The sequence below is a fragment of the Pelmatolapia mariae genome, linkage group LG23 (assembly GCF_036321145.2).
Source record: "Pelmatolapia mariae isolate MD_Pm_ZW linkage group LG23, Pm_UMD_F_2, whole genome shotgun sequence".
NCBI lineage: Eukaryota > Metazoa > Chordata > Actinopteri > Cichliformes > Cichlidae > Pelmatolapia > Pelmatolapia mariae.
In genome coordinates this window covers 25530763-25674941 of record NC_086246.1, presented here as the reverse complement: position 1 = coordinate 25674941, position 144179 = coordinate 25530763, and the positions used below count along the sequence as shown (strand labels likewise).

The following is a 144179-nucleotide window of genomic DNA, read 5'->3' as shown; positions in this document are numbered from 1 at the left end:
TCCGAGTCTATTCAGGCTTTTAAATCTCGCTTAAAGACTCATCTTTTTACTTTGGCTTTGACTTAAGGTAGTTGACTATCATTTGGCTGGTTTCTATTTTGTGTTGCTGTTGGTAAATTATTTTCTTCGCTCCTAATTTGTGAAGCACTTTGATCAACATTGTTGTTTTTAAACATGCTATATAAATAAATTTTGATTGATTGATTGATTGATTGATAGATAAATGGGGGCGGAGCAATCTGCAGATGATATGCAAATTGCATGGAGGTTGCACAATATGGAATGCAAGGACTGCCATAATAAATTAATTAAATACACCATTAAATAATTAATTAAATGTGTCATTAATTAATTAATTAAATGCGTGTGTAAATATTTATTTAATTAATTATTTCCCATTTTAATTCATTATTGCCACATTTAATTAATTATTTAATGGTGTATTTAATTAATTCATTATGTCAGTCCTGGCGTTCCATAGCACAAAGGCTGTTGATTCTAAATGATTCTGACTTGATTGACTGATAACATAAGCACAGTTTTAAGAAGAAAATAGACCAGTACACGTTTCATAAATCTGACGGTAATTTAGTGTAGGAACTAATTTTTTCCACAGCGTGAGAACAGACGAGACCAAAGTAGAGACGTTTGGCCAAAATGCACAAAACCTAACACAGCATATAAGAGCAAAACACCTACATACGAGCTGTCAGCACGATGGTGGAGGGGTGATGATTTGGGTTTGTTTTACAGTAAATGAGTCAACCATGAGGTCCTCTGTATACCAAAATATTCTAGAGTCAAACCTGAGGATATCTGTCTGACACTTCAAGCTTGGCTGAAACTGGGTCACGCAACAGGACAATGATCCCAAGCACAGCAGTGGTCCAGTCAAACTCCAGACCCGAACCTGACTGATGCTGTTGACCTTAAGAGAACTGTGCATAAACAAATGACCTCAAATCTCAATGAACTAAAGAAGACTGGGCCTCCACAACGATGTGAGCGACTGATAAAATCATAAAGGAAACCATTAATGCAAGTTATTCCTCCTAAAAGCTACTGAATGATGGCGGGTACTTCGCTTTCCACATGGGTGCACAGAGTCCTGTGAAAACATTGTGTATGCATGGAGGTATTGTGTTACAGATGGGAGAACTGGACGGGTCAGAGCAGACTATTGGAAAACAGTTTGTCCTTTACAGATAAAACCAGCTTTAATTTAGCGATGGTTCTCACTGAGCATGACCTGCCCTTCATAACACTACCAATCTGGCTGGAACAGCTTAACTATAAACACAGAAAATAAAGAAAACACCACCACCACCGTACAACTGCTTTTAAACTAGAAGGGCGGTCAGACAGAGCTCCACCGAGGCCAAAAAAAACTGCATGCAAATAAGTACACAGGTAGCTTTCCGGGCAGATTTGGACTTGTTTTTTTCTAAAAGCTCCAGCCACAGCTGCTTCTCCACAGAGCAGTTCATTAAGTGTGGAACATGAAGTTGTTGGGGATGGGTCACAAGAGGTCATGCGCAATAAATCAATTCGTACAAGACCTTCAAAGTGCAAAAACACTGAAATATGTAACTGTAACCTTGTGAACCTTTACCCCTCTTAATGATGCAGGCTGAATCAAATCATCGCCCTCTGTGGGATAAAACCTGTTGCAATGAGTGCAAAATGCAAATAATCCTGAAGGATTTTTTGACTCTGGCATTGTCACTGTCATGATTGATTTAAATTTTTTAAAAAGGAAAGAAATAATGACACAGCTATGTGGCTTAAGAATTGCTTACTTAGTATTATTCTTCATTTTCTGACCCATGTTTGACCCTGAAGTCACTGTTAGTTAGAAAGAACTTAATCCACTGATTGAGAATAAAGTTCAACTTGTAAAAGGAGGACAAAGTTAATCAGTGAAAACTCAAAAGATAAGCTTCATTTTCCTGTTGTGTCATGATCAGAGTCACCAGTAAATGTTTGAGGTCAGAGTTGGACCAAACCATGTTGGAAAGGCACCATCACTCCACCACAGATGAGCATTACCGCCACAGAGGATGTCTGTGGGATTTCTCAGGAACTCGAGCACACATTTTCCTGTAATATGCTACCAGAGGTGGACTTGGTCCAAGTTAGAAGTGACTGGAGAAACTGGATCCGTCACCAGGGGTTTGTGGCAGAAGTCTTGACCCTTGCAAGGCAGAACAGAATTAAATGTTTTGTGTCACATCTTTAAAAGTACATACCAAAATGTATTTATTTATTTTTTAAGGATGCTATTGTCTTTAATTGCTCAAGAAAATGCCACCAGTATTCTGAGTTTGGCATGGAGGGAGTTTTCAGCCTTGGCAGAGGTGTATTTTGCTCTTATTCTTACTGTGATGTGATTTGCTTACCGAGGGTTTTTGATAGGTGTCTGTCACAGAGACGACAGAGAAGCGGGAACACAGCAAACGCCATCAGTAATCGTCGAGATTGTTACGTTTTTGTTTTTTTTTTCATAAAAACACACCTCTCTGAAATTTAGTCATCTAAGGTGTGTGGCAGTGTAAGAACAACACAGCATTTTTTGAGTTTCAAAGGTGATGACACACACTGAGCAAACCATTTTGTACACAAGCAGCCACTTGAATATTTGCAAATACCACACAGGTTTCCATTCTGCACCCACAGAAGCAGGAAACAGTCCAAAACAACATATTCAGCACGAGAACTTCCTGTGTGTGCTTCATCTAATCAAATTTTCAAAGAAAAAAACTAGCATGCATATGTAGCTGAAGGTTTTCACAGATTTGAACTTCCTCAGAACGAACTTTTACTACTAAACATCCTGACGCTTATAACCTGTGGAACTGAGGCATAGGGCTACAAAAGCACGATTTTATTAAGACTAAAACTTGATTTAACCACATGTTGCTCTTAATGCAGCTCTGACTTGTCTAAGTAAGTGATCTTAAAACAGTTTGACATTGCTGGGTTTGGCCATTCTCATAAAATACTCTATAAAAGTCCTGAGCCAACCCTCATTTCTCTATAATTTGCTTCCAAAGGGCTTTAAAAGTGCTGGAAAGCATCGGTTTGACAGCAGCTTCATCTTTCATCAAGACAATGACGCCAAACACACTGCTAATACAGTAAAATCAAACCTGGATAGAAAAACAAACAGTGGAACACTATCAGTCATGCATCGGCCTCCCCAGAGCCTGGATCTCAGCATTATTGAAGCAGTGTGGGATCATGTTGACAGAGAACAGAACAAAAGGCAGAAACATCCAAAGAAGAGCTTTGAATGTCCTTCAAGAAGCCTGGAGAACTATTCCTTCTATCATGTCCAAATTCAACTCTGCTGTCTACCAGAAGGTTTCAGAGCACTTTTTGTCATTCTGTTGGCAACCTTCATGAAGTTGCCAGTTCAGTCTTCCAGCAGGATTTAGCACCTGTGTGTGAAAACTTACATTAGAAGCTTTGGCACTCACTGAAATTTCTCATCCCTCCAAATCCTTGGAGGGATGTGAAGTAAACGAGAGGCATCCAAAAAATCCCAGCTTTCACAAAATCTTGTTACTGCTTGTCTCAAACTCAAACTGTCACGAATGACTTCACATCTCTCACTTGTGTAGTTTGGATGAGTGGACAGCCACATTTTGAAAACATTCAGTGCAAAACACCAACCCGATGATTTCCAGCATGCAGTTGCAAAATACACCACGTGTTTGTAGATCATTTATGAATTACAGACTTGTTTTTAAAACCATCAGGTCTTTGGTTAAAATGCTTACGGTTAAGAAAAACTTGACTCCTTTGAGAGACAGACGCAAATAGCTGTCAGCTCACCGTAATGTCTCCTTTATGACGGCCTTCAGGAAGGGCATCCTGCTCAGGTCGTCCATGGTTGGCTCCCGCTTGTCAGGACAAACCGAATTCACCTCGCTGTAAAGTCGATCCTGAGCCCTGCTGTCTCTCGCTAAGTGATACAAAGCCCACGACAAGGTGTTGGACGTCTGGAGTCAGGTGGGAGAAAAATGGAAGCGGTTGAGTAGATACGTAGGTAAAAATTAAGAGGTAAAAACATCACAAAAAACCTAAAACGATTATTACCGTGCAAGTTATTGATGTACATCAGGGGTGGCCAACTCCAGGCCTCAAGAGCCGGTGTCCTGCAGGTTTTAGATGTGTCCTTTATCCATCACAGCTGATATAATGGCTAAATTACCTCCTCAACATGTCTTGAAGTTCTCCAGAGGCCTGGTAATGAACTAATCATTTGATTCAGGTGTGTTGACCCAGGGTGAGATCTAAAACCTGCAGGACACCGGCCCTCGAGGCCTGGAGTTGGCCACTCCTGATGTACATCAATGCTTACAACACAAAAAACACTATAGTGTCTCTTTGTGATGTTTACTCGGCAGTTGCAGGGATAATTTTTCTTCCCCATCCTGCTAAAATAATTCCTTTTTACTCTGTGTGCACCTCCTTCACACTTCTGAGCTCAGCAGCTGGGTGGCACGAACCATCTGAACTGAACTAAAAGTAACCTCCAGTCTAAACACACAGCATGAGGTTAGCTTCTAATACCTGAAAATGTAAACAGGGTGGCATGTGAGAAACTACTGCACTATAAGACCTGAAATCTGTGAATGTTTGTGTAGGTTCTCAGTTCACAGTAGTCTTAAGACAATGAATAAGCTCACTATAAATGTAACACTCTAACATCCTTGTATTGAGACTCTCCCCTCTATGCACTGCTTTGCATTAGCTTCAGTTCAATAAACATCTGCTCTGTTACATTCAAATACCAGTATGACTGCAGACTTTAGATATTTCTGGCTTGGCTTTGTTACATTCACATACATGCTGGGTCAGACTACATCTCTCTCCCTCATTCAGCAGCAATCACTTACATCAGAAGCAAAATAAGCAATTCACTCAAGTTTCACACTCCAAGGCCGAGGCAAACAGCTCCGCTTCACTCATGAGGTCAAACCCAACTCAGTATGACATAAGATTAATGAGATTCAACACGACACTCCCCAATAATCATTGTCTGGCACATTCATACACCTTAAAGGCACGTCCTTGCAACACACACTCACACACCCCAGTAAACAGGCTCCCTCCCTTATCATTCTTGTTACTATGATTTCTTCTTCTTCTTCCACATTTTTCTTGTTACCAAGGGGGAAATATTTAATAATTTTGTGTATACTTCTCTCAATTATATTTTTTGACTTATTTTTTTATATTAATCTCTTTTTCCTTTGTAATTTACTCAGGTTGGAAACCGCCCTGGAAAACTTCAACTAATTTCAATACAGCTTGGAAATATTGTCTAGAAAAGTGCTATATAGACTAATCTACTCTTACTATAAAGCTTAGGGGTGAAGCAGACTCCTTAGGTATAAAAAACAGGCATTAAGGTTTCTGGACACCATACTGAAGCCAACTCAAACTCAACTCAAAGGACCTTTTGGCTTACTAAAAAGTTTCTATTGGTGCATTCCTGAATAGGTCTGAATTTGTAATTGCCAAATTCCCAGTGAGAATTTGAATCAGCAGTGTCCGCTCAACTCAGATTTCACACTCACAAAGTTGGTCCACCCAAGAAACTGCAGTCTAAAAAGTATTCATGTTTTTGGGGGGCTCTTTAGCCTTTACTTCACTAGAACGGCGAAGATAAGAAAGGAAGTGCAAACAGAGAAAGGCACACAGTAAAAACTAGAAAAACAATTATTTCTAGTCTTCTGGAATTTGCTTTCCCATCTGTGAGCACAAACAATCAACAATGTTTCAGGAACAGCCACATCTTATCTTAAAACCCAAAGTCACTATCTCCTCACCACATTTTCATCTCGTTCACCAACCCTTTTATCTTAAAAAGAAGATGGCTTGATTGAAAGCCAATCTTCTTCACTTGATTTAAAAAATAGAAAAGACTATTTTACAGGATGAATCATGAAATTTGCTGTATGTGAAAAGGAAACTTCTTAAAATAATGGACCCTATCTTCCTTCCTTTTAAGTTAACCTTAAGATCAGCCTGTTACTTTTCCCCTATCACAAGCACAGCGTACAAATACTGATTAAACGGTGTGAGCTTTATCTTTGCCCACCTTGGATAACCAAGATGTCTGGATTACGCAAACCTCCAACTTGCTGCTTGTGGCAAAGGATGGGGACAAGCCTGAACCTCACCAGGGAATGCCGTCAAACGGGCTCTGTGACAGCTTGCTGTACGTGCCGTACCAGATGTGATCCCTACTGGGCTCGTGTCTGTTTTGAATACCAGAGGTTTTGTTTTCCTCGGGCAAAACTGAAACAATTTTGCTGTAAGTAATGTGTGTTCGCTTCTCACATGAAAACATTGCTGGGTAAAACAAAAACAAATCACTGCTGCTGGTTTTCTCACCATTAAATCTAACTGACTGATTTCAGTCAGTGCAGGCCGTCGGTTTCTGTCGACCTGTCTCAAGAGGACACAGAGCTGGAAATCTAGTGTTATTGCTATTATGAATCAAAGCTTACATGGTTGTGGTGGAGGTGTAGGTTGAGTGAGAGGCTGAAAAGCTTGAGTCAGACTGAAGTCAAGACAAACAAGTCCACACCTTGAATTTTGTGTGCTAAATGAGCTATGGCAGTCTTTTAGGTTCTCTACATGAGCAACACAGAGGTTATCTGTATCTTCTTTGTTGTTCGTTGCATATAAGATGCGAACATGTTTGGAAAAGGTTTGGTTATTTTGCAATGTAACGTAATATGGATGAATAACCGCTTTCCTCACTCATACGTCCCAAATATCAGAATCTAACACAATCTCCTGTGGGAAAGACGGAGATGACTGTCAACTGCCTGGAGACAGTTTAACAATGAGTCCACACAGGAAAATAAAATAAAGGTTCAGCTAGCAGATTCAGTGTCAAATAAGGCACAAATAATTGTGTTGCTGAGGGGTGTAGGTCGCATGTCGCAGACCCTGTTTCTTAAAGAGTTTGCACACTGGCAACAAACACCTCTTAGAGCTGATGACGTTAAAAGTGGTCAGTAACATGATCTTTTAAAAAAGGAGAATCAGAGAGGCTGAGTCATTTTAAAAGTAAAGGTAGGAAGAGGATTACCACTCTCTTTCTCAGCATAAAAGTGTTAAAAAAGGATGGAATTTATCATCTAAGTCCATAATCTTATTAAAAAATGAATAAAATCCAGACACATTTGTTTATTAATAATAATAATAATAATAATAATAACTTAAGGTTTGTACTGGACAAGATGAGCTTTGAATATCTTTGCCATCATTGCCTGTCAAGGAGTAAAATTCCAGTCTTCTAGAATACAGCCTTGGGGGGTCACAATTAGGAGATCTATTTCATTACTTTTGAGCTTGAGTAAATTAGATGACATCCTTGTTTTAATTTCAGACAGCTGACAAGTGACTATGGAGTGTGATAGGTTTGGTACTGATAAAGTTTAGGGTCATTAGCATAGGAACGGAAACAGAGACCACGGCGACAAATGATCTAGCCAAGGGGGATCATGTAAATGAAGAGAAATGGTCCAAGCACAGAACCTTGAGACACACCTTGGTTAACCAGGGCAGCGGCAGAGCAAGGGCCTTCCATTGTGTTTGGTTGGACACAACGGAAGCCAGGAGAGTGCTGTACTAGTGGGTACGAGATAGTCAGACAGATGTGAAAGAAGGAAAGGAGGAAAAAACATGTCAAAGGTAGATAAGGCCATAAGGTTGAGGATGCTAATGTGGCTAGGGTCAGCAGCAATGAGAAAGACTGTTCTCATCAAAACAAGTAACAGCCAAGTGCTGTGGTATGCTCTGAAGCCAGACTGGAAGGCTTCATAAAGCTCTTGGTTGGACATGTTGATACAGTTGGCTGGGCTCTGTTCTTTTGAAGAGTTGGGTCAGTAATGGTTAAGGTTGTTTTGCTCCAGATCTAGCTTCTTGAGGACAGGAGTCACTTATGCGGTTTTGAAAACTGAGGGAACCACTTCAGACACCAGGGAAGTGCTACGGCCCCTGGCCTCGGAAGAAGTGAGCCAGCTTCCTACAAGCAAATTCAAGCGTGCCAGCACCAGCAGACGATTGGCTGGCTGGGAACCCGTGCTAGCCTTCCTGCATGTAAATTCGGATGTGACAATCCACACAGACAACTGGATGCCTGAGGACCAGTGGTTTGCACGTCCAGGGAAAGGGACCAATCAGCGACTGATTGTACTCACCTGTGTTCTACAAAAGGCTGATGAACATTCATTCAGGGGCTGCTGCTTTGGACTGAATGTGCAGTTTGCCCCATATGCTTCTGTCTGTGAACCTTGCTTGTGAAACTCTGTTTAATGTGTGGAATTTATGTGGATAGTATTTAGTTGTGTTACTGCCCGTGAGGCTAGCTTTAATTTCTACTCGTACAAGAGCAAGTTATTTTTGTATTGGTTATTTTCCTAGTGGTTCGGTATCGGTTTTCAGTTCTGAGTTTTTTTCTGTAAATGAAACTTTGCCTTAAATGATCTCCCTTGTGAGGGTCTCGTTTATGTTACCTCCCCTGTCCCCTAGCAGAGCTGGGTCGTAACAGGAAGAGATGACGACATCATCTATATGTGGCCACAGACATGTTTTGACCAATGGTGTCTGCATGGGGTCCAGAGTGCATGTGGAGGCTTTGGCCTGAGAGATCCACTTGGTGACCTACGAGGAATCCAGAGGAGAAAAAGGAAAAAGAGCATCCCACAAGGTGGGATGAAATCCTGAAGCCGATAAGATAAGATAAGATAAGATAAGATAAGATAAGATGACCTTTATTAGTCCCACAGGTGGGAAATTTGTTAATGTGTAACTGTCACAAGCTGCTGATGGATAGAATTAACTTTTCTCAGAAGACATCAAGAAAGTCGTAGCAGAGGTCAGGGGCACCTGAAGGATGAGGTGGATCAAGGGGGTGAAGTAGCCGGTCCAGCAGTCTGGATTGGCTTTGCTGATGACAAATGAGGGAAGAGTAATAATAAGTCTTGGCCTGGAGAGAGAGAGTTTCTTTACAGGACCTCACATGATCTCTATAAGGCTATGGATCTTCTAAAATCAGCGGGAGGTGGTCTTTAGGGCACGGACGTCCATAGTGAACCATAGGCCAGAGCAGGTAAAAGAGACTGTTTTGAGCGGGTCAAGGGAGTTGAGGCTGCTGGATATGCTGTTAAATGTGCCAGAAAGGTGACATCAAAAGACTGCATGCCACTGATTGGTGGGGGAGTGAAGTCACTGGATGAGTCATGAGAATAATTCCTTCACAAGAAGCAAATCCACCATTTTTAAACCCGGCAACAGGGAAATGGCTGCAAACACACAAGTCCACTGTTTCTGTCAGTAATTGTATTTCAGACAAGTGGTGCTTTATTGTTGAGTAAACGGGCATTCAACAGCATGCACTGCTGATGTTGGGACAGGTCTAGAGGGAGTGGTGCTGTCAATACAAGCCAGTGGTCTTAGATCGCTCAGAGCACTCCCAGAGGGATACTCTGTGAAGAAATTACGTATTTGCAATCAACGAATCTGGTTAAAAAGTAAAACGCATCTCATGGATGAGAGCCAATAAACCAAACTGCATTTTCATGGCTGTCAAACTGATATTTCGATCTTATATGCTTTTTGATTCTTTTTCCCTTTACAGAGTGCAAAATCTTGGGAGGATAATATTTAAATGAATCACATAAATGTTTTTGGCACAATTTGCTGCAAATTGTACTAAGTCTAAGCCTAAAAAGCACGCCACATGTGTCTGTGTCTGTGATGACTGTCATTAAGAGTGTTAATTTTGGAACTGGAAGGTGAGACATTATCAGATTGGGTGTGCAAGAGCAGATGGCTTCAAACTGTGAGCATGGTGTCGAAACATTGCTTCCATCTTCTGACCCTTCAGAGTGATGCATGTTTAGAGAATGTCCCACACATTCTGGCCTTTACTTATACTGGTGTCTTGATTAAGCTTAGCCAAGGTTCATACCAGGAATTGGAGGGAGAAGGGAGGGCCAGCACAAGTCATGTAAGATGGTCATTTCAGGCAACCAAGTTCATTTTTATTGCAAGCTCATGATCTCTACTCAGAGATTAGTTCACAATGTAAACTAAATCTCTGGCTTCTCTGGATGAATCCAGAATGAGCTCCACCTGTCTCACTGCTGTCTGCCAACACCACCACACAGCCCTCATCAGTTTCTAACAAAGATCACTCAATCAAAATATATTGATTCTCCATTCAATACCTCTCAAACAAGTTTAATCATGTGCTTACACTGTATTAATTCATGTTAGCAGACACCCACTCCCTAATTCTGCTCATTTTTTGACCCACTAATCTTAAAAGATGTCAGTAACTGCTGGTTTACAGAATAAAAAGTAAAAATAAAAGGCATTTTGGAGCAGGTCAAACTGTGACAGTTAACCAAAATGTTTCCTTTCTACCAATAGTGAACGAATGGATGAAGAAGAGACGCATGATGCTACAGCATTTTGTTTCCTCACCGTGTCGACTCCTCCCAGCATCAGCTCTGTAATGCTTATGTAGACTTCCGCTATGGTAAGCTTGCCAGAAGACAGCAGGTAGGTCAGGTACATGCCCTCTATAGGTTCACCCCGGCTCACCTGAGCTTCAATTTCAGCCATTCTCCTGTCGATGAGCGTCTGAGCTGCCGTGAAAACACATTAAAGATACAAATGAACTTAAAGCGAACCCAAAACAGCAGAAATCTTCCCTTTTGTGTTTTTTTCTGTTACATACCTACTTCATAGAGGTCATCCCAGGCCTGAACAAAGCGTTTCCAGAAGGGGAGGATGTTGCGGGTCCATCGTGGGAAGAGAAGCACCATGTCAGCAAACGTCATCATGTCGTTAAGAGCCTTGATGAAGCGAAGAGTTTCATGGGGAATCTCCTCCTGCAGGCACCCCAGTCTGGTCTCAAACAGGATGGAGGATATACCTGTAAATAAAATATTAATAAATACATAAATAAAAGAGTTGCAAACCCTAACCTGCACCCCCTTTGGGATTAGTTGCTGTCCCTCTCACCTTCAAAGCCAAACTTGTAGAGCTCAGCTGCCACGTCCAAAACTGTGGCTTGGTCCTGACTGCGAGCTCGTAAGACCTCAATGCGTTGCAGCAGATCTCCAATCACCTGCTGGATGGTGGAGGCATAGACCGATACCTCCTGTAGCTTCAGCATCTTGGGGTTCAGGGCACTGCGGATGCGGTACCACTCTGGTCCTGTTCTGTAAAATTAAAAGGGAAAAAACTTAAAAGGACCAAAAAGGCCAAAATCAAAGGACAATTTATCATTTATGGCTTTATAAACTCTATGTTATGGTCAGTATCAATCAGCAGAGATCATCAAGACTCTTTTATAGGCCATCAGCTGTTTTGTCGAGAAAGGATAATAACAAGAAGAAGAACAGGATGCTACCCCCACAACACAGAAAAAAAGTTGATGGATGAAGTTTATTAGAGAATTATGGCTGTTAAAAAAAACTTTTGGCCAGTTTCTGTTTCAGTTTCAGCACTCCTTTACTACTCTACTACTCCGCAGTAGATTTTTGTACATTTTCTCTCATTAAATGTTCTTATATACATACCTGTACTATGAAGGACCCCTGAGGAACACCAGTATTCTTTTATGAAATCAGATTTTTTTAGCTTAAAGAGATTCTTCACAAGCACCCGATGGATGCCTCCACAATCCACCAGGTTGTTACATGGGCTTAACTTTACCAAATTTTTTTTCCAAAAATTGAAGAATTACTTATAGCTTATAAGATAAGATAAGATAAGATAAGCCTTTATTAGTCCCACACATGGGACAGCAGAAAGTGGACAGTGCAAAATTACAGCAGCAAACTGGAACAGGATAAGGTAATAATAATAAGATACTATATACAATAGAATGAAATACTATATACAAATACTATGTTGTCAGAAAAAAATGTCTATTTGAAATTTTCATTTTGTTATTATAAGTCAGAGGAGCTCCTCTGGGTTCCTTTCTGGGTCCCTGGCTGTTTGTAAGGAATTTCGGACACATGAATAAAAGTTTTTTTGACATCATCTACACTCACTCTACGTGGAGTCCGTAGGCCTGGCCCCTCAGCTCCCTGTACTCCTTCCAGTGGGGCATCTCAAATCGGACTGGGTAGCGGCCTTCCTGCTGGATCACTTGACCAATGAGGTCAGGAGTCGCCACATTGACAAAGTCAAAAGTGCCAAACTTGGAGCGCCAGATGGGCCCATACAGACGCTTCTGTAAGCCCTACAAAATTGAGTTATTTAAAAGTGTAGTTTACAATAACAAAGACAATGAGGACATGAATATCTGTTTAATTACAATCACTAATTCCATTACTTTTTAGATTTAATTAAAACTAGGCTTTTATTCAAGCTACTTTTAGATAGATTAATCTAAATAATAATTAATATGATTAACACTTTGAAAAGCTTTTTTAGAAGGAATTTGGGAAGCTGCTTTCAGATAATACTGTATAATTACTATTCTATAGCTAAAAACTTAATACCAAACCTGTTTAATTTTAGGTCATACATCTAAACTAAGTAAAATGTTTAAATGAAACCACCTAAAAGTATTCCTCCACACAAACATTCTCTCTGTCCCACATTTAGTTTGCATGGGTCGATCACCCTGGCGGCAACTGTTTGCGAATTCTTTTCATTCTGGCCGGACATACAAAATCGAGCCAATAGAAATAAAAGTGAACAAAAAGCCAAAAAGTTTGAAAGAAAGTAACATCCCTGAATGCGTTTTCTCGAAACACTAGCAGCAGCCGTGGAAACAGTTTTTGTTGTCGGCTGAAGGTCATCTCACACTTGTTCTACTCTTTAGTGCAAATGTACAAACAGTTAAAAAACGTTGTTGTTGTTTTTTTAAGCCACTAAATTCTTTTCCAGTACCTGCAGTAAGTGCATCTTTTCCGCGTATCCTTTGACCAACAGCCAGTACATAGTGGTGGACCGGCTGGGCCCCGGTAAGTCATCAATGCTCTTCAGCTTAACCGCCTCAGTTGCTGTCTGCACGTTCAGGTTTCTTCTGCCCGGGGTGGAAGCGAAGGGTGCGGGTCTGAGCACCGGAGCGACCCGAAGCGCTGTCCCGGAGCAGAGCGCTGGGAGGCAGCGGTACCAGGTTGCAGCAGCCCGGGAGCCCATAGTGGAAGCGCTGTGTGAAAGAGCCGATTGTGTGTGTGCAACAGAGCGTGTGCGTATTTATATGCTTGGAGCGCAGTTTGATTACAAACCTTTCATTGTACAGATCCACCCCTTCAGGCAATGCAGATCAGGTTTCATGAACCATGGCTGTGACGCCTGTGGGGTTCACATGTCACAACGTTTTTCATTAACACAACTTATCAGAGCCTCTGGCATTAAAGAAAAGAGACAGACCCAAGAAAATGAACTTCCGATTGTAATTACGTATCATCACGGTAATACTTGCGCATAAAAGGCGCAAAAGTAAAACTGTACCTGTGGTGGAATGTTGACATCTAGTGGGCCCTACAGATGTTGCACAGGTAGAGGTGGCACATCAATACATGCCATTGGCAGAGAACAAACCAACATACTGGTCTAAAGAGCTTGGAAAGAAAAGCGTCTGGGCTTTTAATGCTGTGGATAAAAACATAAAGTTCACCAGGGAAGACACAAAGGATAACAGTTTGCAATTCCTGGACTGTGCCATGCGCATTGAAGGGAATAGGAACCTCAACATTGAAGTTTACCGAAAGCCCACACATACGGACCAGTACCTCCTCTTTGACTCCCACCACCCTCTGGAACACAAATTTGGAGTAATCAGGACCCTACACCACCAGGCAGAAAGTTCCCTTTAAGCCTGAAAGCAAAAAGGGGGAACGCATACATGTTAAGGAGGCTCTTAAAACATGTGGTTATCCTAATTGGGCTTTCATCAAGTCAGCAAAGAGGCACAGAAAAGGAGATCAGACACCAACTAGAGAGGATCAGAAAGATAAATGCAACAACACTGTCATCCCGTTTTGTCGGTTTATCAGAAAAACTCAAGAGTCTTCTCCAAGCACAACATCCCAGTACACTTCAAACCCAGCCACACTCTCAGACAAAAACTTGTTTATCCCAAAGACAAAAACTCCTAAACACAAACTTAGCAACGTAGTATATGCTGTACAGTGTAGCGAGGAATGCTCAGACCTCTACATTGGAGAGACCAAATAGCCACTTCACAAACGCATGGCACAACATAGAAGAGCCACCTCCACAGGACAAGACTCAGGAGTCCATCTGCATCTAAAGGATAAAGGTCACTCTTTTGAGGATGCCAATGTTCACATTTTGGACAGAGAAGACAGATGGTTTGAAAGAGGAGTGAAAGAGGCCATCTATGTCCACTGTGAGCGAGCATCTTTGAACAGAGGCGGTGGTTTATGACACCAACTGTCTGCCATCTATAATCCAGTTTTGAGCTCCCTTCCCAGACGCCTTAACGCCCACTCACATCCTGGACCATCTGACCTCAGGAAATCACATAAGGTGGGGCCAGGTTTCACAATGAGCTCACCCGAAACCCTGGCTGATTGTGAGCCACACCCGTTTTCACACCTTGGCTTGTGTGATTAGGTAGAGGATTATTAGGGGGTCCATTGTCCCTCTTTGGGGGGCACACTCCCAAAGGGCTTAAATCTGGGACACTCCACCATTTGACCCTAGAACTGAAGAAGCTTCTCAGATGAGAGGTGAAACGTCTTCAAGCAACTTAAAGAAGTCCAGACGCTCCCCCCCCCCAGCTCCTTAGACTATGATGACCTGGATGACTGAGAACCTTCACAGACATAAACCAACATACTAAACATTATCTATTTTTTAATCAGTTTTACACCATTAAAGTGATTCTAAAACAACACTACTTGAAAACTCATGATGTGCAGTGTGTCCTTAATTGGAAGAAACAATCCCAAACACACTGCCAATGCAATAAAATCATACCCGGATAGAAAAACACACAGTGGAACACTATCAGTCATGGTTCGGCCTCCCCAGAGCCCGGACCTCAACATTACTGAAGCAGTGTGGGATCATGTTGACAGAGAACAGAACAAAAGGCAGAAACATCCAAAGAAGAGCTTTGAATGTCCTTCAAGAAGCCTGGAGAACTATTGCTGAAGACGACTTAAAGACATGACAAGAAAGCTGCTTAAGAGAGTTCAGACTGTCCTGAAGAATAAAAGCGGTCACACCAAATAATGACTTTCAAGCTCGTTAGAATTGTACAAACTGTGTTTGCCTTCGATGCTGTATTTACATGTATGTTGGCACATTTCAATAAGTAACTTTTCCTATTTTACGTTTTCCTAACATATAAAGGAATTAAGGGTGACTCGAGAGTTATGCACAGTACTGTACATCTGTAGAAGTGTAACAGATGTAAAAATGCAGTGCCAACTAACAAAAAACTCCAGCAAAGCCCCGGTGTGAAATAAATATCTTTTATTGTTGTCATCGTCATAATTGTTGTAATTATGAACACCGAGCTGTTGCAATACTCCAGAAATTTTGCCAAAAAACAGCAACCATTCAACGGCACCGCTGCGTCTCTCAGGACCCAACTATGCATACAATCTCCCATTTAGAAGAGAAAAAAAAGAAAAGGAAAAATAAAAAATATATTAAAAAATTATGCGTACCACTGATATACAGATCTGATATAAACAGGCATATTGGTCACAAACCAATTAGAATTATAAACATGGCTTCTTTTACAATACACAGACCAAACATGTGGGATATAAGTTTCCTTTAAAAAAAAAAAGAAAAAAAAAGAAAGAAGAAAAAGTAGTACAATTTCATTTTTATACATTTGTACATGATTTTCATTTTTTTATTTTAACGCTCTCACCCCCTACAGTCAGAATGCTCAAGGCATTTCAGGCGCAGTGTCCAATGAGCAACATCTGCAGTAAATGCACATTAACACACACACTCACACGTTTATTCATTCACTCATTCATTCAGGAGTGGCAGCAGTGGCTTTAAACGAGAACTACAGGTGTATCTTGGCGCTCCACAGGTGACAAATACTGGTACCGAAGAGTTAATCCACTGTGGTGAACGAGGCCAAGAATGAGACGTTACATTCATGTCAAGGTTAACTGAACCGCCATCATAATCATCATCATCATCCATCTCTCGCACTCATACACAAAGTAATTATAAAAAAATAAAAAATAAAAAAAAATGAAAAGAAAGAAAAACAGTCTTTAAAAATGTGCAAAGAAAAAGTCGCCGAGCCGAGCTGCAGGAGCGTAAGGAACCGTTAAGGGGGGAGTGGGAGGGCATCAGTGAAGAACCGATAGTGCATAATGGTAGTGCGTATCTATGACGACCAGTGTTGGCGATCTCCATCAATACCAGACGGCTTGCCGTGAGCCGCCTGAAGAGCCAAAGGAACGTACCACTGAGAAGATGCATAATGTGAGTGTAAAACTGAGTTTCCACAGAGCAAGAAAGGCTTAAAAGTGTCTTCAGAGGAAGTTGGGGCAACAGAGGTCAAAGAAACTGTTCCCTGTCTGTTTTTAACAAAGGTGCAGTCAGAAAAATCAGACTCTGTAGTAATACCTAAATGTCACTACGAGACATTAGAAGTGCATAATTAATTTTTTTTTTTTTTTTTAAATACTCTGATAAAAATCAATCTTCTGCAGGGGTTTCGGGGTTGGCCCTAAGAAGCTGATCTGAGTCTTTGAAGCTTCAGCAAGAATTATTTGTAATTATTTAGAGCTTTTCTTTAGCTACGATGTTTAAAAGAGCCATCATACTGTATAAATGAGAAGGCCAAGTAAACAATGTGATATTAGTTAACTTCACCAATCAGATTTAAAGATATGGGAGCGGCCACACACAGGCAGCTGTAAGCTAAACATCTCAACTGCCGTTTGTGCTGTTGGAGCATTTTTAATGTGGTTATTTAATAAATAAAACAATCTGAGCTACAGCTCGTCTGAGAAGTTTGCAGTTCATTCTAATTAGCATTCTGCAACAACACAAGTCACGAACGCAGCTTGCTAACATGTTGCCACCCGTAATCGTGCTACACGTTACCACGTCACTGAGAGACTATTTAACGTCCCAATTTAGGAACAGCTATTAAAATTGGGTGTAATCAAAACACGTGGAAAACCATTTAACAGTTTTTGGATTTGCATATATAACAGAAAATATGAACTTCACAATCAAATATTTGGACAATGAAGCTTCAAGTGCTACAAACAATGTTTGGATCATTTAATTCATTAACAAGTGCCAGAAACACACACAAGTGTGACTCTCTAAGCTAAAATCTAAGTTTATTTACCATCACAGACCCAATAATCTATCCACCACAAAAAGCTTGTCCTGGTAATGGCTCATTCAGCAGCAAAGGCGACAAGGAGAGGTGCTGTAGATGTATGTAGGAGAGCCAAAGGTGGGGATCTGAGCAGGAGTTTAATTTTAGAGAGTCACCATCACTTTTCTCTGCTGGTCAAATGTTGCTTATTGCACCAGAAACACTTCCTCCCCTGCTCTGCAGAAACCAGCTCTGATGATAATAAAAGTTTTGCATATCGTCTCTTTGAACCTAGAAACATTTCAATCTTAGCAGCACAACAGTAACTCCCACCAGGACTCTGATTCACGTTATTGTTTAAACATTTAGAAGCTTTCTACATGGGCTGTTTGATAATCCGCCTGCTGCAAACAGCCAAAATTTAAGGCATAATTTGAGCCCTAAATAACCATTTGATTGGCTGCTGGCAGAGCTGCTTAGAAACCTCACCATTACTAACCAAAAAGTGAATTAAAAGAAGAAGAAGAAGAAGAAGTGATCAGCACAAGCCGAGGTGTCACCTGCTATCTGGCGTGTGCATAGTCGATGCTTTAAAATCAGATGAGCGTTTGTGGTTAAAGTGACGAGTCTGCTTTGATGCATTTGATTCGGTGGTGGCAGCGACTGCAGTACCAAGCAAAAACCATGAGAATGAAGCTCTGCGAGTCTGTCTGAAAACGGCGATGAACGTACCAACTCCAGCGGCAGAGCTCCAGGAGAGGCTGCGTGTACCCTTCAGTTAAATGATGAGCAGCTAAAAACATTTAGTTTGAAATGAAACGGACAACAGAGCAAGATCTTCAAGTTTCCCACCACTGCTTCTCCGATCTGATGGCAGAGACTCACTGTGAACACATGAAAGCACCAAATTAGCAGCTTCTGTCTCATCAAAATACTCAGGCTGGCTTGATCTGAACATTTAAAAAGGTGCAAATTTAGATGTTAGATGAGAGTTAAACTGCTCTCCACGGAAGTTCATGCTGAGGAAGAAGATGCACAAACAGGGTTGAGTCATCACTTAAACTAGTTCTTTCCCTCTCTCCGACACGGACGTGTTCACCAGAAAAGATGAACTGCTGGTGAAGCTACGCGACCTCGGCTTCCTGCGAGGACCTGACCTGTCCATGGGATGGTGTAAGCTCTGTCAGCTAAAACAAACCCTGCCAGCTTTCGCTTACCAACGGCTTCAGTTTCATTTATCGACTTGCTCTCCTTAAACTAGACATCCAAATCAGTCACCTTCCAGAATTAGCTATGGTGGTCTGAAGAGGATACGAGTGTGTTTTAGTTGACTTTTTAAATGTTTTAAATCAACAATCCTGCACGCTGCACCTTTCAAGTCTGGTCATGAGAGTGCTCCCTATTGCTTTCTGTGGCTGAACAGACTGAGTTTCTAAAAGCCAACGTTTACCAGCAGTAAATTCATGAATCTGCTGCAAATCTGCCATGCTGAAGAGACATCCAATCAGATCAGAGAATCAGAGGAGGAAAGAGAGCACAGGTACCGATGTGGCGCTTCACTTCTACACCAGCATGACGACTTTTCTAAACAGAGGATATTTGGTTTCCAGCCGGCGGCGCTGGTACAGCAGGCGAACGAACAAACCGAAATGATCAGCACAGCGAGTCCCCGTCGCATAAAGGCAGAAACGGCTGAACTGGGATCAGCTGGTGTGAAGGCAGTTTATCCAGGAGGCAAAAATCAAAACAAACAAAACAAAAACAAAAAAACTGAGAACAAAAAGCTGAGACTCATTCTCAAACATAAAAAGGCACACAGACGGGGACGACGAATCAGAACGTTTCATCTGCACTTCGTTCAGAAAACGGAGCGGACTTCGGTGAGGGATGAGGACAGGTGGGTGGAAAATTCTCGGGGGAGTGTTCTCTGGATCTGGGATTCAGGTTTGTCTATAGCAGCGCGCCCGTCACTCTGGGTTTTGGCAGGAGACTACATTCTGGGGTCGGGTCAGCGAGACATTGGAGGAGGATGAGAAGGAGGCAGGGTGGGGTTTACTCCAGAGTCAGGCATCAGCTCCTGTTAGGGCCACAACACCGACGCCATCCCGCTTCAAAACGCTCAGAGCGAGAAACCGTACAAACATTTAAAAAAAAACAAACAAACCAGTTTTTCAGAGAGGAGGAAGTGCTCAACCTCCTCCGCGTTGGAGACGTTAAGGTGCAACTTGCGGAGAAAAATAAAATAAGAATTTGTGTCCTTTATGGCAGTCTCATACAAACAGAGACAGGAGGAGCGCCCCCACCTTCTTCCAGCCAGTCTTTCCTGGTCCATCGTGGTCTCAGCGTAAAGGCGGAGGGGGCGGGATCAGATAAGGCCGTATTTGGCAGTTCGGCAGGCAGGCAGGGGTTCAAGATTCGAGGAGGGGGCGGGAGGGGTTAATGTACAAAGATGTGCCTGAGCAGCTCTTCTGCAGACGGCCGCTGCTTGGTCTCCACGAAGATCCGTTTGAGGAACTCCCGGCAGTGGTCCGACACATGGGCGGGCAGGACGGGGTTAGTGGGCTGCGTGGCGATCTTAAAGATGGCCGCCATGGCCTCGAACTCTGCCCACGGAGGTCGCTGAGTCAGCATCTCCACGACGGTGCAGCCGACACTCCTGAAGACGACAAAACAAACATTAAGCCCATAAAAAAAAGGAAGGACGGGTCATTTTATTAGCTTTATTTGGTTTTGACTAGATCCAACATGGCCTCACAGCACAGGAAATGCTCTCAGCTACTGCTTCCACCTTTCTGTGGCACAATAACATTAAAAGGCAACCCAGTCTTTACTTTCCTATCTGCTTCATTCCACAGTTAAAGTCATGATTTTATAAAAAGCCATTCAACAACATCGTCTTTCATCTTTGAAGCCACGTGTGGCCAAAGCTTCCTGTTAGTGGCTACAACGAAGCGTCTTCAGAGGTTTGCGCTGGTTACATACGTGACCAACATGGTCTCGTTTGCAGATTCTCTAACAAACAGAACATTTCACACACAGGATAGAAGGAGCTCTATATAACCAACACTGAACTCTGTAAATTATTAAATCGTATTAAGAGGGGTAAGCACGTGTGAACTTCATCCTACTCCTTTAGGAGCATCTAAACTGATGGTATAGAGAGATATTCATGACAACTTTTTCTCTTCACAATGTGTTCTGTTATTTTATTTAAATTTACCCATTGGACTGATTGATGGTCGATTTCAGTCTTAAAAAACAAAAATAAAGAAACCACCACCATTGTTCATGTTTTATCATTTAAACTCAATCCTAAAATAAAATTCTGAGCCTGGAAAGACCCACTTCGGACTCATTGTGTGTTACCACCATAAAAACTACCAAAAAACCCTCAATGTCTTTTCTTTTTTGCCAGTCATATCTGTTAGACCTGTGGCTGTTCAGTTTTATTTTGTAACATGAAAAAAACTGAGGTGATTTGTTGAGGACATCCCCAACTTTTCTGTTAGGAAGTGCTGCTATTTTTGACAGTGTTAGCTACTATTAGCCTCTGTTAGCTGGTGTTAGTGATACTTTCAAGTCATACTTGAAGTGCATCTAACATTGCTGGACTGAGTCTTTAGCAAACAAACTCTTGTACAAAGTGAGCATGTAATCAGAATGTTTGAGTCCAGCATTACTCAGCATAACTAACAGCTGTTGCTGTTTAGCTGGCTTGTGGCCAGTTGTCCCAAGATGGGAGGGTCACATGTCTAATCTGCTGACAATAATAAAGTGTCTCCTGATCTGAGACCTGACTGCAGATCAGGAGATGAGGCTTAAGATGAAGAGGAAGCGGAGGACATTTTATTAAGATGTCATCTCTCATTATCCCTTTCCTTCACATTTTCCTTTCTTTGGTGACGGAGACCAACGAGTTCTCTTCTCCTCCACCTTTGGTGTACGGTGCATGTGGCCGGTCTCACAAACCAGTATCGTTCCCATGAACTTTTAATGGTTTATTTCTAAGTTCATGAAAACCTTTTAATTTCTCTGAAGACGTAAGTAAACACTGATGTACATTTATCAGCTCAAGTCTGAGGTAAAGAAGCATCACTTTCTAAAGTCAGTTTGTAAAAGTTCATCTACATCGGTACCACTTAAATGACTTTTTACATCACTTTCATGCATCCTCCTCTGAATAATGTAGTAAAGACTTTTGTGGTTGGTCTTACCAGATGTCTGCCTTCCTGCCGTAACCCTCTCCGCTGATCACCTCTGGGCTCATCCAGTACGGGGTACCGGTCACCGACTTCATGCCTGTTCCTGACAGACAGATGGTCTGCAGCCGCCTGCTGGCCCCGAAGTCTCCCAGCTTCACGTTACCCACAGAGTCTCTGAGGATGTTTGCACCTGAAGGACGATTGCACAGTTTCATGCTCTACTTTTCAAAGACGATGTTTGGTCCCAAGTATTTCCCCAGCAGGAGCGAAAACCTCAGCTCACCTTTGATGTCCCTGTGGACGATCATGTTGCTGTGCAGATAAGAAACCCCCTCCAGGATCTGCCTGGTGTAGCGGCGCGTCACATTTTCCGTGAGCGCTCCGTACGACTTCAGCTGGTCTTTAATGGATCCCTGAGGGTCACCAGAAAGGAAGGAATCATCAGAAATATCTCTGCTGTTCCTCACATTAAAATTTAGTGTCTCTTTAGAGAAACATCTGTCATTTCCACTCGAACAAAGGGAACTTTATTCGAGTGGAAATCCATCTACACTCACGAACAGAGCATGAGATTTTTAGCTTCACACACACATAACTGGAAACAGTGAACAGTTTGTGTGCACTCACTCCAGGCATGTACTCCATAAAGATGGAGAGCGTTCGCTCCATCGTGTCTCGCAGACAGCCATAATATTGGACGATCCGCTCATGGCACAAGTTCTTCAGGAGCTGGATTTCACATTCCAGTGCACTCACCTCCTGCAGCAGAAACAGAAGGGCACATATTCAAGCAGAACATATTTAAACCAGTTTCACCTCTACATACAACAAATCTAACAGCAGATACACAAGAGGACTGGAAAGATCTTTCTCAAGTGGGGCTGAAGTGTCTCTAGTTTGAATTTACTGAGTTGTATCCTTATTTACAGCCCTGTTTTTCAAATTAACATTGTATGATTTTCTTTTTTTTTCCCTCCCTGGCTTTTTAAAAAAAACCAACAAGGCATTTTAAAAAATAAAATAAGCTTCATAAAACAATGACATAGCATCTAGATCCACACTTCCACCCAAAGCAATGATTCATGGAATTATTTAAGGTCTTTTTTTGCCTTGTCTTTCCATTTTCCTACCACTGTATTTAATATATTCTATGGTGCTGTGTATGTACCTTGCTCGTCTCAGGACTCTCTGGATCAAACTGGACTTGTTTAACTGCCAGTTCCCGTCCAGTATCGGCGTCGTAACACAGGAAGACCCGCCCGAAAGCTCCCTGACCCAGAAGCTTCCCCAGCCGCCAGTTGGTTGGCGCTCGCGGGGCTGTGCACAAAGACACATCAGGTTTGCTAAAAAAGCAGAAAAACAAACTTCTGGAGGACGTGTCGTCTTGCGAGGACTCACAGCGGCTGGGTGGACTGACGTCCATGACGGAGAGCGTCGGAGCCACGGCCGGATTGGGGTTTGGCTCGATGTCACTCCCCCTCCGCGGCCTCCTGGCGGGGCCGGGGGTCTCCTCCAGGTCAGGCGTGAAGACGCTGCTGCCACTGCTGGTGCTGGGCGACTGCTCGGTCGAGCTGAAGCTGATTGGAGAGCGGAAACCGTGAACTTGCGTCCGCCGAGCCCGAGGGAAAGTCTTCCTCCCTGTTCAGAGGATGAAGGAGAGTGATCATTTTTAAATCCCTGTTTAAAGTCAATTTGCTTTCAGCATCAGTAGGAATAAATAAATGAATTACCCACCATCACTGTAATCCTGAAGGCCAAAAGGAATGCCGTACCGGCGAGGATACGTCCCTCCTTTCCCCGACTTCTCGAACACCGGAATATCGTACTCTGCAGAGGAAGGAGGATACAAAAGATGAAATTTACAGGCCATGGCCTCAAAACAGCTTTCAAAGATGGCGACCTCGACATGAGAATGTTTCGGGCCTTTTAACTGCAATCTGTAAATTGAGAGTGCTCGCTTTCCTTGAAAAATCCCATTTTTACCATTTCTTCCTGCCCTCAACGTGACAAGCAAAGCATGGTGTAGGTTAGTGATCATAAGTCTAGTTCTACTTGGTCTCAGCAACACGATTTAAAACCTGATATATAGTTTAAAGTCTTCACTTTCAACACAAGTAGAAAGAGAGATTCAGCAAGGCTGCGTCTTGCTGTTACATCATCTTAAAATCAGTCGTGTGATTTGGACATGCTAGTACATCAACTATAGAGGGTTAAAGGTTTGTCCCTTAGTCTGGTTTAAGTTTTAGCCTGTTAAACTCTTCACTGCCTGGTAGATCAGATTGTTGTTGTTTTTATTTTTTAAACCCTTAAACAGTCTAACACCCGTGAACTAAGATCTGCTCTCACCTGGAAAGTCCTGGTGGTTGTCTGGGTAGCTCTGGGCCCTGGGCATCCTGGACTTTGGGTAATCACTGCACAACACAAAGACAACAGCAACAAATCAGAGGGATTTTCTCCACGGCAGTTTTTTGTGGTTTCCTGTTTTATTCTGTGACGCCGACCTGTCCAGTGGGCTGTCTAGGGAGGGACAACTTCCAGAAGCCGAGTTCTCCGGACTGCTCATGGACAATGGATCCAACATCTGAAGTAAAACAAGAGAGATGAGAGAGAGACAAACTCACATCCTCTTAAAACTAATCAAATTGTATCTCATTAGCTAACAGGTGAATTTAATTTGACATAAACTGATGCTCAGAGCAACTTCAGAAAACTCAATAATAAATACATTACATTTAAGCTTTTTACAACCTCCAAAACAGAAAAATAAATCCTTCCCTCATCTCGCCAGACCTGCAGTAGTCACAAGTTATGCCACTTACACTGAAACACGTGACACTTTAACGAGGGCTGTTTGTGATGTAACACAAACTGCCCGTGCCTGCGAAGGAGCCTGCTGACCTCCACTATTCACGCCTCTACGACCTCACCTAGAAGTGCGCCGACTGCACATGTGTGAAACACGTCGGTGTACCCAGACACTCGATGTGGTATGAAAAGAACCCAGATACGCATCCACCATCTGCCCTGCTGTGTGCGCCCAGGTTCGTTTGGGAGTATATCAGGGACTTAACCTGTCCTCCACAGTGGCAGGTACACCACAAAACTCAGTAGTCACAGCAGGGAGAAAAGGAAGAAAAGATCAACTTTAATAAAATACTAAAAGGTCAGAAGGTTCTGCTTTAATGGCTACTGTAAAGTCCAGCGTGGCAACTTTAAAAAGAACTCTTTAAATATTGGCTTTATGATAAAAAAGCTGTTGGAAATTAATTTTACATTTAAAATGTCCTAGAGTTTACATTTAAATACGAGATTTACGCTCCGCTTTGTTACATCAGGGCAGCTCCTTTTCATGTAGCAAACACTAAAGTGGACTCTCCTGAGAATCAGTACCTGGTCCATGCTCTCAGGAATGAACTCCCCCTCGCTGTTGATGCTGGTGAAGGAGCCGTTCCTCGCCACCTGCTGCAGAGCGTCGGGAATGTATCCTGGAGGAGGAGAGCTGCGGTCCGTTGAGTGGGAACCTGACAGGACGGCGGTTATAGACAGTGAGAAAATTGTCCTGTGTGCACCACAGTCACAGCTAAACCATGTGACTCTTATTTTCGCACAAAAGAGTCAGAGTTTCATGCATTCATGTATTTTTCTTAACACTGGAACCACAGAGACAATCAATTTAAAATTCCAAAATTAAAAAAAAAAAAAACTTTTCCTACAATAGCTTATTCATCAAATATCGAATATTTATTTTAGTGCTAATACCACATCATGCTACATTTATTTTTAACTTTTGAACTGTTTATGACTTTATTTTAATTTGTATTTTAACTTGAAATGATCCAAATCATTGAACGGTTAGCCTTTTCAAATTTTACTTAAGTTTTTATTTTCATACAGTTTTAACTTCTTCAAGTAATTATTCACTTGCCATTACTGCTGTTGTTGCAGGATGGAGTCAGGAGCACGTTCACCACTTACCCACTACCAGGCTGTGGTGGGCACTAGTGCCCGTCCCTGCAAGCTTTGAGTCTGCATCACTGTTTAGCAAACATTTACCTATCAACGCCAGCATGCTCTTCTTGTCTGTGACCCGGAACCCCGTGTTGTCCAGTTCCTCGTGGGACGGCAGGAGGTCCATGTTGGATGACGAGTTCTGCAGACACAAAACAAACTAAACATTAAAAAGAAACTCTGGACAAGTTTAACAACTCCTTTGTTTTCCAGCTAACCCTTCTATGTTAACGCTGCTATAACATAAAGATTAAAAATACCAACGCTGGTATTAAAAAAAAAACAAAACACCCCAATCAGCCTTTTAGAGCTGAGAGGTAAAAACTGTCGAGGGGTTACAGCACAGAAAAAGCAGCAGGTGTGTCAGCCGCCACACAACGTACATACTGTGCACAAGTATCAGAAACTACCATTAAAGTCATTGTAGTATGGCCCACCTCAGAGGAGACCTGCAGCACAAGGAGAATCTTCAGACTCTTCATGTGAACACTGCGATCCAGCAGCTCTACAGCTTTGTCCAGGTCATCCTGAGTGGTCAATGGAATCACCAACTGCAAGAGGAGGAAAAAAAAAAAGAAGAAGAAAAAAAAAAAAAAAGGAAATACAGTGACTTGAATACATAACCTTTTAAAAATCGAGTGATTCTTTTTGATCATTTGTGGAAGTGCACACAACAACAAAAACATAATCCACACACAGGTGCTTCATTGATCCAATCAGCTGTTCACAGCACTTCCTACACTCCAGTGTCTGTCATGCTGTACCATCACAGGGTTTCATGGATTCCACTAGATGCAACAGGAAGTGACATCATTTTCTCAGGAACACAGCTCCACTGGTGCTATTAGAAAGTGATGTTTCACTTTGTGCCTTTCTGTATAAGTTCCTGGGACACGTAGAACTGTGACTGCACCATTTCAAACACTTCATGATTTTCAATTCAATTGTGGTTCATTATTTATCTATTGCGTATAGGAAGAAAAAGTTAAAGCATGCAAACCTGTAAAGCTAAGCTCTGGTGGGCCTGTTCTATGGTAGGTAATACAGAGTTACAGGTTGCTGTCATGCACAGCTCTGTAGCTAACACTGCGCACACAGTGTCATGTTAGTTTGCAGAGTGTGTCTAACCTTGTGGAGCAGCAGCAGCAGGTTAACATCCACACGCCTGTGCAGGATGTGGTCACACGCTCACACCTTCACTCAGTTACTTCTGGTTTTTTCCTAATGCAGCTTTCGTACAATCGCTCATTTTCTACATCAAAGGCTGGCAGGATGGCACTGGTAGCACAACTGTGGTCTGCTTTCTTGAAACAGACCGCAGACCACGATCCCACTCGCCCCTGCCAACAGTCATCTTAGAGCCAACAGGTAGCTGGTGATGTACATTACTAAAATATTCATTTAACCTACTAGTACTTCTGTTGCAGACTAGCGAGGCAGCAACTAAACATCTAGCTGATGAATCACAATGATGCAGATCCACCACCAGACCCAGAGGTGGATCTTTGCACCAAAATGACCAAAGAAAACAGCAGTGTCAGTCTGCAAAGAGTGAGACACACTGCCGCTGAAACACACTGGGTGTTCTTAAAAACTTCACAGAGGGAAGAACAACATCACAGAGGGGCACCGAGGGCAGTTGAAGAGACGGGTTTAGGATGGCAGGAGGGGGATCATAGCACAGCTACAGATCCTCCACATGAAAGGGATCTAGCCTGTGTGGTTTGTGAAACTGACCGAATCTGAGGTGACGTGCTTTACATCGAAACAGGAGACACTGCAGAGATTTTGTCTCTTGGCTCAGAACACCCCCCCCCCCCCCCCCCCCCCTTACTCAGGTAGAGTAGAAAGGCGCTATATAAGAACCAGTCCATTTACTACAGGAAGCAGAGGAAAATTACATTTCAAGTTTCGTACCTCGTTGTTTGTGTAGTGGAGGTCCATCGTCTGACCAAAAGCCACTTTAGCTTTGGACCTCAGATCCTCCAGCTTGATAGGTCGAGGGAACTGCAAAATCCTGCAAAGAAGAAGACAGGTGAGAGGTCAGAGACGGGCACTGCTGCTGGTCTGCACTGACAGCACTGGAGGGAGAAACACAGCAGTGGAAAACTCACCTCTTCTCCCCTTTGAACTCGAACTTCACTCTCACATCGTTCTGTTGGAGACAGAGCACAGAGTTAAAGATAGCCAGAGCAAAGATGAGCCAGGCTGAGCCTTCGTGCTTTCACTTGGGTTACCTGGTTCTTGGGCGACGAGGCTTTGGGTTTGCACAGGTCTGACAGGAACGCGGCAGGACGGCTGGAGCGGTGCAGTTCGGCCAAGTCCTGCATGATGGAGTTCAGCGCCTCCTGCTCATCTGTGAGACAGCACAACTTCTGCTTATTCAACAGGTTTTATCATTGAAAAACTCAACTTGCTAAAGACTCCTCTAAAAACCTGTCTTGCGGTATGAACACAAAAAATGAAGTTGCCTTGCTGCATTTATCTCTTCAGATAAGCCGCTTCCACTTAGCCGCACAACACAAGGGACTTATTGTCAGGCAAAGATGTCAAAGAGCCATTGTTCGGGGAGGGAAAAAAAAAAAAAAAAAAAAAAAAAACATTCCTCAAATTATAGGTCTGTCAAAAGATGAAGCTGACTCGTTGCCAAGCAGTAACACCATCTCACAGCATGTACGTACCCATCTTAATGGCACGGCGATTGACCCAGGAGGCCAGGAAAGAGGATTCTCCCATCAAAGGGATTCCTTTCTCCTGAAACACAAAAACAACATCATAGATTCTTACATGCAGTTAAAAGGGATCATTACACATAGTGTGTGAATAAAAACATTTCTGTTAACTGAAATTGTCTCATATATACACATTTACATTTAATTTGTGATGTATACTGTACATTTTTCTTCTATTGTTTTTGTGCAGTATTATTGTTATTACATTATGCTGCATCTATTCATTTTTGTTCTGGCCATTCTGCTGTTGTAATAATGCAAATTTATAGTAACTCGTCTGTATTTTTTTTTTTTATGTCAAAACGAGCATCTGGAGGCTTTATACATAGTTTAAGAGCGTTATGTCTACATGATAGTTCTATTGTTGTATTTCCCGATGCACCAATCCAGCATTTGGATCAGATATAAGTCATCTATGCTGTTCTATGTCTACTATGTTACGTATTAGCAGCAGTTGCTCCAACATAGCCTGGAGGACACCAGCAGCAACGAGGGTCAGGGGTTTGGGCCTGAGCACTGCTACACCAGCAGCTTTTCTCTGTATGTTTGCAGAAGTTTTTGACTTAACTGTGAGCTTCCCCGTCAGCTTCTCACTCTCGGTATGTGTAAGGTGTAAAACTTGTTAGGAAGCATTTATTGCATTTTTATGGTAACATAATGTGTCGTCATCAATATTTCTTCACTTCACGCCCCACACGACGTGCATGTGTGAGTCAATAGCACTCACAGAGAGCTGAAAGGAGAATAGTGCAAATAAGCTAGGTGAGGAATTCAGACATTAGATTCATTTTACTTGTGCTGGACAATCATCTGTCTTTTTCACTAATAAACTTCAATAAGTTTATATTCTTGGATGTATTCGTCACGTTTCTTAAAATAAGTAAAATAATGTTTGAGTCAAGCACGATGTTTTGATCATAAAAAAAGATTCACAGTATCTTCACTCCCAGTGAGGAGCACATATGATTAAATTAACACTGAAACCCAAACCCGGTACTTGGTATCAATATACAGTGCTGTGCAAAAGTCTTGTTTCTTTACATTTTGCTTCCAAGAAGCCACACTGTCATTTTTAAAAGTGGCCTTGAGTAAAGAACCGATTTGTTAGTAGAAGCCTGTCACAAAACATCATTTGTTTTTGTATTTCAGCCGGTGGTGTCGGAGATTAAAATCAATGAATAATGAACAGAAAAGTACCATGCAATGCCATCTGGAAGACATCTAATTGCCAACGCCTTATTTTTTTTCAGCATGACAATAATCCCAAACACACTGCCAATGCAAGTAAAAACAATTATTCTTTTTGTGTCTGATTATTCTGCACACTACAGACTTAAACCATAAGAATATCGAGCTCAACTGTGAGGTTGCTGAAGTAAAAATCCCACAAGTATTCTGAATATCAGCCATAATGTAAACACCTTAAGCAGGCTTACTAAATACTATTTACATATAACCCTGGTTTAACAAAAACCTGTTTTACTTATGACACTGCTTACAAGAACTACTCTACCCACAATCCTGAACCGAAACAGCAATGCCTCCAATCGGTGGAGGTCGCTGTTACTGTTGAAATTCTGTAAATGTAGGAACATCAGCACAAAACTTCAGAAAACAAGAGAGCAATGATTGCAGCGAGGCAACACTACAACAATGCAAAGGATTCCATTGAAGGAGGCTGGAAGTCATTCACTGTGAAATCTAGGATTTGCAGCGCATTATGGGGATGAGCAGTTCCTGTACACAGCCTCGTACCTTTGCCTTCTTTTTTTTTTTTTTATCCAAATCAAATCTTTTTAATGGCCATGATTCACCTCGTAGCTGGCTGGTTTGGTCTGAGGATTAAAACTCTTTATATAAGGATTTTATGAAACATCAATGGAGAGAATGAACAAGGAACTCACTTCTGGAATGGGAGCCCTTAAATTGCTGCGTTCCCTAGCAAAGATAAATAGTATATTTGTGATTTTATAACATAAAAAACATAGAAAACAGCAGCGACAAAATCTTTAATACAAGTGTAGTGGAGTAAATGCTAACCCTACTTTAAGAGCCCTTTTCTTCACATTTAAAACTACCCACACTGGTGGATATTTTATTGCCATTTTAATGTGACAATATTGGTTAATGTGGGTCCATTCAGATGAGTCAGTTTCCAGACCATACCTTTCTACTGATCACTGATTATGTTTAACTGGGCTCCGGATGCCCACACTATAGGAGGTCAAGCATTCAGCTTTTTAATTTGTCACTAAGATGTATATTATACTGTTGCATTGTCATGTATAGTGAAATATGCAATGACTGTAGCTATGAGTGTCCAATAAAGGGGCTATAAAGGTTGCAGCACACGCTTGTGTGTGGAATAAAAGTAGTTTATTGCTCAGTTATCAATTAATATTATTGAACATAACCTCCAGAATGTAATCTGTACAAACATAATTAGCCTTCATGTTATTGTTGTTGCAAAAGAGTGGAAATTTAAGTCAAGATGGCCTCTGCTGACGAGGAGTTGATTGGAAATTGGTGATGATAGTCTGTGATCATCACTGATTGATGAGAGAGCTGCAGCATTGGTGCTAGCCTTAGCTTAGCGTTTTTTCTTCTCTCTTTTATCCTTACATATATCATCCTCCTCATGAGCATCATCTTCTGTGCCGACTCTTGCTCAGTGCTCACAACAAAGTTGATATCAACAGCACAATTATGGCCTCCTTTGGTAGATAATTAGCTCGCTTTAGATTCTCCTGCTAGCGTTAGCCGAGTAGCAACATAGCAACTGTTGCTAGCACATTTTTAGCAATTACAGCCGTTTTTATGAATAATTATAAGACACTTTTGACACTTACGCCCAAAATACTGTTTGTTATCTAAACAGAGACCCGATATGTGAAGCTAAGCTAGACGTGTGCAACTAGCTGTCAGGCCAGGGAAGTTGTCAAGCTGAGCTAATGCTAACAGCCAGCCGCACAGCTAATCAGCGTTCACCTGCGCTGCACGACTATAAGAAAAACAAACAGCCCTTAAAGGAATAAATAAACCCTTCAAATGGATCCAATACTTCTTTAGTACCGTACCTGGGCGCTAATTATATGTGTAGTCACTTCCTCATCCACAGGGCCGGTGACAGGAGCCCCGGGCCCCGCGGAGAGCCGCTGGAGGAAGCAGAAGTTTGGCAGTCCGCTCCCAACTTCACTCGAGTGCTGCCGGACCACGACGACGACGAGGCCTGACGGCTGTCAGAGGAACCAGCTGAAGCTTTTCGACCACAAGACGACAAAACGGCGGCTCGTCCAACTAAGTAGCTCCTTGTCTGTGCAGTGGTTAAAAGGCTAACTTCATCAGAGGCGCTCTTTTAGCTGTACTTTACACCCTGGTTAACGGTAGCTCCACTCGCTGCTGACCCCACGACGCCATCAAGCTATCACGTATTAAAATTAATTTAACCGGAAGTAGAGACAGAAAATAAAAGAAGATACATTCAAGTAACTATTATGTGTTTTATTTTGATAACCAGTGCCAGGATATCATATTTCATTTACAGAAACTTGAAAGGTGTTGACCCCAACCTTGTCGGAAGAGTCCAATAAAAACACGACCTGTCACGTCAGAGACATTTATGAGTTTCCTGTCAAAGAATAAATACATTTGATTGGTGTTTAATCACTTTATTGTAGTTTTTTTTTAAAATAGTTTTATAGATTTTATTACAATTTAATATAATTGTTCTACATATTTAGAGATTTAAGAGTTTCTATTGATAAAATTAATTATTATTAATTATGCAAGCACAAAATTATAGCTACACTCTCTCAGGGGGTGCATAAAATTAAAATATGCATATATATGCATATGTATATACATACACACAGTCATGCCTACAAATGCATAAATAATATATCAACATATGTAGTTTTGAGGGAAGTAAATAATGAGACTGGACATAAAAATGTTGCACTTTAGAATTGAACTTGAGTGAATTGAGTTATTTACAGCTGGTATATATCTATATACACTTTGACATCCACATGACTGTAGATGCCTTTGCATATTTGGCTTGGAGATTAAAATGAGCCTGCATGACTACTCTGGCACATTTACATCATAACCCTGAGTGCTCATGTAAATTATTGTGCATTGTCCTATTTAAAAGAAGTAAATATAAATTTAAATCTTTTGCTTCTGCGGATTTGCTTCTTTCATTTTAGTTTAGTTTTTATTATTTTTAATGTTAGTTTGGAGGTTTCTTTGTTATGTAATGGGTGCTATTTGTTGGGTATTGTAAGATAATGATGGTATTTACTGCTATTATTACAATTAATACCTGAGGCTGACATGTTGATGAAACTGGACTAAACTGAAAAAGAGTCAATTTAAAGTGATTTCCTTAATATTATAATTATGTTTAAGTTAGTTTTGCAAATGCATAATATGATTTGTATTATTTTTTGTTTCTTTCCTATACAGCCCCATGTTGTTTAATTTTTTGAAATACAATTTAACAAAATGTTTAATGTATTATAAAAGTATTTTGTTATATAGCCACATCACCAGCATTTAAAATGCCAATTACTTGATATCACTAATGGACTGATCAATATGTATTATATTGATCTGTATTTTTAATTAAAAATGTGAATTTTAATTTTAATTAAAGGCCAAACTCTTTAATCAACTTGTCTGGGCGCTTAAAAATAATGTGACATATATGGGGGCAGTTCAGACCAAGCACAAATGGAAATTCTGATATCACTCAGGTGAGACAAAACTGATTTTAAAAACTCAAGCTCCAAATAAGCCAGTGTTTATCTAGTTTTTATTCATTCTTATTAGCCAGATAAAATGAATTTGTTAATTTTTTTTTTTAATGTCACTATGTCACAATTTAGAATGAAATGAATCAGTGGTTACTGTTGGGTCAACATTATTACATATTTTATAGCTTTAAAATGATCCTGAAATAAAACACAGTGAGTCATTGTATGTGTGTGTGTGTGTGTGTGTGTGTGTGTGTGTGTGTGTGTGTGTGTGTGTGTGTGTGTGTGTGTGTGTATGTGTGTGTGTGTGTCACATCCTGACATGACCAAAATGTAAAAAACAAAAACAGCCCTATGTTTTCTGCAATGTGCCTACAACTTGTATCATTTGGAAAAGGCCCTTTACAATACATTTCTCCATCTAACAGTTTCTAAATTATATTTTAGTGTCAGTTTTGTTCATGTTGTCTAAGTTTATTATTGCATTTAGACCCAGTGTTATCTAGATTGTGGTTTATGGTTTTGGTCTTTGGATTGTTACACCCAAAGTCAAATACAGAGACTGCAAGCATTCATTCCATAAAAATATAAACATTGTTCTTTAAAAAACATAAAACATCTGTACTCTGTGCTGCGTATTCACCATATTATTAGCCCGTTTAAAAAAAAAAGTTTTTCTGTGCTATAACAGTACACTGGAAAGGGGTCCATAAAAATACAGTACAAATAAAGGAATTTTCCATTTAAAAGTTTTATAAATATTTTTCCATACTTTTTAAATAAATATTGGGTTTAATTATTTACCGTGCCCATAAACTTGCATTTACTATCAGCAAAGATTTATATAACACTCTAATGATCAAACATTAGATTATGCATATATTATATCGTAAAATAGTCTGCCTTGGTGACCAGTCAGGGCAGATGGCCGACCCTCCCTCATTCTGCATGTGTTGGAAGTTCATTTCCTATTAAAAGGGAGTTCTTCCTCCCCACTGTCACCAAGTGCTTGCTCATAGGGGGCTGTCTGATATGGGGGGGTTTCACTCAGTGTTGTAACAATTTGTAGATTTAGAATAATCAAAAGATTTTCGAAACAACACTTTTGGCTGTGCCCAAGGGTGTGCCACAGCCGATAGATGTGCAAAAGTTGTTGCCATGGCACAGAGTTCACACCAGATGTCTTTACTGACACAACCCTCCCATTTATCCAGGCTTGGGACCAGCACGTACCCTGAGTACACTGAGTGGAGACTGAGTTTGTGCTTCCACCCTCTCAAATTCTTTAACCACTACACCACTTGTTGTAAAAATAACCTGTTATGGGGAAATTCACATTTATGAAGTTACATACATTTATATAGTTTTTCGTGTGATATGTTATAATACAGCTGTCCAATATGTGGACCTTTGCTGTCTTTATCTTGGTCAGCCTTCTTGGACAGACAAACCGTAGCCTGGCCTCAGGCCACAGTTTCAGGGTCACAAATCTGCGCTACATGTGGCTTTTTTTTTTTTTTTTTTTACCCATCTCCAATGGCTTCCTCTTCCTTTAAAAACACTATATAAATGTGATCAGTGGATATTTATTTTTGGAACTTTATTCAGCACTAGTGTAAGGAACTCTTCATATTATATGACTGTAAAAATGTGCAGCCTGTTCGCTGAATTCTCAAGCCTTGGGTCTTCTCAGCTAACAGTTCCAGATCCATAAAGTTAAAGAAAGAAAAATGGTAACTAAGTATGTGGACAAATTTGGCTTCTTTCACTTCCAGCAAGGTTTATCTACATCTGTACTTTAGACAAATGAAATCAAAACTGGCATTTAAAAAAATAATAATTTTTTTTTTCTTTTGTAAAAGTAGCTTATGTCAAATTTTATGTATTTGTAAAATCACAAGTAGGCCTCAAAGTGGTCTGTGGAGCATATTACTGGATATTTTGTACCAAAATTATTCAGTTTATTTGGTAATAAAGAAGATAGGAATACATTTTAATCATTTACACCTATTAGTAACATGGATACAGGGCAATTTATATGTAATAGGCTTTATTATAGGGCTCAAGTGTGTTTTTTGTTGTTGGTTTTTTTTTGGGGGGGGGTTTACAAACAAAATAGGGTAAAATTTGCTCTTTCGAGAGTAAAGATTAGCGACCCCAACTATATTTTTCAAAATTAAACGATCATGTCTGTGCTTCACTTTGGAGAGACTCTTATTTTTGAAAGAAGCAACCCCATGCGTCAATTCCGGCTGTCGAATAACATCAACCAGGAGCTGCGCCTGTGAGCTAACGCTTCATCTATTGTCAGTGTATTTTCCTGGGCACACACAGAGAAAAAGCATGTCAGATACGGTAAGAAATGCGCTCCGAAGGCTCTGTGTTGTTTTGTCACCAGCAGAAAACAGAAAAAGGCTGCTTGGTGTTTATTTATGCCCGCTGGCTCGTATCGACTTATCTAATATGCTAGCTCTTAGCTCGTGTAGCTTCGGGCCTGAATTCACAGCTTATTTAGCAGCTAGCGGCTAGCTCTGGTTTCTTATTTAAAGTTCTGCTGTGGAGCAACGGTTGTTGGCAGTAATACGAAACAGAAACTGTTACAAAACAGAGTGACATGGTTTTCCAAAGCAGTGACACTCGGGTGTCGAGCCGCGCTGGAATTAAATAAATATTTATATATATGAGTGTGTGTGTGTCGTGCTTGGAGGTGTTTTGTTTATTTACGGTTTGTTTGTTTATTTTTAGGAGACAAAACCATCCAGCCAAGACGGAGGGGATAAAAAAGACGGAGAGTACATCAAATTAAAAGTGATTGGTCAGGTGTGTATGTGTTAGATGATATTAATGATGCTTTCTTACATATTTTTAGTGTTATTTTTGTTACATTTTCTTTTTGTACCAGTGTCATTGTAGAGTCAGCTCCAGGGAGGAGTTAGAGACTATTAGAGTAAAGGCTGTAACTTTACACTGTCTTATCAGACATAACCAGTTTGTTTTGTTATCAAAATCCTGCTGCACTCCATGACCAAACATTTGCATATTTGCATTTGTAGGATTCTTGGGGTGTATATTTATACTTTAATAAGTAAATAAAGTGTACATAAACTGAAACTACAGATCCACAACCATAAATCTACTCAGTGGCTCTTTTAACAAAAATGTAATATTTGGCTTTATCTTGATTGATGCTACAGTATCTCAAAGATGGTCCTTTAAGTTGGTTCCTTTACTACGAAGCAAGTGTGACACGCATGTCTTTCTGTTTTATTCACTTACACTTAGAGCGTGACTGATTTATCAGCAAATTGAGGTTATTGGCTATTTATTATCTTTTGGTATTGGCGTGTTTAACGAGTGATAAGGCAAAGTTTAAAAGCAAACGAGAGATGGGAGAAACAATCTTCAACCATGTTATAAGGGTTGATGTTACATAGTTTTATAGTTAGGCAGAGCGTTAATGAGACAATATACTATTGTAAACAATGTGAAAGCATTAAGCAGAAAACAGACAAATTTAAATGCAGACTGTGCAACGACATGACAGCACTTGCAGTGCATGAGGACTTAAAATGCTGGCACCCTGGAGCTGTGACCTCAACTCTTGACTGGGACGGTTTTAGGGACTTAAGTTAGTGCGTCGCGTTGTTACCTTGTTTATGTTAATGTCTGTACACTAATGTTTATGTTAGCTTACCTGTCGGAAACTTCTTAGGGTGATGCTTGCTAAGCAAACACCATTTCAGTTTTGTTAGCCAATCAGTGAAATGCGATAGTAAACCTTTAAACAGAAGTAGCTACACTGTCTCCTAGTTTGTCTTTTTTCTTCTCACATTAATATTAGTGTTTATTCTGAATAGTAAACCTCTTCCACCTAACGTTAGGTAGTTAATCTGTGGTTTTGACCATATCAGTAATTAATTATGTATATAGTCAAACAGTTCAACATTGAGCACATATAGATGAGCTTGTTTATATGAACTAGGGCTGCCACGATTAGTCGACTAGTCAGGATTACGTTGACTATCAAAATCGTCGACGACTAATTTAATAGTCGACGCGTCGTTTGAAGCTTTGTAAGATCCTGAAAGACGCAGGAATAAGTAGTAGGATTTAAGAGTGTAATAACTGACTGAAACAGAAGATGGCAGAACTGCATGTACAAAGATGCCGTTAAACCCCGAAGAAGAAGAAGCAGTGTCCGGTATCATAGCTGTGTCCAAATTCAGGAACCGCATCCTCCTGAGGCTGCATTTGTAGGCCGATTATGTTACAGCGACACGACGAAGACTGTCCAAATTCGAAGACTCCGACAAATGCAGCCGATAAATGCGCCCTTCATTTCCCCAGATTTGAAGGATGGGTCGCTTCGTGGCCCAACCTATCACAGAATTCATAGCGCGACCCTGCTCAGTTTCCAACAATGGCGGCAGCTAGTTAGTTTTAATATTACTCTTATTATTCTTTCTGGGTCACAAAATAAACGTTTAACATATTTTCAGGTGAGAATGTAGCTGTGGAAACCTCAAATATCTGTTCAGTTTATCAAGACATCACATATTTTCAAAAGCGCTCTGACGTTTTCGGAGACGTCTGTTACCCACCAGCTCGATAGCTAGCCGGGGTTCAAGGCTTACTAGAACCGGTGAGAACACCGGACTCCCGGCAAATCGTTTTCAAACCCACCGCCGTCTTTCGCTACTCAGGTTAAACATGATATATAAGTCATTTAGATAACTTAAAAATGTTATTGTTTGGCTTTTTTCAGTATTTTATTTGTTCCTGAGAAAATCGGTTTGGCTGAGATTAATTCAGTTCAATTCAATTTCTTTTTTGTCCCACACGGGGAAATTAGTTTAGCTGAAGGATAAAAATAAACAGAACAATAATATAAAATAATAATGACAATAATAAAGTTATAGTTTTTACACAGCTAAATAAACGTCAAACAGAAAACTGATTATCAGAAGTGTAAGATGCTCGAGAATATACTCCGGTGTAGTGCTGGGCGATATGACGATATATATCGTGTGGACGATAGAAAAGTGTCTATCGTGCCATTTGTCTTCTATCGTTTCTATCGTTTCTAGCCCGAATTTTACAAATTATTACATAAAATATATCATTAACCCTTTACAACCGGTCGGAGCAGGCACACTCCGTTTTGCCTAACTATTTTTAAATCCCTGTAGAACTGTAACCACGTAAGGTAGCGCAATAATGGGTTTTTTTGCATATGAAACCGTAAGAGTTGTACTTACATCTTATTCCATTAGCTTGCCCTAGGTCACGGTTTTCTTTCACATATAGCTTTGCAAAAATTGCATAAAAAGCACTTCCAGCAACAAAAACATAATATTCCAGACTTGCAGCAACAAAAACATAATATTCCAGAAACAGGCTTTGCCGATCCAATCAGCTGTTCATAACACTTCCTAGTTTGTATATAAGTCAGCGCGAACTCTCGCATGTCCACCATTACTCCGAAACCGGAAGTGACGTCATTTTCGCGGAAAATGTAGTTTTTTAAGCTTCAAAGCTTATGTTGGTGTTTTTAAAAGACATGTTTGACTTTATGTTCTTCTGTATCGTTTCTGGGATGCTTAGAAGTCAAATTACACTGTTGTAAATAGTTTATTTTGATGCACATGCTGTGTTTTTGCAAATTTGCATTTATTTATTTTTATTTTTCCTGTAGTATATAAAAAATTGTGTGTCTCAAAAATAAAACTAAGAAGACACTCAAAATAAATAAATGTAAAGATAAGCTCTGGCGGACTTGGTTCTATGGTAGGTCTTAAAGGGTTAAATAGCCTGTGCAAATATATTAGTGTTGTCTTCTCACTATACATACTCTTAACAAGAGAAAATAAAGTATTAAAAAATGATATTTTTCGCAAAGAAACTCTGTCTTGTGGTTTTGCAACATGGTGCTGCTTTACGTGCACCCGGATTTGCGACATGCTTTACAGTAATTCAAAACAAAGACTGCACCCTCTCCACTCGCTGTTTAAAGACTGCATACTTTCCAGATGACCACAGGTCAGGTGGTATATCGTGATATATATCGTTATCGTGATATAAAATAATTCATATCGTGATAAATATTTTTTCCATATCGCCCAGCACTACTCCGGTGTGCTGTTATATTTTAGATAGCAAGGAGCAGATGGCTGAGTTTATTAAACTCCACCGAAACAATCTGCATATTTCATTAAAATTTAATAAACTATCATCTCGTCTTTATTTTTTAGTTAGCACATACCTTAAACACTGCTGTAAGTAGAGCTGGGCGATATAAGATTTTTTCATATCACGATATGTTTTTTTCATTTCAGGCGATAACGATATATATCACGATATAAGCCAAATAACTATATTTGTAAGATTTAAATGTGCCGTTGCTCACAAGTAAAATGTGAAATAATCAGCAGCTTGTCTTGATTTTAATATTTATTTCCCATAATAAGTTCAACAGGGTAGATGTACTTAAGGAATATGAGACTTTTTCAGATAAATAAAGGCAAATATTGCAAACTACACAAAAGGCAGCCGCTAAAGCGTTTAAGTTTCAAAATAGAACAAACAAAACAGACTACTAAATTGTCAGTTCCACTTAGAAACAAAATATTAATTCTAAAAATAAATCTTAGTTTGTTTTACAGAAGAACAGACAAAATTGACTAACTTTTGTCAATATCAAATAAACTGAGAACTAAAAGGAAATTTTCAATCTCTCCTTGTTGTATAGCTTCCTGAACTTTCTGAATCCTTTATCATCCGCAACTGAAAATAGTTGTGGATGATTACTATACCTTTCTAATGTCATGTTGTTGTCCCTGGCTCTCTTTCTCTTTCTCTCCCTCCCCCTCTGTTCCTGTGCTACTGCGAGTGTAACTACCGCTAGGGCTGGGTATCGTCACTGATTTCTAGAATCGATTCGTTTCCGATTCACAAGGTCCTGAATCGATTCGATCCACGATTCGATTCAATTCGATTCTATTTGATTCGATTCGATTCAATTCGATTTGAATCTGGGAAATTTTGACAGTCAGAAATATAATTCAGATCAGTACATTTACATATTTTTGTATCTATAAAAAGGAAGCTGACACACGCAAGACTTTATCAAAGGTGTAAGCGTCACAGCAGATGCCTTTGTGTCAAAGTAGCTGAAGATAAAACAGAGAAAAACATGAAGGTGGTTTTCCTGGCCTGGGATTTTATAAAAATATTCTGCAGTACATCGAAAACGAAAGAAAACCATTAATCAACATATGAACGTTACCTCTGATGTTACAGCGGTTTTATTAGACACACGGCTAAGCGTTTTGCATTTTGCATAATTTTAAAAAGTTTAAATTTGTTCAGTATTGAACGGCAGAAATTAGGTTTTCTTTTCGGAAGTATGTAAAACGAAAAAAAAAACAGCGGTCGACAGCGCTGTAAACAACAGTAGACTTGTGCGTAACAAGCAAGCGAATAATGCAGAAAACAGATTTTTAGATGGGAAACTGTTCTTGAAGTACAGAGAGAGAGAGAGCGAGCTGTGCATGACGTGTGATTTTATCGTGGGTGAAGCAAAACAGTAAAAGTCAGAGTGATTTCATGACAATGTTTATGTGAAGCGTAGTTTGGATCTTCTTTTGCTGCTGGTTCGGTCAATATTGTTTGGAGAGAGATAAAACTAACAGCTTTAGAATCAGCGCAAAAAGGGCGTGAACACAAAGCGCGGACCCGCCGAAACATCAGAATCAGCGAGCTGTCGGCTTTCAGCCCCGACCGTGTCCGTGCAGTTGTTGTGCCAGAAAGTGATTGCCGTCCGCGGGAGCGCGCGCAGCCGTTTAAAGCTGCAGCGCCCGTCGGGTGAGAAAGGCGACATCTCACTGATTCTGATCCGCGGGTCCGTGCTTTGTGTTTACGTCCTTGTGCAGAATCCGTGTACCTGCTCTCTTTTACTGTCTTAGCTGTTTGGTGGTTGTTGAAATTTTGTGAGGTTTCACCTGAGATTCTGGCGTTTCGGGCAAAATAAATTTATATTAAAAAATCGATTCAGGATTTTAATGAATCGATTTCACGTTATCCAAGCCAGAATCGATTTTAATCGATGAATCGATTATTAAAACCCACCCCTAACTACCGCCCCTCCCCCCTCTTCCCAGCGCAAAGCACAAGGCTCGCGTGCGGAGTGAAGTGGAAAAAAAGTGCGAGAGAGAGGGTGAGAGAAAAAAAAAAACCCACGGCTCGCGATAAGGAGCCGGCTCGCGTCGTTCACGTCAAAGATCCGGCTCTAAGAGCCATTTCGTTCGCGACCGACACATCACTACGAAATACCTTCGCACTACGGAACTTCTATGGCCCTTCCGTTCGACAATCTCTCCGGCATTGGAACCATCATCTCTTTTCTCTTCGGTAACCTGGTCACCCACGCTCTCGGTTGATTTTTCTCTAGTCGGCACACTCATTTCCTCCATTACCTGGGCAGCCCGGCTGGCTGCTTCCCAAACAACTACACATGTGCGGCTTGGCACTTGTGCTGTACGTAACAAGTCACGTGACGTGACGCTGCGGCTGTGATTGGTTCGGCTCTGCGCTATTTAATTTGGATTGGCTGTTCTTCTTTTCTTTCTTTTTTTTAAGAGAGCAAGAGAGAGATGAAGTCTATCGCAATAGTTTAATTTTTCTATCGAGAAAAAGTTATTTCGCAATACATATCGTTATCGTTCTATCGCCCAGCTCTAGCTGTAAGCTAATGATAGTTATATAAGAGCAGATGCATGCTGGTGCAATAAGCTGTACGTTTTACGTCCAATGGACGCACAATCTGATTAGTCGACTAATCGCAAAAATAATTGGTGACTAGTCGACTATCAAAATAATCGTTTGTGGCAGCCCTAATATGAACAAATGTTTCCTGGGTCATTATTTTAATTTGCTGTGGGACAAGACAGCAGGGTGATATTCACAGGTGGGCAGGCTTGAGCAGGTGAAGTACTGGAGCCTAGAACAGGAGGTTTGCCCAAGTTATTAAAATAGTCGTTGACCAACTGACTAATCAAAGAAAAATTGGTAGATTAGTCGTCTACCAAAATAGTCCTTTAGTTGCAGCCCTACGATATACAACTGTATGTCACAAACGTCAGGGAAATCTGTTTATGTGTTGTGTTTCTGAAGAGGAAAACAGACTTCGAGTTGATAAAACCAAAGCTGTGATAAATAATTGACGCCATGCTTTTTCTTAGATAGTCAGCGCTCGCACGCAGAAAGTGCTTGAGATGAGAACAAAACAAAACGTGACTTTCCTGAAAAAGTTAAATGGTAACACGTGGCATTTGGTTGCTGAGGAAGTTGTGGGAGTGATGGTGCTGAAAAAGAAAACGGCAAGTTGAGAGATTTGAGACATTTAGCGTGTTTGTAGTGAACCGTTAGTGTGTAGTGTCGTCGTTTTTGTTTGTTTTGCTTTGTGTGGCATTAACAAAACAAAAAAGACCACTGAATGTCACAGATGCTGGCCACAAAGCCACCAAAGACGGTCTGCCATGCACCTTCAGATATGACCCCTCACAGTAACCCCTCCCCTGCTCCATATATGCATGAGGCAAACTTCTGAAATTGACCGTATATGTAGGACAGTCCAGTATGTCTGGAATGGTGAGTGTGCGCTGCTTTGTTTGGCTGCTGTATTGCTGTGCAGTATATTTTTAAGATCCTATTCAGTTTGGGGTTTGTTTTTTTTTACTATGAATATTTATATAGAGAGATTTTTCCTCTATTCTTACATGTAAATATCCTTCTTCTTTTTTTTAATGCTTTATACCTTACAGTCTCATGGTGAGTAAATGCACCTAAATTTCATTCTGATGTGTGTAAACTGGTCTATGTTCTGAATGACAAGAAAGTAGCTATTCTGTTCTGTGAAGCCTTCATAAAAGGTTACAGCCGTGCAAACTGTGCGTCGCTTTAATTCTGAAATTTAAATGAATTCAGTCGGAGACGCAGAGAATCTGTAGATGTCTTTGTTAGGTTGTAATGCTGCTAAATCTGCTCTACACTGGTGGATTTGCAGTTAATGGCATGGATTAGAAAACTGAGCGGTTATATTGGGAGGTTGCTGCTCACCAAGTTCTGTTCAATCAGTACAGATAATTTAACTTTGGCCTGGCAACAAAGCAGAGATTTCCTCCTTTATTACGTTACTGGAGACAGTCAGATGTGAACATACTGAGCAGTCTTGAGTATCAGAGCTCTAATGTGTAGCTAATAAGCTGACTTAAAGCACACTGGGTGGGAAAATGGATATATTTATTCATAAAGTAACTCATGAACTCACTAATTAAGGAAAAGATCTCAGTGATAAAGTCTCTGATTGGAGTGGACGGTGCTCAGTTGATCCATTTTGTGAGGAGGCAGCGTGAAATGACACAATGAACAGTCCCTTTTATGTTAACATGCGAGGAGGGTGAAGCAGAAAGCCTGAGTTAATGGAGAAAGATGATAAGTGCCTTGACACCCATTATCTCTGGAAGAACTTTTAGGCTTTGTCAAGCCGGCTAACACAAAGAAAGCTTGGATATGTATCCTCGTAGTTTCACTTCATTGGATTCGCATCTCTGCTGTCAACCGTGATCTTTTCTGGGTGGAAAGAGCCGCACGTATAGGTGCGTTTAACTCACCCTGAGGAAGGTCATCCTCTTCTCTTTCACAGTGGATTTTAATAACCACACAGTTTCCTACAGCAGCTAATCATCTGTTTGTTTTAGCTCAGATTTTTTCCAGGCTGACAATGTTCAGTTATTTTAGGATTTTTTAAGTTTCACTACTAGCTCTAACAACTATAATGTAGGGATGATTGGCACTTAATGGATTACAACATAAACAACCAGTGAGTCATGTTTCTATCCCAGTCCTTTGACCCTAATGGCTAAAGACATTTCCTCTATATTTTTACACTCTGTCTCTGTTTGTAAAAGTGTGTTTTTTAGCTTTCAGCATATTGAAAACTTTGTGTTCAGGCTGCTGAGATCTGATCACAGTCTATTTAAGGGCTAGGCTTGATGCTGTACACCATAATGACAGTAACTGTGAAATCGAACATCTTAAATAATGATGGAATTATTCTTTTTCTATAGTTTTAGACTTCCTCCACCTTGCCTTTAATGTATTATGAGTATAATGTATTTGCCAAAATGAGACAAAATGCACAATAAGACAAAGTGGGGTTTTTTCCAACAGTGTCTTTATTTATTTTCGAACATAACACCTGTACACAACCACTAAAACATAACAAAACAAGTAGCTAAACTTACATACACTACAAACTACACATACTGCAATGGTACATATAACACCATGAAAGGAAAAAAAGGGGGGGGTAACTGTGTGGGACTCCCACCATACATTACTCACACTCGCAGGTAGAGCTGGGCGATAGAACGATAACGATATGTATTGCGAAATAACTTTTTCTCCATAGAAAAAATAAACTATTGCGATAGACCTTGCTCTCTTAAAAAAAAAGAAAAGAACAGCCAATCCAAATTAAGTAGCGCAGAGCCGAACCAATCACAGCCGCAGCGTCACGTCACGTGACTTGTTACGTACAGCACAAGTGCCAAACCGCACATGTGTAGTTGTTTGGGAAGCAGCCAGCCGGGCTGCCCAGGTAATGGAGGAAATGAGTGTGCCGACTAGAGAAAAATCAACCGAGAGCGTGGGTGACCAGGTTACCGAAGAGAAAAGAGATGATGGTTCCAATGCCGGAGAGATTGTCGAACGGAAGGGCCATAGAAGTTCCGTAGTGCGAAGGTATTTCGTAGTGATGTGTCGGTCGCGAACGAAATGGCTCTTAGAGCCGGACTTTTGACATGAACGACGCAAGCCGGCTCCTTATTGCGAGCCGTGGGGTTTGTTTTTTTTCTTTCTCTCACCCTCTCTCTCGCACTTTTTTCCCGCTTCACTCCGCACGCGAGCCTTGTGCTTTGCGCTGGGAAGAGGGGGGAGGGGCGGTAGTTACACTCGCAGTAGCACAGGAACAGAGGGGGAGGGAGAGAGAGAGAAAGAGAGCCAGGGACAACAACGTCACATTAGAAAGGTATAGTAATCATCCACAACTATTTTCAGTTGCGGATGATAAAGGATACAGAAAGTTCAGAAAGCTATACAACAAGGAGAGATTGAAAATTTCCTTTTAGTTCTCAGTTTATTTGATATTGACAAAAGTTAGTCAATTTTGTCTGTTCTTCTGTAAAACAAACTAAGATTTATTTTTAGAATTAATATTTTGTTTCTAAGTGGAATTGACAATTTAGTAGTCTGTTTTGTTTGGTCTATTTTGAAACTTAAACGCTTTAGCGGCTGCCTTTTGTGTAGTTTGCAATATTTGCCTTTATTTATCTGAAAAAGTCTCATGTTCCTTAAGTACATCTACCCTGTTGAACTTATTATGGGAAATAAATATTAAAATCAAGACAAGCTGCTGATTATTTCACATTTTACTTGTGAGCAACGGCACATTTAAATCTTACAAATATAGTTATTTGGCTTATATCGTGATATATATCGTTATCGCCTGAAATGAAAAAAACATATCGTGATATGAAAAAATCTTATATTGCCCAGCTCTACTCGCAGGTATACGTTACACGTAAATTACAAAGTAGTCGTTCTATGCCAAGCAGTAAACATATTCCCAAATGGACTGCAGAGGGCCACTTATGAGTCATCCCCAAGAGCTTCCACCAAACGGGCAAGTCTTTATTTGCAAGAAAGTTTTTTGAAGATGCTATCAAAGCTTCGTTGTTTACCCCTGATTGTGTAGGTGATCTTTTCTAAGGGCAGAATTGATGTTAATTCTGAAATCCATTTACCCATCCTTGGTCCAAGCAATTGCAGGCATTCTCTTGGCCATCAGCAGCCTTATGTCTAAAAATAGCTGATGCTTGCTTGTTATGTTACAATTAGCTGGGTAAATACCCAGCAGAAAAAGTTTTGGTTCTAAATGTATTTTTATTTCTAATATTTCTTCAGTGCATTATTTTACTTCTTCACAGAATTTTTCTAATTTCAGGACACTGCCACAAACATGGGAAAATCGTGCACTTTTCCTTGTCACATTTTATGCAAACATCTGGGATGGTACTGTAGAAAGCGTAAAGTATGCTTTAACCAGTTGTACTGCAAGAAATTTAAATGAGTGTTCACTGTTTGCGATTGTGCCTTGGCACAAGCCCTCTCACTCTCCTCAATGGAGATGTTCTCCTGTAAGTCCTCTCTCCAGGACTCAAGCTTCTTTACTGACGTTTCTGGCGAGGCATCCGCCAGTTCATTATACACTTTAGAAGTCAAGCCCCTTCCCTGGCAATCTTTCACCATCATTTCTTCGAGTGTTGATACGCCTGGAATGGACAAGGACTGGTTTGCTGTGTTCTAATAAAATCTCTCAGTTGTGAATATCTAAAGAACTGGCTGTGGGCTAAGTCATGCTTGGCAACAATTTCATCAAAGGACACAATAGACAAAGTTAAAGATAAATATTACTGTCACTGTCATGACCCAGGTCCTATGCCACACCAAAAATGGAAAGGACAATAGTGGGTGATTAATATGCGTGTTTAATGAAACCAGTTTCCAGACAAACCAGAATACAAGCTGATGCTTGTAAGAATAGTATGACTGCAAGGGGCTTAGAAGCTAGAAGCTAACTACACGAGTGGTTCAGGGAAACTCGGATAGTTTTTATTCCTATCTCTCCACAGACTCTGTTGGGCAGCGTTGGCACATCACCTTTCAAGTGAGCAAGTGCTGTACATTTCTATGTGGTGTTGTGATATTTTAGTCATAAAAATGTTTCCTGCCACGAATAGTTCAAATATGCCTCCCCTACTACTGCCCAATGGATGGAAAAATGTATGTAAGTCTGTGTTTTTAAACTTTGACTTGACAATCAAGGCGTCGACTTGTGATTTCTGATGTTTCAGTATTCTAAATAATAAAATTTTAATAAAATTAAAATAAGTCAAATATGTTACGAACCAGATTTTTCTTCCGATTGAATTTGTTCCTTCCTGTTAAAAGGGAGTTTTTCCTTCCCACTGTCGCCAAGTGCTTGTTGATTGTTGAGGTTTTTCTCTGTAGTATTGTAGGGTCTTTACCTTACAATATAAAATGCCTTGAGGCGACTGTTGTTGTGATTTGGCGCTACATAAATATGAATTGTAACAAAAACATCTGCTTTTAGGATTATTTGGGTAATTTTGGAATATCTGTCATAGATAAAAGACACGACATCTTTCCAAACTGTTGCAATGTGACTCTCTGAGCTTCTGTACTGATATAATGAGGTTACCAGTGGTAAAAACTAACACGACTGCACAATTGTGGCTTCAACCCGGCTGTGGTGGAAACAGCACAACATCAAGAGGTGTGTGCCTGGCCCAAAGGAGCCAGGGGAGATGTTCCAGTCATGTCCTACCAGGAGGAGGCCCATGGACAAACCCAGGAGTTGCTGAAATGATTATATCTCTCGGCTGACCTGGTAACACCTCGGTGTTCCCTCTGATAAACTGGAGAAGGTGGCTGGGGAGAGGGAGGGCTGGGTTTCTCTGTTCAGGCTGCTGACCCCGCGGAGATGTGGAATATTTTAAACTGTTCCAGACTCTCAAAACATAAGCAGAATTCATGCTAGGAAACGATGAAAAGCACAAAGAAATGTATGACACGGAGTCAAGTTATTAAGTGTTACAGTCCGCCTGCACTGTGGAATCTGACTTAACACAATATAAAGTAAATGGTAAATGGCCTGCATTTGTATAGTGCTTTACTCAGTCCCTAAGGACCCCAAAGCGCTTTATACTACATTCAGTCATTCACCCATTCACACACGCATTCACACACTGGAGTGAAGGTTATTGTCAGGCAAGCGGTGGTTCATAAACACAATAAAGTTCCTGGAATTGTGTTTCTTATCACTGCCTTGCTTGCCTCCACAGGACAGCAGTGAAATCCACTTTAAGGTGAAAATGACAACGCATCTAAAGAAGCTGAAGGAGTCATACAGCCAGAGACAGGTAAATCAGTCACTCCCAGTTACTCAGTGACACAAGTTTGACTCCAGGCCACACACAGAGAGGGCTGAGAGCTCAGGAGTAAGTCACTTTAAAAAAAAGAAACAAACAAAAAAAACCAACCCCTGTATGTTTGTGTTTTCCCTCCAGGGCGTTCCAGCGAGCACGCTAAGGTTTCTGTTTGAAGGACAGAGAATCGCAGACAACCAGACTCCCAAAGAGGTAACCTTTCATCTTCAGGCTTTATTGTCCTCTTAAGCTCTTCCCCTCATTTATCCAGAGTCCCTCTTTTCTTTTTCTTTCTTTCTTTCTTTTTTTTTTTAGAAGTCAGTCTTGAGTGGCCATAAGAGAAACTGCAGTTTTTATCAATATGTGTTGCACTGATTATCTCGTCCTTATTTCCTTTTTGTTATTTCATGCTTTTGTTTCGTATTGGGTCAAGAAGGGCATCCAACATAAAGTTCTGCCAAATCAAACAAGCGGGGGTACCCAGTGTGATGACACCTTCTGGAAAGGGAGTAGTAACTATTTATAAAGCGCTGTTAATCTCAAACGACTAAGATATTTCAGCAAATAAAATACAGTTTGTGACCACATGATATACCGGAAAGATTTTCTAAAAGGTTCTTATGTAATGAGCAACAGTTTTTCAGAGTCCCTCCTTTCTGTAGAGATGCATGTTCCTTCATCCTTTCTGTTAAATTACTGAAGTTTCCATAAACCTGTCCTGGATCTGGATTCCTGATGTGTGTTTTAATACCCTGTTATTCACGTTCAAAAAAAAAAAAAAGAATCATCACAGTGTAACATAGTCAGTAAAATCAAAATGACAACAGGTACACTGGGGAGCAAACAACAAGACAGTTTAGCACATGATGGAGAAAGACCATTGCTCTCTCCTTATTCCTCCTGAATGATTTTTCTGTAGTTTAGATTTTTTACTGGCCTCATCACTGCTGGTAGCATGAGATGGTGGCAGGCCTCAGGTTGCACAGGTAGTCCAGCTTCTCCAGGATGGGACATCGCAAGATGATTTCTTCACCTGGGAGTTGCCTTCCCAAACCATCACTGACCCACTGCCAAACAGTGGCAGGATAACAGTGCCCCAGACAACATAACACTCTCCACGGCTTCTCCAGACACTTGCAAATCTGTAACCCATGTTCACTGTGAATCTGCTCTTGTCTGTGAAGACAACGGGGCACCAGTAGGAGGACCTGCCAGTTCTGGTGTTTTCTGGCAAGTGCTGCATGCCGCTGTAAGTGCATGGCCCTCATATGATCCTCATGAAGTCTGTTTCTGATTGTTGGTCAGAAACATGCTCACTAACAGCTCGCTGGAGGTCATCTTGCTGCTGGATTGATGTTCTTCTACTGAACTGTCCACCTCTGCTTGTGTGACAGCCCATCCCCTGATTATCTCCTCCACTCTTGAAAATGTGCTGTAAGACACAACAAACTGTTTTGTCTTGTCCTGGAAGAGCTGGACTACCTCATTCTGAATGGTCTGCAGGTCTCCAGCACTGCTACCAGCAGTGACAAGGACACTAACACAAAGCTAAACTAGAGAGAAATCAGTCTGCTGAACAGTTAAATTAAATTAAAGCAGCTGAAATGGATTCAGGGTGGTTTCTGCTTCCTAACTGGACACACTGATATCCCTGAAGTTTAACTGACTTTGTGTTACACTGTGGAAATTGTTTAAATTTGCAGCCCTGTGAACACTCCAGTTTTTTCCAGGTTCCTCTCATGTCTTAAATCCATCTCATTATTTCCTATTTTTGTTTTTATTTGTTTTTTTCCTTGGAAATTTGTGTAAAACTTGTTTGCATGACCCGTAAACTTTATTATGAATACTTTAAGCACATGTATGAATGATTTTTATGTTAGTCAAACATTCTGATGTATTAATGCGGCTATGCATTTATCCACTGCACTAACAGATTACATCAAGTAGAATAACATCAGGCATTAGCTCTGAGAACCATGTTTGTAGGGTTGATGGATGTGTTGACAGATGAAGTCAGTTTGCTTGCAAATGACACTGTGACCTGTAGTGAGAGTAGGGAGCAGGTGGAAGAGAGCCCAGACAGGTGGAGGTGTGCTCTGGAGAGATGACGAATTAAAATCAGTACAAGCAAGATAGAATACGTGTGTGTGAATTAAAGAAAGGGCCAAGTGGAAAAGTGAAGGTAGATGAGTTTAAATACCTGGGGTCAGTCATCTAAATCAAAGGAGTGGGTGGGGTGAGTCTCAGGGAAGAAGGTTCATGGATGTAGTGAAGAAGGGGTTGGGGTTGGATGTGAGGCAGGATTTGGTGAGCTGCAAATAACAGGAAGTGAATTACTGTTGTACTAAAACGTGTCTCTGTGCTGTGTGTTAATGCCAGCTGGGAATGGAGGACGAGGACGTCATCGAGGTGTATCAAGAACAGACTGGCGGACTTTGGAACAATTAAACCTCCCACATTTCTAAATCCTTTTATTTCTTTCCTCCTCTTTTACTTATTTTGTATTTTATTTTGTATGTATGTACGTATTTTTGTTCAGTTTCAAACCATCTGGATCAAAACGGACTCAATTAGGGCTTCCATGTGTGTGTGGGCAGGCAGGCGAACAGGCCGAGGACATGGACCACCGGTTCTCTGAAGTGCAGGGATGAATTCAGCCCACATTTACCAAGAAAAACGTTCTTTTTCCTGCCTGTTTTTAATCATCCATGTAGTTATTTCAGAAGAAATAAATGATCCTATAATAAGCAGCTGCAGTAAAAGGAATAGTTCACCCAGAATAAAAAGGTTTGCTCTGTTTCAGTTCACCCCTCGAGTTTCAGGTTTCCTTGTTAATCTCTATTTTGAGTACCCGCTGTTTTTTGTTCTGGGCCGATGACGGTATCGGATTTGATAGTTTGAGTTGATCTTCTTCTTTTGAATGTGCCCCACCTCTTTGCCAAGATGATTAAATATAAATCCTCCTGACAATAAGAGGTTGGAGCAAGCTGTCAAGTTTAGCAGGTCGGTTTGTTTCTGATCGTGCTGAAAATGCCCGATTTGAGGTCTTCTGCTATTTGCCTTCTATAATCCAGTAAACATGGATCTTTGGAGTAAAAAATTTGCCTATATCCTTTATATTTGTACACTACACAGTACATACACAAGCAGTTTATTTGGGTTATATTGGAAAGGAAACTAAATATTGGGGTTGTAGCCACCATGGGATCACCTGTTTTTTGAAGTTTCAACATTTCATCTGCTGCTATATTTTTCTTTTTGAGCCAGAAGTGGCCGTATTTGGTCGATGGGGTGGAGTACCATATCCTCAGTTTGGTTAGGAAGCTGAAACAGATATGCTGTATTAACACCTGGCATTAACATGCGACCCACATCTGGTTGCTATCACTCACAACAGCTAAAGTTATGATTGAATTCTAATCATGATCATTTAATACAGTACCTCAGCTTTAGAAACATCATCTATTTGTTTAACTTTTAAGACAAATCTTATCTATTTTTTTTTGTTAAAACAGTCAAATTCAAAAATGCAGAATTTGGTTTTCATCACCAGGGGCAGCGTTTTATTTCTTTTTAGTCCTATCACCATTTCCTCAGAGGTTTTCTCTGTTTGTTAAGAAAAATGTTTTCTTAATAATTTGCCTGACTAAACAAAGGCCACACTGACTCACTGCACCCATATTGTGGTAGAAACTGTTATAACGTCAAAGTACAGCTCAGCCCTAGTTCAGCCTGAGTTGACATCTCATAAACACAACACGCAGGACTTGTTTCTTTACATTCTGAGGGAGCTTTTGGGTAATTTTAAACACAATAATTTAAATTAACCACCTTTAAAGGGAAATTATGAGGCTTATGAAGCAGGCCACATGTTTTGGGGATCTTTCACTGTATGGAAAACAGACATGATGTTCAGCATCTGTTGGATGATTGTACGTGTGAAGCAGCTGAGAAACCCACAAAAACCCTATTTTGGAGAAACAGATGGTTGCTTAAAAAGAATTTCTTTTACATTCTTTTGATCCTGGTCGTCATGTTTATTAGAAGCCATAATTCAATATAATTTTGGATTAATTTGACAGCTGTACAGACCTCCCGTTTGTGGCTCTATACTTTCGTAGCACCCCTTGTATTAAAATGATTTATTTTTTATGTCCAGTACATGCAAATTAATGAGGCTGGGTCAGCCATCTTTTCGTCAGGCTTGCTTGAGCTGCGGTAGAGCTATTAAATATTTGTCCTTTTCGATTGTAGCTGAGATTAAAAGTGAGCTCACCTGTCGATGCCCGGTGTAAGCGTGGTGATAGTCAGGGATTTCTGGATGAACTGTTCCTTTTAAGCTTTCATTTTCATGTTTGGGGAGAAAAGAAACAAGTTAGACGTTTCATTCCACATGTTTTGTGTGACATTCAGGGCTCATAAACAGCTGGATTAGTGGACAGTCCACCATAAGAAGTGGACAGCATAAGAGTTTATGTTGATCATCCTCCGTGTGCCATGTTTCTTAAACTGCACCATATTGTAAGATGATAATAACCAACCTGAAATGAAACTACTTCAGATTTGAACCCATTTTTAAAGGACTTGCTCTTTACGTGTATATGTTGTATTCAGTATTAGTGTGTGTGAATGATATGCCATGTATATCTCCAGTGTCTTTATTTTAATATGTTTGAGGGTTTCATTCTGTAATTATGTATGAAAATATAAACCTGTTATAGACACGTTTCACTCGCTGACAGTCACAGAGATTTTTGAAGTCCTCTGGCAGTTTTGTGCAAAGAAAGGTCTTCTGCTGTGGTGTCGGCGCGTGTTTTTAAAGCTTTGCTTTCCTGGTTTTGGAGTGAAACTCTTAATCTGTGTACTGTATGAAGTTCCTCCAGAAGGTAAACGCAGCCCCAGAGCTCTGGCTCACATTTAAATCAGGTTAAAGCAGCACCTCAGAGTTCATAGTAGGAAAAACAACGTTAAATAAAGTAATGATCAGTGGCTGTCATTTCCCAGAGGTGTGTGCATAAAAAAAAAAAAAAAAAAAAAAAAAAAAGGTATATAAGATTTTCTCAACCAGGCCGGCTGTTTGAAATTTGTCCTTTTTGTGCATTGGTGATATATCTGCTCCACCCAAACTCCACCCAGACATACAGGGCTGTGATTTGAGCCATAACTCCGATCTCGGTGAGGTGAAGGGACTGTCCACCACTCGAGGAACATTGATACAGATGGTTTGAAATTCTGGAGATGAGCTTTTGGCTTTTTTTGAATAAAATATTTAAAAACAAAACTTTGGTGTGTTGCATGTTTTGGTGTGTGTGTGTGTGCCTGCTTTATGCACTTGTTGTAGTCCAATAATTTAAAGTGGTCCTGTTATGCTTTTCGTATAATATTTGTCCTGTTCCAGTGGTAGATGTTCATACTGAGCAGTGGATCAGTGAACTCACTACATGCTTTAAGAGCCAGATACAAATTGAGCGAGCCCATTAGAAAACCCATTATGTCACAAATAGGCTGTGTGACTGGGTGCTTGATTTTATGGCAACAGTTCTTAATACCAAATAGGTGAATCTCAGTACTTTTGTCCAGAAAGTGTAGCTGCACAAACTGATGAAAACAAATGTGTTTAATATCAAATTAAATTTAAAACTTACCACAATTAATAAGTCATTTTGCATTTTTCTTATTTTTATATTTCATTGTAATAATGAGGTTAAAATTTAATATTTTTATTTATACGCTTGAATTTTATTTTTATACTTTTACATTTTATAATTAAAAGTTATAGTTTTTAGTTTAGAATTTTCAGTTGTATGAATACCTTTTTAAAAATAATTGTGAGTTTTGTAAACTCGGAATTTTTAAAAAAAATTTATTTTATATATATAATTTACACTTTTAAAATAGTTTGCAATTTGCATCATGCTTACATGATAATTGTATTTATTGTAATTTAGCATTTTGTTTTTAGACTTTTTAATTTTAGGAATTTTTAAATTTTATTTTCTGCTTTAAATTTTTATAATTGCCATTTTCTTTATATCTTTAGTAAAAATATTTAAAATAGTATGCCATATTTTTTTTTATATTTTTGCATTTCATTTTTTTATATAGTTTTCTATTTTAGTTTTTATTTATTTATTATTTATAATTTTTTTTGCATTTTATCATGTACTTTATCATTTCCCAATTTTTAAAATTTTTTTTATATTGTTTATTGTTGTAATTTACCATGTACTGTACCAATGTTCGTTGTTTTAAGAATAAAATTAGGAACAAAAGCTTACATGACAAAGGCATGAAGGGAAGTAGAAAAGGTCAGATACTGACTGAGCAGAAGGAAACCAGTAAAAATCATTTGTATTTACAGTCAAGAATAAAATATTAAGAGGGTTAAATAGCAAACTGTTTTAGACCTTTGAAGAGCAGTGGTGGGAATTTTCCTGTTTGAGACAAAACAACCACATTCATCGACAGCACAGCTTACAGATGGGACACTTAGTGCCTTTCTTGTGACTCATGTTTGTGTTTAATTTACTGATGAGCTGCTTTCAGAAATCTGCAGATTAAAGGTATCGCTGTACACACAGACCCCCGTCACAGTATTCTCACTTTCACATTTACTTCAGTCGAGGTGCAATAAAACATTGAAAATGTGACGTAATCTGAAAAGGAAGTGTAATAAAATAATTTCAGCACACAATAATTTATTCAGCACACTGTGTAACATTTATATTCAGCTATTTAGCAGATGAGCGTTATTAACGCATCAATGCAGTTTTTAAAGTAGCTTAACAGCTTTTGTCTATACAGTGAACATGAACACAAATTTTTTTGGCTCCAATTTTAAACCACAAGTTAAAGAGTTGTCTGTTTTGTAAGAAACATGTTATCTTCATTTTCCTGCTTCTCAAGCATATGAAGGTGAGGGCGTTATGGGTGTTTGCTGTCAGCAGATGAGTCATCCTCCTTGAGATTATAAAACTAGATGAGTCACTGTAAACATTTGAGGAGTTAAAAAGGAAGAAACGAGTGTAAAGTCTGTGCAAAAACCTTTTTTTGTCCATTTTATCACACACAAACTCCTCACAAGTGTTCCTGAAACTCAAATGTGGGGTTATCTTCCCCCCGGGTGTCATTTTCCTGGTGCACCTGCTCTCTCAGAGGCCTCTCTGGTAATCGGTATGTGCAGAAAATAATGCCAGAGACAATCATCAGGACCGATCCCGCCATCCCGACACCAATGCCGCCTCCCACGTGCTGAGATTCAGGTGCTGGGGGGAGTTTAAACTCGGGCGGGAACTCGATGGTCTGATTGGTCACCACAGCGCTCAGATTCCAGAGGAGAGGCACGAGCGAAATCGCAGCAGCGAGGAGGCACAGCACTCCCGTGAGGATGAAGCCGCGGCGGACCGCAGAGGTCTTACCTATCCCAAAGTAGACGATCCTCATGGAGTAAACACCACTAGCGTTCCCACAAAGCCCCACCAGCAGAGACAGGAGCATGAGGACCTGACCTGCAGCAATCTCAGGTGGCGTGAAGGAATCGGTGAGGATGATGTACCTGCAGTACATAACCTTGAAGCCCTCGCTCACCACGGTGTGGCTGGCGAAGCAGACCCTCCAGAGTCCGACCCATGCCACACCGGAGGTGATCACCGCCCTGTCTGATACCTGCCACACCCTCCACTGGATCAGTCCAAGAGCCACGCCGGTGAGCATCCATCCCAAACAGGCCAGCCCGAGAGCACCAAACTGGGCGTGGCCTGTGTGAGCCAGGTAGGTCATAGCAGTGGATTTCCTGATCCTACTGAAGGTGTCAACAGGTGACCGAACACAGGTGGAAGGTGGGCGATGCCACCTCTGTCATGTTTTACTCTTCTGTGCTCCAGCACAGTCTTGCTGTTGTTCTGTTCTCGTCTCACAAGTCGTCAGTTTTTTCCCTCCTTCGTCTCCTGGGTTACCTCCTAAACAAGCACCTGCAGCTCCCTCTGAGAGGAAAGAAACACAGACACAGCTGTTAGTGAGCAGCAACAAAGCACCATCAACAAAGACTGGCAGCATTTCAATTGGATTGTCTTCCTCTTCACCATCTCAGTGCAAACATACTTCCTATATAATATAAATACCACATGTGCTTCCTTTTTAAGTAGCCTGTAGGTATTTTTATTTAGTATCTCTATGTGAAAATTCTTCAAAGTTATCTTAATATATTAGACTGTTAGTTTTGTATCCTTCACTTTTATTTTAAGAAAGATTTCCTGAAGTGTTAAATTGCCTGGACATATGTTAGAAAAATGGGAAATGGACACAGAGATTTACTGAAACATGCCCATACATGCATGTAAATACAGTATATAGGTTAAAAACAGAGTTTGTACAATTCTAACAAGCTTAAAAGTCATTATTTGGTGTGATCACCTTTATTCTTCAGCACAGTCTGAACTCTCTTAGGCAGCTTTCTTGTCATTTCTTTAAGTAGTCTTCAGGAATAGTTCTTCAGGCTTCTTGAAGGACATTCTAAGCTCTTCTTTGGATGTTTCTGCTTTTTGTTCTGTTCTCTGTCAACATGATCCCACACTGCTTCAATAATGTTGAGGTCCAGGCTCTGGGGAGGCCGATCCTTGACTGATAGTGTTCCACTGTGTGTTTTGTCTATCCAGGTATGATTTTACTGCATTGGCAGTGTGTTTGCGATCATTGTCACATCATTAACAAGATCTCCAACACCACTGAAATGCAGCTCAAACCATGAAAGAGCCTCCAGCATGTTTTGTAGATGCCATTGTAATTTTAATTTGGCATACCTCAGCCTTTTCTGTCTGTTTCTCTTCCTAAGAATGGCTTCTTGACAGCCATCGATCCACTAGGACTGTTTATCCTGTTTCTAAAGACGTCACTTTCAGATACTGTTCATCTGCTGTAGATACATAAAATCATAGCTGTTCTTTTGGTAACTTTAGTTAATTTATAATCTATAGACACCGATAAGTACCTTTGAATTTCACTGGGCCCCATTTAAGCCCACTGTTAACGTATGCAAATATGCAGTCTTATGAGCCTACATGGTGACAAACAGCTTTATAGTGTCCAGGTGCTGTTTTATGATTATTCACAGAGTTGTTTGACTTCCATAAATGAATTTGACAATGAAGCTAAACACACAGTCAAATGTACATAATGACCTATGTCATCTCTGTCTGGTTTCTGACACCAACTAAACTGCTATAATTTCTTTGTTTAGCTTCCACTTTTTAAAGGAATTAACTGTGTTTCTGTTTCTCCTCTAACAACTAAAAGAGTTTTAGAGAATGCTTAAAGGCTTTAAATACAACACCACAGACATTATGTGTATCTCACTTTTTGTAATATTAAACTAAAAATAAAGGAACTTTCTACATGATGGAAAAGAAAGAAAACACACACCCTTTTCTCTCAGTATTGATGAAATGAACATTCAGCAGTTAAAGCCCTGCAAAATACCCTCACTGATGTTACCGACACTTGTTCCTCATATCTATTATACACAGCATGTGATGAAAGCAAGTTTTGAAGACATCAGGTCATTGAAATCCATTAAAAAAACCTGCAGCGTTTAAAGACAAACTCTTGGTTTTGTTACATACCTGAGTGGTGCTTTAGTGGAACACCTCCCAAGTCGCCTTCAGAGAAAGAAAACCAGACTAAAACTGCCGAACAGGAAGGCTTTTTTCATTCACAGGTACCCTGCAGCACTTCCTCATCGTGCACCGGTAACCTGGATACAGCTTCTGGTCATGATTGCGAAGCTGTAAATGATTGACAGGATAAAAGTTTAGATGTAGCCGCTGCTACTGGTCAAGTCATTTTAGTCTTTATGTCCTTTCAGATCACTTCACAGAGCTTTGTTGGGGCTTTTTTGTTATTTTTGAAATGTCCTGTCTTATTTAGGATGACTTGCAGATTTATACATACTGGGAAATTCATAAAGGTTTGTGCTGAAGTGTTTCAGTTCAGCTGTTTAAATGAGAACAATTCAGAGTAAAAATGTTTTCTAAATGAGTCTTTTAGAAGTGTGCAAAGGTCTTGAGCCACAACAGTGAGTGTCTACAGCCATCTGTAAAACAAGGTGGAGGCTCTGTCATGGTTTGAGCTGCATTTCAGTCAGTGGTGTTGGAGATCTTTTCCAAAACTGATGAATTATGAACTCAGAAAAGTCCCATTAGATTTTGATCCACCATGAAAAACCATCTGGACAGAATCTGATTGGTCACAGCTTCATTTTCCAGCATGACAATGACGGTGTGTCACAGTTCTTGTCATTTGCCTAGTGTTTTTAAATTATGGACTTTCTAGTTTTGTTTATTTTAATATTTTCTGTTGATTCCAAGTTTATGTTGTTATTTGCTTTATGTTTTGGGGTTATTTTTTTGTTTTTGTTTTTTTTTTTGCCTCCTGCTTATAGTTGTGATTATATTTTCATGTAGTTTCCATCCTCTTGTGTCACTTTCTTTGTATTAAGTTCATTTGTATCTGCATTTCCCCGTTTTATTCTCTCTTCTCACTTCCTGCTTTATTTTGATAGTTACTTCATGTTAGCTTCAGTTTGAACTTATTCTTTGTCAGTACATTTGGTTTTCCTCCCCATGATATTCTTAGCTATTTTTGTATCTGGTTTCCCGCTCTTGTGGTTTTTCTTGACTCCTTGGATTTTGCCACTTTTTCATACATGTTTTTCTTTTGGACTGTTTCCTCGGTTGTTTATCAAAGATATGCTTAAAGTTTTTCATTTGACCTACCAGTAATTTCAGTCTGCATTTAGGTGTCCTCTACTCACACACATCAAGACACTTGGATTGGCCTCCCCAGAGCCCGGACCTCAACATTATTGAAGCAGTGTGGGATCATGTTGACAGAGAACAGAACAAAAAGCAGAAACATCCAAAGAAGAGCTTTGAAGCTCAGACTTTGCTGAAAAATAAAGGTCAGCATACCAAATATTGACTTTCAAGCTCAGTAGAATTGTACAAACTTTTTTTTTGACCCATATACTGTATTTACATGTATGTTTGCACATTTCAATAAATCCTGCACTTATTTCCCATTTTCCTTGCAACATATAAAGAAATGAGGGATGGTTCAAGAATTTTGCACATTACTGTATCTCCTAAGCATAGCACCACAGTGATCAGTACCACTACTTGAACATTATTATTCTCTTCTCTTCTCTTTAAATACAATTTCATGACATGGAAACGTGATGAAGATGATGATTTCTTCTGTTTAATGGAGGGGAGGTTTAATCCAGATCCTTTCTCTTTCTTTTCTCTTTCCCAATGAGAAGAGAGAGATCAGAGCAACAGCAGGGAGGACTTACAGTAAAGTCAAATCTCTGGGCTTGACTATAGCAGTGACTCATTCACAGCAACATTACTGACCTTGAACCATCCCCTGGCTGTGCTGTCTTACACTCAGGCTGACTTCCCACGATGCACTGAGATATTTTCCTCCACTCACTTTACTGCAGGTCATTAACTTTAGCCCACTCTCTCCTGAGTGCTTTGACCTGCATTTTTTGTTGGTGATCTCTCAGATGGCCGCCCCTCCCTGTGACTGCTTCTGTTCTGTTAAAAAGGAGTTCTTACTCCCTGCTGTCACCAAGTGCTGCTGATTATTGAGGTTTCTTTCTCATATGTACCTTACAATATGAAGCTTGTGCAATGTGCTATAAATAAAAGTGAACTAAGGTGAAGGGGTCTGGGAAGGAGAAAAAAGCTCTGATCCCTTAGAGACGATAAAAGACAGGAGTGGCTGTGAAACGTCACGGTGCAAAGCTATAAAAATGGATAATATATAATATTTGAAACACTGAGTAAACAACAGATAAAGACACCTTCTTCTTTTTTTTTGGCTGGTTATGGTTTCTGAATGACAAACTTCTCTTCACCTCTGCTTTAACTCAGCCCAACCAAAACAAACAGAAACAACATGTGACTGTTTCAAAGGTCAAAACCAAATATCTTTGTTATTTAAATATTATCGGTGCCTTACTAATCTTTTTATTCACAGGTAATCTGACACAGCTATCAGATGCTGCTTTAAAACCTGTAACAGAAGCCCAAAATGCTGCTTTAAGTGAATCACTTGTTTTTTTCCTGTACGCAGGAGTGTGCAGACATCATTACTCATGCACACAGCCGATGATAAAACATGCCTGTTTCCTCTAGTGCCACCAAACAAGTTAAGTTTAAGATATGTTTAAGTACAAGGTGTAATTGTCAATTGATTGCTACAGTAATAGTTAAATCCAGTTATTTTAATTTACATTTTTCCCTATTTTCATGCCCATCGATCTTCTAAGTGCTTAAATTTAATGATAATGTTCATATTTGTGCACATATGTGATGAGTGTTCAGATCTTTACATAGGAAAGGCCAAACAACCATTCTTAACATACTGTGCTGTGAAAATGTATTCCCCCCTTCCTCATTTCTGATTTCCTCCTGTTTTTGTGCATATTTGTCACAATTACATGTTTCAGATCATCAGACAAATTTAATATTAAACAAAGGTACCCCAAGTAAACACAAAATGCAGCTTTCAAATGATGTTTTCATTTCTTAATGGAAAAAAATGTATAAATGTATTTAAACCTATCTGGCTCTGTGGGAAAATCTTGAATTTAATTGTGATTAACCAAAACTGAGTTCAGTGTCACTAAACACACTCAGGCCTGATTACTGCCAGACCTGCTTAAGTTAGAAATCACTTAAACAGACCCTGTCTGACCCACCAACCACAATTTAAAGAAACAAAGTCAGTGACATCTATCACTCTGGAACAGGTTACAAAGCCATTTCTAAGGTTTTGGGTCTCCAGTGAAGCACAGTGAGAGACATTATCCACACATGGAGAAGACTTGGAACAGTGGTGAACCTTCCCAGCAGTGACCGACCTTCCAAAATTACTCAAGGAGGTCACATAAGAACCAGAACAACATTGAAAGAACTGCAGGCCTCACTTGTGTCACACATTCAACAATAAGACAGAGACTGGACAAAAATGGCGTCCATGGGAGAGTTCAAGGAGAAAACCACTGCTGACTAAAAAGATCACAAAGGCTGGTATCATATTTACCAAAAAACATCTTGATGATCCACATGAAAATATTCTGTGGACTGACGAGACAAAACTGAACTTTCTGGAACAATTGAGTCCTGTTACATCTGACATAAAACCAACAGCGTTTCAAACAAAGAACATCACAGCAGCAGTCAAACATGGTGGTGGTAGTGTGATGGGACTGCCTTGCTGCTTCAGGACGACTTGCTGTAACTGATGGAACCATGAATTCTGCTCTGAAGGAGGATGTCCGACCATCAGTTCAGGACCTGAAGGTTTTTGGAGTGACCGAGTCAAACTCTGGACTTAAATCAGATTAAGATGCTTTGGTATGGTGTTAAAAAGGCCGTTCAGATGGAAAACCCTCTGATGTGAGGGCCAAAATTCCTCTGCAGTGATGTCAAAGATTTATTGACAGGTATCACAAACACTGGATTGCAGTTCTTGCTGCCAATGTGGCGCAACCAGTTATAAGGTTTATGACACACTTACTTTTTCCACACAAGTAGATTAGGCTTTTTTCCCCTTAATAAATGAAATGATCATTTAAAAACTGCATTTTTCATTTATTCTGGTTATCTTTGTCTGATATTAAAATTTGAGAGAGGCGTTAAGGAGGCCATCTGCAAATAGCGATCATTGAACAGACGTGGTGTCCTATGACACCAACTATCAGCCACCTGTAGTACAGTCCTGGGATCACTTCCCAGTAATTTACCTGCCATTCATGTGTCATCGCGTGTGACCTCAAAAACTCACATGATGGCAGGGTTGGGCCCCTGCCTTGGCTCATGTAACCCTTAACAACTCACATAAAAAGACCAAAAATGGAATATTTATGTCTATATAAAAGAAGACAAATGCTGCCTGTGTCACCAGGTCCCTCAGAGCAATCCCTTTATTGCTTTCTGCAAACATGAAGTGTGGGCTGTACATGAGGCTACCGCAGGCACATCTTCACATGCTTACTTCTTACATCAGCCTCCACAGAAACACCAGCAGTGTCTCAGTCCTTTTACTCGAGAGAGCAGAAAATCAGTCACTATTTACACACTGCTGTATCGAAAACAAGCAGGAGGAACATTAGCACTGTTTCATGAGAAGATAGTCCAGTTTTTATCAAATTCACCCTTTATTCTGGCATAAATAAAATAGCTTCACTCTAAAATGAGATGTGCATCACATGTAAAAATAACATCTGGAAAGCAACAGTTTGTAATAGAAGAATATTTTCCTCAACAGATCGTAACTCTTTTTACCATTTTGGATTCAAACTTGTTCTTTCTAATCTTATTAGATAACAAAAAAGTATGTCATGAAAAAAAAAATTAAAATTAAACAACTTGCCTTCTTTCTTTTTTTTAAGAAATGGTTTTCACTGGGTAATCCAAGTTGAAATGTTTGCTGAGCAGTTAAGTGTTTCTTTACATACATTTCCAGACAAAGCTTTACAATAAATTACTACGAAATATTACCTTAAAAACATAAAACATACGTGACCCAGCCACTTTCAGCAAGTTAAATAAAAAGAACATTAGAGGGGACTGGAAACACTGCAGGGTGAGCAAAGTAACAGCGTAATTCGGTTTTATGAGCTTTGGTTTTATGAGGTGCAAAAGAAACGCAGCTTTCATACGGGGAATCAGGAAAATATCATATTTCATGTGTGGTAGCGGTTCTATGTATTAAACTTCACAAGGGTCTAGATAAAGGCTCAGTTTCATAGCTTAAAAAGGCTTCACACAGCGAGCAGCACTATCAGCATTTAACACTCAGTGTAGAAATATGTATGTATTAAAACTCACCCTTACTGTAATATTACTTGATAAATATATTGAAATTGGCTAATAGGTGTTTAAATAGTGTGATAAAATCATAGAGTTGGTTCACCTTGTGCTGGTTTGCTTTACTCCACAAAACAGACAGGGGGCGCAGCTCTTCCACAAAAAGCTGTACTTTGAGTTCCTTGCATAGACTGTATATAAAAGTTGGAACAGGAAGCCGTCACTGCAGTACCTTAAACTTGCAATTTTTTTTTTAATAAAGGCCATCAGGGGGTGATACCTTTAGTTTAAAAAGACTTCCAGTTGTATAGGGGGCTAATAGTAAAGAGATCTTTGTGACCTAAGTAAACACTTACCTAATTATTCAGTTACTGTTTTCAAGTCTTTTTGAATGAAACGTGACACACATGGCAACCAATCAGATCAATTGCCAAAGACCTATTCACATGAAGCCACAAAGTTTTCTGTGCAGCTTGATAAATATATTCCAAGATATCAGTATTTCACTCTGGGTCACAAAGCCTGTCTACTGAGAGGACAGTCTACTGACACCAATGACAATCAGAAGAAGACATGCTTGCGGTCACCATTTTGTGGGCCACTGGGGCTTCTATTTTAATATAAAGAAGTGTGGGCTTAATATAAAGACAGAAAAAAAGGGAGGGCTGGGGGAAAAACTGAGAGAAATCATACAAATTCATGTTAAATTCTGCAACCATGTCTCTGTAACTTGGGCCCAGCTATTGATTGCACTCCTCTTCCTCTCTGTAGTCACATGAGTTTAGTGTGAGCATACCATTGGCTAACAACTTGTCAATCATGAGTCATTAGCCAATGGGTGTACAGTGTCTTTGATTTCTCTGTCAAGTCCAACCCTCTGTCAACACGTCTGCTTTTGAAGCACAAAGACACCAAAAAATCTCAAGCCAAGCTTCATAAGCGAAATTCGCTAACCAAATGGTGACGTTGTGGTCCTCCATCTTTTATATACAGTCTATGGTTTCTGGTTTCATCTGTATTTGTCATCCTCTGCTTGGGTAATGAGTAATATTCTGACACTCTGAGCCCATTTTGCCAAAAGGGGAGTTCTGATACAGCACCTGCACGCAATAATGGTTTTATCTATTACGGACTTTAATTAAGTCTGTTAAGCAGCAAAATAATGTGAAAAATAGACCAAAGCAGAGAGGTATCTTGCCGCCCTGTATGTCCAAGACAAACATGCCTGGCATGATTCCACTAATCAAATGACAACACATTTGTGTTGTCGAATCCTTCTGAGTAAAAACTGACCATCAAAAACACCCCACAGTTTTAAAGTGGACCTGTTATATGTGCTCTATGTTTATGTTCATACTACGTATGGCCATCCCTGTGGCCCAAAAGATCCAAGTCTTTGCTTTAAATTATGTCGTGGAGAAGTCCCACCCACTGTTTACGAGGGGCAACCAGTCAGACATATAGAAGGTAAAACAGCTGTTGTCGCGCTGCACCAGGGCCCAGAAAAAAGGAAAAAAAGGAACAATTTTAACCTGTGAGTCATGTGAAGCTACTCTAGGAGAGTCCAAGAATCACAATAAGAGCTGGAAATGAGCTGTTTAAGGTGTAACTGACTAATCCTGGTGTCTGATTTGGTTTCTGAGGCTCCTCAGTTTGGTTTTAACAAACAACAGCAACTCCACCAGCATCAAATCTAGGCTGAGGTCATAAACTCACACGCAATTCAAAGATGTTCATATAAAAATGCTACATGGTTCATCCTCTTGACTGATTCAGAGCAGTGGCCTCTGCTCTAGTGGCAGACTGTCCATCAGGCACTTCAGCTGCTCCTCGCCCAGCTTGATCTTATCTTCCAGCTTGCGTTGCTCGATGATGAGCGCAGACTTCATCTTCACGAAGTGCCTGTAGTCATCCAGGCTCTCCATGTCCAGGTGGGCCTCCATGATGCTGGACACCAGCCGTTCCCGACGGTCCAGGTTCTCCTTCAGCTCCTTGGCGTCTTCGTGCTGCCGCATCAGCAGCTTTCGCTTCTCAGTCAGGGTTTGCTGATGGAGGACAGATATGAGTTATCTAGAACATCATCTATGGATCATGTAACCACGTTAAACCTGCTTAGTGCAGCAAAAGCAGTAAAACAGAAAACTTCTTAGGAAGCAGTTACGTATTCACACAATCCAGCATTCATTAAGCTAGATTGTTCTTCATTTAGAGTCCTAGAGGTAAGTTGGTGGAGACAAACACAGTTAAAGCCAGCTCCTGAGGGAAATATGTGCCATATCTGCTGCACTGTAGATTCATTACCTGAATTTAATTCCAGTTATGATTTAAGCTGCCAACAACAATAATGTCATATGATTATTCTTTTGCATTTGTTTTTTACTCCAGAGAGCTCATTTCATAACAGCAGGGAGGTACAGTACTGTGCAATTTCTTTACATTTGTTAGAAAAATAGGAAATATATGCAGTGATTTATTGAAACATGTGCAAACATACATTTAAATACAACAGATAAGGCAAAAACAGAGTTTTTGTGCAATACTAAGAGCTTGAAAGTCAATATTTGGTGTGACCACCTTTATTCTTCAGCACAGTCTACTTTCTTGTCATTTCTTTAAGTAGTCTTAAGTAGTCTTCAGGAATAGTTCTCCAGGCTTCTTGAAGGACATTCAAAGCTTAGGATGTTTCTGCCTTTTGTTCTGTTTTTTCTTTTTTTCTTTTTCTTTTTTTTTTTTGACGTCCGTGGTCAGGTACAAGGACTAAAGTAAAGGACTAAGTAAAAATGAGTGAAGCCAATATCCAGCAGACCTTCCTTTGTATGACCTTCAGAAAGCCTGCTAAACCCTTCAGAGAAAGTCTGGATCCCTGGAAACAAAATGTAAAGAAATGTGGGGTGGCTCAAGACTTTTGCACAGTACTGTGAACTAAAATGTTCATACATTATTAAGGTACACATACACACATTATTAAACTACACATTTGGCATCAATGGACAAATACAGTGTTTTGTATGTTATGTGAATTCAATTAGCATTTTTTATGAGCATAAACAGAAGGTAAAGATTGTTTTACTGTACTGTTGTTATTGCAGCTGCTGTTCTGTCACTGGGCTTCAGGAGGGATGATTAAATAGATTAGCACAAAGCTTTTCATCTTTTTCAGACGTGTTCATATTTGTAAACTACAAACAATAAATATGCTGTGAAATACACATAAACAAAACTATAAAATTAAGAGCTAAACAATGTCCTAAAACTTAGTGTAAACTTCCATAAAGCTGAGGGAAGCAGTCGATTTGGTGGACAGTGTCTGGGGTTACCTTCTCCTCCGGTGGTGCTTCATCCTCCAAGCTGTTGAGGGCGTTCTCCACCCGGGCAAGCCGGCCTGACAGTGACAGCAGCAGGTTCACCACCTTGTCCAGGTCTCCCACGAACATACGGAACTTGTCGAGCTGGTTGGGCTGACAGACGCGCTGCACGATGGCCTCCACCTCACGGCCCAGAGCCTCGTTGTCCTCCACATCCTCCTGCAGGCTCTGCCTTGCCTCCCGCAGCACCTCCAGCTTCTTCGCAAGGCTGGAGATCAGCTCTTGCTGGAGTTGATGAAGTAGACACATAAAAACAATCCATTTACTAATTTAGGATGGCAGAATGGCATGCATAATAAAACATAAAGTGGGCATATTTTACCTTTTTATTGACCAGATCAACATCCAGCTCATCCTCTGAGTCTTGCTCCTCCAGCTGCTCCTGCATGTCCTTCATCTTGATGAGGAGCTCAGCTTTAGGAGCTGATGTGTTATAGTAGGAGGAGCTGGGGACTAGTGAGGCGGCTGCTGATACAGACACTTCCTCCTCCTCCCTTCTGAAACGCACAAGGACAAACACAAATACTCTGACGCAACTTTTACTGACACTGCATGTCTGCACCCAAAATCTTCGAAGTACTCAACTGGAACTTTTCTGGTGATGACACCAAAATATAAAAACATTCGGTATGTTCAAGCGATCATCAGTTCAAACAGTTGAACGTGAGTAAAAGTTATTTAGATATGTCTCAACTTTGCAAAAGTGTGGCTAAAGACACAAGCTGTCATCCTCAGATGAGAGGAAATCGGTTGGGATATTCAGGAACAACCCAGAAACCACCAAGGCTCAATCCTACCATGAACTGGAAACTGATGAAACACCAGCATTACTGTCCACAATACAGCCAGTTTTACATCGTCATGGATTTAGATTCAAGATTCAAGAGGGTGCTGACCAAGAAATCTGACAAATTAACACCTTTAAGCTCGAATGAAATCTTCCCAACCCAAATGTCTTCTAGAGAAATGTTTTATAGTCAAACAAGACAAAGTTTGAGCTGTTTGTCCACAAATACAAAAGGTATGTTTGGAGGAATAAAGCTGAGGCTTTCAAACCTAAGAGCACTGTATCAGCTGTCAAGCATGGTGGTGGTAGCATCATGCTCTGGTGCTGTGTTGTTGCCAGTGGTGCTGGTACGCTGCACAGAGTGGATGGAATAATGAAGGAGGAGGAGGACTACCTCCACATTCTTCGACTTTATCTCAGATCAACAGCTAGATGGTTGAAACTTGGACACAGTTGTTCCAACAGGACAATGATCCCAAACACATCAAAACTGGTTTTGGATGGATAAACTTCTGGAACAGCCTTCATAAAGCCCCGACCCCAAACCAATTTCTGGACTACACTTAAAAGCTTGATCTGTGCTGGGAAATAAACCAATTTAAATGAACTCTACAAATTCTGACAAGAAGAGTGATCGAATATCAGCCAGAATTATACCAGAACCTTACTGATGGCTACCTAAAGCATTTGATCCAGGGACAACTTGTTAAGGGACATTTTACCAAAAAGGATTGGAAGTGTAGGTTTATGTTTGAGCTTTAATGTATTTTTTGTTGAGTTGTTGTTTTTAAAGTCATTAAAGATATATGCTGTACAATGATTCCATCCCTGAAAGGAACAGTTCAAAGAAATCCTTTAAAGCACCAAATTACCAGGACATTCACGCCCATGATGAGTGGATAGAAACTCCTGACCATAACTGCATTTTATTAGTATAGGAACGGCCTTTTGCCACAAGTAGTATTAAAAAGTAGCCAGCAATAGTCTAGACAAATATGTTTTTGTCTACTAAATGTGATTTTGTACAACATCCTTCAATTATGTTGGCTGACTCTGTTATTTGTTTTAAGTGAATGCTAAAAACTCATTTTTATAGGTTAGTGTTTTCTTAATCTGTTCTCCTTCATTTGTTGCCATAGTTTGAAACCATGCATGCATGTATGCATGTGTCTGTATGTTTTAACATGTACACTTATCTACAATGTGCAGCTTTTATTTTAACTGTGAAGCTCTTTGTAACTCTGTTTTGAAGAGTGCTGTAATAATAAAGTTATTATTATTATGATTTCGAGGAAAGTGGATGAATCGAAATTGCAACACTTGTCCACCAGAGGGCAGGCTAGTCTGGCAAATGGAAAATCAGCCTTGCAGTGGACGCTTCATTCTCCAGCAGTTCACTTTTATACCTGAACTCTACTAGGGTAGCTTTGCATGATTAGAGTTAGAAATAATTGTAATTTATCTAAAAGTTGGACTCAGGTTATCCTCTGTCTGAAACACACTGTTTAATCTCCTCCCCAGACTTCAATAAGCTTGTTGAAACAGCTGTTATCTTGTGTGTAAAATCAGCCTTTCTAGATCCACTTAATGTTACTCGAATCACAAAATGCACATTTTGAATAGAAAGGTTTCATTTTAAATGTTTCCTGCTGCAGTGTCCCACCTGTCTGTGCTCCTGGGGGACGATGTGAGCAGTCTGGATCCAGCTGAGGCCTTCCTGCGCTGCTGGGCCCCCTCCAGGATCTCCTCCTCTGGTGGGAAGAGCCCCTCCATCAGGTCCATGGTGGTCTTCCTGCCACTCTGGTCCAGTATGTCCACCAGAGACTTGTCTTTACCCATAATGTCCCTCACCAGCTCCTCTCTCTTGGCGTCCTCCTCTGAATGTTGGGGCCCAGGTGAACTGGGCTCAGGGGCTGACTCTTGTGCCGCCTGGCGGTTGTAGGTGCTGAACCGAGATGAGGATAAGCGCTCCGTGGCGCCCAGGGAAGGGATGCGTGGTGGCAGCTCGGACAGGCTGCAGGACCCGCTGTTCTGAGGCAGGTACGCTCGACCCTCGCGTGCTGTGCTGCTCTCAGCATGGACTATCCTCACGGGGACTTTCCTGACCTGACTGCTAACGTCCATCACTGCGGGGCGCTTTGACTCGCTTTCTGACCTGAAAAAGAATCACAATAGGATCAACGCTGGAAAATTTAAGTATCTGCATCCTTTTTTAAATTTTTAGTTTGATAATGTTTTAAGCACTAAATCCCCCCCATCATTCACCCACCAGTCTTAATATTAACATTAGAGTACCTGTAATTATTAAAATTGACTGTCACGACCTTTATTTAGAGAGTCTAGTGTGACACAGTGTGGTATGTAGTTTTCTTTATCATTCCTGTCACTTTTACTTCATCCCTTTGCTCTGTTCCTCCTCTTGAACCTGTGCCCAAGTGGCCAGTAACCACATACAGTCCTTGTATCTATTTCCCCTGTGTAGCCCCCCCACTCCCAATTACCGGATCCTTTATTACACTTCTTTATGTTTAGCTTTCCAGGCATTTTACTACCAAATTCGAAATTGTTTACTGACTCTACCTTTTTGTTTGGTTTCCTCTCTGGCACCTTTAAATTAGTTTGACTTTTATTCTCAAAGACTAAAAAGAAATCTGATGTTACAAATCTTCCATGTGAGAAGACATGGCTCCAGGGTAGACTGAAACAATATTTCAGGCCACAAATTTGATTCCATCCCAGGCCTCAGAGACTGATTTCCTGGTGGCCTGGTGGTGGTTTTGGTCTGCAGTGAATGCTCGACTATAGCAAACACGAGCGAGCTGATGGACCTCTGAGAAACCATACATCGAGTATGATTGTCAAACAGTGGTGAAGGAGACCAAACTAAATCTCCTGTGGAAAGAAACAGAGCGGCCATCTACGAGCAGGACTGGGATGAGGAAGAAAAAGGTGGTGCCTGGTGTTTCTTCTTTTTCCACCTCCTTTGATCAGCTTAAATGTGTCTGATCTGCGAGATTACTTTTAAGTAGTTCAAAATAAAGTTCACAGAGGCTGAGATACAAACTTTAAACACCAGGTGAGGCGAATAAACCAAAAGACAGAGCCCGTAAACAAAACAGAAAGTCATACACGAGGTGGTCAACCATCAAGAAACTAACACAACAACAACACACACAGAAGTTTAAGTCTGGCAGTACAGCACTGTGCAAACCTCAATATTTGGTGTGACCACCTTTATTCTTCAGCACAGTCTGAACTCATTTCTTTAAGTCGTCTTCAGGAATAGTTCACCAGGCTTCATGAAGGTTCCAGGTTTGCTTGATTTTTTCCTGTTTCTTACAGACACGACTTTCAGATATTGTTCATCTGCTGTAGACAGTTTTTAGGCCTGACGCTTCTTAATTTTGTCCTCCATTTGTCCAGTTTCCTCATTTTGTTCAAGGACTCACTGCACATCATGCTGAGACATGCCAAGTTTTGTGCTAATATTTCTTTGGGAATCACATAAAATACTATTTTATATCTGTCAAACTGTGTTATGTTTGACATTTTTCATAAATTGAATAAAGAAATGGTTTAGGTCAGCTTTAAATAGCTTGACCAATATAACTCTGAAAATGGTCAGGTACAAGAACCGGACTGAAGATGAGTGAAAAAAAACCAGCCAATTACTTTCAGAAAGCCTTGAGAACTATTACTCAAAACCACTTTAAAAAATAACAGGAAAGTCTGGCTGTTTGGAAGCAAAATATAAAGAAATGAGGGGGCGCAGTGCTTTATAACAAGAAACTGTGAGTCTGTTTATGAGTCTGTTGTGGTCAGTGCCATCCTCTATGCTGCTGCATGTTGTGGCAGCAGGTTGAGGGTCGCAGATGCAGGGCCAGTAATGTTGTGCGGATGGAGCTGGGTTCCCTTAAGATGGTGTCGGAGAGGCAGATGTTGTCCAAGATAAGGACAATACCTCCCAACCCCTCCATGACATGCTGGCCAGTCACATGATCACGCTCCGTACAAGACTGAGATTACCCATAATTCACCACTGAACGGCACATGATCTCTGTAATATTCTGGATATTTATACCTGAGCTATTTGTATATATATTAGAGCTATTTCTTATATTTTGTAAACTTTGTAATATATTGTATTATTTAATTTAGTTCAGCCTGTTAATATTATTGTCTTGGAGCGACTGTAGCCAAATAATTTCCTTTAAGGATTAATAAAGTATTCTGATTCAGATAGATTGCCTGCAAAGCTAAAAACAAAGAAGTACAAAGACAATCTGGAAATATCTATTCAGATGAAGACCAGCTGTAAAAGAAAAATGGCAAAAGGTTTGATCAAACCTCTGCTGAATAATACGCAGGGCCTAAAACCTTTTATTTGTTTTTTCCCCCCACTATTTTCAGGTTCCTGTTTTAAAAGTGCATCCTCAGTCCTACAATTATTATAGGACATGTAGTTCAATAATTACAGCTCTCAGAGCAGTTTCTGGTATTAATCCTAAGACTGGTCTTTAACAGCATCATTTAAAGAGAACAATGTGGGGGATACACCCCTTAAACCATTATGAGGGTAATAAAAAAAGGTGCAGATAACTAAAACATTATGACACAATTTGCAACAAGATGATCACATTTGTCATTACAAGGTAAATTTTCTAGATAAGATGGATGACAACAAATAAAATTAAACTTCAACTGATTAAAAGCGGCTGAAACATGAGGGAGAGATTTATATAAAGCGAGTGTCTAACTGGAGGAAGAATCGCTCAGCTGAACTTGAGTGGAAATCAAAGGTCAGAGCTTTCATGTGGCTTTGAGAAAATTACAGCCTCCGGTCTGATTCTGTGAGCACTTTTTTGCATCCACAGCTGCTGGCAGAACGGCTACATCACCGCTTCGGTCGTTATTTATCTTTTGTTTGTGCGCTGTTGTCGTGTTTTCAATCTCACGTTCCCTCCTGGACTTGTTTACCTAAAGCTGCTCCTCAAAGCCTCTTCCTCTGGGAACAGGGAAGGAGGAACTTTACGTAACAAGGAGGCAGAGAGGTTAAGCTGCTTACCTGAGCAGTGAGTCATTCTGCACAGACGCGGCGGGCGGTCTGTCGGTCAGCCTCGGTGGCGCAAACTGTGGCGAGGGGGACCGTGCTCCATCGGGCCCGGGAAGAGGCAGAGGGGCCGTGCAGGAGGTGGAGGAGGAGAGAGGGGATGAGGAAGGAGAAGGCTGTTCCTTCACCTCATGTCCTTCAGCTGCTTTGCTCTCGTCTGCACAGGACATCTCTCTGAGGCGAGGGGAGCTGGCCGAGGCGGGGCCAGCAGAGGAGACCTGATCAGCAGCGGCAGTGGAGGTGGCAGCATGGTGCTGGGTGTCAGAGGCAGAGCTGGACAGAGGCTGGACTCCAGCCGGGTCTGCCTGGGCGCCAGCGAGGAATTCCTGAGAGGAGGATGTGGTTTCTAGGCCTAAATGGGGCCTGGGTGGCGGCAGGAGGCTCTGGGTTTGTGGCGGCTGGGCTGGGTGCTTGGAACCAGGGCTGGGGCTGAGGCTGTGAGGGCCGGAGGACAGTGTAGTGTGGGCGGGAATGGCAGCGGGATTTGTCCTTTGGTCAGGGAGCCCTGGGGAGGGGCCCTCGACCAGCTGTGGGCTGTGGTCAGGCTCGTAACTCCGACTCTCCGACTTCACTCTAGAGGTCAAAATAAAGACAAACCTCATCATAAGCACCTGAGGAATATCAAACATCACGTGGCTTAAAAATACATCAATTCATTTCATCTCCAACACGATGATTCAGACATTTTCAGTTCACATCTCTCAGGAATGTTAAAATATGTGCTGCCTCCTTTTGAGTCAGTTCGGGGAAGAAACTGGGCATCAATATGAGGTTTTTCAGGATGATTGAACCACATGTCTGAGCAAAAAAACAAGTCTGCAACAATATTTTTAAAAATAGAGTTTAATACAGTTTATTCTGCTATTTTTAGTTGGATAGCTAGATAAATGCCTAAAACAGCTCATTTTCTAAATTAATAATCATGAACGATCTCCCCCCTGTCTTGTTATGAGCAGACACCTCTCCCACATGGTGAAATGAGCCTTGAAAGTTTAACCAAAACACACCTTTTGAAGTTTTCTCCACTGAATTATGAGAAAACAAGTAAAAAAGGGGAACAAACGCTTCACAGACATTAAACTGCTGCAGTTGTGCTGATGAAACTATATATGGAGATATGGAAAAAACTGATTTTATCTTTAGATTGTGACACTTGGAGTGGGTGTAAAATTGCCTTCATAATTTCATATGGATTTCTCCTGTACTTATGAAATTATGCAGGAAAACATCATGTAGATTTTGTACTTAAAGGGCTGATCACTGGGAAAGTATTCACAATATTTCTTAATTAAATATTCTAAAGTTCTCAGCTGGTTAAACAATTCATCAGATCTGGTTGATCTGATATGGAGCAACTTGTGCAAAATTCATCCCTCTTAGGTGAGGTGTTTCTGGCATATCTGACTGGGACGAGACCCTGGGGCAGGTTTACATCAGGTTACATGGATACAAAGTTCAGAAGAACCTGTTCACCTGGTGCATTTGAGTAATATTACTGATGACTTTGAGGTTCACAGGTGTGGTTTGAGTGAGTCTATTACAGTTCACGACACCCGAACCACGAGTGTGAAAACCAAACACAGAGCTTGGATTACAAAAGGGAGCTAGTCCACAATTAGGGGCAGTGAATAATTACAATAACCACTTAAATGTTTCCAGGGCTCCAGCACCAAATCTTAAAGCTTTTATATCATTCGGACCCTCCAAAACCCGTTCTTCCCATCTTTCACATATCAAAAACCAGCATCCTGCAGCTCATCACTGAGCTTAAAAAGAGCTCTGATGCATATGCTGTTAGATTGCATTGCATGCTTTTTATATTTGCAGATATATTTTCAGGGACTGACAGTTTTAAGGAACATTATTCACACAACAGGCTAAAATATCTAAACATGTTTAGAAGAATATGGTATTATTAGATATCTAACACGTTCATTTTAAAAATTTAGGATGTTTTGTTGCTTTTTCTATTTAATATATACAGTTAGATGGGATAAATAAAAGAGTAAATGTGGGAAAATCCAATACAACAAAAGAAAAAAGTGCATATTGTAACACTAGAAAGAAAGAATTTGAGCATCACTTTGGCTTACACCTCTCAGTGAAAGTTATGCTGAAAGATGAGTTTGAATTTCCCTTTTTTCTTAAAGGTGTTTATATCCCACCTTGCATACCAGGCAGCACATCAACAAAAGGAGTGAATGCTGAGGATTACTGATCATGTATGCAGCAGATAAGTGTTCTTTGTCAGCAGCAGCTTACGGATAAACTGATACACTCTCCACCCACTGTAAATCCACAGTAGCTTCAGACACGTTTTGTAAATAAGGGTGTAGTTGACGACTGGAGTCTGAGGAGAATCTATTCACCCAAACCTGAGCTTCAATAGCAAAAGATAAAGTTAGAAAAAAAAGGTTCTAGTGTGACTGAAAGTGATCACTTCAGCTCAGGAAGCCTGAGAGGAGAAACTGAGAGCAGTTCTTTCTGCACTGAAATGTCACAGACTGGATAAATTCCACATTTATATGAAACAAAACAGATATTTCTTCCTGTCAAATGTCCCAAAGTGATGAGTATTCCTCTAAACACATTATAGGAGTTGGTGAACATAGAAGAAATGTTCAGAAAAGTCTGCAGTCACCCCTTATTTATTTGCATTTTGATTTAAATGAGCCAGGCTTTTTGTAATTTTTAAAAGTGGTCTTCTTGTGGTCTGAAGGTCAGTCAAAGTTTTTCTTTGGACATTGGCTTTCAAGAAGCCGTTCTCAAAGAAACGAAACAGGGAGAAAAAGCTGAGGTATGCACAATTGCTCAAGAACTGCACTGAAAATCAGTCAGAACAGGTCTATTGGAGTGATGAATCCAAATTGGACATTTTTTGGTCCAAATGTCGTCAGTATGTACAGAGGAGGTCAGGACATATGTACAACAGTGTCTACTCACTATTGTTGGAGGACTTGGCAAAATTGATGAATTATGAACACAGAAAAGTACCATCAGATTTTGATCCACCATGCAATACCATCTGGAAAACATCTGATTAACAACAGCTTTATTTTCAAGCATGTGAATAATCCCAAACACACTGCCAATGCAGTAAAAGCATACGTGGACAGAAAAACACACAGTGGAACTCTATCAGTCATGGATTGGCCTCCCCAGAGCCTGGACCTCAACATTATTGAAGCAGTGTGGGATCATGTTGACAGGGAACAGAACAAAAGGCAGAAACATCCAAAGAAGAGCTTTGAATGTCCTTCAAGAAGCCTGGAGAACTATTGCTGAAGACTACTTGAAGAAATGAAAAGAATATTTTGTTTTGGCTTAATATACTGCATTTTCATGTATGTTTACACGTGCTTCACTAAATTGCTGCACATAGCTTCCATTTTTCTAGCAAAATATAAAGAAATGAGAGGTGTCTCAAGACCTGCACAGTACTCTAACTGTAGATGCACTTAGTATCAGTTTTCGTGAATCAAAACCCAGTGCTGTTTTTCTGTATATTAGTAGTACTTTAGTATATTAATCTGTATATTAGTAGTACAATCAAAAAATAATCTTACCTGGTAGCTAAACTGCCCTTTTGGGCCTGAGTGTCTCTCCAAGAAGAAGGAATTTTCTGCAATAAGAAGGTGAAGTTTAGTGTGCCATTCATAGAAATCATCAGCATCAGTTTGCTCATTTAAATACTTAGTACACTTTAGGGTATTTGTTGTGCATATTTTTACTTCTCAAGAGTAGTGTCATAAAGGCTTCTTATAACTGTGACTCCATTTTTCCCTTATCTTAAATAGGACTTTTTAGTTGCCCAAACCTAACCAACAGCCAAATATACTTTACAACTTAAGGTTATCTTCCAACTGACTTTTGTACTTTTTTGTTGTTTGGAGGTCTAGAATATAAAAACCATCCTAATCTTGTTCACCTGTGTATAGAAGTCTGCAGAAGGCGAAGATCTGGATCTCTCATGGATGCAGATGGCCTTCTCTTCTGCACCTGCATCTAAGATATTCTCCGCTGAGTGATACCGCCCTTGCGTCTTGCCTTCCGATGACTTCTTCTGCTTGTTCCATGTGGCCTGATACTCAGCAAATGTTCCGAGCCTCTGCTGCTCTAGTAAGACTTCGTTATGTCCAGGGTTGAGGTGGTTGGAGTCTGTGGATGGATGAGGCTCAACAGACCCTATAGAAGGTGCTCTCTCTTTGGGTTTGCCCGACTCATCCAGGTCTGTGTTCGAGTTTGCACTCTGACTTGACTTCAGTACAGGCCTGGAAAAGGCTGGTTTCGCCTCAAAGAACTTCCTCCGCTCCCCAAATGAGCCTGTTTGGGATTCTCCTTCCACTCCCACCTTGTCCATTTTGTCAGGCTCTGAAAACGAGTGCGTCCTCTTTGCCAGTTGACATCGCTTACGTCCTCTAGCGCGCCCATTTGAGGTTTTAAGCACAGAGGCCTCTGGTCCCTGGGGTTCTAGGTCTCGTCTCTGGAAGGAAGTGGCCTGGAGGACCCTGGCCTGCGCCTCTTTCAGGTGGTCCTTGTAAGTATTTGAATAGGAAGCAGCAGAAGATGCAGAAGCTTCCATAGATCTCCATTCCTCTGCATCCTCATCCTCTGCATCACAAGTCAGAGTTGCAGCACTGCGGCTCTTTTGCAGCTGGGCTCGCTTCTGCTGGATCTCTTTCCGAAGGGTGGTGGCATAACGGTCACTGCGGCGATTTGCTTTTCCACTGCTAGCAGCCATGGTGTCACTGGTGTCCTGGGTGGACAAGACAGTTGTGGTTGTTGCTGCCAGGGTCTTGTTTTCCAGAGTCAGGGAGTGGAGGAGTGGAGTTTTCAGGGCGGTTATTCGTTGGTCTTCTTGAGGGACCCATGGGTCTTGATGTCTTGGAAGATTAGCCTTGTGATCTTTGACTTGATGTACTGGAAACTGTATTTTCATGTCGTTAGTGTGACCTTCGCCTCTCTTTGCAGTATCCTCTGGACTACGTCTTTGAACAGAAATTTCAGAGGTCTGGTGGTTGTAGTGAAGTCCATTCCCAAAGTGGGAATGGGTATGGCATTCCTTATTTTCAATATAAGGCATTTTGGACTGAGGCAGTGAGTACTTTGCCTTAGTGTTAGTCTTCAGAGAACTTGGGTACCCTGTTTCATTGCTGTTCACCCAGTGGTGTTTCTCTGTTTCTGTCATCCGGCTTTCAGTTTTGCCCTGCCTAGCCTTGTACTCCGCAGTCTTACTTGCAAGACCGTAGTATCTCTTATGCCATCCACTCTCCAGGTTTGGGTTTGCAGCAGTGCTTACCATGGATGCTGCAGAGTGCGGCATCTGCCTGCGGCTGAAAGCATTTGTGGGCAGATCCTGGAGGCTGCGGTAGTAGCTTCCTACACTTTGAGTCTTGGTGGGAGGAGCCTTTCCAGTCTGCAGGAAGTAGAAGGGACTTTCATCACTGAACTGCCTCTGGTGGGCAGGTGGTTGGGTGTAATGAAACTGTCTGACATCACTGCTGGACAAAGAGAAGTGTTTGTTGGGGTTGAGCTGGTTGTGGTTGTAATCAGCTGGCATGTTTGGATGGAGGAAGTCTTTGGCAGGCATTGGGTTGAAGCTACGTCTGGTTTCTGAGGATTTCTCCTGATGGGGTCTGATGCCATTGTGGTGGTTACTTTCTGGCAGTTTTTCAAATGATGTGCCGTGGCTTTTTGCTGGACCTTCAGAGTATGGAAACACCTTTGTAGCTGCAAAACTGTCACTACGCAGGGGAGGAGGTGGCGGAGGAGGAGACTGAGACTTTTTCCTGTCTGGTACCTGCCACACTGGGCCTACGTTGGGTCTCCCTGCAATGGAAATACGAGATGCTGGCTGCTCCTTCCAGCCTCCGTTCCCCAGTGCTGGCTGCAGATATCTGGGCCGCTCATTCTGCTGAGGTCCTTCATTGTGAACGCCCTTGAAGAAAATGCTTTCAGTGCTTGTTCCCTTTCTACCAGATGCATTAAGATCATGAACAGGGGGGCTGGAGCCACTTGAGAAACAGCTGAACCCAGAGTCCCTCTTGCCTGGTCCCGGTCCACAGAGTGGCTCAGCACTGCTGGTGTATTTATTTGGGGAAAGACGACCTGCTGGGTAGGGATGTGAGGGACGCTCAAGTTTCTCCATGTTTTTCACTGAGCTGATCTGACTGGTTTGCTGATGCTGAATGTTCTGATCTCCTTGAGTGGATGACTCTTTGGGCCTGGAGGGGATGATAAGAAAAAAATATACTGTTTGAATTTAACGATCTGTCTACTAAAGACAAGATAAACCACCAAAAAAGCTCACCTTGCTTCATGCTTTGGCTGCCAGACTGGGGCTTGGGTAGCCTCTCTCTCAGGAGGCTCCTCCTCTGTCAGCTTCGAGGCGTACCAGGAATGAGGACGTGAGCCTGGGTCATTCTTCCTGCAAAGCAGAAGCACAGCAAACAATTTCTCAATACTCTTTCTCAAATTCTTTCATAGAAGACAAGAGTTCACAGAGTTCTACAGGTTAACATTTCTTCATGGGCTTTGGAGGCCACCACCATCCAAATCCTTCCCCCTGATACCACTGTGTATTCAATCGTTTCAGGACAATAGAATATTTTAAACAGTGTAAATAGTCTTATTACTATAATTCCACAGAAATGCAAGGAAAATTAAAAAAACAAACAAACCCATGATCATTAGATAAAATTTATGGCACCACTACAAACACAGATATTTACAAAGACCTAGTGAGAACTATATAGCTACACTGTCCAAAAACACTAAAATTAATAACTATAGTTGTAGCAAACTTGTGACCTGGCAGCGTTTGCTCTGGACCCACGTTTTAATCATTTTTTGAATGAATTCCTCTTTCAGTGACACTTTTTGACAGCTAAAATCGTCAGCAGAATCTAATCTCACAGCACCATATATGATTTAGCGGTCTGATGCCTGATAGCGAGTAGTGGGATGTTATTCAATGATGGCTGGCAACCAGTTTTGTTGGTTGTAGTTGCACTCTCTGGAAGTACTAGCATGTTACATCTTAACAGGCGATAGCAAAACCAGGGAAAAATATATATTTCTAGAGAAAATATACTTACATATTGTTTAATATTTGCTATAACTTAACACTGAAGTGACCAAGCTATTGTGTTGACTAAAATGACTGAGTGGGGTCTTAATATTTTAACAGCTCTGTTGTCTTTCTCATATCTCTATGAGAGATATTCAAAAATGTAATGTTATTAACTATACTTTTAAATGAAAACTGGCAGCTTGCACATCTGGAAAGCCACCAGCAGTGCTGAAAGGTATCTACAAGTTTTAGAGCAACATATGCCTGACGTCTTTTTCAGGGAAGGCCTTGCATATCAAGGACAAAAGTCCAGAAGTAGGTCTCCTCAATTCCCAGATGTTTGTAGACTTGTTAAAAAAAGAGGGGATGCTATACAGTGGTAAACATGACCCCGTCGCAAATTTTTTGAAACGTGACGCTGCTATCAGATTCAGTACGAGCTAATATTTTTCCTAAAATACATTTTCTACAATAAAATAAAAAAACCTGCCATGTTTCATTTATATTGTCCATACTAATTAATAGGAAAAGCTATGAAAAGTAGAAGCAGATTGATAAACACATGATAGGAAACACTTTTATAATTAACAATATCACAACAACACCTAGAATGACAGGGCACTCGGTGACATGAAGTTCAATGAATATTTGAATAATTAAAAATCATGATCATTCCTAATATTCAGATATGCTGTTTGTTTAAACTGCAAAAAGCAACTTTTGCAGATGAAAAAATGTATTATTTTCAGTAACACATTTGTGATCTCGAATAACAAATAATTATTCGTTTGGGGTATTATTTGTTTTTGATTTTTGGGATTTTTTTTTTGCTCACTGTGTGCCTCAGGCCTGCAAACCCTATTTTAAACATCATCAGTACCTTGATAGGTAAGACTCCACAAAGGTAAATTGACAGCTTCACAGTTTCATTTTGCTCACACCAAACATGCACCTACCCTTTGAAGCGGTTCTTCCTGGAGAGCATGTTGAAAAAGGATCATAGACATAAATTTTTCTACAAGATATCAAACCACAAGAAAACCATGCAAGCAAGTCATGTTAATGCGCTGTACGTGTAAAATCTGGTAAATCCCACATCACAGAACTGATGACAGACACAAATGTGCAAGTAAACTAAAGATACTTGGACAGCTAGCACCATACACATTAAAATACTACAAAAGAACACAAAGCACAAAGCTCAATGATCTGACGCCATGTAGGTCCACCAAAAAACTACCAGCAAACACAGCCAGACACAAGCTAACTGGATGGTACCTCATAGAGCTTCGCAAAATCTTGGTGAGAAAGCTCCTCGCCACATGCACCTCAGTTTCTGACGGCATTGTACTTGGTGACACAACATCTACCATTTTAACCCTGATGGGCAGTGGGCGAAGAAGAGAAGCAGGAAGAGGAAAAGGTGGAGGAAAAGTCAAGAGTTAGAATAAAAGATGTCAATCAAATGTAGTTTTTTACTTATTAATTTCCAGATGCTCTGGTTTTTCCCACAGGGACACCTCCTTTCCTTTTTCAGTCTACACGTGACCTTAATTTACAAAATAAGCCTCACTTTTTTCCCCAAAGTGTTTACTGAGGTGACAGAGTGAGGGCGCTGAGGACGGTTTTCCCATAAACCTCTAAATGGTTCTGGATAGTTATGCTTAAATCTATTTCCTGTTTTATTTGGTAATCACTGGTTCTCATGGATTCCTTTTAGTTTTATTTCTTCACTGTGACTACCCCGCTCTCATCAGTTTCTAGCCGGCTAATAACTAACCTCAGCATATAAGGATAATATTAGTTATACAGCAGCTTTTAACCAGAATGTCAGTGACTCTGATCCGGCACACGATTCTTCATAATTCACAGGTTATTGCCCGTAAAATAATACAATGAGCTCACAGTGAGCAACTTCCACCAACATCTGAACAATACTCTAGGACAGCGGTCCCCAACCCCCGGCCACAGACCAGTACCGGTCCGCGAGTCGTTTGGTACCGGGCCGCGAGAGTTGAGGCTCGGGTGTGAAATTTATGTTTTTCAGGGATTTTATCGTTAACTTGGTTTCCTTGGGTGTTTTCCCGTGTTGTAGTTGTGTGTCTTATTTTGAAAGAAATATTTACGCGTTACCATAGCGACCAGAGAGCATTAAGGGGCAGAGAGGAGGAGGTTACTCTCAATGTTGTTGGCACATTTCAGGAGGACGCTGCTAATAAAGTTACACAATTACATAGTGAATTCACATTTATTACTATATTTTCAAAATACCACAGTTTTTGTCTTGGTCGTATCATTTTATTTTGTTGTATTTATCCACGACACCTTAAAGGCCGGTCTGTGAAAATATTGTCTGACATTAAACCAGTCCGTGGTGCAATAGAGGTTGGGGACCGCTGCTCTAGGACACAGGTGTCAAACATGAGGCCTGGAGGCCAGAATCGGCCTGGCAGAGACTCCAATCTTCTACAACTTTGGAAAATGTGAAGGACAGCATAAACTGTATTTTCATAACTTTTACAGAGTCAAACCTGACTCGCAGTCATTCATGCTACACCTAGTGAAAAAAGTTTTTTCCGCTATCTGCTTTAGATATTTGTTTGTTTGTTTTTTTAAATTGGTTCATACCAATTTACACAAAATACACAAAAGGATTAAGAAAATTTGGGGATTTTTGGGCACTTTTATATTTTACTTGTCTAGCTCGCAGTTGGCCCCTGCTGGTCCTTAAAAATAATGCAAGTTTAAAGCTACAGCTGTCGTTTAATTGCAGTTTTTGTGAGAAACAAGTTGGACCGTGATGTGTGACATTTAACTGAGCCGTCTTGTCATTGTTTTCAAGTGTAAGCTGTTAACTTGTGAGGAACATTTAATCCAGAATGATGTCTAAAGGTCAAGCGAGCAGGTTTACTGGCTCCTGGACTTGATCCGTCTCTTACTGTGAAGGACTTTCAAATTAAGAGACAGATCTGTCAGAGACATATGGTCCTGATGGAGCTTAGCAGCTTAGAAAAATTAGATCTGAGTTGGACACCCCCAAACCTCTCTTTGATACCACTCCTTGATATCAATCTAGCTTTCTTTTTCATCTTAGCTGGTGCTTTAAAACACACACTGCTGTTTATTTGTCCAGGAACGAAATATCTGGACCAGATGAGACTTTTACCTGCCCTGAGCCAAACATTAACCCTGCCAGGCCGTGATGGAGACGCCACATTCTTTCAGCAAAGGAATGCAGGGAGGTATTTTCCCTCGCTTCAAGCGGGACAGCGATACTGGCCGCCTTCCATGATTCGCTGTGATGGAACCAATTTTCGAGCATTATCTAAATATTTATACTTTTCTTATTATTTTCTCAGAAGTTTAGTAAGTCAAACTTTTTCAGATAATAATGAGATTTTTTTTTCAAATTGTATTATTTTTTAAAAATTGTATGTATTTATAAGCATCCAAAGGTTTGATTGATTCAATAAATGTTTTGGTTTTTGGTCTTTGGTGCCCTTTGCTGTGTTGTTTTGTGATCTGGAGGTTCAAAAATCTTTCCTACTATAAATCTGGTAAACTTTATTTATTGTACAGTTTGGTAAAAATGGAGCGTTTGGAGTTTATAAGCAGCTTTCTTAATTTGGGATCTGAGGAGTGCACTATGAAGCCAAATTAATGGGATAGCGAGGTATTTTGTTGCCTGGCTATATTAACATTATAACTTGTTTTAAGTCCTGCTCTCTGTCTTATCTTCACTGGTTTCACATCAAAATGGTAAATGGCCTGCATTTGTATAGCGCTTTACTCAGTCCCTAAGGACCCCAAAGCGCTTTACACTACATTCAGTCATTCACCCATACATTCACACACTGGTGATGGCAAGCTACATTGTAGCCACAGCTGCCCTGGGGCACACTGACAGAGGTGAGGCTGCCGGACAGCCTCACCTCTGGCGCCACCGGGCACTGGCGCCACCGGGCCCTCTGACCACCACCAGTAGGCAAACATGGGGTTAGTATCTTGCTCAAGGACATTTGGCATGCAGCTTGGAGCAGCCTGGGATCGAACCACTGACCTTCTGGTTAGTGGCTGACCTGCTCTGCCACCTGAGCTATAGCCACCCAGCCAACATTCAACACTTTCCCTGTTTGCTTCACATCATTTCCTGAAGATCAGCATCAAACATTTTAGGTCTGGCAACACTAAGTGCGATATTCTCTGCACAAGGTTTCATACTTTCAACCTGAGCTGAGCCTGTAGTGCAGTAAAGTTGAGCCATGGAGCACTGTGATGGGAATGCAGAAAGTCTGTTTTTACACTGTAACTGAACATACATTAGAAAACAGAGGATCTAATACAGCTGAGATATGAGTGAATAGTGTTGGGCCTGGGTGAATTTATTTTAATATTAGCCTGCCATATTTCTTTACGTTTTTCCATATCTGCACAATCATTTGCTGTTTCTACAGAGTCGATATCTGTATTTAATCACCAACACTGCCTCCCCTCCATGCGACACAAAAAGTGAGAGCTCCAAACAAGCTGCTGCACAAAGAAAATGCAAATGTCCCCTCTTTCTAAAGCGCTGAGGGTCTATTGTCAGGGGGCGCAGCTGTGCTGTCACAGATATTGCTTCCAGGAAATACGAGCCGCACCGCGTTCATTCAGGAAGAACTGAACCTGAAACTGAAACGTGGCTGACCCACATGGCTGCGAGAGCGATACAGTCAGCTTCCAGTTGGGCCTATTGCTGAAGCAGAACAGAAGCAGCTGGCTCCCAGTCACTTGCAGTGGATGGCTGATATTAAGCATTTTTGTAAAAGGGTGTAGCTCAGGAGGAACAGCAGGTGTTCTACTGCTCGGGAGGTTGGTGGGACGATCCCTGGCTGCTCCAGTTTGCATGCTAAAATGTGTTCTTGGGCAAGATACTGGACTTGAAGTTGCTTCCCATGCATTCATGTTCATCAGAGGGCAAATGCTAAAAAAAAATGCTTGCCTTAAACGAGGCATGTTGTGTAAAGTGCTCCAAGAGGACAATTAGAATGGAAAAGTAAATACAGTAAGAACCAGCCCGATTACCAAACGATTAATAATAAAATGATTTGGCTCTCCAACCCAGCTACAGTCCAGATGTACCCTGGGATGCAAGCAAGCATTATCGCTTGAACCACATGAAAAGTAACAAATGATCTTTAGAAGCTACTCGTCTTGATTTCTTAGTGAATATTTGACTACTGTAAATAAAATCTGGATCTGAAAAAAAAACAGCGAGAGCTTTGTTGGACCGTGTGAAACAGATGGAGGTTACAGTCAAAGGAAGAACTGATAATATTCCCACCTGATTGGTTACTGAGTTAAAGCCAATCCGTGCCAATCATGGAGCAGAATCTTCTAATGTAAATCTTTGGTAAAAAAAATAAATAAATAAGAAAATGCAGAGTTTTTGTAGATTAACGTTTGAGTATTGAGGATGAACTAAGGCTACACTATCTGCAAAAGTTAGCAGTCAGTGTAGAAACAGAACAGCTGATGCTTTAAGATAAGATTTTTACAGGGTGCAATAAAGGTGCTACAACAGTTACACAAACAAAGAGTTCAGTCCCTTAGTAACCAGCTGTGACGCTCTGATACTGTCACTTCTATTGCAAATAATAGAGTCACGACGATAACCACGAGCCCACATTATGACCATATGTTAATCATTAGAGACCGTGCTGTGCATATGTCTCGAACCAGCCTTCATATCTTTATATTTGCTAGGAAAAGCAAGATCCATGAATGCTAGTGTTCCACTGTGTGTTTTTCTATCCGAGCATTGATGCGTGTCTGTGTTCATTGTCGTGTTGATTCATAGGTCAGAGTTAAGTGGCTTTACAAACAAAAAATATTCCTATGAAAATGGTCAGGTGTGAGGACTGGACTGAAAATGAGTGAAAAAGCAGCCAATGTCCCAAGAAACACTCCTCAAGGGGACTTTAAAAAAAAGAAGAAAGTCTGGCTCCTTGGAAGCAAAATATAAAGAAAAGATGAGTGGCTCAAGACTTTTGCACAGCACTGTGTAATAGATCATTAGGAATGAAGTGGGATAGTTCTGAATGAAAGCTTTCCTGTAATAACATGTTGTTAATTAATTAAAAATGACTGAAACAGATTCAGCGATTTATTTTTGATCTCCTCAATTATTAATAACGCGTATCTGCTGTTAACTCTGAACTTTACCATTACCTTTATCCTAGTATGGAGCACGCTTCAGCTGATCTCAGTGCCAGTACTTGTCATCTTCTTTATATTCAGTTGGTATATCTCATAGTTTTAAGTTGCTTCAGTGTGAAAACCATTTCTGCTGCCTCTGCGAGCTGCTTTGCAACCCACTATGGTCATAATTTATACCCTTTCTCTGATTGCTCAAAATTGTCCCCACCACTAATTCAGTGCTAATTCTACTACTCTGCTTACAGTTGTAACCCCTATTTGATTCCTCTCTCCAGCACCTTTCAGAGCCGAGCGGCATTTCATCCAGTTTCAGTAATAATCTCTGCATCATCACATGATGTACAGAGGAAGCAGAGGGTTGGTTGCTTAGTTGGAGCCAGGGGAGGACACAGTGTGACGACATCAGGAAGCAAACGCAGGTATCTCTGTCACTGTTTCCAAAAGTCTGTGTACCCTGGAGGGATTTTATTTGCGGTTTTTTTGCAGGCGGTCAGCTTTCAATGACCTAAAAGGGAGCTAGCATCTGAAAGAAATGCTCAAACTTACAATAATAATAATAATCCCCAAGTATCTGTTGAAAAAGGCTTAGAAGGTCAAAAACTTATAAATATCTAAAACACACCTGCTCCAGACAGCAGCAAGTCTTCAGATCTATCTGACACCGTGCAGAAATCAGGACTATTATTTTAACTAAACAATGATATTAATGAAGGACTAAACATTGTAACTTACCAGCTACATGAAACAAGCTGTTTCATGTGTACGTGTAAGCTGATAGTTTTGGTTCACAGTGCACACTTTCCCTCCATTTCTCCACACCCGCTTCTTTTTAAAAAACACTTGAGGACAAAAAAAGACGCACTTAAACATGAGTACTCCCACCAGCCTGATGGAGACGGGCACCCAGAGGAATCTGACAACCCCATGACTCAAGAGCTACTGCCTCCTCCTCCTCCTCCTCCTGCTCCTGCTGCTCCCAGTCTGAACACACACACACACACAAACACACTCCTCCTCGGGGGAGGAGATTTCCTTGAGGATTATAAAGTGGGGGATTTGAGAAAATGGAGGGGAGGAGGAGTTATTGTCCTGTCCAGCGTCCTTGCTGTAATCTAGTGTTTGGTCTGGGAGTTGCTGCCTCTGCAGAGAGCCACTGAGGCTGCTGGGAAAGTAAATGAAGACAGAGCAAGCACGATCATGGGAAGGCGGGATTAAGCCATTCAGGTCATAAAATGTGAAACTACCTGGATGATGTGCTTTGAAAACACGCCACTAAATTTTAGCTGAGAGTAAAAACTTCAGAGTGCCAAAATCCGCAGTTCCTCTAGTGGCCACTTGAGGCCATCTTTAAAAAGGAGTCAATCCCTGTAGTATCTGAAACTAAAATGCCCAACTGGACAGGAGCCAGTGATCATTCAAAATGTACACTTCTGGCTCAATAAAATCAAACACGGTGGTCAAAAAGTCTAGAAATCAGTGGCTCATGTCAACCTCTCAAGAACATTCTTGGTTTTAACCTCTAAAACTAACACATTTTTCTGTGAAAGGTTTTTCTCACACAACCCTTGTTTTTTCCCACTGCTGACCATCTCCTTCAGTGTCCTTCCCAGGAACTGCTGCACAGACAGGAATGTTTGGCTCAGGTCCATGTCTGTTTTCAGAGATACCAGCAAATGTCAGACTGAGGGGGCAGAGGCTGAGTGACTGCCTCACCCTGAGATAACTCCTCCAAAGAGGGGGAGGAGATGGTGTCAGCTCTGCAGCAGTTTAAAAACTGTGTGTGAAGGCACGTTACTGTTCAAATCCCCCACCTTATCACGTTCACTTAAATATGCGGCTGCTCTAAAAATGAGACAAATAAACTTCTTTACAGTTACTGTGCTGTAAACATTCACACAAGTCAACAGTTTTGATACGCCAACTTTAAAACACCATAGGAACCACACAAAGGTCTGAGGCTGCTTAGCTATAGCCATACAGTGAGTATATGCTTTTATTCCAAGAGCCAATCTTTACTCCAATTCTTGCTGTTTTAGGCCAACGAGGCAAAACAGTAAAGAAGAAGTTTTTATGGGAGCTTTTGATGAATGCACCATTAATTTAATTTGCTAGGTTGACCAGTACTGATGTATGTGTCCAGTTAGTTTAACTTTAAACAATTTCACAGCTAATTCAGACCCAGACGATCTACTATTGTCCAACTTGTGGTTTAAAAAGTCAGAAAAGCAAAGCCACGTCTGATCTTTATATTTGATTCACAACGTGTTAGACTGCATTGCATTTAAAACTGGCAAAAGCACATGTGAGCCTTACAATTATAGCAGTGTTTGAACCCACAAATACCAGACATGCATGGATGTTGTTTGGAGGTAAATGCGAGGTGCACATTAGGAAGATCAACACAGCCAGGCTGTTTTGGCAAATCCTAAAACCACAGTTGGAGATAACAGGTATCATGAAGGTGGTTATCAACTTTTTCTGTTAAGTCACGCTTTCTACGTCAGGCTCTGTGCACGCTCACATAACAACGGGGATTTCACGTGTCATGTGACTCTTCTTCTGCATAAATGATCCCTATGAGCACCACCTACTCCAATCAGAGACATTATTGTGTAACGATGATAAAATGGTGATAAAACTCTATAAAGAACATAAAAATACAACACTGTTGCAAAGGTAAGATTAATGCTCCAGAAAATCATGAGTCTTGGGATTTAGTGCACAGAGTGGTAAAATAAACATTTGAATTCCAGTTAATTATTTTATGGGCGAGTATGCTCTCAGTACTGTTGTTAATTAATTAGTTATAATAAAATTCACCTTGCTCAGAGATGTTTTGAAAGGGGAAACTTAGAGATTAAAATCTTTTTTGTAGTAGGATGGAAACACTCTTACTTTTACTGTAAAGATGGACGTCTCAACTATGGGGACTCTAGCGGCCACTTGAGTCTTGAATCAAGCCCCAAGTGGCCACTAGAGGAACTGCAGTTTCTTCTATTTTCGAAACCTCAGTTTCTGCTTTTTAGCACTGTTTCATAATAATCTTGTCCTCAGGGAATAAAAAGGCAGAAGATTTTTTTCACATGTTTTTCCCTGATGCATCATACCCAGAAGTGTCAGTATTTGCACAGGGAACCTTCTGAATAGCTTCTTTAAAAAGTTCAACTTTGTAACTGAGACAGCTCAGTACCCAATTTATTTTTGTTTTCCCAACAAAACAAGCAAACCTTTGTATTTGTAATTAATTAGCTGACCCACAGCAGGATACTGACATATGCAAGAAATGTTTTATTATTTATCACTCATATGACATCACCATTCCCTGTGTCACTCCATTCCTCCCTCACCCTTTCACATGCTGCTGATTCACCATCTTGCTGACACTGGAACCCAAACAAGCGGCCGTCTGCGGGGCTGATCTCGCCCCCGTTGAGCTGTGAACGCTGCCCACACAAAAGAAAGTGCCAGCGTCATCACAGCTGGGCTTATCGATGTGTCACTGCCCGCCACGGGAAACAAAGAAATAGTTTTTTAAAAAAAGAACAACAAAGAGGAGAGAAGAGGAATCGAATGCAGTGCCGAGAAAAGTGCAAAAACTTTGTTCAAATACGGGATCACCAAACATCTGGAACATCTTCAATTTTGACTAATTCAGAGTCACAGTCTCAAGTATCTTTACAAAAACCCCAGCAACCTAATTTTAGTCTTAACCTGATCAAATTTAGGCATTAGTAAGTATGAAATCACCTCCTGCTGATCTATCAAATCTCCAGAAAACAGCAGATCAGATAAACATTTTACTCTTTACAATGAGCTTTAACAATAAATATACAATTTAATTCTACTACTACATGCCCATGCTACAGCTATTTTTTTTAAAATTTGTTTTCAGGCTGTTGGCAAACTGATATATTAATAGCAGTGACAAAATGTGATTCAGTATAATAATTAGCCAGTTTTTTGATGGGTCCTGTGCAATGTTGAGGTTCTGCTGTTACTTCTGTTAGGTGATTGCCAGGCTGTGGCACATTATCTAAGTTTTGTGGGTCTAAATGGGATCTTTTTGTTATGCCGTAAAGTCAAAATGTGGCTACAAATGTAGCAGTTTTGTGGGTGGTTGCTAAGCAACGTCATAATAACTACATAGATGAGAACCTTCAGGGGTTTTAAGATGTACATGCGTGCCAAGTCTCATTGGTCAACTCTTTTTTTGGTGTAGAAGAATGGAGCTTTGTGGATGGAGCTGAACGTCTTAATGGAACTACTGTCAGACTCTACTGCGCCTTCATGACAGAGGTGTGATACTGAGAAGCATCACACACTTTTCTAACACCGTGGTTCTACCTTCTTTTGTAAAATCAGCCTCTCTGCTGCCAGCAGACCTGAACTTAACACTTTCATGTGAACACAATCATTGAGCTGATAATGATCTTCATGTGACCGCTGAGCCTGATTATCAATGTTAGGATAAGTGAAACCAGATAAAGGTAAGATAACCTGAATATGTTGAACAGGATCCAGTTATCAGTTATCCTAAGGCACACAGAATGCTGCTGCCAGGCTTTTAAACACGTAGCACAAGGAACAACCACACCACACCAGTCCTTGCAGCCTTCACTTCCTATCTGTTAGTTTGAGCTTGAGCCCGGATGTTGCTTGAGACCTTCTGGCGTGACTTTGGACCAGTCCCAAAGGCTCTTCTAGTTACTAAATGTGATTGAGCCTTTGTTGTCCGGGCCCTACAACTGTTGGGAAATCTCTTCATTCACAGGCTAAGAATTTGCTAGTGTTCCTCGTACACAATTAAAGACTGGGGAAGACAGTGCCTTTCAGTGTGTGGAACCCGGGCTAGCACTACCATTAGCTACTACTATTTAGCTGACTTTCTGCACTCCTGTTTTGTTTAAACGGGTTTTCTATTGGGCATTTAAAAAAAAAAAATATATATATATATATATATATATATATATATATATATATATATATATATATATATATATATATATATATATATAATAATAATAATAATAATAATAATAATAATAATTATTATTATTATTATTATTATTATTAGTAGTAGTAGTAGTAGTAGTAGTAGTAGTAGTAGTAGTATCATCATCATCATCATTTATTTACTTTTAACGACCTGTTTATTTTATTGTGTCTTACTGTCTCTGTACATTAGCTACTCTGGCACTTAATTTTCTCATTTATTTTACTCTTTTTTGTGTGTACTGCACTTTGTGGCTGTCTGTGAAAAACACTTAATAAATAATCTTTACTTAACATAGTAATTATTTTTTTTGTTTGATTTTATATACTTGCTACTATACTTGTGTATATGTGCCAGTTATTCCTTCTTTTCCCCCGTTGCATTGAATCTGAAATTGCTTTTAATTCCATTTTACTATTTTAAGTTTTCATGCTTGTTGCCTTTATTATTGCTCAGCACTTTGTTGCTTTGTTTTAAAGTCTAATGTGAATACAGATGAAAAAGCGAAGCAAAAGAGTCCAGGAGGCTGAAATGACAACAGCAAACTGCAGACAACAAAGTCCACAAAGATGTTTGTATTATGTTTGTATCCAGGACACCGCTGTGATCCTGTGCTCACTAACATTACTTCAGTCTCAAGAAACACAAAGCAATAATTCTGATTAATATAACTTTATACAACTTAATATATAAAATCAAAAGGCTATTTATTAAAAAATGAATCATTAAGGAACATGTGCTTGTTATAAACTGACCGATCAAGTAAATTTCATCTGACCAGTTTCCATTAAATGTAACATTTCACATGTAATCAAATTACTAAAAGTCAGCACTTTGGGCATAAATATCGTTTTAGTGTAAAGTGAGGAAAATGTTCTGAAACCTGAAGCTTTCCCCAGGAAATTAACATATAGATGCAGAGGGAATTGAAGAAGTTGTTTTCAGAAGCTTTCATTCAACTCCAGCTGTTAAGCAGAAAACCAGTCTCCTAAAAATGATGTTTATGTACTATTTATTTCCAACAGCATCTAAGAAACAATCCCTGAAGACGCGCTTGATTTCATTCTCTTTTTATGGGTGTCTTTTTTTAGCATTTTGTATCATTGCAGCTTTTCAAATCTAAGAACTGTGTAACAGGCTCTCAAATCTGTGAACATTTTAAGCTAACAATAAGCCTTTAAAACACCACATCAGTTTCACTTTGAATTATATAAATGTCTGGGGATGGGGTTTTTGGAAAGTCCCTGTAAAATCAAAAATGTCCTTTTTCCTCTAAAATCCTGCCAACAAACGTGAACACAGGCTGGAAAAAACCAGCTTACTTATCTTTGTGGTAACAGAGAGCAACAGGTTTAAGACTCCACACACATTACTTGCCTCTTAAATCCACACCGAGCATATCCGCTAAAGCGGAGAATCAGTTACCCACACAGATATGGTTTACCTGCATTAATGCCATCCACCTTCTTTCCACCTCAATGCGAATCCGCAGGAAATGAAGGAAAACAGAAAAAATTCCCCTCAAGCTATTTATTAGGCTTTGGTAAAATGTGCCTCAGCTTCTCAACCTTTATATATCATCTAGGCAGAGAAAAGCTGCCGTTATCTCAAAGTTATTCACCGCTTCCTGATTTAATCCCACTTGAGAGGAAACCAACTGATTGAATCAGAGGAGATGATGAAGTAAAAAAGACAGAAGAAAAAAGACAGAAACAGAGAGAGAGGAAAAGAGGAAGTACCTGGGAGTGGAAATCTTCTCTTTATCTTCTAAAAACCACACATGTCCAGAGAGTGGAAACGTACACACACATAGGAGCGCCCACTCTTGTCTGAGTAGCCAAAGCCCCTGAAAACAATGGGCTCTGCTGATACGGCCTATCCCACTAAGCAGTGTCAACTCACCTAGGCAACATGGACTATACCACTCCTCCTGCAAACAGGGGAGGACGCCTGCACTGAAGGAGCTCCCACGGCAATTCAATGGTGTCTCAGAGAGAGCTTTAAAGGTCGTCTTGTTGTTCTGAGCCCGTCGTTTGCTCTCTAAACCCGCTCAGATTAAAGGTCTTCCCAGCAGCAGCTTGTTGAAACACCACCAGTCCACCTTTCCCTCCTGTTGACTCAACCCACTCTGCAAAGCTGGGTCCACGCTGTGGCTTTGCAGGGAGTAATTGGATTCAAGCTCTAAGACTCTGTTGCCATTTGCAAGCAAGAAGACGAGCATGTTCTTCTGACAGGACATCGTGACACATGTAATCAAAAAGGTTATCTGTACGGGTGCATAGCGCTGTGAGAATGTATCTGTATTCCTGATTTCTTAGAGGGTTGTTTTTTTTTTGGATATTTATACACCTACATGCTTTAAGTCATGAAACAAATGTTAATATTTGGCAAATGAGTTCATTTATTAGGAAAAAAATCCTAAAAAATGTACCTGGGCCTGTGTAAAAAAAAAATTGCCCCCTAAAGCTAATAACATGCAAATGTGACAAATATGGAAAAACTAAGAAATCAAGAAGGGGCAAATACTTTTACCCAAAACTGTACAAAGCTCTTCTTATGAGTCCTCATTTTTATATCTACAGGCATATCGCATCTTTATTAAAGTTTAGATGCTCATCAAAAAATTAAGCAGCAACCGCCAGGGTGAAAACCTGCAGTTCCTCTGATGTCCACTAGAGGCTGTCCCCAAAGTGAGCCAGTCCCTATAGACTCCCATGTTAAAAAGTCCAACTTTACAGCAGAAATAAACATGTTTACAGCCTGGTACAACAAGCATTCCTCGTCTTTATGGATATTTTCCACCTTCATACAAACTGTACAGGAGATCATTTTTAAGAAAAAAATTTTGGGGTGATTTTGTTGAGGCTTTAAGTTGGCATGACTGGTTTGAATGACAGCTGTGACAAGCAGTCGTCACTAATAAGACTTGCTGAGCTGGACCTCTGGACTTTGTCTGTGCTGATATATTTATGCTGATATGATCATTTATTGTATTGTTATTCTGCTTTGCTTCACTCTTCCTCTTGTGGCAGAGCCTCTCACAACACTTTTCAACCTCACACTGGATACGAATGAAATTCCCTCAGTATGGAAATCAGCTTTTGTTGCTCCTCTATTAAAAGGGGCGACTCAGCAGTGTTAACTAATTACAGACCAATATCTAATCTATCTGTGCTGGCCAAAGTTCTTGAAGCTCTTATGTGTGAGCAGTTAAAGGAGTTTTTACACACCAATGCCATTTTATCTGAATATCAATCAAGCTTTAGGAAAAATCACATTACTATCACAGCTGCAATGAGAGTGGTAAATGATATTACTATTGCACTTGATAAGAAACAACACTGTGCATCCCTTTTTATTGATTTGTCAAAAGCATTTGACACTGTTGATCATTGTATTTTAAAACTTAGAGTCTTCCAGTCAGGACTCTCTGAGAGAGCAGTGGCATGGTTCTCAAACTACCTCAATAATAGGTCTCAGTGCATAAAACCTGATGGTCTATGTTCTGACTTTGTTACAGTACACAACGGAGTGCCATGGGGCTCTGTATTAGGTCTTCTTCTATTTATCATTTACATAAACAATCTTGCTGATGATACAGTTATTTACAGCTGTGGTTCAACTCTTGTCCAAGCCATTGACTCCTTGAAGAAAGCCTTTTTTGCTGTCCAGCACTCATTACTTCAGCTTAAACTTGTTCTCAATGCAGACAAAACAAAGCTCATGGGCCCAAACAATTCCATCAGTAACCACTCTTGAAGGTTATAAAATAGAGTTGGTTCACACTCTTGATTGATGACTCGCTCACCTTCAAACCACATGTAGAGAATCTTGTGAAAAATCTGAAGTTAAAACTGAGATTTTATTTTCAAAAGAAGTTGTGTTTCTCTTTTAATACAAAGAAGCGGCTTGTTGCTGCGACATTTTTGCCTGTGCTGGATTATGGAGATATTCTATATATGAATGCTTCTGCTCAATGTCTTCGAATGGTTGATACTGTGTATCATGCTTCTCTGAGGTTCATCACTAACCGTAAATCTCAGACTCACCACTGTGAGTTATACTCTCAGGTAGGATGGCCTGCTTTGGCAAGTCGGAGGAACTCTCATCTATACAGTTTTATATATAAGGCAATACTTGGGTTGCTACCTTCTTATATATGTTCCCTGCTTACAATGAAACATGCTGGTTGGTATTCTCTTTGTCCGCATGGTTACTTGTTGCTTTCTGTTCCATTTGCCCGAACTGAATTTGGTAAAAAAGCTTTTGTTCATTTAGCGCCCTTGGCTTGGAACAAACTGCAGAATGAATGGAAAATGGCTGAATTCATTTCATTAAGTGCTTTTAAATCTAAACTACGAATCCTTGAGGACAAGTCCATAACATGCAACTGTTTCAATTAGATTGATTTTAACTGATTTTTTCATTTTATTAGAATTTTATTGAATTTTAATGAATTTTGTTGAATTTTATTTTAGTTTATTTATTTATTTTTTTCCATTTATTGTTGCATGTGTGTTGTTGCTGCCTGTATTTAATTGAGTAATTTCTGTAACTGTTGGACACTTGCTGCTGCCTATCTTGGCCAGGTCTCCCTTGAAAAAGAGGTTTTTAATCTCAATGGGATCTTCCTGGTTAAATAAAGGTTCATAATAATAATTAACATTTTTCTTTATTGTTAGGTCGAGTTTTTGATTTATAATTTCAGCACCTTGAGCATTAGTTCTTGTTGTGTTTGAGTTTGTGTTATTGTTTGGAAGCCTGTTACACTGATTCACTCTTCTAGTGTTGCTTTTGGATCATTGGATTTTTCATTCAGACAATTTTCATTTCTGACATGTCTGCTTTTCACTGTTAGCAACATTTACAGACTTTTCAAAAGTTAGATAAAAGAAATCTGATGAGCTGCTGACCTGCAGGTTAAACTGGTCTCTTACCGTCTCCCAGTTGGGCTGGCTTGACAGAAGTTTGGAGGGGGGGGCGTTTGGTGGTCACTCTCGGTGTAATTTACAAGTGGTTATCTGTGCTCTGGAATAACAGCACTGGCCGGAGCCCTGCTGCCTCCACAATACCATCTTTTGTTTAAGCCTCAGGAGCAAACAAACAGCGAGAGGCCCATGTAAGAGGCTGTCAGGCTGCAGCCGACCTTCCTCTCGATCCCACAAGCTCGTGTTTGTAGAAGAAACACTGCAGGGCTTTAGCATTTTCAGGGGACAACGTGTGCTTCTGAACCACATATTACTTGTGTCTGCATTTTCTTTCTGATATATACCGTCAGACTCCGGCACTGTGGTTTTGACCTCTGACCTCCTGCTGAACTCCTGCTGACCGGCTGGCTGACGCTCAGCCCCAACAAGCTACACATGAGCCAAGAAAGCAGTCAAACATAGCAAAAACTGGTATCAAACCCCCCAAATCCTAAGAAAGTTCCTCTTTTGTTCCATAAAAATAAAAATATGAAGAAGTATCTGCCATTTTTGCTGTTGCGGTACCTTCGGACCACCAAGGTCAGGGTCTTGTGGGAGCTCTTCACCAGGCATATGGCCTCCTGCCGAGAGCCGCTAAGGGGAACCGCGTTCACACTCACAATCTCATCGCCGGCCTGAAGACGGACCGCCGCAGCCACGCTGCCATCCTCCACCTGGGCAACACGAGGGTAACACACATGGAAGTTACTGCATAACAGGCCACTCTGTGACCCAAACTCGTGTGTGTTTTTAGGGCTCCACAGAATCACAGTATCACTAAATGCATCACTTGGTATGCAAGAAAATCTCTTTTAGTTTTCACCATTATTACATTTGGCAAAGGTTGCAGTCACTTGGGTGAAACTAGTCACAACTAAATATACCTCTTTGGTTGCTGGTAGGTTGCTTCAGTCATCAGTAGCTTCCATGGAAGACGCTGACTCAGTGGTAGTAAAATTGTGAAATGTATAAACCAAACTGGAAACTGTTTGCCTTCAAAGTAAAAGTTGCACCTTTTGTCATGTATTGGTTGCAACAGTAGCAGACTACCTTTACTCTGAAAGTGAACAATCTCTGTTTTTGGTCTGTGTTAAACTTTTTCAATTTTCAAACTATGTAAACTCTGGGTGGCAGTGGCAACCTGCTAGCAACCAAACCAAACAACCCTCTATGTTACCAATTTCACTTGGCAACAGTCAGCAACCACTCAACAATCACTCAGCCAATACATGTTAGCTCAGTGGCCAATACACTGACTAGTCTCTATACCTCAGCGCTAAAATTTTCAGTATGTTATCTTCAGTATGTTAAGGTTAAAAAAAAAATCCTCCAGGAATACACCAATCAGAGCACCAACACAAAACCTGACACACAAAGCTGTCTAAACAGAGAGTGCGACAAACTGAACTCAAACTTTGTCTAAAAAGAACATGTTCATATTCAGGTATCAAATATCTGTGTATCTGACGACTGCTCCACCTTCACTTTCTCCATTACAACGAGCAACGTCCATCTTTTACATACATCTATGGTTTGGTTGAACATTGCTGCACCTTTGGCACCATCCCCTGGATAAAGTTTACCATTGTAGTACAGACTTATTATTATTATTTCATAGGCAACAATAGAAAGACATGCATGATTAAACCACCTGATAGAACCAGCAAAAAAATCCCAGAAACACGAGGCATCACACCAACTTATTTTTTCTTATTTTCTTTTATTTTTCAGGTGGATGGTTCACTCAGTAAACTGTTTCATTATCCAGGAGAACCTGTGTTGGCTGCAACCCGAGTCCTCTGATTAATATTAAAATCCTGAGTCACCTGTAATCTGAGGTACCCTGAGATGTACCTCTTCATGCAGCAGCAGATGGAAAAGGCTGCTGCTGCCCCGCTGATCAGCAGGCAGACAAAAGCTTCAACGCTCTCAGGAATATGACCCTAAATTTCCAAGTAATTTGAAGTTAAGTTACTCTGCAACCGCTGAGGGCACATTTCAACCTCAGGTGTAACATCTCACACTGCTTTCAGCGGCTCTAATTAAAGTCCAATGATTCAGGCACAGAGAGGGTTTAAATTCTGCACCAGACATCTAACTGAAATGAAACAGATCAAGGGGATTCCTGTTCATCAGTCCATCCTTCCCATTCCAAATCTCAAATATTACCCGTTACAGTGTAAGGAAACTGCAAAAAATGTGCTCTGACACAAGAGTTTGACATATTCTCAAATGCGTTGAATATCTACAGCCACTATACAAAAGTATTTCTTAAAAATTAAGGGCCAGAGTTACTAAGAGTGGCAGACAAGAGGTTTAAAAAACAAACTTTGACACCAAATAAACCAGAACTCATTTAGAAGATGTACTGAAGAATGTAAGCATTACTGACCATCAGAAAACACTCTTACTGTGAAAACACTCACATGCATGTGTTTTCTGCATGCCCTGTGAGGCTTGCAGGTGCTTATTACTGTAAATACTGCAAACTATGAAATACTGAAGAGAAAATTGATGTTTCTGCTGAATAGGTTACTAATTATTTAAACAGAATAACAAACAAATACAATCTTAAAAACCAACAAGTCTAAAAATCTGAAAACTCTTGGAAAACAGTTAACATTTACTCAAGTTTAACAGATGTAAAAAATTATACATTTGAAACTGTTAATCAGATTCTTTTCTTAATCAAATTATATTTTAAATGCAGCCACAATGGGTGATGCTAAATGTCCACACACTCCTTGATAACACATCACTCCATTCAACAGGGTAAACGCAACATACAGCTTAGCCATTTATTTCCTATTTAGGCACTGCACATTCCTAAAATAAGAATAATTAGTTTTACTAGCTAGTATATTGGGAATGTATTTTTCAAACCAGATATTTGAACATCTGGTTAAACATTTCAGACATTAATTTAAAAAAAAAACTTCAGATGTGTCTGACTCCCATCAACAGCTGTATTTTAAAAACTATAGTAATATGATATGTAACCGATCTACTACCAGTTGTGATGTTGCAGAGCTCTGTGTGTATGCACTGCTGAGAAAGGATATGGAGATGTGCTTGGAGGCAGAAACATAGTTAAAAACCTGAAACACTTAAACCCAGTGTAACAATTATCTGTAGTGCCAGTCCTCCCAAATCTTTCTGGTAACACCATCGACCTTTGTTGTTGCATTTGAATAAACACTTCTAGCAATAACTATTGTAATCACGCACAAAAAAAGACATTTTACTGCATTCATTACAGTGCAATAAATTAACTTTATGTTGTGTTTTTATTATTCATTTAAATACTCTCCTCCATAAAAATGTATCTGACAAATACATACACAATCAGTCCATGCCTTTCTGGCTCAAAATGGACACTACTTAGTTGAACTAAATCCTGACGGCAATCCTTTAACACCAAGAGACGGGCAACTGAATCTGCCCTTCACAGGTAAATACGGTTAATGAGTAAAAAAATGATTACATGTTCTTTTAAATCACTGTACAAAAAGCACAAAGTTCTGCGTGTTACCTTTGTGATGATCAGGGGTTCTCTGTGTTCAGTGCCTCCCCTCAGTGTGAAGCCCCACGGAGCTCTGCCTTGGAGCAGCACCTCCACCAGCTCTTTGTCCTCCTCTTCCTCTACGTTCTTCTCCTTTACTGTCCCTCTCCATTTGTCCGCCTCTCTCCACCACTTCATCTTCCCTGCTGAGAGCTTCAGGTCATCTCTGTAGTCCACAGCATGCATGACGCCTCTGGTTCAGTGAGCTCCATCAACACCAGCTCACTCTAAGGAAAGACGGAGCATTTAATGACAGGGGCACCACCAAGGGGGGCCGGGGGGGGCACGGGCCACCCCCACAAAGTTTGTTGGCCCCCTCTGGGCAAGAATGTCCTATGTTGATAATAATTTTGATAAACGTGAGGATAAGTGAGAGGAAGACACCGTACAATGAGTTGAAACCTTAACTTGTTATTTATTTTTGCATAAACAATTTTTGTCATTCGTATTGTGTCACTTTATATGTCCCTCACAATTTCCCGTCACCGCTCCCCTGTATTTTATTGGCCCCCATATGGCCACCCCAATGAAAATGTTCTGGAGGTGCTCCTGTTTACAGAGCCAAACGGCAATAAATAAATAGCTGTTAGCTGTCTGCTAGGCTACATCTAGCCACTGAATAGGATCGCTGGACTCTGTTTGTATCTTTGTTGCATTTTTAATGAAGTTATTTGACAAATAATATGGATTTTATTTGTGAAGTTTGAGAATGTCTGAAACTGGTTAGCAGGTAAATGGGTCTATGTGTTATAGCTGTACAGTTTATAGATGCAATTTGCTAACCAAGCTAGCATTAGCTGATAACTTAGCACATCACCCACTTGTTGACGTTTGGTGACTTTTGGCTCCAACATGGCAGTAAGTAAACATTAACATTATAATTACCATCTTACCATCTTTTACATACAGTCTATAGTTTTATGATAAAGTCATAAAATTGTCATGGCTAATGATTTACACTGAAAACCTTTTAAAGAGAGTGAATGTGATGTATTACTGGGGGGGGGAGGGGGGGGGGGAGTGTTAATACAATTAAAGCATCTAGTTTAAAAAAAGAAAAAGAAAAAAAGGCTGTTTTCATCCAGCGGTTTCCAAACAGTTTGAAAACCCCGCTCAGTGATGGTTTTTAAACCTTTAACACTAAAGTGTATTAGAAATGTTTACCCAGAGCCTAAATCAGTGATAAAACAAGCTGTTCCAACCACACAAATGGTACCAAAGCTTGTTGTGGCCAGGTTGCCACACCCCCATAGAATATGATACAACCTTAAATAGACAGGCAGCATCTTCAGTGTTACAAATGCTGCCATACATGTCAGATAAACTGCCCCAATCAGCCTTATGTTTTTAAATATGTTTTAGATATACAAAATATCGCATATTTTACCACTATAGAAATGTGAAAACACCACTAACCATATTACGGCAGATAAAAATCAATTATGATTGTATTAGAAATTAAAATGAGCTAAAGTTGAAGAAAGTTGAAAATTTAACCCTTATTTTATGATTTATATAATTTCGACACCTTTGACTTACTGTAAACGAACCTTCTCTCCACAGCCTCCAGCAGGTGATGGTGTCGCTCTGCCTTTCTCCAGTCTTTTCTTTTAACCTGAAGAAACTCGAACCGCTGCGGCTTTTCAGAAAACTTCAACCCTCCTCAGAGACTCTCAATCATCTCTCCCTCGGTCTTCTTACACCTGTCTTATGATGTCACTACGCCCCCTAGCGGCGTCGTCTCACCGTTTGATGCCTTCACTTGCTGCTGTAAACTTCATTCTCCAATGAACCTTTCATTTACTGACATTTGCTGGCGTTTACTGACCCGTCTGACTGAACCTAAATGCACCACAAATATTTGATTTTCTTTTTTTCTTTTTACTTTAAATCTGCAAGTTTCCTTTACTGTTCTTAAACCTTAGTCATGAAGTAAATATTTAAGTGATTACTCTCTTATTAGCTCCATCCTTCCTTTCGATCAGCCAGGTGCAACAGCTCATTGAGAGTTTTAACTGCAGACTATTTTGCATATTTAGGTTTGTGACAGCTTGTTTTAAAAAGATGATTCCATAATTTTATTCTTATGATTTTGGAAAAAAAAATATCTGTGATTAATAACAATACTCTACATTATTCAAGATACTCTATTTTATTATACTCTTTCAAGGTTATCTTCCATTTTGGATATAATTTACAATAAAGGTGACAAATGAACCCACATTTACAGACCAAGTGTGGCAGAAAGAAAAGCTCAGCGTGTCTCTCTTCATCAGCAAGACTACGCAAAAACTAGCAGGTAGAGTTTCACACATTTCTGGTCCTCAAATGCAGCAACACAGCCTGATGTTTAGACTTCAAAGTGGGAAACTCAGAGCTGGAAGTTAGCACGCTTTTTACAGGGGGGAAAACCCATCTTTGTTTGTTAAGTGCACCTGCCACCTGCCTATGCAATTTTAACAAGAGACTAAATAAGTGTGATGAGTTTACTTCAGTTCACTGCACAGTCACCCACGTGGATATGTGTCACCCGTGGACGCTCTGTTCCAACAGCGGGACAAAGACATTTGGGTCAGAAACCCCCGTGAAGCACAACAACAGTCAGGACATCTGCACGCGGCTTCAAATTGAGCTGAAACCTCCCTGCTAAGTCACGCTTTCTGTTCTCATGCTTGAATTTTGGCTGACGGCGCCAAACTTTCCTGATTATTTACACACTATTGGACCAGTCAGTGACTTTCTCCAGATTTGTCCTCCATGGAAGGAGGCTGAAAGTTATTCTGTTTATATAAACTGTTTAAATGCATGTTAAGGCTAAACATGGGCAAAGTAAAAAAAAAAAAAAACACGAGGTCAGGGAATGTACAAGTCCTCGCTCTGAGCCAAAATCCAGGATTCAGACTGCTTGAAAGACTCCTGAGTTTTTTCTACACTGGCTCTGTGTGATGTCATAGAGGGGGGGAGATATCCCTGATATGGTCAGCTCAGGCACAATAAACTCAGGGGTAGGTTTGTTTCAGGCAGAGGATGAGCCGAGGAGGGTTCGAGCTACTCTAAAAGAGCCCAATAATGAAAGGACATAGAGCTGGCAATAAGCACAACTGATTTTCCACCACTGTCATTCACATCATAAATTCCACCTCTTACTGTTCATCTGCAAAACTGAAAAAAGTATTACAACCAAACTTTCATCGAGCAGTTTTCAGATCAAAGCTCTAAAAAAACAACAATGCTCACTGTCTGATTGGCAGCTAAAGACACAGAAATCTCCCCGAGGAGGTGGTGGAGACTAAAAATTATTGCCATAAGTTGGAGAAACTTATTCATGCCTTCATTACTACAAGGCTAGACTACTGCAACTCCTTGTATATGGGCCTACAACTCTCCCTCCTTCAACGACTGCAGCTAGTTCAAAACGCCGCAGCTCGCCTTTTGACTGGCTCAAGAAAGTATGACTCTATTACTCCTGTCCTGGCAAACTTACACTGGCTCCCTATTAAATTTAGAATTGATTTTAAAGTTTTACTGTTTACTTATAAAATTTTAAATAATATGGCACCTGATTACCTAGCTGATCTTCTCTGCCCATATAGCCCCACAAGAGCACTAAGATCATCAGACCAACTGCTCTTAGTGCAACCCAGGTCTCGCTTGAAAACCAGAGGTGATCGTGCCTTCGCCGTTGCAGCACCTAGATTATGGAATACACTTCCTTTCCATATACGCGCATCGGATTCTATTCAGTCTTTTAAATCACGTTTAAAAACATACATGTTCGACATTGCATTTAAGGTCAATTAGGGCAAACTGCATCCGGATTGCATTGGATTATGTAACTATTTTATTGTATTTTCATATTTATAATTTTATTATACTTGATTTTATCTGTACTATGATCTTATGGAAAGCACTTTGGTGTACTTCGGTCTTGAAATGTGCTATATAAATAAACTTTGATTTGATTTGATAACAACCCAGTTTTGCTTTAAATGTTTACAGTATTTTTTTAAACTTACAGTATATATCTGACACAAGAACAGGAGAACAGAGTCTTCAGAAAGTCGCTGAACAGCATAAATGCATGTAAATGTTTCTTGTGTGCCAATTCTGAAAGTGATGGAGTCACAAAGACAAGGTGCTTCACAGCAGAGGAAACTGCTCAGTCAGATCTTCCATTTGGCGAGAGGTCGTTCAGAAAATTGTATTTGATTTTATCAAATGCTCCATATGACCAGTCATATTCAGAAGCATGACTGTGGTCTTTATGGTAATGTATAGGCAGCCTGTTAATTTTTGAATCAAAATGTTTGTAAGAGCATGCTATATATTAACCTGTGGTATTTTCTTGTTGAATAAAAGCATCCCAGTAAAGCATTTCACATGTCAGGTCCTCGATGAGATTGAGTTTGACAAACTGCAGGTGTTCTGTTATAGGTTTAGTTTTCAGATTTTACACAAGGTATTTTGAGACCGCAGTCGTTACAAACTGTCACACAATAAAGCTGATTCATTTTTTATGGATCCTTTTATGGATCTTACTGAACTTAACACACCTTTAACTTTCTTATTTTTCCTGACCAACAGTGTTGGTTCACATCACTGCAATGATGTAGTGGTATACAGTACTGTGCAAAAGTGCAAAAATCCTCATTTCTTTCTGTTTTACTTCCAATTAGACAGATTTTGTTGTAATTCTTTAAAGTGGTCTTGAGCAACAGTTCTCCAGACTTTCTGAAGGTCTTTCAAAATGTTTCTTTTGATACTGGCTCCTTTTTCACTCATTTTCAGTTCAGTCCTTCTACCTGGACATTTTGAGAGGATGTTTTATTTGTTTTTTGTCTTTTTTTGGGGGGGGGGGGGGGGGGGGGGGGGACTGTCCTGTCAATCATTCAAGCATAAAAAGGCACCTAACTTAAGGATGAACAGACAACAAAGAATTGATTTAAACTGTATCTTTTGGTAGTAGTTTAGGAATCACCTTGTTGGTATAAAAATGCCATTTATTTCTGTCAACCTGTGTTATTGTTAGCATTTTTCATAGATTCAACTAAAGAAATTGGTAAAAAAAAATAATAATAATAATAAAAAAATAAATTAGGTGTTTTTCTGACAGGCTGCTTATAATAAACTACTGTCAGCAGAAAACTTCACATATCTCAGGATGGTGTGCAGCGTATCCCTAAAAAGTTGAGGAAACTGGACAAGGGGAGGACAAAAGCAGAAGTATCAAGCCTAGCAATGTATATTCATGTCCCTAAATAAAAGGAACATAATCCAGCAAAGACCTGACACAGATCCCAAACAGATCCTAGATTTCCTAGATCCTAGTATAACAACGAAAGGCAGAAATATCCAAAGAAGAGCTTTGAATGTTGTTCAGGAAGCATGAAGAACTATTCCTGAAGACTACTTTCCTATTCCTGAAGAAATGATATATTTCCCTTTTTCCTAGCACCATATAAGGAAATGAGGAGTTTCACAAGACTTTTGCACAGTACTGCACTTTAGTATGTGTCAGTACACTGGGACTTCTCAAAGCTAATTCTGCTGATAAAAAATAAATACTGAAGTCACAAAGCTCAACGAAGAGAACATGGCAAAGAAATTATGTACCAAAATGTGACAGTACTTTATAAGGCAGTGATTACATTCAACGTTTAGACTCAGAATAAAGAGACTATATTCATTTATGACAAATCTTCACTCCATATTACCCCACAATAGCTTTTTCTCCTGCCTCCAGTTAACACGTGACAAAGTCTCTGCACACAATCCACCACAACAAAAATACAACAGCAGAATAAAATTCCAACACTGAATAACACCTGCAACAACGTCCTCAAAAAAAAAAAAAAAGAAAAGAAAAAGAAAAGGGAAAGGGAAAAAAAGAGCAACTCTTTTCCTCTAAAATGAGCGCTGGAACAGGGAGAGGGACAAAGTGTCAGATCAGAGTCATTCAGTTCATGTTTTTCAAAATAGAGGCGCACATGGATGCCCTGCGGGGTTTGGTCTGGTCAAGGCTCATATCAGGACACGATTTCATAAAATAGGACGGGAAGCAGCAGGGGCTCATCTACTGAGTCTGAAAGTCGTGTTTTGTGTGAAAGTTGAGTTAGGATGGCAGAAAATTCCAGACATTTGCACATATGATTATCTGATATTACTGTATTTAGACCCCCATAGTGAGTCCACCAAAGTACAAAGTGCTGATTAAGTTAAAAATGCATTTTTATGTGCATACAGAACATTTAACAAACACTGGAGATATGAAGGTAACATTAACAATAATACAGATTTCTGATCGTGCACAATACTGTAGCTGAAAAGTAACAGCTGGATAAGCCATGTTTTTCTTCAAAGGTGGCCTATTCTGCTTTTTCTTATTTCCTGCTATATTTATCCCATTTGAATGGTGAATGTTCATATTAAACATGGCCAAGTTTGAATTAATGCAGTTAGTATGTAAGTAATCGAAGAGCCAAACTCTGTGGCTTCAGCCAGTTAAACTACTTACATATCCAAGCTCTGCAAAGCACTCTGTAAATAACAATTAAACATGATGAAATTAGTTTTAACCTACAAAACTAATTTCAGCAAAGATGCCTTCATCAGGGAGTTACACAGGGGTCCTTCATCTGCTCAACCATCTTTTAAATAAAACTTTTATGGCCCAAAGTTTGACTTTGAGTTTGTGATTGCTGTTAAATTTCAGCTTCACATTTACCATGAAAATGAATCAGGATCTTTAATTTGGGACAGATTCATTAAAAAATGACTAATTTTGATCATCTTCGAATTGCATAATAAACTAATGGCCCAACGTTTGGACATATAAAATGACTGCTGTGAAATTTCATCTTTATATGGCAATTACTTACTTTTAGATATTTACTTTTTTTTTTTTTTTCATTCAAATTCCATATTGAATCGAGCAGCTAGTCCAGATCAAAATTTGAATACATCAAAAATTCTGGTGCTTCCAGATGGTATTCTAATTTTTAAAAACAAGAATTTTTTTCGTTTTTGTGACTAACAATTTAATGTTAAAGAATACTTTACATTTTACTTTTCATTATTGTAAAATATAACTATATATCATTCAAAAATTGTCACTAGTTTTCTTTTGCAATGTAAAGTTTTTTAATAGCGTGCATTCAAATATGGGGCATTTTTTGCATTTTAGCCAGCCAATACTCAGACATTTATTAATGACTCTGTCCCAATTTACCTGAATTATTCTGATGGTAAGGAATACCAGTGAATATTTTAGGCTTTTATTGTTAATATTTTGAGATATTCATGTTCAAACATTGCCTCACACTTTAATGTGCGAAAAGGCCTGAAAGTGGGTATACACACCGTTAAAAAAAAGATATATGAAAAAAAGATATATGTGTGTAAGACTGCATCTTCTGTTATTTTCTGAAAAAGTGAATATATTAACAGTGATTATCTCAAAAGCCTTAAAGATTATACTAAAAACAATAGCTTATATTTAATAAGTCTTGTATAACAATATAGTCAATGACTATTTGTAAAGGTTGTGTAAAAACTGTTATGGTTTAAACTTCACTATTTGATTAGCACTCCTCATGGAGCAGTTTAAAGAGAAAAAAAGCTCTACAAAGCTAACAGCAGACACACACACACACACACACACACACACAGTTAGAGATCATAGTGCAGCATTTAGCAGCTAAAAATACATTTTCCCAGAGGAGAACAAAAACTGTCCTAAAAGAGTCACTTGTAATACTATACTTTTACTAACTTTTACTCTTGTATTCAGTTTTGAATCCTGCCTAAATGCGTTATATATATGTATGAGATATTAGATATATTTAGCATTTAATATATTTAGATTTTTGTCTAAATGCTCTTTTTGCACATTTGAAATTGTCTTTCTGTTGAAATACATTTTTAAAAAAACTTTGGTTGCATTGCCTCATTTTACATTCGGACATAAAATGAATGATCTTCTTACTCTGTATCTACTGAATGTGTTAAATGCTTAAAATGCTTAAATGCTGTGTTAAATTGTTTTTACTGTTTGAATTTACAGGTTTATAGCACAGCAGTTACATATACAAAAAGTAAGCAATCATTATATGAATAAATTTGTGCGACTTTTGAGCATTTCTGGGCTCGCTGTTGGTTTGTTTTTGATGCGTGTTTGCATCCTGTTTGGTCAATTTTTGTTTGGATTAGAAAACAAAGACCAAAACTGAATAACTGAAATGACTTATTTCATTGTTTTGGAGGTTTTTTAGCATCTTCGGAACCTGTTTATTGGCTGCTTTTCTTAAACTACTAAATCAAACTGAAAAAAAAAAAAAAAGTGCAATATTTGAAATCTTTGCATCATTTCTGTTAGACATTTCATCCTCAAGGATGCCTGATATCCTCAAGAGCAGCCACAGTGGTCAACCACCATGGAGGGGATCTTTCCATAGATGATCTGCTCCTTGCGGTTGAAATAGAGCATGTTAATGGGTGACATCTTGGTGGGCGTGCAGCAGGGCCCAGCTGTACCCCGTGGGTTAGCCTTGTTCACCAGGTGTGCATGTGGGTACTGCTGCAGGTGCAGGAACTCACACTCCCCCGAGCAGTAGTTTGCTCGGTAGCGTTTGGGCGCGATAATCCAGTCCCACCCGAACTCCTCAAAGTCAACGGTGAGTGGGTATCTACAGCAGCGTGTCTCCACAGACTCTTCATCACAGTTGAGGCCCGAGTCACGACGGGATCTCTTGAGGTTGTCGAGGATCTTGACCTCGATGAAGGGTTGCTAGGAAGGAGTTGTAAATGGAAAATTAAACAGTAATGCATAAGACAGCCTGGAAGGTTTATAGTTTATAGTGCCTAAACGTAACCTTGTAGTTTATAGTGCCTAAACCTGACCACATAGTATTTGGTGCCTCACTTTATTAAGTAATAATTTTGTTTCATTATAAAAATTATCATAGGTACTGAGCTCACTTGAAATTTAGCCAATAATTAACCATTGCTTAAGTGTAATGCATAACAATAGCTGCTACAACAAACCAATACTTATAGAGTCATAGAGGAAATAGACTCACCAGTCCTTCCTCTCCAGGCTCTGCTGAAGTAACGGCCAGATCTTCTCCTTTGGAGTCGTAGGCTTTGATTTCTATGCCGTAGTTGGTTTCTGGTTGACGCAGCCAAGCCTGCAGCAGAGACTTGATGTCGATGCTCTGCCAGGAGCCAGCACCAGCGTCAGTGTCAATTTTCAGGGAGCGAACCCGGACGCGGGTGCTGTTTCCCTCCTTGCCAGGTTTGAGGCGGGAGACCTGCAGGAAGACGGTGGTAACCACGTCGGCAGGCCGCAGGTGAACCCACAGCTGAGCACTCAGGATGTTTTTGGGCTGAATCTTTGGACTGAGACTGAACAGACAACAGGACAATTCGTCCTGGGCGATTGGATTGTCTGGAAGAAGTGAGTCATATAAAAAAAACAAAAACAAAATGTTATGCTGTTGCATTAAAAACATTTTCACATAAACTTTTGGTTGTCATGCATGCAGACATTCACGAAAGGATATTATTATAATTATTAAAAATATTTATTAAAACTGGAAATTCTGTTTTTGCTGTGCCACTACAATATTTTTAGTGGCCCCCCATGTGGCCACCCCTATGAAAAAATTCTGGAGATGCCCCTGATCATTTGAACGATGTTATTCCAGTTAATGCTGTCAGTCAATTGTCTGTTTTGTCTCCTTTTTGGAAAACTAAATGAACAGATTTGGAGAAATTCTGTAGCTAGAATTTAATGGTGATTTAAGATATGAGTGGTATTAGCATGATAACTCCTTAAATGTTTAATTTGTCCTTCAATAATGGTATTCTGCATCACCATAACTTCTAAATTCATCAACTAGTTAATCTAAGATTAAAATTCTCCAGATTAAAACGACAGAAATCTGGTGCTAACCACCCCAATTGAGCATATGAAGGCTGGGAGGCTCCCTCAAACGCTCAACACCAGTAATACCAAATACAAATCCTCATTAAAGGTAATTGTTGGTCACCTGCCATTAAGATTTTATGGCTAATATAAATATAAACATCGTATCATATAAACATTTACGGCCTTAAAGTCGTAGCTCAGGTCTGTTTGGTCGTTTGCGCCTCAGCAGTATCCTATTTTACTGCGCCTCTTTACGCACAGGATTTACGCACAACAAAAGTGCAAAACAATTTATTTATTTATTCATGTATTTATTTATTTATTTTAGGTATAAACCCCTCAGTGGTTTGTTTAGTTACGCGTCGTTGCCATTGTGATGATGGTCTCCGTGGTTGCGTGGTCCTCGTCCTCCACCCGCGGATCATACTGGTCCAGCAGCTGTGTCAGAGGAGGCGCTTTGGGGATCAGCTGGCGGATCATATCGCGGCTGATGTTGGGCGCCTGCTCCAGCCGTAGGATGCTGAGGATTTGCGACTTGATGCTGTGGAGCCTCATCTGCTTGCTGTGCTCCCGGAAGTCGCAGGCCGAACACTGCTCTCCGCTCTCCCCCAGCAGCTTGGAGGTCTGGTTCATCTCCATGGCAAAACCCGAAGAGGAAAAGAAGATAACGGAAACGCTCAGGCAGAGCGAGAGAAGCATGCTGGAGAGAAGAAGTGAGCGCAGTGACGCCGTCTGATGTGAGCCTGTCCCCCCAGGACTTTATGATTGGCTGCATTTTTTTTTTATTTTTTTTTTTTAGAAGTGACATTTAAAGAGGTAGGACAACTTTTCAGATGTGAAATAATCAAATACGTTTGATTGAAGTGTGTTTATAACAAGGTTTAAAAAGGCAAAGCGGGACAAATGAAGCAATGCCACACTACAGTGTGATACAGCCTAAACACAGAGATATAAACATCTCTAAACGTCTCAGTCATGCACACAGCTAAGTCAGCTAGCTGGATCTCTTAGAATAAGCTTTTTCTTTCTTTCCTTTTGGTAACATCAACACAGAGGTAGTTTTAAAAAGTGAATTGACAGGTGCGCGTTGCATTTTCCTCTCCAAGACCTATTGTTTGTATTTTATTTTGTTTTGCCACCAGATGGCGCCGCTGACTCTGTGTCTACATTCTGAGCTGCACAAACTCCCACTCTGCAGGACTCTGAAGGCACCATCACCTGCTCATGACCCATATTTACATTTTACTTGAAGTTGTTGCTTCCTGTTTGCTGAGGCTTAAAAATCACTCTCAGCTGTAAGTGTTAACTGGAAAGCTAAATCTACAGTTTAGTTTGCGCTTGTTGCTTATTAGATGACACATACAGAATGATATAACACTATGTTGTTGTTTTTATTTTAAAGAGAATCTATCCTGCTCATTTCTAGCTACGCGATTCTATTCTTGGACTCTCCTAGAGTAGCTTTGCATGAATCACAGTTCAAAATAATCCTTTTTTTTTCTTGGCCCCAGTGTTGCCCCTCAGTTCATCCTCTGTGTGAAACCAGCTTTGTAGCTCCTCTCCCTTTAAGCCTGCAGGGTCTGCCCCATTAGTTTCTCTTTGTGTTTTTGGCCTGCAGCTGACTTTCTTCTGATTGGCTGCCCCTCACAAACAGAAGGTTTCACACAGAGCCAGAGCCGGTGCACTCACATCCTAATCCTGTTTTGTCAGGTAGCTCCTGCATCTGCATCGAAGCCAAGTGTCCTGTAACATCATTGCCATTGATGCACTGGCAGTGGCAGCATCAGCCACCCAGAAAATAACAGTCCCTTTTTAAAAGGTGTTAAAAGGTCATGATTTAGGATGAAACACACCAATTCACCAAAGTAACGAGCTGGCAGTGACAGATCCAGATCTAAATGCTCAGTTTCATACTGTTTTTTTCTACTCTCGGCCCTGTATGATGTCATAGTTATTCCTAATATGGTCATCTCAGGCACAGAAGCTCCATCTGCTGCTCACACACTCTGCTAAGAAAGTTGGTTTAAAGGGTGAGGAGCTGAAACAGCTTGTTTCAGGCAGAGGATGGCCTGAGGAGCTGAACCAAGGCCCAGCGTAAGATAAAGAAGGATTATTCTGAATTCATTCACCAGCTGATTCATGCAAAGCTACTATGAGTCCAAGAATAAAAGCATGGCACTGGTAACGAGCAGAATAGGTGCACTTTAAGGGCTTTCAGGGGGTAAACAGTTTGTTTTGGGTGGTGTCCAGCGATTCGCTCCTCCCACAAACCAGCAGCAGGTGGAAACTGGTTCAGCAGCCTGGTTATCAGCAGCTCTGGAGGTTGGAGAGGAACTGCAGCACAGGACAGAGGGTAACTTGAAAAAAATAATAAAATTTTCACATTTTGTAATATCACTGTGTGTTGTAGAAGGCTCTTATTTTGATTTGCCACCCATGTGTGTATTTTTAATGCCTTCAAATGCCTTATTTAGTCCAAAGTCTGACAGAAACTTTATATGTGACTGTGTGTGAAATTTCTTACCTCTTAAAAAGACTTGTTTTCTCCAGTGTTTCGTAGAGCCCGGTGTCTCTGGTGTTGCTGTTGTCGGATAAAGAGAGGTCGGAAGGAGATGATATCTTTCTCCAGAAAGGATAAACAGCTCTTGTTGGGTCAAACACCTCCTGGAAGTGTTTAAAACCAACATGTCTTTGTTCTGCTGATTGTTTCTGCAGACATGAAGGTCACCAGTAGAAACTCGTGCTGCTGAAGATTCAACAGCTCCGTAAGCGTGAAATGGGATGTAACAGGTCAAGATGCTGGTTTGGAGCCCATTCTGAGAAACCGGATGAGGGAGTCACCGACGAGGCTGAGGGGTTTCTGAAGGATGCAAGCGACTCTGAAGGTGTTGCAGGCTCAGCTGACGGCAGCTTCCGGGATCCCCCTCCAGCCAGCAGAGCTCTGTTGGATTTTGCTCAGAGGATGTCGGAGGACATTGTCACTCAGGCTCTGCATCTCTGCTGGGAGGCGGTGATCCGATACAACGAGCTGCCTTTCATTGACAGCGACGCCAATTATGTTAATGAACCAAAACATTTCTTTACTTGAAATCTGCCTGAACATCCACCCAGACTGCATGAAACAGGTGAAGTTCAGATCTTAGTTTCTGTCCACAACAAAAATCTGAGGTGTGGATTATTTTAAGACATTACAACATATGTCCACAAAACTTTGTGCTGCAAAACAAAAACACCACTTCTGAAACCTTTAAAGTTATAGTTTAAAGAGTATAAAGGAGAATTAGATTATGACCACTAAAATCCAGTTCCAGGTACATTTTACTTCATGCATTCTCACTAGAGCCATCCCGGGTTAAAAAGAGAAAATATGCACGAACAAGGCAGAGCGTCATTCAATCTTTCATCATAAAAGGCAAAAGAAAAGAAATAAATGCATCTATCAACACATTACCCGTGTCTGAATGTAAATGCACTTTCTTTACAACATTTATGGTGCTCAAGGTGGTGATAAAAGGTAAACAGACTTAAAAAATATATATAAAGTGAATGTGACATAATTAATGTTGTTTCTCAGTACAATAAATTCATTGCTTAACTCATCTTGAGTACCGGATCTGGAATTTTTTTTTATGCTGTTTATTTGGTCATAAATTTTCTGTTTTCCTTTTTTTTTCTTTTAAATTTTGTAGAATTCAATTTGTGGGATAACAGCAGAACTATTTTTTCCTTTCTTTCATTTTTAATTACACCTTATTTTACCTTATTTCAACATCAGGTGAACTAAATCTTTGTACCTTGACACTAAACTCAACTCGAGACATCCTTATCCTGGCTCCTGTCATGTGTTTTGACAACAAACAGCAGCTTCGATGTCAAGATTCAAAAACACGGTGGCACAGAGGAAACCAGGAACCAAAAGCAGGTCATGTAATTTATAAAACCGCCTGTTATAAAAACAGGAAACACAATTGTTTTTTAAAAATCTCTCAAATTAAAAACTTAAAATTTGTTAAACCAAATTCACATTTTAATACTATTATATTTTTCTGTTCGGGAATGCATTTAAATAACTGTAATTTGACATTTAATAATTAAAAAGAAAAATTGATAATATCTTTACTACTGTTTTATACTTTTTTAAAACACTTTAAATATTCACAGATAACAACACCAATTATAGTGTTAAAAATATCATTTCCATTAAAGAGTCTCCAGGAACATTAAAATATTATTTCTTTTTAATTTAGTAAACGTACATTGAGAGGTAATCTTATAAATTTTTTAAGTAAATATCATAGTATTGCAGAAACAGCACATAACCATCAGAACATAATAAGAGTGAAGTAGAACAGCACATTTTATTCATTCATTATAAATGATTTCATAATTTACTGCTCTAATGTATAATGAAACACTTTAATGTTTAGTTTTCTAAAATGTCAAATGAAAATCTTCAAATATTTGTTAAAAGCTTTAAAGTAGGTGCAGCACAGTGCTGTAATGTGTGCTAATGTTTGCCTTCAGTATATAATTGAATAGCACCAGAAGGAACATGACACAGAAACTTAGTAAAAGTACATCAAAATCCTACCTGAGTACAAGAAATCTACTAAGATTTGTAAACAAAACCGTAAATCACTGAATACACATTTTTATTCTTGAATAATTTCATGCTAGCAAGAAAAAAAACACTGAAAAAGTTGTGACAGTAGCATATTTACCACCGCGTTATCAACCAGCTCGCTACTGTCAAATATGTCTGTATTTAGAGAAACCCTTTTATCGATTCTCCTCATATTCTCATATTCAGCACTGTGCACAAGTCCTGAGCCACCCTCCGGTTCTTTATATTTTGCTTTAGAACTTTAGAAATGAGCAATAGTTGAGCAGACTGGATTTGAATTATCTGGACCCTTTAAATAAACACTGTAAATAAAGGCTGAGGCCACAGTGTGCTGGGACAGCTCCAGAGGCTGGGCTGGTATTAATGATGACTTCGAGGCCAGGATCAAGAGTATGTTGTTAGCTGTAATGTATAAAAGAGCTATCAGAGCTACATGTGCAGTCTGTATCTGCATGTTAGTGTGCACACCGTCAGTAAAGCATCAAAGTTTTAAAAGTTGGTTTCTGCTTATTTGAGAAATCCGCCTCTTTCATGTTTTCTTTCATGAGAACTGAAAATGTTGACCTTTGACCTACAAATATGTGCGTTCACCAGCTCGACCTTCTCAGAGTTTCTGTGGACGTGAAAGCCCAGTGAGAGCTGAGCGCACGTTGAATTCATGTTTCATATCAGCAGCCTGGACTGTGAACATACACAGAGAGACACACGTCTGCACTTAGAGTGTGGATTTAAAGGAGGATGTTTTAAATATTTCAGTATTTAATATGGTTAGTTTAATGTTTGAGTTGTACAAATAAGTGCAAATAAGAATACAAATAGTTACACTCTCATTTCCACACGTGATTATCTCTGTTTACTTTGTCACACTCTGCCACCTCACATGCGTCAGTTTGGTGGGCGGAGCCAAACCAAATCCACACGGCAACCTTAACTGACCCTGCAGCTCCACCCAGAGGTGGAGTGACAGACCTGATCGTTTGTGCCTGAGAGACCTCATCCAGGGAACAATGAACTCTTGAACACATTCATGAAAAGATGCTTCTTTTTTTTTAAATTTTTGAGTTTGCTTCACAGGCTTTTCTTTGTTGTTCTTTACTTACCCCAGGGCATCAACTGGATCTTGTCATTTTCTTCCATGTGGCTTTTGAAGCTTTTTAGTTTTTATTTTATTGAAATTTGATTTGATTTGATTTTAAATTTAGGTCACTAGAGCTCATTGATTGACTATTGTACATTTTATTCAATAAAAAAAAAAAAATCCAGCAACTTTTTAAAAATTGTAGTAGTTATTCGTTATTCTATTTATAACTTCGACTTGTTTTATATTTTATTGTACTCTATACAGCATCATTTTTATTCTATTTTTTTATTTAATGTAAATGTATTAATTTATTATACTAAATTATTTTATTTCTAAGTTTATTTTAATATATTATTATTATCATTATTATTATTATTATTGTATTGATTTTTTTTTTTAATTTTCTCTCGGTGTAAATTAATATTTTGCTTCTTTGCTTTATATCATTTTTATATTTTTTCTTTTAGTTTTTTTTTTTGTTTTTGTTTCATAATATTGCATTTTATTAAGCTATTAAGGTAATCTATGTTTTTAACCATTATTTGTGTTGACTGATTTACTGTTTTGACTTGAATTTGCAAACTTTTGCAGACCTTTGGCATATATAAAGTCACCCATCTACTAGGTTAATTTTATCGTAGACATAGGTATATTCCAAAGAAGCATGAACTGCTGTCTGGCTGCACAGTTAGAGAAGCAACATACATGTCTGTAAACCTGAAAAGATCCACCATAGATTCATGAAAATACTGAGAACGGCTCTCTCTTGTTTTTCTCTTTTTGTACAAAGTTGTTCAGTAAACTTTACTATTATAAGAAAGTTGCAAAGATCCTGGCTAGAATGTTGCACTTTAAAAAACGTTAAGAAGCCATTAAAAAAAGCAAACATGAGAGCCATTTCAGTTTGATCATTTTTATTTCACCCAAATGTGAAGATCACCTAAACTATTGCCTAAACTATGCAGCCGTCCACTCAGCTTGTTTGGCTGGATTTCAAAGGCTGCGGGATTAAAAAAAAACAAAACTTCTTCAGTGAAAAAATAAAATGCTGAAAATACTGTAGCAGTGAGCTCAGTGTCAGTACAGAGCAACATGCTTTCACTTTTAAGGCTCTTCAAAAGGAGGGGCCTCTGCTGGTGGCTGGCTCTGCTGCCTGAGAGACACAAAAAAAGACAGCAGAGATTAAGCGATTTGAGCAAGAGGACAAGTTTTAACAGGATTCACCAGAAGCTTCTCAAACATCTCTATTTCCCATTAAAATGAATTAACTAGCTGGTGAGCATGTGAGCGAGCAAAGCTTTCTTTGTCAGACTTTTTCAATGGAAGGAGACATAATTTTTAAAAAGTGCCTCTCAACATCTCTCGTTAAGGTTTTTTTTCCCACACTAAAGCTTCAGATCATCCTTATCATCCTGTGTCATGAAGCTGAAGATCAAAGTTTTGAGAGCATGTTTTGCAGTTATTTGTTGAAGGTTTAGTTCCCAAAAAACGTGTTAGCCCAGGTTTTATTGACAGTTAAACAACCCACCAGTTGGCCTCAGGGCCAAATGGTGCTAAATGCTGATTGGCTCACAGAAATATGACATTATCTCCATACTGAGCAGCGCCAGACGATTCATAAAAGGGACGTGGCATCGAAAGGAATCCTGAATGGAAATATGTTGGGGGAAGATTGTGGTAGAAGTGTAACTTTTGGGGAGAAAAAAGGTTTTAAGACTTAGTTAAATTAACGTTAGTTTAGATAATCCTTTAAAATAAATTTCAGAACTGCTTCTAGAAGGTATTTTGCCCTGCGCACCCTAAACTGAATGAAAGAAACAAGCAGGAAACACTTGGACTTAAAAATTTAATCCAATGCTAAAGCACCAAAGCTTCAGTTCCTCTAATGGCCACTTGAGGCTGGCTTCAAACATGAGTCAATCCCCATACACTCCCATGTTAAAATGTCCAACTTTACAGCATAAATAAACATGTTTACAGTGTCTACGGATAGTTTCACCCTTCATAATAATTTAGTTCATACATTTGGATTTTGCTGAGGTTTAAAATTAGGAACAAAGCTGCTTTAAAAGACAGATGTTGAGGCGATTGTAGGTGGACCAGGTTTTGAATGTTGGTGGCTTTTTATGTAATTATCTGTCAAATAAAATGACTTTACAAAGATCATTTTCAGCAAGAGGAATTCTGATAATTTACTGTATGTCATTCAGCAGTAGTACAACTAATTCATCCACAAATCACTGGTTCAGGTTCCTGTTGTAATTGTGTCTCACCTGGATTCACTGCATTACCAGTTTGGAGGCCCGTGGCCATGTCCATGTCCACGCCCGCGACCACGACCGTGACCATGACCACGGCCGGGGCTTCCGCTCCCATGACGATTCCTGTGTTTGTGCCCGTGTTTTCCATGACCACCCTCGCCATCACTGCCACTGCCGCTGCCGCTCCCGTGGCGATGCCGACGAGGGCTGTGGTCACTGTCATGTTCACGGTCCCCATGGCGATCGGGGCTGCGTCTCCTCTGACTGCCATCATGGTCATCGCTGTGGCGATCACCTCCACGGTTGTCATCTTTATGGTAGTCACCTCCACGGGGCTCATCTCTATGGTGATCATCCCCTCCATGGCGACCATCTCCACCGTGGCGCCCCTCTTTTCCATGGCCTCCTTTAGGCTTTTGGCCCCCATGAGACCCCTGGTCGCCCGCCTGTGGGCCCAGGTTGTATCCTGAGGGGTGGTTGTCTGTGCGAACATCAGAAAATAATTTTTAAAAATTAAAAAAATCAACTATGTCAACATCTTTTTAAACGTTTTTAAACGTTTACTGCATTCACCTGGAAAGGTGAGGCTTTTAATTTGTGCCCCACTGCACAGGATCAGGAAATGGGAGATAAGCTGCGTGTCTTACCTGTACTGGTGCTGAACATGCTTGTCAGTGTCAGGGTTTGTGGCGGATGACCCGCTTATTATGGTGCTAAATGAAAGAAAGCAGGGCGGGGGCCGTTCACTTCTCAGTTAAACCAGTTTGGCTGAATAGCTGTGTAATTATGGGTTTTGCAGCATGTCTTTTCTGAACAGTGTCGATCTTTGTAGTAACCAAAGAGAGATTTTGTTGTTTCAATCATATGATCGTTCATGTTGTAGTTATTTTAAGTTTAGCAGTCAAAGAAAAAGTATAAACCTGAGGATGAATTATGACAAACGGCTGCATTTAGCTCACTGCTGTGTTCAAGACTACTTCCAGCAGGTGCTGAATGTTAGTCTAATTAAAACTAAGTCTCTTGCTCCCTCTGCAAGACAAGTTTAGCTTGGATCTCTAGCTCTGCAAAACTTCCAGTCCTTTCCCTTAAATATCAAACTCATAATGAAAGAAGATAAATGAGTGTACTTACTTGATGTGAAGGGCAGACACCAACTGTACTTTCTGTGAGTGTCCAACAGATGCTCTGAGGTTTATGGGCACGGGCTGGTTTGGCTGCATTTCTTTTTTTTTCTTGCGTCAGTAAGGCAACAGGTAAAGAGAGAGGCGTTGTCTTTTATTTCACAAATTTCAGTTATCCTGCTTAACAAAGTTTATATCTTAGTTCAATCAAGTTTTCATATCTTAGTGAGGACACCTAATTGACATAATGCTTTCCCTAGCTACTTACCCTAACCATCAAAAATGAAGGCCTAACCCTAACCCTTGACACCAAAACTACATTTTGACCCTCAAAATGCTTTCAAACTCATGGGGACGGGCATTTTGTCCCCATAAGTAAGTGTTTCCCAACCTTTTGGAGCCACGGCACATATTTCACATTAGAAAGGTCACACGGCACACCACCAAACAAAAGTGTCACATAAAGCATATTGATAATTTTCCCTGCACTCCAGGCATAGTGGAATTGGCTCAGTTTGTCCCCAGTACACTGCATTCCAAATTATTATGCAAATGATATTTTCCTCTGATTGTCCTAAACAGTCGATGCAAGTGACAGTCAGCATAATTTTCAAGTCATCAACCATTAGAGTATAATTCGAATGTTACTGAACAACCCTGCCAATGAAAACAGTATGTTTTTCAAAAATAAAAAACTTAAAATGCACTGTTCCAAATTATTACACACAGAGTTCCAAAATATATTATAGGTTGTAATGAACTGAAAATGGTCATTTGTTGAATTTGCAGCATTAGGAGATCATATTTACTGAAATCAAAAGCTATTTCAATGAATCTCCAAAAGTTGATTCTGTTCATCTGGACGTAGCGTTTTGTGGGAGAAATGTTTCGTCACTCATCCAAGTGACTTCTTCAGTCTCAGCTGACTGCAGGTTTCCCCAAATCTTATAAACAGTACATTTGCATAATGACTGAAACCAGCCCACTGAAGGAACAATGGGCTGGGAGGTCAGTTCCTTAATCATAATTATGCAAATTCTCATGACCATTGATCAACAACCACTGACCAAAACCCACTGATCAAAACCCACTGATCAATGACCACTGATCAATGGCCATGAGTACCATTCACAGAGAGTTGGGGAATGGCTGCAATCACAGCATTGTAAGATGGTGAAAGATGTACCCTTTAGGCCCCCTCCTCGATTCAGAGATGGTCTTTCCTTTTTCACGTAAATGGCCTCCTTGACTCCGCGCTCAAACCAGCGTTTCTCCCTGTCCAGGATGTGTACATCCTCATCATTGAAAGAGTGTCCACTGGCCTGTAGGTGTAAATAGACGGCAGAGTCCTGGCCTGACGAGGTAGCTCTTCTGTGTTGTGCCATCCGCTTTGCTAGAGGTTGTTTGGTTTCCCTGATGTATAAATCCTGGCAATCCTCCTGGCAGTTAACAGCGTACACTATGTTACTCTGTTTGTGTCGGGGGACACGATCCTTGGGGTGGACCAATTTTTGGCGCAGCGTGTTTTGGGGTTTAAAAGCCACAGAGACCCGGTGTTTAGAAAAAATGCGTCTCAACTGCTCCGATACTCCTGACACATATGGGATCACTACAGGTTTTCGCTTGGGCAGCGGTTGTCCTTCTCTCCTGGATCGGCTGGAGCTTTCTTTAGGTGCCTTCCCAGCTTTGACAAAAGTCCAGCTGGGATAACCACATTTACTCAGGGCCTTCTTGGTGTGATGTTCTTCTGCCTCCCTGGCCGCTGTGTCAGTGGGGATGGTGTTCGCTCTGCGTTGTAGCGTCCTGATGACACCCAGTTTGTGCTCCAGTGGATGATGAGAGTCAAACCTTAAATACTGAGCCGTATGTGTAGGTTTACGGTACACGTCAGCTTTTAGATGTCCCCCATTACTGATGGAAATCTCACAGTCTAAGAAGGCTAACCTGCCACTTTTCATATCCTCCCTGGTGAATTTGATGTGTCGGTCCACCGAGTTGATGTGATCCGTGAAACGTAGTACGTCCTGAGATTTGATTTTCACCCAGGTGTCATGCACATACCTTAACCAATGGCTTGGTGGTGTTCCAGGGTAGGATAGCAAAGCCCTCTTTTCCACTTCTTCCATGTACAAATTGGCCACGATGGGTGAAACTGGGGAGCCCATGGCACACCCATGTTTCTGCCTGTAGAACAGGTCCTTGTATGTGAAATAGGTGGAATGAAGACACAGTTCCAAAAGCAAACACACTTGGTCGATGCTGAGAGTGGTCCTGTTGCTGAGGTTGGTGTCATCCTGTAATCTCTTACGGACTACCTCCAACGTTTCCGTGACTGGGATGCAAGTGAAGAGAGATGTAACGTCATACAAGACCATGGTTTCATCTGCCTCCATAATGACAGCTCTCACCTTCTCAACAAAATCCAGGGTGTTCTGGATGTGGTGTTCAGAGCTGCCCACCAGCGGGTTGAGGATCGAAGCCAGAAACTTGGAGATGTTATAGGTGACAGAGTTGATCATGCAGACAATCGGTCTTAAAGGAGCACCCTGTTTATGTATTTTCGGTAAACCATACAGACTTGGTGTAGACTCCCCTAGGTACAGCCTGTGGTATGAGGTCCGGTCAATAGCCTTGTCTTGTTCTAACTGTTTCAGACAGTCTATCACCCTCTTCCTGTAGCCACTTCCTGGGTCTCGTTTCAGGGGCTCATAAGTATTTTCATCACTGAGTAGTGACAAAATCTTCTCATGATAGTCTTTCTGGTTTAGCAATACTGTGCACCTACCCTTGTCTGCCGGAAGGATGATAATGTTGTTGTCATCACTAAGTGAAGTGAGTGCCTTCCTCTCCTCCATGGTGATGTTGGATGCTGGGGGCTTTGCATTGCTGAGACAGGCCGAAACTTTCGTCCGTAGTTGCTCTGCTTCTACTTCTGCAATATTGTTGTTACGAATTGCTATTTCTGTGGTTGTGATCAGCTCCACTAGCGGGATTTGTCTCGGTGTGACTGTCGCACAGTGGAAAATTGTGTTTTGTATATTTTGTTTAGGACTGCACTGTGTGTTGGTGCACAGTGTCAATTTTAGTTGCATGATCTTATTGTAATCATTTTTAATGCATGATTTTATCCCATATTTATACTGTGTGTTTTGTGTTGCTGTACAGTATTCTTTTTTTATTCCACTGTGGATTGGACAGATAATTGCGTGCACCTGTGAGGTCGGGGCGTGCCCCCGAGGTGGCCTATTGGCCGCCAAACGGACTTAAGGGAGGTAGTGAGCGCAAAGGAAAAAGAGGAGAGACACACGAAAAGTGAAGAGCAGGAAACCGAACGTGTGCAGACAAGCACATGCAGAGAAGGACCGGCCTGCCTGTGAGGCGTCACGAGACTTCCGGCAAAGTGGGTTAAAACGTCTTGATGCATTCTCAATCATCCAGGAAAGTAAATCTCCAAAAGTTGATTCTGTTCATCTGGACGTAGCGTTTTGTGGGAGAAACGTTTCGTCACTCATCCAAGTGACTTCTTCAGTCTCAGCTGACTGCAGGTTTCCCCAAACCTTATAAACAGTACATTTGCATAATGACTGAAACGCTACATCCAGATGAACAGAATCAACTTTTGGAGATTTACTTTCCTGGATGATTGAGAATGCATCAAGACCTATTTCAATGAAAAACATCTTAACAGGTCAAGTTACATATTAACATAGGAGCCCTTATTTGATAGCAGTTTCACAATTCTTGCATCCATGGAACTTGTGAGTTTTTGGAGAGTTTCTGCTTGAATGTCTGCAGGATGTCACAATAGCCTCACAGAGCTGCTTTTTGGATGTGGATACCTGCCACCCTCATAGATCTTTTGCTTGAGGATGCTCCAAAGGTTCTCAATAGGATTTAGGTCAGGGGAGGATGGTGGCCACACCATGAGTTTCTCTAATTTTATGCTGATAGCAGCCAATGATGCAGAGGTATTCCTTGTAGCATGAGATGGTGCATTGTCATGCACGAAGATGATTTTGTTGTGGAAAGCACAGTTCTTCTTTTTGTACCATGGAAGAAAGTGGTCAGTCAGAAACTCCACATACTTTGCAGAGGTCATTTTCACACCTTCAGGGACCTTAGAGGAGCCCACCAGCTCTCTCCCCGTGATTCCGGCCAAAAACATCACCACCTCCTTGCTGACCTCACAGCCTTGTTGGGACATGGTGGCCATCCACCAACCATCTACCACTCCATCCATATGGACCATCCAGGGTTGCACGGCAGTCATCAGTGAACAAGACTTTAGTTCATGTAGTTCTGGGCCTACTGTCAGCTTGTCTGCTTGTGAGCATTGGTTAGGGGTGGCTGAACAGAAGGTTTATGCATAACTGCAAGTCTCTGGAGGATTCTACACCTTGAAGTTTGCGGGACGCAGAGGCATCAGCATCTTCAAATATCTGTTTGCCGCTTTGTAATGGCCTTTTAGCAGCTGCTCTCTTAATCAGATATATTTATCTGGCAGCTACCACCAGATTTACACCAAGACCTGGTTCCCGATGGTTCATGTAGCCCCTCCTCTGTAATCCCACCCGCATTACATTGCCTCTCTGCCTTCCAACTTCCCTCTGTCACTGATATCTCTGATCTCATCTGCCTGTCTACCCTCTCTTCTTCCCCTCATATCTGCAATTATCCGCTCTTCACTCACCACTTGAACTTTTCCTACTTCCTTCAAAGTTGCTGCCATTACCCCAATTCTGAAAAACAACAACAACAAAAAAAAAAACAGGTCTAGATCTTAATAACCTTAATAACTTTCATCCTATCTCCACTATACCATTTCTCTCAAAAATTCTTGAAAAAAATAGTTGCTTCAGAAGTTTACTTACACCTAACCAATAATAACCTCTATCGGCCTCTCTCATACTCCACTAGCTTGGTTCAAATCATACCTGTCTGACCGCACTCAGTTCATTCAACTAACATCCTTCACTTCTCAGCCTTTTCCTCTGTCTACTGGGGTGCCCCAGGGATCTGTTCTTGGGACCCTCCTTTTCATTATTTACCTCTTTCCACTGGGACACATTTTCCGTAAATATAATATTCAGTGCACTGATATGCCGACGACACTCAGCTTTACCTGTCCACCAAACCCGACTCCTCCCTCTCTTACCCTCTGTTTAGCCAAACTTAATTCATGGTGTTACGCCCTAGTCTAGGGGTACAGGAACATAACCATAAGGGTTAGAAAGGAAGTGACCCCGCCCTGGTCCCCAAAACCATACCCAGATCTTTGAAGTGAACGGTGGTTTGTGTCTACACTGAAAAACTTAACTCCGGGGTGAACAAAGGCCAAAATAACAAACAAAACAAGCTAAGTCGGGAAAGGAGGTGCTATCTAAAACCCTATGTGAAACAAATACCAAACAAAAGACACATGCTACACTTAACTCCCTAACTGAAATAAACAGGAGAAAACAGTACAAGAAAATAATAAGGTAGCTCACCCCTTCTGTTTCAGTGTCTATTTACAATGTACTATTTACAAGTGAAGACTAATTTACACACTATATACAAAGCTCAGTAAATCTCAGGAACAACACACGAATAACACAAGGTTTGGAAGCCAGGGTCAGGTCTGCTGCTGCTGTCAGTCACCAACAACTGTTGGTGAGAGATCTTTTAAAAACAGCAACATGATGAGGGGACCAATCAGCCGCCGCCAGCTCTGCAATCAGGAAGGACCTGTAGATTCTTAAAGACACAGACAGAAACAAACTCTAGACGGCCAGGGCCGTAACAATGGTTTTCCTCCAACTTTCTTAAACTCAACAGCAACAAATCAGAACTTCTCCTGGTTGGCTCTAAATCATCACTATCCAGAACTACCTGGTTTTCTGTTACTATCAATAACCTGCCAGTTTCTATCTCTCCCTCTGTGAAAAGTTTGGGTGTCATTCTTGACCGTACACTATCCTTCAAATTCACACATTAATAATGTCACTCGCTCAGCGTATTTCCATCTCCGTAACAGCAATTGCCTCCGCCCCTTCCTCACTCCTCATGCCATTCTCGTTCATAGCCTCAACTACTGTAATTAACTCTTATTTGGCCTTACACAAAAATCCATCAATAAGCTTCAACGTGTCCAGAACTCAGTCACCGGTATTACCACTAAGACTCCCTCTGCCCACCACATCACCCTATTCTGAAGCAGCTTCACTGGCTCCCGGTCAAATCTCGCATTCATTTTAAAATACTCCTCCATAGATTTAAGGCTATTCACTCTCTCTCCCCACCATACCTTTCTGACTTGGTTCAGATCGCCATCCCATCCCGGTGCCTCAGATCATCCTCCTCCCTTTCTCTTGTTCCTTCCTCTCGTCTTGTTTCTATGGGGGGCAGGGCTTTTAGTCGCTCTGCCCCTCGACTTTGGAACTCCTTACCCCCTGACCTCAGAAACATCACTTCATTCCCTCTTTTTAAGTCCAAACTCTAAACCCACCTGTTTAAAATTGCCTACTCCATATAACTTATCCATGATCTTAAACTTTCTGTCTGCTACTCTTATTATTGTGGATAATTTTAATGTTTTTATGCCTGTTTTATTTGCTATACAGTGTCCTTGGGTGTTCTGAAAGGTGCTTTTAAATAAAATGTAAAATGGAGCCAGTTCTCTTCTGGCTCTTGGAAGAGGCGGACGCATCTTTCAACCTCTCCTTCCCTTATCTTCCCTGCTGCTGATTCTATGTCCTTGTCTTGTCTTGTCTGACTCTAACCCTGAGAGAGTCTCTCTTTCTCGCTCTTGTTCTGTAAAACTAAAGAAGAACTATGGATTTGATCAACTGGTCCCTTAATGCAATTGACACTCTATTCTCGACGAGAAGCCTGGGTTTGGGAGAGCCCGAGTGTCCCGGTGGGATGTTCCCTGCTGGATACACGATGGGCGGGTTGCAGAAGTGGCGTGTCGTGTGCCTGGCGGGACTGTCTATCGAAGACACTGAAGACATCTACTTATTCGGAACTGTGATAACAGGGTCCTTGCTGTTTGGAGCTGGCTTGGCCCTGGCTTACCGGAAACTGAAGAAAGCGGTGACTGCTGTTCAAAACCCCACAAGGCTAGCCGCTCTGATCGAAACTGTGGGAAGAGCGGTGAGTGCTCAGACTGTTCTTACCGAACGAAATATGGGAAAGATCTTGGAGGAGCTCACGGCTCTTAAAAGAGAGATACACCTGGAGACCAGTGATGGACATTAGAATGAGTGTAAAATGGATGCAGTTCGTTTGACCTAAAACCAGTTACAGTGGAACCCCGGCTTACGAAGACCCCATTTAACAAAAAATTCAAGTTACGAAGGCACTTAACGGCAATATTTCTGCCCGTGGTACGGCAAAATGCCCGCATAACGAAATAGATAAAATAAAAAAATTTTAAAAAATGAAATTAAATTCCATAATGTTATGTACATGTACACGTACGTATGTATGCATACGTATGCTTTCTTCAACCTCCGCGACCTCCTCCTCCACCAAGAACTTCGTCTTCAGCCAGCATCGCCTCACTCAAAAGGCGATGGAAAAAGGTGCTTCGACTTACGAAAATTTTGACTTACGAAAGACCCTCTGGAACGAATTAATTTCGTAAGTCGGGGTTCCACTGTACCTACATCTATAATGCGGCTATACCCCCACCCCCGATGGCGCCAGCTGCTTGAAAGTTGACGTCAAGGAGAACAACCACATTCTTCCAGGAGATATGATAACGAGAACGAACTGACTCTCTGCCCTATTCCTCAAGGCCACCTGCGTAGGCTGCGGACTGTTGATCTTTGCCTAACAGGCAAAAGGACACTTTCTCAGGCTGAACTCAGGACACACACCCCGAGACGCACGCACACATGCACACTGACACTGATATGCACTCACCACACTCCCTTCCCCGGATCCAACGCCTCCTCCCACGCTTACCCACCCCCCGATGGAGACAGCGACTCAGCTGGAGGCACGAGGACTTGCAGCGTCCGCGACCACTGTGTACATTGGTGTACCCCCGCCCTTATGTTGCTTGTCTGTGTTTCATGGCGTTACAGTGTGGTGATATCTGTGCTTCTTTATGTGCTATGGAGTTTTTTGTGTTTTCTCCTCCTGATGACTCACTGGTTGGAAGTCATCATGGGCAGAAACCCCCTTTTTTTCTCCTGACTTTGCCCCTATATTGCCCCTACATATTTCACTGTCTATCCCTTTTTTTTGCTGCCTAGCCTGACCTGTCTCCCCAATGTAACTTTGTATATTGTATGTATTGTCTGTATGGTCAACTAGGTCTGTCATCTCAACTGCAGGCAACTGCAACTGACAAATAAAGTTTATCCTTATCCTTATAATGTGGACTGGCAAACTAATTATTACAGGTGTCCGAGATTGATTTCAGTGATCCTAAGAGCCCTGAGACACAATGCCATCCATGAGTTTAATTGAAAAACAACATATTTAATCTTTATGACACTTAAATAATATTTACATAATAATTTGGAATGCGCTGTATACCATTTTTGCTTTCTTCTGACCCCTACTCATGCTAGGGCATTCATCTGGGTCGGAATTTTCTCCAGGATCCCGGGCAGATTGACTACTTTTTCTTTTCAAATATTTATCTATTGCTATTACGCACTGAGTTGTCGCATGACTATATGTAATTGCTTCTTCGTCTTTTTCTGTTTTACTGGCAGTTGGCAACCCATTTAATTGGAGCAAGACGTTGTACTGCCCTCCAGTGGAAGAGAATTTAATTGTTCTTCCCGTTACTCACGTTTGCTTGGAGTACTAATCAGGTGAAACCAGATAATCTTCCACAGCACACCTATGTGCTGCAGCACAGTGGTTAGGAAACACTGCCATAAGTGACTGTTGGTCCCCAGAAGTATAGTAGCATGCCAAGTTTCTGTCCTCACAAAGATGTCTAAACATGTACACAAACGCACTTGCCCAAGACATGTGCAACACTACAGAGCAATTTTGCACATCTATATAAACCTTGTATATTTGTACAATTGTATAGTTGGTATTTTTTACATTTGTAGTTAGCTATTTATTTCTTTTCATTTTTATTTATTCTAAATGCTGCTACCGGGGAGGTGCTTTTCGTTGAACCTTTTATTTATATGCTGTGACGTGGTTTGCGATGGTTTCACATTCCCATAGCCCATCATCCACCAGTTGGTGGTGTGCGATACTGCAAACTTTTGGTATCAATCCGATACCAAGTGAATACAGGTTTTGCAGATACCAATACCGATAGTTTTAACCTATAAAGGGAAAGCAGTGTGGAGACGTGGTTTGTAAATGTGCCTGTCTCTAAGCCACTCTGGGTCAGTTATTGTTGTTTGTCTTATAGGCTAGAAATACAATAGATGTGACAATCTGCATGTTTGAGGATTATTATTATTTTGTGTCTATCAAGTAATGATTATGTGTTTAAAACAGTTTAGTGGGCTACATACTGAACTCATAGCATATTAACAAAGTATTGGTCCTATCCCGCTAGTATCGATCTGATTACAATAACAGCGTTGGTATCGATAGTGTTCCTAAAGTCCCATGAGGTGATGTTCTGTTAAGTGAAGCCAGGTAAAGGAACAGTTTTTCTGCAGGTGATGGTGCTCTACATGTTGATCACTTATCTGGAACAATTGCCTTTTTCCACTAGCACCTACTCGAGTCGACTCAACTAAATCCCAACAGCAGTTGTCTCAAGGTGCTTTTAAATTATATTGTAAAGACCTTACAATTATAGAGAATAATCACCAACAATTAGATTTAGCTCTATGATCAAGCACTTGGTGAGAGTGGGAATGAAGACAGGACAAAAGGGAAAAATTACAATAGTTTACCACCTCAATGTGGCTGGGTTATAGCAACATGACCCGAAAGTCCCGTGATGTCATGCGACATAAACGCAACACAACAAAAGAGGACACTGAGGTGATGGCCAGTGTTGGGGAGTAACGGAATACATGTACCGCCGTTACGTATTTAAAATACAAAATATGAGTAACTGTATTCCGTTACAGTTACCGTTTAAAAAGGTGGCATTTAGAATACAGTTACTTTGTTGAAATAAATGGATTACACGGCGGTACTTTCCTGTTTCATATTGTCGCGGGTCAGGATTGTTTGGGTTTTGTTTGACAGCTATGTTCTGTTGTTCCAGGCGGCAGCGTTACGGTTGCCATGGTTACAGGGTGACGCACGCTCTCTTCGCGACTGTAGCTGTGTCCCAAAACGTCGGCTGCATCCTCCGGAGGCCGCATTTGAAGGCCGATTACGTCACAGCCAGGCGACGAAGGCTGTCCCAATTCGTCGACTCCTTCAAATGCGGCCGACAAATGCGTCCTTCATTTCCCCGAATTTGAAGGATGGGTCGGGTGTGTCCTTCGTGGCCCACCATATCCCAGAATTCATAGCGCGGCCCAGCCAAATTTCAGCTGCCAACAATGACGGCCGCTACTAAGTTTTAAAATTAGTCTTATTAATCTTTCTGGGTCACAAAATAAACTTTTAACATATTTTCAGGCGAGAAAGTAGCTGTGTAAATTACAAATATCTGCTTGGTTTATTAAGACATCGCATATTTGCAAAAGTGCGCCGACATTTTCGGAGACGTCTGTTACCCACCCGCTCGATAGCAAGCCGGGAGGTTCAATGGTCACTCGAGCCGGCGAGAGCAGCAGACTCCCGGCTTCATCGTTTTCTGCCTCACAGAAACCTGGCTATCGGACAAGATACCGGACTCCGCAATACAACTACCGGGGTTCTCTGTGCACCGCGCGGACAGGTCACAGGAGCTTACTGGGAAAAGCAGAGGCGGTGGTGTATGTTTCATGATCAACAACAGCTGGTGTGATTATGCGAACGTGCACCCGGTCAAATCTTTCTGCTCACCGGACCTGGAGTACCTGATGGTTAAGTGCCGGCCATTCTGGCTACCGAGGGAATTCACAGCAGTGATTATTACGGCTGTTTACATTCCCCCACAAGCCGACACTGACCGAGCACTCAGGGAACTGTACAGCGCGATCAGCAGTGAGGAAACCGCACACCCAGAGGCGGCGTTTATCACGACCGGGGACTTTAATAAGGGTAACCTGAAGAAAGTTTCACCAAAACTCCACCAACACATCCATTTCAACACTCGTGGAGACCGGCTTCTTGACCACTGCTACACCTCTTTCCGGGATGCGTACAAAGCCCTCGCCCGCGCACCATTCGGCCAATCAGATCACCGCTCCATCCTGCTCCTGCCCGCCTACAGGCAGAAACTGAAACAGGAAGCTCCAACCCTGAGGGCGGTGCATCGTTGGTCGGACCAATCGGAGTCTATGCTGCGGGACTGTTTTGATCACGCGGACTGGGAAATGTTTCACGTGGCTGCTAAAGACATTGATGAGTACACAGACTCAGTCTGCGGATTTATCAGAAAATGCGTGGAAGATGTCGTCCCATCCAGAACAGTTAAATCCTTCCCAAATCAAAAACCCTGGATTAACGGAGATGTTCGCACGGCGCTGGCGGCACGGAGCACCGCTTTTGCCTCCGCGAACACATCGGACTACAAACACGCACATTACCAACTCCAGAAGACGATCAAAGCAGCCAAATGTGAGTACAGGGACAAGGTGGAGCAACAGTTTGACAACCCTCGGAGTATGTGGCAGGGACTAAACACAATCACAGACTTTAGAGGGAAAACCAGCACACCGCAGACCACGGCCTCTCTGTGTGAGGATCTGAACGTATTCTACGCTAGATTCGACACAGCGAACACCACGAGACCAGACAGTGCGCGCACCGCGGATGACGTCAGTGCGCACACTGTGTCTGAGGAGGATGTGCGGAAGTGCTTCAGGAGGGTGAACGCACGCAAAGCTACTGGTCCGGACGGGATTCCCGGCCGCATGCGCAAGCTGGCTGGAGTGTTTACACACATCTTCAACCTTTCCCTCTCTCTGTCTGTAGTCCCAGCCTGCTTCAAAATGGCCACCATCGTCCCTGTACCCAAATCCTCCACCATCTCCTCATTGAACGACTGGCGACCTGTAGCCCTGACCCCCATCGTGAGCAAATGCTTCGAGAAGCTGGTCAGGGACTTCATCTGCTCTGCACTACCCGACTCACTGGACCCTCTACAGTTCGCATACCGCCACAACAGGTCCACTGATGATGCCATAGCCCTGACACTCCATGCTGCCCTGTCACACCTGGAGAAGAGAGACACGTATGTGAGAATGCTGTTTGTAGATTACAGCTCAGCATTCAACACCATCGTTCCCTCGAAGCTGGACAGGAAACTGCAGGATCTAGGACTGAGCAGCTCCCTCTGCAGCTGGATCCTTAACTTCCTGTCTGACAGACGCCAAGTGGTCAGACTGGGCAGCACCACCTCATCCCCCATCACACTGAACACTGGTGCTCCACAGGGGTGTGTACTGAGCCCTCTCCTGTACTCACTCTACACCTACGACTGCACGGCCACTAGAAACTCCAACATCATTGTGAAGTTTGCGGACGACACTACAGTGGTGGGTCTTATCACCAACGGGGATGAGACGGCCTACAGGGAGGAGGTCAGCGCCCTGACCCACTGGTGTCAAGACAACCATCTCACCCTCAACGTCACAAAGACAAAGGAGTTGATAGTGGACTTCCGGAGGTGCAGAGAAGTACACACCCCCATCACCATCAACGGCGCTGCTGTGGAGAGAGTGAGCAGCTTCCGCTTCCTTGGTGTACATCTGGCTGAGGATCTTACGTGGTCAGTACACATAAAAAAAACAGTGAAGAAGGCGCAGCAGCGCCTCTTCTTTCTCAGGAGACTGAAAAGATTTGGCATGAGCCCCCGCATCCTCAGGACTTTCTATCGCTGCGCCATTGAGAGCATCCTCACTGGATGCATCACCACCTGGTACGGCAACAGCACCGCTTACAACCGCAAAGCTCTCCAGAGAGTAGTGCGGTGTGCTGAACGGATAATTGGAGGTGAGCTTCCCTCCCTCCAAGACATCTACAGGAAGCGGTGCCTGAGGAAAGCGGGGAGGATCATCAAGGACTCCAGTCACCCCAGCCATAAACTGTTCAGACTACTTCCATCAGGAAGGAGGTTCTGCAGCATCCGGTCCCGTACCAGCAGACTGAGAGACAGCTTTTTCCACCAGGCCATCAGACTGCTGAACACTTCATAGACACCTCATCTTCACTACTGGAACTTCAACATTATGCACTCCATACTGTACATTAATGCCACTGTTTTGCACATGTCAACTACCGACCTCTGTATATTTTATATATCTTATTTTATTGTTTACTCTATTTCATTTGTAAAATATGTATATACACACTCACATACACACACACACACACACACATACACACACACACACACACACACACGTAGAGAAACATATTTAGTATACACATCCAGTAATGCATATACTCTTATATATTGTACATATATTTATTACTTTCAGATTTAGCCATTCTTATATTTTGCTTTTTTTACGTTATTGTATTTTTGCACAACTCTGTTGCTTGTGAAGCTCGCACACAAGAATTTCACTCTCATGTACTGTACCAGTGTACCTGCACATGTGACGTGACAATAAAAGTGATTTGATTTGATTTTCAGACCCCCGCTCTTTCGCTACTCAGGTTAAACATGATATATAAGTCACTCGGATAACTTAAAAATGTAATTGTTTGCCTTTTTTCGGTGTTTTATTTGTTCCGGAGTAAATCGGTTTGGCTGAGATCAAAGTTATTAGATTATTAGATTAAATAAAACTTAAAAAAAATCCATCGGGTGGGTTCCTCTGGGATTTTCACACAGCTAATTAAACGTCAAACAGAAAACTGATCAAACAGAAGTGTGAGACGGTCGAGAATTTACGCCAGTGTCCTGTTATATTTTAGATAGCAAGGAGCAGACGGCCGAGTTTATTAAACTCCACCGACACAGCGGTGACGCAAATCTGAAGGCTAGACCGTCCCATTTCACAGCCTCGCACTTCCGGCCTTCTCGGTCTTCGAAGGACCCGGCCCACGTAGACCGCGAAGGCCGGGTCCTCCGAAGGATGCAGCCGACGTTTTGGGACACAGCTTGTGTGTTTCCTGGGTGAGAGAGAGCGCCTTTTTGTTGTTGTTGTTGTGCTAAGCTAATAGGCAGAATGCTACAGACATAGCCCTAAAGAATGTAGCCTCATGGGCAGTGTAGTCCGTGCTGCAGGGAGAATGGGCTGCCATACCCGTTATGTGTCTGTGAGCACGAGAAGGGAGAAAAAGGAGAGTGGAAAAGTACGAGCTGTCATCGAGCAGAAACGGGAGCTGGAAGCATGTAAATATAATAATAACCACTGCAGCCAAGAAGAGCGCCTGACGAGCCCAGTTGTAAGTAAGCTATTAAGACTCGACTGTACACTGTGTTCGTGTTTTCCTCCGAAACAATAAGTTCTGTTGGAGCAGCCTTTCAATGCCTCTCTCGGTCTCTCGCTAGCAAACTTGACCCAGACAACAAAGTAAAGCTATTTTTCGGCTACAAGCCCGACACGGAACCCGACGTATTAGACAGAGATCCCTTTACTACGGTTCGGAGCCGCGGACCTTCAGTAATAGTAATAAATCACATTCATGTAGTTGTAAACAGCATGATAATATATTAAGTAATCCAAAGTATTCAGAATACATACTCTCATTGAGTAACGTAACGGAATACGTTACAAAATACGTTTTCGGGCATGTATTCTGTAATCTGTAGTGGAATACATTTTAAAAGTAACCTTCCCAACACTGGTGATGGCATACCTTCTCCTAAATCAATGGTTGATGGCCAAAATATTGGTTTGTGTATTGGCTTCTCTCATTGGCTGGTTTCAAAAATGGGAGTTGCTCTCATGACTCTTCCAGTGATGTCACTTCCTGGCCAATCAGTGGATTGACTAGGCTCGCTTGGAACTCCTAAAAAAGTATTTAAGTACTAAAGAAGTACCCAGTACAAGGTGCTAACACCTAATGGAAAACCCTAAAAACTGAGTTGAGCTGAACTAAGCCAAGCTGGCTACAACCTACCATAGACATGAAGAAGTGAACCATCACCTCCAGAGAGCAGCAGTCTGATGTTCAGTGTTCACTGCATCTGCTGATTTTCAGATCTTGAAGCTGTTTGTGAGTTCCCCTTTGACAGATCAGATCAGAAACAGAACATGAGTAGCAGTTTGAGAAATTATGAAATCAGGATTTTTTTTTAAGCAGAAGGTTACTGAGGAAGAGGAAGCAGGATGTGGAAATGAACAGACATGTCATTATTAGACCAGCAATGTTAAACTCATTTTACATTGTTGGCCACATACAGCCTACTTTAATCTTAAGTGTGCCAGATCTCTGAAACACCCTTTTCTATCAATATAAAGAAATTTATTCACACATTTATTTTCTGAGATATCTTAATATAAGAAAACAAAGGGCTATTTTAACATTAGGTTTCAGTTTTTTCCAAAGAAATGCTTCTGTAATAAATGCATGAAAACTCCCAACTCTTAAAAAAACAGGAACTCCCAGCTTTACCCGCATCCTCAAAAGATCCCTGGAGCTGTGTGAAGTTCCCTCCTGCTTCAAACACTCCACCGTCATCCCGGTCCCCAAGAAACCCACCATTATAGGACTGAATGATTATAGACCTGTCGCCATACTTGCCAACCTTGAGACCTCAGAATTAGGGAGACATTCAACAAGGGGGGGGGGGGGGTATACATTTGCATATACATACACATATACAAAAAAACTTGAATTTAATTCAAGTTTTATTTATTTAAAATTATTTAAAATTATGTATTTAACATAATAGATATGCTTAAAAACCTTTCATTTAATTAGAAATCCCAGTCTTCAATTAATTCAATGCAAAATACTACATAGAGTGCACTATACAGGTCATCGGATGTTCAAGATGGGCTTTACGTCTACCAACAACTGCTCACACTGCCAAACCAATACACCGGACAATTATATCCACACTCTTTGGTTCTGTCCACCAGTTCAGAAGTTTTGGTGCGAGATATGTGAAGACTTATCAAAGTGTCTGAAATGTAACATTCCAACTTCCCCTTTAGTGTGTTTGTTGGGCAGCTTAGATTATGTCACTACAGAAAAGAATATAGCCCACATGGTTTTCACTGCCCTATGCATAGCCAAGAAAACAGTCCTCATGAACTGGAAAAATAAAAATAATCTTAATTCTAACCAATATAGAAATTATCTAATAGATTACATTAGTCTTGATACAGCCTCTGCCACCACATCAGATCAATTGTTCTGGGCTCCTTTGATCAGCTCCATCACCTAGTGGGGGTGGGGGGTCATAGTTTGGTCCCACCTTCGCTGTTGTGATTGGTGTGGGGGTAGGGACAGGCTTGGGGCGTCGGGGGATTCCCCAGAAGCGTCTTCCTTGGAGGGCTCAACCCTGGGTTGTGGTCATGGCCTGTTAAGGGCTCTGTTGGCTCTTAGGTGGTGGTTTCCTCGTGGCTGTGTGCAGCGGGGCTAGGGGAGGGTCTGTGCTGACGGACGTGGGTTACTGACCTGGGAGCCTGGCTGTCCCTGGGTGGGTCCGGGGCAGGCGGGGGGTTTTGGGGGTGCTCCGTCTCCGGGCTGGGGCCCTGGCTGGGCCTTGGGGGCTTGGGTCCTGGTTGGTGTGTCGCCGGGGTTGTGGGCGGGTGGGTGTATGGGGGCTCAGCCCTGGCGCAGGGTGCCGCCGGTGCATCGAGCCACCTGGAGGGCTCTTCAACTGGTGGGGGAGGCTGTTACATCTTGCAGGAGGTCTCCTCTCTCCAGGAACTGACTCTGCAGGTGGGGAGAGATATAGGAGAGGTGGAGGAAGAACTCAGCCTGGGTGTCTATTGTCTTGTGTAGTCTGGAAGATAAGTGGATGACGGGGTGGGTGCAGTTTTCTCTGTGGTGGGGTCGGGTGGGCTGCCCCGGGCTCTGTGGGGCCGGGCGGCGCTGCTGAACTGGGCCCCGGTCCGGATGGGCCTGGGCCCCCTTTCCCTGGTGGGTTGCAGAGTGTGGGGGTGCCTACTGGGGTCAGCGGGGGAGCTGGCCCCAGGGAGGGGCCACTTGCCCCTCCCTTCCTTCCCTCCCCATCTCCAGCTGCCTCCCTCTTCCCGCTCCACCACAATCACCCACACATGCAGGGCCTTGGGGTAAAGGTGTGTCACCAGGGTGCAGGGGAGGCATCCCCCCCTCTGTCCCCTTCTGACTGCCTGTGCCTCAATTTTATCCCACAACTTAGACATTCACATTACTCACACTCTCATAACACATACATATAGGACCTTGGGGGTGGGCACGCTACACGTCATCCAGAAGACCATCAGGGTGTACAACCTCACCCCTGGCGTCGTTGCCCACCTCTCAATTTTAAATACACGTATACATTGAGGGCTATCAGGAGGGGCTATGCGCTTACCTGCTGCTCTCTGGCAGGTAGCTCCATGCCCTCCTGGGTTTTAAATGCACCTTAGAACACACATGCATCAACACTACATATGAGCGGGCGGAGGGAGGTTTGGAGTCTTCACACCCCCCCGTTCTCTGTTGCCTGTTGGAGCGGGGGGGCTGGGAGGAGGAGTTGGCCGTCCGATTGGGGTCTGGAATGTGGGGCCTCCCTGCTGCTGCGGAGTCGGGGCGGTCTGATTCTCTCCACCCCAGGGAAAAGGGTAACACTACCTGGGTCTGGGTGCAGTTTCCCCCTCCAGGGGCAAGGGTACCTAGACCTGGGGTATAGAGTACGCTTGGGGAGTGTGATTGTGTGTACAGTGTCTCTTTATGTCTGTCTCCACGTTGGGTGAATGCTGAGTAATTGCATATGAGAGCATGAGGGTGGGAATGGATGTTTGTATCTGTGTGTGCCTGTTTGTTTGTGTCTATATGTCAGGTTGGGTATCAGACGCCACCTCTCTAGGGACATCTCAGGCCCTCCATGGTATGGAGGCCTATCTCCCCCCACCACTCCCCCTGCCAGTGGCAGACGCCCTCAGACATCGGTGCACTGGTGGTTCTTTGTGTCCGGGGATGGGCGCCCAGGTACCCACCGGCTCACTCCTGGTGGCTGCTTGTCGGGGCCTGGAGCCTGGGGCTCGCTCGGGCTCCTTCGGGGGTGGGGTGCCCTCGGCCTCTCGGCCTGGGGCTCGGTCACTCTGGCACAGCTGGCTGCCGGCGGAGCTCACGGGCACGTCACTGCAACCCCCCCTGGCTTCTGCTCCGCGGCTGCTGAGTGACCCCTCATCTGGGGCTCTCCTCAGCTCTTTCCGGGATAGTGGCGCGGCTGCCCCTCCGTTGGTCTTCCTTGGTCTCCTTTGCTCTTGGGGCCTCTGGATGTCTGGAGCCTTGATCTCCTCCATACCTGCTTCATGCCCAGGAGGACGGGGCTATGGCTCCCCACACCCTCTAGCAGATCATTACATGAAGGAACCTTTTAAATACAAGCGCGCTCATGCTCACAGGTATACACACGGGTGCTCACACAAACAAACTACACCTTTTTGGCTGCTACCTCAAAGCACACTGTGCGCTGTCGATCTTACGTGCTGCACAATAATATTTAATATTTAGTATTTACTGTTATATTCACATAGATCATCGCGATGATGTTGTTTATTATATTGCTCTTTTTTTTGCTTGTTTTCTCTTTTTTCTTTCTCAACAGGTGATCCAGGTGATTGATATATGTATTTTTTGTCTGTTTGTTTTGTTGGTTTTTGGTTTTTGCCCTTTATCACCGTTCCTCTTCCCCGCTCTTTTTCTTTCCCTCTTTCTTTCTCCCTTTTCTTTTCCCCAGTCAAGTCTGTCCCGTGTTCAGCAAATGAAAATAAAATAAACAATAAAAGCAAAGGTGAATCAAATAGACCAATACGGCAAGGCTGGGATGGTCCATTTGGTAAAGTAAATCCGTTGGGCATCTTTCTTTGCCTTTAGACAATAATTCTGGTGGCAAAAGAACCAAACGGGACAGGCAAAAAAAAAAAAAAAAATTATGTATTTAAAGTAAGTTAAATGTCACCATTATTACTGTCTCCGAGCCGGGGCTGTTCAAATTCAGAGGCTGCATCCACCTGAGGACCCGGCCTTCGTGGCATAAGTGGGCCGGGTCCTCCGAAAGCCGGGTAGGCTGGAAGTGAGCAACTGTGACGGTCTCGCCTTCAGAATTACGTCACGAGCGCTCTCGGTGGAGTGAAACTCTGCCGTCTGCTCCTTGATATCTAAATATAACCAGATGCTGGCATAAATTCTCGACCATCTCACACTTCTGTTTAATCAGTTTTCTGTTTGACGTTTATTCAACTGTGTGAAAACCCCGGAGGAACCCTCCCGAGGGATTAATAAAGTTTTATTTAATCTAATCTTATCTAATAACTTTAATCTCAGCCAAACCGATTTACTCAGGAACAAATAAAACACTGAAAAAAGTAAAAAAAAAAAACAATAACATTTTTAGGTTATCTAAGTGACTCATACATCATGTTTAACCTGAGTAGCGAAAGACCGCGGGGGTTTGAAAACGATGTGCCGGGAGTTCGCTGTTCTCGCCGGCTCAGATATTTGAAGTTTACACAGCTACATTCTCGCCTGAAAATATGCTAAAAGTTTAGTTTGCAACCCAGAAAGAGTAATAAGAGTAATATTAAACCTAAGTAGCTGCCGCCATTGTTGGAAACTGGAATTGACTGGAATGAATTCTGGGATATGGTTTTTCATTTTTGTTGTCCGGGTGGAAAATCAGGAGAAATTCGGGAGAATCGTGGCTCCAGGAGATTTTCGGGAGGGGCACTGAAATTCGGGATTCTCCCAGAAAAATCAGGAGGGTTGGCATGTATGCCTGTCGCCTTGACATCTGTGGTCATGAAATCCTTTGAACACCTGGTGTTAGCCCATGTGAAGGACATTACAGGCCACCAGTTGGACCCTTTGCAGTTTGTCTACCGGTCAAACTGGTTGGTGGATGATGCACTGCTTTCAGCAACTTCATGATAGCCTCTAGAACAGGGTGGGGAACTCCAGGCCTCAAGGTCCGGTGGGCCAGCCTGCAGGTTTTAGATATCACCCTGGGTCAACACACCTGAATCAAATGATTAGTTCATTACCGGGCCTCCAGAGAACTTCAAGACATAGTGGCTGTGTCCCAATTCAGGGTATGCACGCTTGAAGTACGTGCACTACGCGCACTACGCGTACTACGGACGGTGCGTACTATAAGTACGGGAAGTGCGGAAGTGAGAGGCTTGTGAAATGGGACGGTCTAGCCTTCGTCGCGCTGTTCAGGTTGCCTAGCAACCATGATACTAACCGCGAGAAACGTGTTATACAGCAGTGTGTGACAGAAATGAAGGAGAAAAAATGTTCTGTTGGTCCTTCATTTTTGTCATGACATCACTTTGATTAGTTGAGTATCTGAGGCTGAGACCACGGGACTGTAAAACATGATAGTTGGGCTTCATTTCTGTACTGAACAGTCATTTCAATATTAGTTAGTAAATAACAATCAGCTAATGTTGTTCATGAGACTAAAATCATCTCACTGTGGTAATGTAAATATAATATGGCCAATATTATATGTATTGTCAGATTATTATGGTATATATATTATATATATATATATATATACATATATACACATACATACATACGTATATATATACGTACATATACATACGTATACATATACGTACATATGCATACGTATATACATACGTATACATATACGTACATACATACGTATATATATACATATATACATATATATATATATATATATATATATATATATATACATATATACATATATATATATATATATATATATAGACACACACACACACACATATATATATATATATACATATACATATATATATATTGCAGGATATATTACAGCAGTGAGCTTGAACTCTGGGTCAAAGATTAAAGTTGCAGTTATTTATATTTCCTATCACCTTAAATCTTCACTCAAAGACAAGTATCTTTGACAGTGTATTTATAGATGTATTATACATAAGAGACAAATATTGTTCGTCTAATATGTTGGCATTATTACATTTGGCTCAATGCTTACATATATGTGTTAAAGGAAAATGTACGAGCTGTGAAAACTGTTTCTGATACAATGAAGAGTAGACTGATATATTAAATATTCCTTTATTGGGTGAGAAAATCAGACCATGTCATAACTGCTTTAAGTCATACAGAATAGATATCAGAGCCTTAAACAGGCTGACTTCTGCTAAATGGGTCAAACTGGGCAGAAAGTATACAAACACATAACATCCTTATGGAATATGATGTAACACTATAGATCAACTTAGCTCAGAATATATAAAGCATATAAACAATTACAGCAATATGATGCAACAAACACAGCAGTACTACTAATCCAAAATACTCAAAGCTTCATAGAACTGAAACAAACATTTATTTTTAGCTCCATTCTGCTGCTGATACATACTTTAGGTTTCTGAATATTAAACTTGTTGCTGCCTTTCATAGTGTGTAACTTGAAGGCCCTGAGTACTTTCTCCCACACTGAAAACACTGGAATGATAAAATTATTTGAACATTACTTAATAAGACTGATTCAGGACAGACAGTTAGTTATTTTAAACTTTTCTAGCAGTCCTTCACAAACAGAGAACAGTCTGTCTATTCTCTCCATCTGTCAGCTGCTGCTGGCTCTTCCTCCTCCTCTTCCTCACACACTGCTGAGTTTGTCCTGGTGGATCATCAGGGGTGCAAAGCCTCACAGATGATGTGCAGCAGTGGGTCCTTCAGTCTGTCCTCACTCTGGACACTTGCAGTTGTCACACATGGAAATCAAATGTGTGATAAGCTGCAGGATTCAAACACAAGTGTAACTTATAAATACATGTTCATACTTTTATTCCACAATCAGAGAGAAAGAAAGAGAGAGAGAGTGCAGGACAGACAGACAGGTGACAGTCTCAGGTGTATACACTGCTACAAAACAGCACAAGAGAAGGAGGATTTAGTGTTTGTGTTATTACGAGTGCTAAACAAGAAGAGTTCCCAGATGGTACAGTGGACACATGTGTGACTCCTGTGATTAAAGCATCTTTCTTTCAGCTTAACGAGTGAACCGTCAGCTCGTTCAAACACACGTTAAAGTCCGTTTGGCTCGACACCACCGAACAGAGGCAGCAATATAACATAGCTAACATTAACTGTGCAGTGAATCCTGCTTGTGCCGTGATATTCAGGACTGCAACCCAAGCAGCATCACTGACTTTCAGCTTGTTGTGTTTGTGGATTTATGACTGACTTTAATTATCCATAAAATCATCACATTCTTTGTAAGATTATGGTCGACTATATATATATATATATATATATAAGTAAAGGCTTTAAAACCAAGTTTATGCTGAAAGTACAAACATCACTAATGTCACATAACTTTGCCGACATGTGGCCAACAGTAATGTTTTAATGTTCTTCATTATTAAACATTCGCACATAAATAAGTGACATAATATTCAGTACTTACTTTTGCCAGTTCACTCTTCGGCCGCTCCCTTCTGCCGTATTTTGCGGCAAAATTATCCACACCCACCGCTGCGCTATGAATTGTGGGATATATGGGACCACGAAGCGTGCACCGGACCACGCTTGATATTTGGGGAAATCGACGGCGCATTTGGAGTATGCATTTGAAGTACACTTTGAATTGGGACAGCCGTCGTCGCGTGGCGGTGACGTATTCGCACTTGAAATGCGTACTTCAAGCGTGCAGACCCTGAATTGGGACACAGCCAGAGAGGAGGTAATTTAGCCATTTAAATCAGCTGTGTTGGATCAAGGACATGTCTAAAGACCTGGCCCTTGAGGTCTGGAGTTCCACACCCCTATTTTAGAAGGTTCCTAGTGTGATGGCATCAGCCACACATGGGTAAATCAGTCCATTTGTTCACTTTATTAGTTTGTTTTGCAGTTTTTTTTTCATTAATATAATTCATTAATCATTTGGTTAAACCTAACACTGATATTATGAGGCACGCACATAGTAGCATTGTGTGGTTTTTCTAAAATGTTTTGTTATATTAATTATGTTTCTCTTTCTTTGAGTTACCTGGGTTTGGGCGGTAGCTGTTTCCTGTCTGGGCAAAAGGCGTGGCTGAGGACTCTGGGAACAAAATGCCTGCTCAGCAGGACCAACCATGGGCTTACCAGGAGCAGGGGTGTTTTAGGTTTAGTTAGGTTGTTCTGTGCTTAGTTAATATTAGTGTGTGTTTTTGTTTTCCTCCTATTGTGTGTAAATGGTTTGGCCAAATCATTATAAAAGCTACTCTCATGTGTCTTTGTAATTAGGTCAGTTTGTGAGTTAAGTTGTGTCCACTTTGTTTGTTTAAGTTTCTGGAAATTGCTTTTTGTAGGGTTATATTTAGTTGACCTCTTTTATGGGCCTGCTAATTATGTTTTTAAATTTTGTCATTTTTGAAACTTTTTGAGGGTTAAAATAAAGAAACCCCTTTTTGAAGATATTTTTTGCCTGTGTCCTCTATGCCTTGCCTGCTTGGTCCCTCACACTTAGCATAGCACAAAGAAACAAGGAACCAACCCTTACTTCTACTAGGATAATGAGAAACAGGTGATTGATTTATTGAAATCTGTCATTTCTTCAGGAATAGTTCTTCAGGCTTCTTGAAGGACATTCTAAGCTCTTCTTTGGATATTTCTGCCTTTTGTTCTGTTCTCTGTCAACATGATCCCACACTGCTTCAATAATGTTGAGGTCGGGGCTCTGGGGAGGCCAATCCATGATTGATCGTGTTCCACTGTGTGTTTTTTCTATCCAGGTATGTTTTTACTGCATTGGCAGTGTGTTTGGGATCACTGTCATGAAGAAAAATGAAACCGTTTCCAATCAGATGCTTTCCAGATGGTATTGCATGCTGGATCAAAGTGTGATGGTACTTTTCTATGTTGATAATTCATCAGTTTTGACAAAGATCTTCAACATCATTGACTGAAATGCAGCCCAAACAATGTCGGAGCCTCCACCATGTTTTACAGATGACTGTAAACACTCACTGTACCTCTTTTCTGCCTACCGGTCTGCATACTAATGATGATTAGAACCATAAATTCAGATCTGGATTCATCACTCCATCAGACCGGTTTCCACTTCCCTTCAGTTCAGGCCTTTTCTTCCTGTTTCCCTTCCTGTTTCAATCAATCAATCAATCAATCAAGGCTTTATTCATCACATGCAGGTTGCCCTGCAGTGAAATGGGACCCCCCCGACCTTACATACACACACAGACATTACATGGGGATACAAGTCGGAGATTGGTAGCATTGGAGAAAAACATTGAAATGTACATTACAATGGGAAAGTACAAGAGGAAAAAAAGAGACCCCTTCTCATGCTGTGCTTCCATGGTAGGACAGGAAACAAAAAAACTCCTCTGCACAAAAAGTACATAAATGTCCACAACACAACATTGGGAAGACATAACAAGCCACACGGTAGGGTGATGGGTAAGGAGTAGTCTGAAGTGAACCCAGCAGCCGCCTCGCACAGCGCTATCTTATCCAGCGCGGCACGTAGACCCGCCGTGTTCCCCCACAGGAAACAAGCATCGAAGGCGTTTGGCAAGGGAGGGGGATGAGTGTGTGGTTATCAGTGTAAGTGTATGTGTTTGCGTGTCCATAGTTCAGCGGAGACAGTGTCCTTCGCCCTGCCAGGCTAAGTAAACAGTCTACCAGCCAACCCAGGTGGCCTTGCATAGAATGGGGAGGAACAGTGTCAACACAGTCGTTATCAGGGATTGTTTTGTTCGGCTCCAGCCTTGAGCCCGCAGCTGGCGCCGGAGGGGTAGCCGCATTAAGATGGCGATTTCTTTCCAACAGCCCATGAGAATTTCGAGCTGTTTTTGTTTTAGCACACCGACACCGACACTGGTCTCTCCATCTCCCGTTGGATAGCCGCCAGTTTCTCCATGATGTTGTTTACCTTCAATTCCGTGGTCTTGTCAATCTTTTTCTCACAGAGCAGATTCTGAGACCTCACGACCGCAGCCAACTGATCCGTGATGTTTTCCAGCTTCCGCCCATGGTTGTTGATTTGAGCTGATTCTTCCCTGATGTAACCCAGTATCCGCTCAGAGATGTTATTCTGAGTATTCACTGCAGCCGCAATAGCCTCCAAGCTCTTGACCATGTCCCCGTCTGTGAGCCCTTTCTGAGAAGCCGCGCCTCGTCCAGTCATTTCAATCTCAGCGGGCAGCTTTGTGGGGGTTTGAGCAGCCGGTTCCGCTGTCTTAATTCTCCGATAAGCCAGGGCCAAGCCAGCTCCGATCAGCTGTCAGGAAGCCATTTAAGAATGGCTTCCTGACAGCCACCTTCCACTGAGACCATTTCTGATGAGGCTTCGGTGAACATTAGATGGATCAGCTGAAGGTCCAGATGCATCTACCACTTCTTTTTTTCCTCTGAAAGAATTAAGTGAAGTGAAAATGTAGCTAATGCCCAAAGAAAAACTTTGGAAATACTGCTCAAAACCACTTAGAAAATTACAGGAAATTCTGACTTCTTGGAAGAAATGTGGGCTGGGTCAAGACTTTTGTATTCCATTGAAGTTTTCAACTTTGTAAAATATAAGAACTACAAAGAATAAATATTAGTGAAATAATTACGTTTTAAAACCGGTGATTAGCACTTTTTTGTTGTCGGTACAAGATTATAACTTTTGATATTTAGACTACAATAATAATTATTTTTTAAAAAAGTTTAGTTTTTTGTTATGTTTTTTTTAAATACGTCTTTTATTTTCAGTTATTATTTTCTTATTCCAGAATTTTTTCACATGTCAACGATCAAACAGAACTTTTAAGTTAAGTTTCAGTTTCAGAGTTGTAGGCGTCCTTGCCGCTTTCGCTTTCTCTGAAAACACGTGGTCACTCTCGGCTCTTCTGTGTACTGACTGTCTCCCTCCGAAAAGCCTGCGTCATGTTGCTTTAAACTAGATTAAAAATACATTTTATGTACAGTGTCGTTCTCTTTGACTGTGTACAATGACAAAATACATC

The 144179-nt window shown here is 41.0% G+C and overlaps 6 protein-coding genes across 12 annotated transcripts in view; 1 reads left to right on the top strand and 5 right to left on the bottom strand.

Moving 5' to 3' along the window:
- The window catches only part of LOC134619934 (sterol 26-hydroxylase, mitochondrial), a 21442-nt gene extending 8234 nt beyond the window's left edge, over positions 1–13208 (bottom strand). Inside the window, exons 1-6 of the mRNA XM_063465709.1 lie at positions 12949–13208; positions 12102–12292; positions 11062–11261; positions 10775–10972; positions 10519–10682; positions 3838–4004 (exon numbers count right to left, since the gene is read on the bottom strand). Coding sequence (XP_063321779.1) covers positions 3838–4004; positions 10519–10682; positions 10775–10972; positions 11062–11261; positions 12102–12292; positions 12949–13200 — 1172 coding nt within the window. The 5' untranslated portion in view covers positions 13201–13208. The remainder of the gene's footprint in view (positions 1–3837; positions 4005–10518; positions 10683–10774; positions 10973–11061; positions 11262–12101; positions 12293–12948) is intronic.
- A 2287-nt stretch (positions 13209–15495) lies between these two features.
- Positions 15496–31705, bottom strand: map3k2 (mitogen-activated protein kinase kinase kinase 2). Its single transcript, XM_063465708.1, has 17 exons — positions 31367–31705; positions 28239–28311; positions 27795–27913; positions 27672–27712; positions 27475–27574; positions 25995–26108; positions 25603–25699; positions 24940–25070; positions 24051–24130; positions 23896–23960; positions 23284–23376; positions 22948–23187; positions 22718–22866; positions 22177–22308; positions 21833–21962; positions 21562–21739; positions 15496–20003 (listed from the first exon to the last, which is right to left on the bottom strand). The coding sequence occupies exons 2-17, from the start codon at positions 28291–28293 to the stop codon at positions 19784–19786; spliced, it is 1944 nt and encodes a 647-aa protein (XP_063321778.1). The 5' UTR covers positions 28294–28311; positions 31367–31705; the 3' UTR covers positions 15496–19783.
- Positions 31706–35298: 3593 nt separating this feature from the next.
- On the top strand, positions 35299–53395 carry sumo1 (small ubiquitin like modifier 1). The gene is made up of 5 exons (XM_063466923.1): positions 35299–35401; positions 35792–35866; positions 48031–48108; positions 48256–48327; positions 50494–53395. The coding sequence occupies exons 1-5, from the start codon at positions 35390–35392 to the stop codon at positions 50560–50562; spliced, it is 306 nt and encodes a 101-aa protein (XP_063322993.1). The 5' UTR covers positions 35299–35389; the 3' UTR covers positions 50563–53395.
- A 1268-nt stretch (positions 53396–54663) lies between these two features.
- Positions 54664–58973, bottom strand: LOC134620906 (claudin-34-like). Its single transcript, XM_063467257.1, has 3 exons — positions 58884–58973; positions 57732–57893; positions 54664–56096 (listed from the first exon to the last, which is right to left on the bottom strand). The coding sequence occupies exon 3, from the start codon at positions 55891–55893 to the stop codon at positions 55192–55194; it is 702 nt and encodes a 233-aa protein (XP_063323327.1). The 5' UTR covers positions 55894–56096; positions 57732–57893; positions 58884–58973; the 3' UTR covers positions 54664–55191.
- Positions 58974–62086: 3113 nt separating this feature from the next.
- LOC134619958 (protein Shroom2-like) lies at positions 62087–92624 on the bottom strand. Of its 7 annotated transcripts, none has more exons than XM_063465777.1 (11): positions 92418–92624; positions 80603–80704; positions 80281–80298; positions 78563–78679; positions 76181–78476; positions 75819–75874; positions 72208–72825; positions 68806–69297; positions 66678–66852; positions 66308–66580; positions 62087–65035 (listed from the first exon to the last, which is right to left on the bottom strand). In XM_063465777.1, exons 1-11 carry the CDS (start codon positions 92426–92428, stop codon positions 64763–64765), a joined length of 4431 nt encoding a protein of 1476 aa, XP_063321847.1. In that variant the 5' UTR covers positions 92429–92624; the 3' UTR covers positions 62087–64762. The 7 variants fall into 7 exon arrangements, with proteins under 7 accessions (XP_063321847.1, XP_063321848.1, XP_063321846.1 ...); XM_063465778.2 differs by lacking the exon at positions 92418–92624 and adding an exon at positions 92255–92347; XM_063465776.1 differs by lacking the exon at positions 92418–92624 and adding an exon at positions 86255–86474.
- An 11537-nt stretch (positions 92625–104161) lies between these two features.
- LOC134620305 (growth/differentiation factor 8-like) lies at positions 104162–109729 on the bottom strand. Its single transcript, XM_063466390.1, has 3 exons — positions 109332–109729; positions 108122–108489; positions 104162–107829 (listed from the first exon to the last, which is right to left on the bottom strand). The coding sequence occupies exons 1-3, from the start codon at positions 109669–109671 to the stop codon at positions 107449–107451; spliced, it is 1089 nt and encodes a 362-aa protein (XP_063322460.1). The 5' UTR covers positions 109672–109729; the 3' UTR covers positions 104162–107448.
- Between the last annotated feature and the right edge of the window lie 34450 nt (positions 109730–144179).

What these genes read in the sequence shown, in the direction of transcription:
- sumo1 (XM_063466923.1), top strand. An exon ending in AATTAAAAGTGATTGGTCAG is followed by an intron (nt 35,867 to 48,030) that starts GTGTGTATGTGT and finishes TTGCCTCCACAG; the next exon opens with GACAGCAGTGAAATCCACTT. An exon ending in ACAACCAGACTCCCAAAGAG is followed by an intron (nt 48,328 to 50,493) that starts GTAACCTTTCAT and finishes TGTTAATGCCAG; the next exon opens with CTGGGAATGGAGGACGAGGA.
- LOC134620305 (XM_063466390.1), bottom strand. Translation starts at nt 109,671, where the DNA reads ATGCTTCTCTCGCTCTGCCTGAGCGTTTCCGTTATCTTCTTTTCCTCT. An exon ending in CATCACAATGGCAACGACGC is followed by an intron (nt 108,490 to 109,331) that starts GTAACTAAACAA and finishes CACTTCTTCCAG; the next exon opens with ACAATCCAATCGCCCAGGAC. An exon ending in AGCCTGGAGAGGAAGGACTG is followed by an intron (nt 107,830 to 108,121) that starts GTGAGTCTATTT and finishes ACTCCTTCCTAG; the next exon opens with CAACCCTTCATCGAGGTCAA.
- LOC134620906 (XM_063467257.1), bottom strand. Translation starts at nt 55,893, where the DNA reads ATGACCTACCTGGCTCACACAGGCCACGCCCAGTTTGGTGCTCTCGGG.
- LOC134619958 (XM_063465776.1), bottom strand. Translation starts at nt 86,280, where the DNA reads ATGAAACAGCTTGTTTCATGTAGCTG. An exon ending in AAGGGCAGTTTAGCTACCAG is followed by an intron (nt 72,826 to 75,818) that starts GTAAGATTATTT and finishes TTTGACCTCTAG; the next exon opens with AGTGAAGTCGGAGAGTCGGA. An exon ending in TTGATCTGGTCAATAAAAAG is followed by an intron (nt 66,581 to 66,677) that starts GTAAAATATGCC and finishes CATCAACTCCAG; the next exon opens with CAAGAGCTGATCTCCAGCCT.
- map3k2 (XM_063465708.1), bottom strand. Translation starts at nt 28,293, where the DNA reads ATGGGAGAATCCTCTTTCCTGGCCTCCTGGGTCAATCGCCGTGCCATT. An exon ending in TGCTGCAGGTCTCCTCTGAG is followed by an intron (nt 25,700 to 25,994) that starts GTGGGCCATACT and finishes TTGTGTCTGCAG; the next exon opens with AACTCGTCATCCAACATGGA. An exon ending in CCTTCAGGATTACAGTGATG is followed by an intron (nt 23,188 to 23,283) that starts GTGGGTAATTCA and finishes TCCTCTGAACAG; the next exon opens with GGAGGAAGACTTTCCCTCGG.